This window comes from Heloderma suspectum, chromosome 3 (genome assembly GCF_057233095.1).
Source record: "Heloderma suspectum isolate Gila_16-S chromosome 3, 16-S_ref, whole genome shotgun sequence".
In the NCBI taxonomy this organism is placed as follows: domain Eukaryota; kingdom Metazoa; phylum Chordata; class Lepidosauria; order Squamata; family Helodermatidae; genus Heloderma; species Heloderma suspectum.
Window position 1 is genome coordinate 55,864,018 of NC_139460.1, and position 144,179 is coordinate 56,008,196.

Consider the following 144,179-nt stretch of genomic DNA (forward strand, 5'->3'; position numbering starts at 1 on the left):
ACTTATCTTGGGCGGATGTTCCTGGTGGCGGCGGCGGTTCGGCGGCGGCTGCGGCGGCCGGTCTTCTGACCGGCTGCTGCCGCCGCCATTTCCAGTTAAATAAAAAAACAAACAAAAAAAAGTGATAGGCTATGTAAAGATTTACGTAGCCTATCACGGCTAGATTTTTAAAAAACACCATGATAGGCTACGTAAATCTTTATGTAGACGCTACGCTATTTGCGTTCCCCTTATTTTCGCCTTAGTCTGCATAAATATTTATGTAGACTACACATGCCAAACAGTTTTTTTTTTCGCTCAGCCATGACTGATTTAACGCTGATTTAAAAAACAAACAAACGTGCGTACGCAAATGGCGGCACCCATAGGCGCCGCCATTTGCGTTCCTTATTTTGGCACGTCTTACTCTACATAAACATTTACATAGACTAAGACGTGCCAAAATAAGGAACGCAAATGGCAGCTCCCATGGGCGCTGCCATTTGCGTACGTGCGTTGTTTTTTTTTTTAAAATCAGCTGGCATTTACGTAGCCTATCATGGCTGACTGCAGGGACACAAACGGCGGCAGCTATGGCCACCGCCATTTGCGTCCCTGCTAGCCAGCGGCCAGATGTCCAGCTGCTGGCGGAGCTGGCCAGCGGCTTCGCAGAATCCCTGCGGAGCAGAGCCAGCCGGCTAGGATTCCGGGGGGGGGGGAGGAATGGAACGCCTCCCCCCGGCGAGGATTCCAGGGGGAGGGACGGAACGCCTCCCCCCCAACCATTAGCATAATCCCCAAAAGGTAAGTGATTTTCGTACATCGCTACTTCTTAAGGCCCATTCAACCTCACTCTTCAGGATGTCTGGCTCTAGCTCACTGACCACACCGTCAAATCTATCCCCAGTATTATTATCCTTCCTATACAGATCTTCCGTATATTCCTGCCAACTTTTCTTGATCTCTTCTGCTTCTGTTAGGTCCTTGCCATCTTTGTTTTTGATCGTACCCATTTTTGCCTGGAATTTACCTCTGATGTTTCTAATTTTCTGGAAGAGGTCTCTTGTCCTTCCTATTCTATTATCTTCTTCCGCTTCTGTGCATTGCTTGTTTAAAAATAATTCCTTATCTCTTCTGGCTAACCTCTGGAATTTTGCATTTAATTCGGCATATCACAGTCCTTCTCACAATGGAGAGATGGAAGAAATGGGGTCTCCTGAGGATCTTTATTGGGAGGGCCCAGTGCATTTTCCCATCCTCATTTATGATCTGGAGTTACAGTACGGTGGCCAAGTTTGCTGCCAACACCAAATTATTCAGGGTGGTTAAAAACTAAAAGGGATTACAGAGAGCTCCAAAATGATCTCTTGAAACTGGGTGAATGGCAAAAAAACAGCAAATACAAATAAGTGTAAGCAAGAGTAAAGTGATGCACATTGGGACAAAGTATAAATAAATCCCAGCTTCATACATACACTAATGAGGTCTGAGCTGGAGGCAACTGACCCCAGGAAAGGGATCTTGGGGTCATGGTGGATGGCTGTGTTGCAGGCTAGGGATGGCGGAGAATTTCTCCATGAATCTCCGGGAGGCCGAATGCCAACGCATTCGGCCCCCCAAAATTGGTGGGGAAATTCTCTGCCCCCCGCCCTCCCCCCGGGATGGGGCTTACCTTGCGCGAATGTTCCTCTCGGCGGCGGGTCCCGGTGGCGTTTCGGCGGCGTTTCGGCAGGGGCGGGGGCGGCGGCCGGTCTTCTGACCGGCTGCCGCCGCCGCCATTTCCCTGTAAAGTAAAAAAAAAAACGTGATAGGCTACGTAATGATTTACGTAGCCTATCACGGCTAGATTTTCAAAGTCAGCTGTGATAGGCTACGTAAATCTTTACATAGCCTATCACAGCTGACTTTGAAAAAAAAAAAAAGCGCGTACGTCTTGCCATAGTGAAGACTGGCCAGGTGACCTGCTCAGTCACTTCAAAGCCCCTTGCTGTTCTCCCTCCTTATGATTCTTTGATTTTAAACCAGAGTTGGACAGGACAGCCCATCAAACAGAGGGCACCTTCAAAGAGAGGAATGTCCTCTGCCAGCTCTCCAAAGTAGAGGGCTGTCCTCTGTAAAGTAGGACACTTGGCCACCCTAGACTTCATACAACTCTATGGTATAACCACACATGGAATACTGTTTGTTCTGGTTGCCGCATCTTAAAAAAATATTGTAGAATCAGAAAAGAAAAACCAAATGATCAAGGGGCTGGAGCAACTCTGCTATACTGCAATGTATGGGACTTGCAAAGACTGCAAAGTATGGGACTTTTTAACCTTAGAAAAACTAAATGGGTACATGATAGAGGTGTATCGAATTATTGGGGTTGGATCCAGACTTAGTTTTGCTTAGCCATAAGCTAACTTAAATCCCATTGATTTCAATGGGTCTACTCTAAGCAAGAAAGTTATGTTCAACATTGAATAAGGACAATTACAGTTCAAGACCTCGGGCCTCTGCTATTTGTGTGCAGTCACTATGACAACACTTTATAGATATAAGTGGCAGTGGCAGTATAAATTTACAAAAGACTGTGCAAGTTCTCTTTCCCTCCACTACAATGAGTCACCTAACAAATCCTTGCACATCTGGAAATGTCAATGCATACACAGAACACCTGCCTCTACATGGGCCTCACCATTAATTTCGGAGGAATCTGCAACCCCTGCTGCTTGCGCACATGATCCACCGGTGAAGTGAACAGAGAGCCTGTTTCCATGATGGGTCTGTGCAGAATGCCCAGAAAATTCTGGAGTAGGGAACAGCACCTACTACCTAGGGAGATTAATATGTTTCTTTAGCAGCTTCCTATGCCAGATTACATTGTCTTTTGTAATTGTCTGAGAATAACGTGGGGGTCTGATGGATGCACTCCTGTGTATTATAGCCAATTTCAAATACAGACTTTCTTCTACCTTGTCCTGCTGCTATCCTGCCTCCAGTCTACTCATTTCTGGAAGTGCAACATTAGTTGGCTCTCCAACTCCACAAAGGACCTTAAACTTGGAAATGTGTTTAGTGGCCACTGCGATCCCTGACCAGTCAAACCATTTTTGAAAATAATACTCTTCTCCACAGCAGGTATATGAATGGGCATTTAAATGCAGATTAATCACAAAGCTGTAAATGATAACCTTGAGAAAGTATGAATTATTCTTAGCATAGACAGAAGTTGCCCACACACATACAAAGAACGGTGTGGGTGGAGAAGGGAAAGTAGCAGCAGGCAGAAAACAGTTTTTTTACATTTCCGTATAACTAGCCAACATGAGGCAGGAAGAGTTGTGGAATTTTTGTTTTGATTTATTAATATAAAGCAATTATTACTATAAGGCAATTTAGGATTCAGATGAGGGTAGAGAAACAGCAGACAGCCTGCCAGTCACTGCTTCTGTGCAGCCTGTGGCTGTCTCTTAGAATTTAGTCCATTTCAGCTTCCCTTTATTTCTGGTGAAAAATTCCAGTTTGTTTCTCTTTTTGTAATTAAAATTCTGAAGCTGCATTGCAGGAAGGACACCAGCTTGTAACAAGCAAGAAGCCAAATGAAAAAGAAATGTTGAGTCTAAGACAACATGATGATTTTGCATGAATGGGGGAAGCAGGTCATTTAATTCCTCTACACATTATTAGGCTATAAAATGGGAAGGAAGGAGCAGAGCCGATAAACACTTCAAAATGGTTGTAACAGCTCGCCTTACCAGAAGAAGGCAACACTAGACCACTGTCTAGGCTAGGAACAGTGATAGGGTGTTAACATTTTTGCTGAAGCAACAGCTAAAGAAAAAATCCTCGCTACCACTGGCATTAATTGCAACTGCTCCTGCTGTAGTAGAATAGCAGAGCCTTGAAAGAACTGAGGTCCGGATGTTAGATGCTACTGGGAAGCAAGGAATGGCCAGACACGCTTCAGCAGGGTCCGTATCAGCAGCTTGTTAGATGCTACTGGGAAGCGAGGAATCGCCCCTGAGAGACTCCAGCAGGCAGATAGATTCTTAAAAAGAATCACCCTTTGCTTCTTTTTAACATTCATGTAGTGCCTTTGTAATACATTTGTAAATAACTCCTCCTCTCCAGCTGAAGAAATTACTCATCAAATATTTGTGCTTGGCTCAGAATCATTGAATCAAGCTCAACATCATCTATGGAGAACAGCTTTTGAAATATTGATAAATGACTCCTGAATTATTAAACCTCAACAAATTATAATGTATTTGAGTAAATTTAATAACGAGAAGTTTAATATGGTAAATATTTTCAGGGGCCCTATTAGTATTTGCACAACCAAGGCCAAGAAATCAACATCTCTTACGCATTTTAAAAACAAGATGAGTCACTAGAGCATTCAATAGATCTGGTTCTTCCTGGTTAGCACTAATCACCTTGTACATTTCAGAATGGCTCTTTTCATTCTTGCTGCATTCAAAAATAGAGTTTGGTTTCATCTAATGCTGCTGATTGCTCTGGGGGTGTTGATCTGCTTAACATGTTGCATTGTATTATCTATTTTGAATGGAGAGGATTGTTACAGGGTGTTTTTTTTAAATGTCCATTTTTAATGTGTTTTGACTAGATACGATCCAAAGAACTGTACAACTGTTGAAAGAGGAGGGGGGAATCAAATTCCCTTTTGGACACATCCAGGCCAATTTAATAATCTGGTCATTATGTTTATGCGAGCCTGATTTAATTTTATTGCTTATGATCTTGTGATACATGTTGGCAAAAACAATAAATCGGAACAACCAGAAATAACCACAGGCATTTGAAAATGTATTCATTGGGTGGGGGTGGGGGCATTTCTGCATCTTTCATTGATTATTTTTCCTTGATTAAAACGCATGAATTATGTATTAAGGAAAAAAGGAAGGAACAACAAGCAAGGAATGCTGACTTACTGTTCAGCAACATTCAACAATGTGAATGTGTATGAAGGGGTTACAGTTTGAAGCCTTTAGCTATGAACCTTTGTTTAAATGGTAAATAATAAGGGCTGCCAATCTTCATCCCTTGATGTTGGAGTTTGGCAATTTCTTGATGCTATATAGTAGGGGTGCACAACCTGCAGTGCCCCAGAGATACTGTGATCCCCCTGCTGCTGCATCCCTCCCTGCCCCTGCGATTGCCAATTTCATACAAATTTGCTAGCAGAGAGGAAAGAGCAATCTGTATCACGACTGCTGGTGGAAGGGGTGGAAAAAAGACAAGACACTTCCAGCAAGGAAAGAGGGTTGCTGGAGTGTGTGTGTGCATGTGTGTGTGTGTATCCTTCAAGCCATTATCACATGCAACCCGTGGGACTGAAAAGTTTGTGCACCCCTGCTATATTGGCTGGTATTTTCTTGGCTGTTGAATTTGTTATCTCAGGCTTACCTTCTTGCTTAATATATACCCAGGCATCTTTTCTGGAAAGTCACAAGAGTCATGTATGAAAGGTGAAAGTAAAGCATATATCCCTTATATATGCCTTCTGATTAATTGCCAAAAGCCCAGTGGTTTCTTTAACCTCGAAATAGGGGGCTGACACCATATTCACTTCTATGTGCCATATTTCAAGAGATACAAAATTAAAAAAAACAACAACACCATGTGAGTCTTCCAATGCATTTTAGGACCATTTTGGGACACCTCCTCAACAATGATTGCAAAAGACCATCCATAAATGGGAATTTTCACATAAAACCATTCTTCATCATAGTTACAACAAATGGCTGGCTGAATATGTGTTATAACAGTGTGTAGATCTCAAGGATGTGAACAGGGTATCTGGAGCAGTGAAGACCTGTGTACTCAATCCTTGCCCTTCTTGGCTCATTAAAAAGGCCAAGGTTTGACTGATGATGTGGCTAAGGGAAGTGATTAATGCCTCTTTGTGGGAGGGGGTGATTCCCTCTTGCTTAAAAGAGGCAGCAATAAGACTTTTATTCAAGAAACTGTACCTTGACCCAGGAGATCTAACTATAGGCCATTCTCAAATGTACCATTCTTGGCTAAGGTGATCAAGAAGGTGGTGCATCTGATTATCTGAGCCCATTTCAATTGGAGTTTTGGCCAGGATAAGGCACTCAGACTGCTTTGGTCACCTTAGTGGATGACCTACACAGAGAACTAGATGGGGGGAGCACAATCCTATTATTTCTCTTGGACCTCTCAGCGGCTTTCGATCCCATCAACCATAGTATTCTTCTGGACTGTCTGGCAGGGCTGGGCCTTGGGTGTGCTGTTTTGCAGTGGTTCTAGTCCTTTCTGTCAGGCTATATCCAGAAAGTGGTGCTGGGGGATTAATGTTGCACTCCACAGCCATTGGCCTGTGATGTCCAACAGGGTTCTATCTTGTCCCCCATGTTGTTTAATATCTACATGAAACTGTTGGGAGAGGTCATGCAAAGCTGTGGATTAAGGTGCCACCAATAAGCTGAGGGTGACCAAGCTGAAGCTAAACCCAGACAAGATGGAATTGTTCTTGGTCAGTAGAAAGCCTGACTCATGAACTGGAACTCAACCTGTTCCAGAAGGGATTGCCCTCCCCCTGAAGGATCAGGTCCATAGTTTGGGAGTGCTCCTTGATCCTATGCTGTCCCTGAATCTCCTGGTGGCAGCAGTGGCTAGGAGGAGTGCATTTGCACAATGACGCTTGATGCTCCATTTGCAACCCTTCCTGAATTGGTCTGACTTGGCAACAGATATCCATGCCTTGGTTACATCACGTTTAGACTATTTCAATGCACTCTACATCAGGGTACTCCTGAACAGTGTCCTGAAGTTTCAGTTTGTGCAAAATGCAGCACCTAGGCCTGTGGTAAAAGTCCAAATTGGACTTGGAGGTCTGTGCCCAGCTGCCCTCCAATTAAGCTCTGGACATGCGGGTAAGATTCAAATAAATTTGTGATCCCAAGACATAATGTTGTCCCAAATCCCACCACCATAATATGCAGCAGGCTGCTAACCCATGCATGGCATTAGAGCCATATTACACCTGTTCCAAAAGACCTGCACTGGTTGCCCATTGCTTTTTGGACTCTATTCAAGGTATGGATCTTAACCTTTAAAGCCCTAAATGGCTTAGGACCCAGTTATCTAAGGGACCGCCTGTCTCACTACAAACCTACCCAAGCGCTCCCTCAAGAACTAGGAATGGCCCCACTCTCTTGGCCTTAATTAGAAGGGATGTAAAGTCACTTTTCAGTTTAGCCTTTTACGATGCATACGTCTTAATATTTTAACGGTTTTTAGTGTTCTTGTTTTTATCGTTGCAATGTTTTGTTGTATGCCACCTTGATGGCTTTTTAGCAGATAAGGGGGTATATAAATATGGATGGATGGATGGATGGATGGATGGATGGATGGATGGATGGATGGACAAAACTTAACCCCACTTTGTGAAGACTTAAGTTGTTGCCTTATTTCTGATAAACATACTCAGGAGATAAAATGGTTTTCCAAGTTCCTTACTGGCGTTCTGGTGTACCTTTACTATGTATACAGCACATTAACTTACGTTATACAGCAGTCTTCATCTATTTTATGAAGGGTCAAGGTACTTTATGATGATTACGGTAATAACACCTCTGGCTTGTGTTTTCAGAAATTATGTGTTCTTAATGCTGATAAACAGCTGCAGAGAATGAAACAGGAAGCATGGGAACTTTATAGGCAGGCTTCTCCAAGGGAAGTTGCTTTGGCTTGTATTAAGTCTCATGCTGGTAACCTTCCATTTCCTGTTGTTGATCCCCATGTTGTCTCTAACCTTGAAGGTAGCATATAGGCATCATGACCAGTAGCCCTACTAGTAGTCATCTTAGGAGGCAAAGAAACTGTGGGGTGGGGACAGAGTCACCAACGGACAAAATTCAGGAAGCTATGGGAAGAGTAAGTACAGGAGATGCAAGATGAGGAAAACACAGGCACAGAAAGAGGGAAATGAAGGAAGGAGGACCAACTAAGGGGAACGTAGAAAAAGTCTCATGGCCTAAAGAACAGAAGCTGCATTTTGTAGACAGAAAGATGGGGTTACAAGAGAAACAGGAGTTCTGGGCAGTGGTGCACAGTGGCTGGGAGCTGGACTACATGACAGAAGGAGCATCACCAGGCTTGGCTTTGCCTCTCCACTTCCCTTCCTCCATTTATGCTAGCAGCTCTCACAGTTGCTACAAAAAGCTGAAAAGGAATCTTGGCCCACACCAGCCAAAGAAACAAATTGCAAGAATGGGTAAGTACTAGATTGAAAATGATTGTTCAAGAGTGCCCCTTGGTTTGAGGGTGTCAATAAAGCTGTGCTTCATAAGGATCTAATCAGAATGCTATCGGCAGTGTTGAGGTTGGAGGTAGCTAAATGGTGGAAAACCTTGGTGGATCTGTCTATAGAGGATTAGTTTGAGAGTATGTGGCAGGTCACACTTTCTGAAAAGCTAACATACAAGCTGAGAGTGGCCAGAGCAGTAGAAAACTATGACATGTTTGTGATTACATGATACTCCTTTATTATCTATGGCTATGCCAACAAGACATCGTTGTGTCACACAATCCAGCTCAAGTTTTGGAAGAAAGCTTTTTTACACTTCTGGAACAGCCTGACTCTTTGTGGAGGATGAAAATATCTGTTTTGAATGGATGATTCCAGTATCATTCCTTGACAATCAGTTTTATTTTCTTTGCATATTTTATAATGTGTGTGTGTGTGTGTGTGTGTGCGCGCGCGTACACGTTTGTGTGTATGATTAAAAAGAGTGACCCTGCAGAAGAACATCTATTTGAAACTCAATGGGCTTTAAATAAATCTTTTTCTATGCACATGGAGGTTTCCTTTTCCTGCAGTTGGCGCCTTCCTGCTTTTCATCCCCACTCCAGCAGACCATGGTGGTCTACACTGTGACGTTATGCCTCTAGTTAGCTTACACTGCATGATACCACCATAAATACAAAGTATACAGGAAGGGTTTCTAGATAGATAGCAAAACTTCCTCAAAGTTTTCTGCAAAGCAGTAGAAACAATTATGGCATTTAGAGAGCCTTTCTCTTAATAGTTAAGTCGTACTATTGCTGTGCTGAGTCTTTTCACATGTCATTAAACAATATTCATTCCTTGATTAATGCTATGCGCTTAATACTAGTATTAAATATTAGATTAGTAACGTTCACATTTTAATTTCTTTTTAGTTTCTTCACACTAATTGCTCTCTATTTAAAATGAGTATAAATATATATTAATTATGCATTTGTAGCAAGCTATCTGGGGACCTAATTTAGCCCGGTAATTCAAGGTGTTACTATAGCAATGATATAATATATTGGGGAACTGCAGCCAAATATTTGATTTGCTAGTTCAAATCAAATGTGAATGCTAGACCCTCAGCTCAGCCCCTTGGACCTTCTGTCCAAAACTTCTACTCTAAAGTTTAATTGCTTTTTTACTCCCATCCTACCAACAGTGCACATCTCCCCCAGTTTCTAAGCTTCAAGTAAGATCCCCTCTACCCATTTGAGTCTAACATCTCTCTCTCTCTCTCAGGCCTGTGTCCTCTCTATACTTTGGCAACTGTTCTTGTGTGACCTCTTTCCACTCAGCTGTTCCTTGGACCTTAGTGCCCATATGTGCCACACAACTTTCTGTCTCTAGGCCCTGTGTTTTGGGGCTAATCTACATTAGCATTTTATCCCAGTACTCTTAACATCTAGCTCATGCTTGGGATATGCAGTGCACACCCTAACCCATTGTGCTGATGCTGTTTCTCCATCAATACTGAATTGTTTCCCAAAACACCTTTATGGCTGTTTTTCCAGAGCTTGTGGTTTCCATGTGATACAAAATCATGTGTGTTCCAACCTAGTGGTATTATGACTCTTACCAGTAGGTGTGGCTTTAACGTTATTTCCCACCTTCTTCTTTACCCACCCCCATGTCTTCTCTTTCATTTCCTGTTCTTTCCTTGCACTAATTTTTATGGTATTTGCGGGCAAGAAAAAACAAACGAAAACGAACAGCGATTGTTCCCTCTGCGGATAGCATGCCAAAGGAACAAGCAGAGGAGGAGAAGGAGGCTACAGTAGCTCAAAGGCTGCCCAAGGAGAATGGCAGCAAGGGGCCCATCTGATCCCTGGTGTCCAATCCTGTGCCACCCTGCTGCCACTGAGAGCCAGCATTGCTGGCTCATCCCATGGCCCCAACTGGGAGGCGGGAGCCTCCAAGGGCCTGAAGGAGCAGAAAAAATTCCCTGGCCAATGGCAGCAGGGCATCTGCCTGGGCAGGGAGAGAACAGTGATGGCAGCACCACCATGACATCTCCACCTTTTCTCCCCCACAGCCTTCACCTTTATGATTTATTTGCATATACCCTTTTTGAAAGCACATGTACAGAGCAGTGCCGCTGTGCACTACTGCCATGCAATTTATTTCTAAACCTGCACTACTGAGCACCATCCAAAGTGCACATGCAGTCAGCAGACTCAGAAAAATGGAAGAGAAAAAGGAAACTGAAATGGCAACATGCGCTCCCATTTCCATGCATTTGCAGAACTATACCGAGGTTTGTGACATGTGCTTGCACTACAAACAGCAACTAAGGGTGCAATCCTATGGGGATAGTCAGCCGCCTCCAAACTCGGAGGCGGCAGACTGTCCAATGTAGGGTGGGTGGAGCACAGAGGGGTTCCTTTCCTCTGTACTCCAGCTGCCCTGCATTTGCAGCTAGACGGCAAATTTTGGTTGTCTAACTGGGGCGTGTCAGAGCCGGGGGGGGGGGGGAAGCTCACATGCTGTATAAGAAGCATTGTAATGGCACTTCTGTGGTCTCCTCCCATCCCTGTCCCAGGGCACAACCCCTTGTTACCTGCTCTGCAATGCTCTTACAAGTGCAAAACTGGGGACAAACTGTGCTGCCTATGAGGCAGCAGGAGAAGGGGGCATGGATTCAGGTTTCTGGGAACCGAGCTCGGAGCCCTGGCTCCAAGTTTGATTCCTAGAAACTGAAAAATCCCATGGCCATCTAGACACTGTCTAGCGGCCATAGAATTCTACCCTAATATGACCTTTCATATTCCTCCAACATATACCACAATTAGAAAACTATGTATTTGTGTGTGGCACTTGATTGTGTCATACATGGGGTGGATACTGTGCTGTACTAACTTGCATGTGCCCCCAGAGCAATCATCAAGTTTTGATAAAATGTGGGCATGATGGTGACTCACACACAAAAGAGACTCTAGTGTAGATCCTGCCTTGGTTTCAGCCATACTGATCTCTCACTTTCCTAGTAGAAGCTGCACTGTTTGATCAACATGTTATTGTTGTCCCCCCAAGTGGCTGTGTGATTATGAACAGTCCATGACATCATGACAGTTCAGCCAACGTTTATGGATGGCTTGCAGACTGATAACAAGAAGGCTTATTTGAGTTTTTGTTAGAACACTCAACCAAGATGATTTGAGTATCAACACAGAAATTTGCTGGTGAACAATGAGAATATTAGCATTGCTGGATTGCAAAACTGGATCTTCTTAGTCTGGAAAAGGTGGTTAGTGATATACAGAACAGTAGATGCCTGCGAAACAGACATGAGCATCGAAGTATGGAGGTGGGGGTGGAGAAGGTAATTGCTGGAGTTAAGAGGAAAATGCTGGTATTCAAGAGAATCCAACTAGTGATGGTGGTTGAGAGAAGAATGAGAGCTAAATATTTTGCTCTAATATTCAACTGAACTACATTTATATTTTGCCTGCCAACCTCATAATAGACAGCTGCAGTGATTGCCTGATAAATATGCTACTAATAAGTCTCACATACTTTGAGTTTAAGATACAAGGAAACCAAGGAAGGCTCTGAGTGAACAAAGTACTTCACTACACAATCAGTATGGAGATTAAATGGACAAGAGCAGCAATACATCACCTACCTAATGAGAAGCTGTACATTTCCCCTGCATTACAGATTTTCAGGGTTCAGTTGTCAGGGTGGGAGGGATCTGTGTTTAACTATTACACAGAGATGTCATAGAGTATATAGATACAGTCTCCATAAACATTATATTGCATTCTACCTTGCTTTCTGTACTTCAATTTGCATAGAAGCATTTTGGAAACATTTTGACACACGAGTGTCATGTTACTCGGAATCCAACTGAGACTTGGTATTGTAAATAAAGTTATTCAGATTATTTTGTAAATCACCAGAGTATAGAAACAAAGAAAAGTACTTTCTCAAAGGCCTTGAGACTATGAAACTAGAAATCAGAAACCACATTTTAGGATTAATGATATCCGTTCACAAAGTAGGGGCAAATATATTGGTTAGCAGGGAAAATGCACAATCAATTGGAAGTGTGAATTTTCTCATAGGATTTTCATTAAGATGTAAAACCAGGATCATGTTGAATGAACATGATTTTAAGATTGCCTACAGTTATTGAAAAGGTGTTTTGGAGTATATCAGTGGCTTCACCCTTTACTTCTCAGTGGGTGGCTGAGAAAGGAAAACATTTAGTCTAATCCTGCAGGGTCCTCTCCTTTTGCTATATATCATTTGAAAGGAAGCTACACATTACTTTTCACCTGATGGACTTGGAAGAATGTAACAATGTAACTAACTGCAGATTAAATTATTCTTAAACTAAACTGCAATAAAAGGCAAATTACTCCTTAATGTATATGCTGCATCTTAGTCCATACCTGCTTTCAAGCACTAGGTGCTTTTTTTTTTTAGTGGCAACAAGAAGAAGAACCTAAACCTAGTTAGTATACACTATTGTTGTCAAGGAAATTTATATACATACATGCTGGCTGTTACTCTCCCCCAAACTGTGTGAAAGGGCAACAAGCCTCTCAGTCAAATATTCTGCCCAACATGCAGTTTGCAGGGGGAAGGCTGTAGCTCAGTGTTAGAGTATGTGTCTTGTATGCACAAAGTGGCAGGTTCAGCCCCTGGAATCTCTAGGGTCTGATCTACATTGCCCCCGCCATCTCAATGAATTCGGTGTCCTGTCAGGTGAAACACTCTCGCATTAAAACGTGATTATTCACACCCACCCATTTTCCCCGTTGCAGTGCTTCATCGAATGTGCAAGCTCGGTTCACACTCGAGTGCTATGCTGTTTTCCTGCTGTTTTCCTGCACGCGCTTGTCTGATCTCGGATGCTAAGCAGGGTCGGCCCCGGTCAGTAGTTGGATGGGCGACTGCCTGGCAATCAGGCTTCCTGCACTGAGCAGGGAGTTGTTGTATCCCTTCAAATGAGATTTAAGTTTTACCCCCTCCTATCCCCTGCTCTGGATGTGTGGGTTTTTTTGAAATTCAGGTGTTATCCTCACAGAATTGGGGCTTCTCTGTGATATTTTTTTTCTAATTCAGGCATGCTCTTCAAAGCTTCAAAGCTGTGAAGCTTCACAACTTCGAAGATCATGCCTGAATTAGAAAAAAAAAATCCCGGAGAAGCTCTGATTCTGCGAGGATAACACCTGCATTTTAAAAAAAAAACATCCAGAGAGGGGGACAGGAGGGGGTAAAACTTAATCTCATTTGAAGGGATACAACAACCCCCTGCTCAGTGCAGGAAGCCTGATTCCCAGGTGGTCGCCCATCCAACTACTGACATGGGCCGACCCCGCTTAGCTTCCGAGATCAGACAAGCGCGCGCACATCCAGCCCTTTGCTTGTTGCTGAAGAAACAGGGTCTGCTGAGGAAGCTATGCAATCGGTAGCCGGAAGAAGACATGGGGCCGTCGAGAGCTGTGATTGGACAGGAGAGAAATACAAACACCGCTGCATATGGACAGGCGGGGGAGGGGACTATGACTGGATATGGTAGCAAAGGCAGAAAATCAGAGCACATTAAGGGGAAATACTGGGATATTAGGGTATTGAAAGCAGGAGCACGGAAGTGGGAAATTCCGGTTCCAATTCGAGGTGGCTACTGCGTGGTGTGAAAGGCAGGCAGTGAAACCTCATTGGAAGCAAAAAAAGGCGGTAAGTGTAGATCCAGCCTAGGTAAGGTTGGAAAAGTCTTCTGTAGAGCGGCTGCCAGTCAGTGGACATAATGCAGAGATAGATGGACCAAGGGTCTGAATCAGATTAAGGCAGCTTTGCATGTTCCTATGCTCTGTATCAACTTCTGAATTTTGACTGCTAAATGTAAATATGCCCATTTTTTAGACTTTTCTAGTAATCAGAATGCCGTGGAAGACCACTGTACAAAATGTCAGCTTCCTGGGGGCTGTAGAAGCAACTTAACCATTTGGGGTTTCATAATAGCTGGTGAGGAGAAGTCACATATGAAGAACACAGAGCGGCATTACAACCACAGTAGGAAATCCAAAAGGCAACTGCGTTCTGATCCACAGATTAGCCTGGGAAGTGACCTGAGTAGTCTTTATCGAAATTTGCGAAGAACAAGTTCCTAAAGCATGTCTATGTACAGCCTGATACATGTATTATTATTATTATTACATTTATATCCTGTCTTTTTTTCCTCCTTAAGGAACCTAAGGCAGCACACATTATCTTCCTCCTCTCTATTTTATCCTCACAACAACAAACCTGTGAGGTAGGTTGGGCTGAGAGTCTGTGACTGGCCCAAAGTCACCCAATGAGCTTCCATGGCCGAGTGGGGACTAGAATCCCACTCCTGATTCCCCGTCCAACACTCTAGCTGCTACACCACATGTAGGCTCTGTTCAGGCAGTCAACTGTACATGTGGTGTATAGGCCAGGGTCCGCAGTCACAATCCTGCCCCTCCCTCCATGTGCCTATTGGACAGGGAATGTCACCTGTATGAGGTGAGAAGGATTTACAAAATGTCCCATTTTCAGGCTTCCCTAGAAACATAGGTTCCTTTGCATGCATGCCAAATTCCACACCTATGTGTCATTTGAAGCCCCCATTTTGAGGCAGAGATGCATACATTTCCTGATTTCAGTTTCTTCTAGTAATTGAGATGCTTTGGACATTCTAAGTAACGTAAGGTGCAAACCTATGCATGTTTAGACAGAAAAAGGTCCTACAATTCCCAGCATTCCCCAGTCAGCAGTGCTGGTTGGGGAATGCTGGGAGTTGTAGGACATTTTTTTTTGGTCTAAACATGCATAGGATTGTGCCCTGAAGATCCCCACACAAGAGCTAGTCAGTCAGTCAGTCCAGCACAGGAGTCACCATATATATGATTCTGCTCACCTTTGTCAAGCCTCAGCTAAGACATTAAGGGCGCAATCCTATGCATGTTTAGACAGAGAAAAGGCCTACAACTCCCAGCATTCCCGGGAGTTGTAGGCCTTTTCTCTGTCTAAACATGCATAGGATTGCGCCCTAAGGGACACTCTGCTTATGAACTCTTCGGCCCACAGCACTATCACAGCCTCTCCACAAACCAACTAAAAGGTACCCCAGACACCATTACCAGAGAGAAGCTTTAGAAAACAGGAAAGCCACGAAGATCAGATGTCAGAATCACTCCATTTTAAAAAATGGAAGAGATGCACTTTTTAGGCCAGTACTTGAGGTTTGTAGTTCTACTGTTCTTATTAATGGATTCTCTGCAGAACAGCAGAGAATGACAAAACATCAATAGACATTCTGGCTTTGACCTGAATCTCAGGTCACTCCATTATCCTCAGTACAACGCTGTCTGCCTAATGGGAAAGACAGACCAAGCAGAGTTCGTTGGCAGCTGAATTTACAGGTCTCTAAAGCATTGATTTACTGTTACTTGTGTAGCATGCGACATTGACACATGCCAGGCTTCTCCTGTGATTGCAACTAATAACTTCCTGCATTCTTTATCACATACCAAAGAAAGCTATTCAGCTGGCTCATTAAAAATCAAATTCTCCTGTCTCTTATAGATGCACACTTCCCCCTGAATTCAAAGGCATATTCAGTTTAGCTATGGGAAAGTTAGACTCTGTTCATTGTAGGTTAAACTTAAGTAACAATCCTGTGAACCGTGTTAAAATTGTCCTCTGCACTTCTACAGTTCTGATGACAGCTGTGAGCAATACATTTTATTTTAATTGAGCATCTAGGGATCTGATATCAATGATCCCTTCCAGCAATATTGGGTGGGTTGAGTAAAAGTGGTGGTTACACACAGAAGCACTACCAATTTAAAAAATCATGATTTTGAAGACACCATCTCTAGAAGGCTTTATACTTTTAACTTGACTTTCAAGTATAAATTTTTTCTTCAGGGAAGTGGTGAAGAACAGAATTCAGAGCAGGTTTGAATGTTGCCTGCTGAAGTCAGTCACTGGAAGCACACACAAGGCCTAACGAGGCAAGTTTTGAACCTAGGAACAATCTACTTTAACCAATTAAGAATAAATGAGGTGTACAACTTTTTAAAATATGATTCCTGGAACACCCTTTGGTTGTTATGTTTTTTGTGTTTTTTTAATGAGAAACCTGTTTTTTGTTCATTCAAGAAGTTTGTTTGGTCACCTTCCAAACTAGGTGGAATGTGTTGTCCCACTTTTCTAACTAAAGATGAAATATGATTCAACTAACATTGAACCTGCTTGCTTTATGTATTTAATTATTGCAACTATTTTGTTTTAAATGATATAGGCTTGGATCCTGAGCTGCTCCTCCATTCCTATATGAGGAGGTAATTTTCATCAACGCCTTTCTCTTTCTGCAATCTTTCCCCACTCCCAGTATCCTACACCATTCCCAAGGGCTTTCTCCTCTGAAACCAGGAGATTTTCATGAGGTTCACAGGAAAGAAGGAGACAGGAAAGCCTTGTTATGTGAACTCTGGTCTATTCACAGATAGAAAGGTAGGCTACAAACTAAACCAAAAACTATTATATCTGAAACCATATTAGAGAAAGAAACCAGTGTAGTGTCAAGAGTGTTGGAGCTGTACCAAGGAGTCCTCATTTCAACTCCCAACACCCAGGAAGATCACTGGACAATTCTAAGCCTGTTGACGTCTGGGCCTAAATAAGATACCATCGTTGCAAGAAGTGCACTATTCATCTACAAAACAAATGACCATCTGTTTGATGGCACCCAATTTTGGGATACCATGAGGAAAATAAGATCGGTGTTGACTCTGTATTCTTTTTAGCACCCCATTAAAGTGTTCCTGTATTTTGACATTTGTAACTTTAATTCAGTTTCAGTCTAAATTGATTTCATTTTATTTTGCTGACTTTATGGTTTTTATGCCTCTGGTTTTGTTTTTACACTTACATTAGATTGTTTTTTATAATTTAATGTACACCACCCTGTAATCACCTTTGGTGATGAAAGAGTGCAAAGAAATTTTATAAGTAAAAAAATTACCAACCCATGTACACCTTCCACATGAGTAACTCTAGGAGTATTAAGCTGAAGTATGCCAAACAAATGGACAAGCCCTGGAGGATACAAGGGCAAAATACAAAATATGTTATGTAGCCCAGTCAATGTTTAATGAAGAGTTAGTCAGCAAGATAATGTTCCATAAGAGGAAAGTAAAGGCAGATATTTGGGCTAGGCTGAACATGTAAGCCAGTGAAGTGGGAATTCAGAAAAATGCAACGTAAGCTTAAAACAGGGATGGGGTAATTTATTTGTTTAAAATTATTTGTAGTCCATCTTTAAGGTTCAAAGCAATCTGGACTGATGTTTTATAAATAAAACACATCAGTAGGAACTTATTTTGTAGCTCTTGCCAGCAAAGGAAAAATAATAATAAAAAGTAAATAAATTGGTAATTGCATCCTATCAAGCTTTTGTATTCCAAATGCCACTAAACTAGAACAGTTCATAACAATTCAGTTGTGTTTTCTGTGTTGCTTGAATTACAGGTACACCTTATAAGGTGTACTTATACTCTGACCTTAAATTTTCTAATTATTGGGATTACCAAGACATTTATCAATATTGGGCAGTTTACCTTTGGAGGAGGTAGGTCCCTCCTCTCAAATTCAAATGATCTCTAAAAAACATTTGGGAGCATCTTAGAATCATATAGAATCATAGAATAGTAGGGTTGGAAGGGGCCTACAAGGCCTTCAGGTCCAACCCCCTACTCAATGCAGGAATCCAAGTCAAAGCATCCCTGACAAGTGGCTGTTCAGCTTCATCTTGAATGCCTCCAGTGTGGGAGAGCCCAGTACCTCCCTAGGTCATTGGTTCCATTGTCATATTGCTCTAACAGTCAGGAAGTTTTTCGTGATGTTCAGCCAGAATCGGGCTTCCTGTAACTTGAGCCCATTATTCCGTGTCCTGCACTCTGGGACGATTGAGAAGAGCCTGGCCTTCCCCTCTGTGACAACCTTTCAAGTACTTGAAGAGCGCTATCATATCTCCCTTCAGTCTTCTCTTCTCAATGCTAAACATGCCCAGTTCTTTCAGTCTCTCTTCATCGGGCTTTGTTTCCAGTCCCCTGATCATCTTTGTTGCCCTCCTCTGAATCCCGATGTCAATCAGTTGTTCTTGCAAACTAATTGGAAGGTGCTGCATTTTTATATTTTTAACAAATGGGCTCAAAACCCACTGCGACTCTTGAAGATTTTTAAACAGGTTACAAAATTCAGTTTCCAAGTTTAGAAAGTGTGCAGATATGTGAGTTTTTATGGGTGACACATTTAGATTGTTTTCAGCAACAAAATCACATACTGATAGAAACATTTCCAAACATCCATTTTCAAAATGCTCTCTCCATAGCATGAATTTCTGTCGAAAAGCAGTTACTTTCTCACTCATTGTTAAAATGTCACCTTTACCTTGAAGAAACAGATTGTGTTTGTTTTTTCAAAAATATCTGCTAGGTAGCATACTACTGACAGCCACTTGCCATCACAGAAAAGGTCAGGAAATTTGGAACAATTTGGAACAAATTTGCTGTCCTTCGGGAGGATGGCAACTAGGGTTGTTAGAGAATTCCGCCACAGACTCCAGTGAGGCTGGATTCTTTAGAATCCAGCCCCCAGGAGTCCGTGGTGGAATGGAGCAATCCCCCTGCCACCCCGTGAAGCTTCCCCGGGACGGATCTTACCTGGTGTCAGCCGCCCAGTCCATCTGCTGCCCCTGGTCTGCCAGCTGCGAATGGCTGCCCTGGTCTGTGGCCACCATTTCTCTCCCTGCTTTAGCCGTGATAGGTATTTATGTAGCCTATCACGGCAAAGAGCAGGGATGCAAATAGCATCTGCTATGCCATTTGCATCCCTGCTCTTTTCGTGATAGGCTACGTAAATATATACGTAGCCTATCACGGCTAATGCAGGAACACAAATGGTGGCTGCTACAGCAGCCGCCATTTGTGGCTGCAGCCCGGCAGCGGGCGGCGGTCCGGCTGCGGGCGGCCCTGGCTGGCGGCTCCGCAGACTCGCCACAGAGCGGAGCCGGTCAGGAAGGATTCTGGGGGGAGGGAGGGATTGCCTCCCCCCCACCGCGGACGGCCCCACCTGGAACAAGGTAAGGGATTCGTACATCCCTAATGGCAACTGCTCCAGTGCTGTGGCTGAGCAAGCAACTGTGTCTTCCCCTGCTGTGCCCGGCAGAAACTGGCACAATTGCTCTCAGTGGCTGGGGCAGAGGCAGAATAGGACTAGAGCAGAGAGAGAAATGCCATGGAGTTTCCCTCCCAGCTCCCATCCCATCCTGCTGCCTCTGCTGCCACCATCATTGCACACATTGGCAGCTCGTCAGGACAGCAGGGGGTAGGGATGTCAGAGAATTTCGCCACGAATCTCGGGGAGGCTGAATGCCAGTGCATTCGGCCCCCCAAAATTGGTGGCGAAACGGTCTGCCACCCCCCCGCCACCCCCCGGGATGGGACTTACCTTGGGCGAATCCTCCTGGCGGCGGCGGCTCCGGTGGCGGTTCGGCGGCGGCTGCGGCGGCTGGTCTTCCGACCAGCTGCCGCCTCCATTTCCAGTAAAAAAAAAACACAACAAAATGTGATAGGCTATGTAAAGATTTACGTAGCCTATCACGGCTAGATTTTTAAAAAACACCGTGATAGGCTATGTAAATGTTTACATAGCCTATCACGGCTGAGTAAAAAAACAAAACAATAACCGCGCGTATGCAAATGGTGGTGCCCATGGGTGCCGCCATTTGCGTTCCTTATTTTTGCACATCTAGTCTACGTAAACATTTACGTAGACTACGGCGAAAATAAGGGGAACGCAAATAGCGTAGATGCTACGCTATTTGTGTTCCCCTTATTTTCGCTGTAGTCTACGTAAATGTTTACGTAGACTAGACGTGCCAAAATAAGGAACGCAAATGGCGGCACCCATGGGCGCCGCCATTTGCGTACATGCGGGTTTTTTTTTTACTCAGCTGTGATAGAATACGTAAACATTTACGTAGCCTATCACAGCTGACTGCAGGGACGCAAACGACGGCAGCTATGGCCGCCGCCATTTGCGGGCCCGGCAAGCCAGGATTCGGGGGTGGAGGGACGGAGCACCTCCCCCCCGGCCAGAATTTTGGGGGGGAGGGACAGAGCACCTCCCCCCCAGGCAGAATTTCAGGGGGAGGGATGGAGCGCCTCCCCCCCACCGCGAATCAAATTTCGTTAAAGGTAAGTGACTTTCGTACATCCCTAGCAGGAGGCTGCTCAATTATCAGGCAGCTAACGCACCCCAGTAGATCGTCTGGGGTGCGCGCACCCACTTTGCAGACCACTGGCCTGCACAATTAATACAAACACTGGCATAATGATAAGCAAGATATAAGGATTTTAATTTTATTTTTTTCTAGAAGTGTGTTTGAATAATTTATGCATGAGAAATAGTGTGCTTTAAAGGTAATTGTTAAAAGATTCTATCTGACAAGCATCTGATCTGATAAATTCATTTTCCTCATAGGTTCTCAGACAAAATAATTTCTCAGACCAAATCATTAAAAAGTTTTTTAAAATAAAAAAACCCACAAATGCTATAATCTGACTTGAAGGAATAATGTGCACTATGTATTACAAAGATTTCAGCGGCTTAAAGTGCACAGTAACATGTTCCCCATAGCATGGAAAGCAGAGAATTTGCACTTGGAAAAGTTCATTTCTATTATATTTGCACTGATGCTTGTAACGCCCAGGAATTTAATGATTTAAGCTTTACTTGTTAAGCATGGTTTTAAATAAATTCAAACATGTAACATTTATTATATGGCAATTTAGACTGTAGTATTGAACTCACAGTTTCAAACACTGGTTGGAACACCACAGTACTGACTGTTTCTATTTTAATGGTCATAAATTTTCAATGAAAAAAATGGGCATTGTTATGCACATAATTTAAATGAAAATTTGTAACAATTTACAGGCTTACTGTGATGGAAAAAGTAGCCTAGCAGAGCTTGAAATTATTGCTTGGAGCTGTGCTGACTCAAGGAGAAACACAAAAAAATTAAAACAGGTTTTATTTTAATTATATAGTTCTATTTACAAAGCTATGTTCAATAAATAAAAACACACTTATGTTTAAAAGATTTCTCCAAATGGAGAAACAACAAAGATTTGGCTTTATATTTATACAAAAAATGAATCCACGCAATCATTAAAACAGTCATAACTACTTTGGTTTCTTAAACATTAGGGAAAATAAAGGACTAGTTTAGGAAAGCTAAAACTTCTGAATGGTAGCCACAAAACATCTGAAGAAGATGGCTTTCTTGCACATATTATATCTTCCTCAAAAGGGCATATGCAGAATCCAACCCTTCCAATAACTCTCAGAAATTTTCCATTCCACTCATAGAAAAAGAATTTGGCTGTGTCTACTAGGGCAATACAATGTTCTTTACTGCTATTTTCCTTTATATGTTTTAAACAAAACTATAGTTTAGCAAGGCAAACAGCATGATTAGACTTCAAATTCATATGTGGCATGGGATAAATCCACGGAATTGTCATTTTGTGCATCCTCCAGAAATGAGATTTATTGGTAAGGAATCAGACTTACTACAATGCTATGGAATTAACTGATCACCAACTAATGTGATACATTTAATTTTGTTTGCCTTCAGGATGAGCCCTAAAGCATACGCAATATCCTAATGAAATAAGAGTGCCAAGATCCCAAACCTTTAAAGTATGAAAGTCAATATACAAGCTTGAAATCTAACCTTGCCATTATGAGGTGAACATCCCCAAATACCACATTCGTAATAAGCACCAATTTTGAATCCCACCTTACTCAGACTAGACATGTGTACTAAACCACCCAGTTCAGTAGTTATTAGAGGATCAAACTACAGTATACCCTGAGGCCTAAAAATACATTTTGAAAGTACTGCAGCAGAAATATGAGCAATTATCTATGCTACCAGAGTAAAACATAAAATATTCAAAATCAGAGGCAACATATGATATTTCTACTTCCACAGAGCATAGTATTCCAAGAATGTAAGCCAAACCGCATCAAGTGTCTCCCAATGGGCCCCTTTTTTCAAATCACTTTTTGGTCATTAAATGCTAGGCTGAATAGTTTGTCCAGAAGGAATAGCAGGTAGGTAAGGATTCGCCTTTCACATCATGAGGTCTGTAGCATCTCAGGAAGCTCTATGAGCTCAGCCTTCCTTTTTTGTTTTGTTGTACAGGTAGGAAAGGGAGGATAGGGAGCATAATGGAGCAAATACCTAACCTAGTTTGGAATAAAAGAAACACTGTACCTTTGTAGATGTGAAACACAATTTATTGATAAGGAAACCCCCCCAAACCCAAACACACTAACAGTTTGCCCTGGAAAACTATCAGGAGATTTGAATAAATGTCCCATTGAACATTCTAACAAATGAAGAGCATTCCATGAAACTGACCTGAATTTACAAAAGGGAGGTAACTACAAGTTAGGAACTCAGAATAGTGATGTTGGTTTAAATAATGCAATTGCTCTCACAATAGATTTATAATGGGTGATTCTCAGGGGGAAGGTGGCAGAAAAGCAGACAAGGCCTTTTCACGTAGTGTGTAGAACAGATTCTATACAGAATACTTTTAATGTCCATAAAAACTGGACAGGCACACAGTTCCTTGGATCCTCTTGTATCAATCCTACACATGTAAGCCACTGAAAGGCAAGATCAAGAAACCAGAATTTCAGTTCAAGAATTTGCAATCTAATTAGGAATGCTGGCAACCTATGGTCTAGAAGAGAACAACTCCTGTTTCTATGCATATGTTTCTGGTAACTACAGGGTATAGAAATGGAAAAGAAATATGATTTAATCATTACAGAACTGTTACGGGTTGATTCTTAGCTTTATGAACATTAAAGGACTACATTCAGCACTGTAGATGTTGGGATTTGTGTCACTAAAGCTGAACTTGGCCCTTGCTTTTAAAGAGCATTTTAATTAAAGAACAGGAAAACAGAAAGTTACTTAGACTACAATACTGATCACCAAAGCACACAAAAAATTACAGTATATACAGCAGGAATACTAACAGCAAGTGGGTAGATGGGACTTTTGTGATCATCCAAAAGAGCTGGAAATTACACTCTTCTTTAGGGGGAAAAAAAAGGCTAAAGTAGTTTTTTGTTTTTAAAAAATGTCATAGTAGGGACAATATTTGTTCACCCTGTACCACATCCACTCATACTCTCACTACATAGGTATGAATAAAGCTTATACAAACAGTTCCCTTATTGGAATGTTTCTGTACTTGTAGTAGAAAATGTCAAAAGGGCCTTCTCTGTGGTGGCCCCCACTCCCTTCCTAAGGAACTCCGCCATGGCCCCTCTTTAATGAGCTTCCACCACACACTGTAAACTTGGTTGTTCAGGCAGGCATTTGGGGTGGGTTAGGGTATTTTTAAACAATGTTTCAATGTCCAATCTTACTGTTTTAAATTGTACTGTTGTACATGGCCCAGAGTGGCCGGGTGACTGGCCAGATGGGCAATTAATACATTTAATAAATGAATGAATGAATGAATGAATGAATGCATAGTAGGTAGGTTAGATATGGATTGATTTTTAGAGAAGAGTGAGTGAAACCAAGAAAGAAAATAGAATCATTTATCATGCAGTATAAAGATTTAAGTGGTCCCATAGAAGTCTGTTCTGTGACCTTGAGATAACTTTCAAACATAGCAATGCTGGCTTAGCTTGACCTTTTCTACACACTGGACTGACGTTGGCCAATTTTCAGGCTACCTGGAAAAAGTAGTACCAAAATGTAAGTGAAAGAGGAAATAAATTGGCCCTGGCCTGGACAGTTACTGGGGGGAGGGGGGTGAACAAGGAAAACTAATGACCCATAGGCAACACCTCCACTCCACCTTCAGCACTGCTGTTGTGCAACTTATGATGAATCTGAGGATGGGGATGCCACTCTATATAAGTAGTTGCTACACTGTGGCCAAGAATTGGCCCAGAGCAGAAGGCAGCTAATGTGCCAACTTTGCAATGTCTGAAAGTAGTCCTTCATGAAGTTTGGTCTTTATGCGAAGCGGCAGTACAACATCATTCTGAGAAGTGCAGCACTAAAGAGACAGATTACAGTGGGTAAAAAGAGTCCTTTGAATCCTTGCACTCATCCACCCCCAAAGAGAAAAACCTCACGTGCATACATTCACTTCTCTTCTGAAATCTACTACTGCGGGGACTATAAAGTTACATCATGTAAGTCATTACAGCATTTTTCCACGCATGCAAAACAAGTTAATTTCCTGATTTTCTTTTTCTTTGAGTAGTGCATCATCAAGGCCACGGTGTATCAACAAAAGTCTCTCTCCACTTGTTCCCATGTCCATATCAGATTCAGTTATCTCACTTCAGGTCCTAGAAAATAAACACAACAGCATTATTCCAGATCTGAGCTGCTTTAAAAAACATGGATCTAAAATTCTTCCAAAAAATTACCTTTCTATCCCTAAAACTGAAAAAAGAAAGGTAATATGAGAGCAATGAAGTCATTTGCTGTTGAAATCTCTATGCAATATCAGTATAATTGCTTTTCACAGCCCTGTTCGGTCTGTGAAAATTAATAGATTTGTGAACATATTTCAGACGTATAAATAAAAACCTCATTTTGGAAACAACTCATTTTGAAAACATTTCACTTTAGCAACTAAAAAATGGGTCCTGCAACAAAGATGTTGCCCTGTGGAGTGCTCCTGTTCAGTATTCCAGTCAGGATACCCTATTCCAGTGTTTCTCCAACTGTGGACCGGGATTCACCAACAGGTCTCAGCCTACTTTCTGGTTGGTCTCAGTGCTTCAGGCTGCCCACTGCCTCTTTGCCTGACCACCCTGTGCCGTGGCCATGCCAAGCACACTACATAGATAGGTGTGGCAGCAGGAGTTGGTTGGCTAATATTTTTAATAATTATTCTTAAACTGGGAGCACAGAGTAATTGGATAACAGAGGGAAGTTGTTATAGAAGGAAGTGAGTGTAAAAGGAGCAGGAAGGGGGGATGAAAGAAACTGGCAGTGAGGGATAGAGTACAAGCTCAGTGTGACAGAAGAAAGGGAGAAGAAATGACAGGGGATAAGTAAGAACACTTTGAGAAGCATGTAGGTTTAAGGAGGAAAAGTCTTCACTATGTAGAGCCTCTGGATCGGCAAATTTTGCCCGAAATGGGGAGGCTGAGTAACACCTTCAGAGCCAATGTCAATACTTCACCTGAGGAAAGCTGATCTATGGAACTCCCTGCTACAAGGAAAAAGCTGTAGCAAAGAATTTAGCCATTTCCAAAGAGGGATTAGGTAGCAATATAACATTATATCAGTAATTGCCAGCTGATAATGACAAACTCCACTTCTATCTGCCACCATTTTGTGACTGGCTCTGACCCTGCACTACCATTTTGTGACTGGTGGACCTTAAGTTGTTTTCAGCTCTCTCAAGAGGGCCCTGATGGGCAGAATGCTTGAGAATCCCTGCTCTATTCCGTTCCTCTCTCAGCCCCAGCCTGTTTCCCCCTGCCTCCCCCGCCCCAACTGTCAGACATGCTCCGTCCACACTGGGCTGTTTTTGCTGAGTTTACTCCTCCTGAGGATTTTTTCCTTAAGGTTTTTTGTACCCCAAGCCTGGTGACACCTCCGTCTTGTGCATGGATGGTGCTGTTTTGGCTACATAAGGACCAGCACTCAGAGAACTGAATTCATTATTAGTAAACATGATCTTTAATAAACTTTACATTTTGATTCTAGGGTCATGGGGAAGGCAATCTCTTTGAATTGACATTTTTGAGGAACAATCCACCTGGTGTGGTTACTCCAAAGTTTTCACATCAATGGGATGTCTGAACAGTATACAGACTATTTGAAAAGACTTTGGCAGAGTATTACAAGCCCACAAGAACAATGTTCCCAGTGTTGAACAGGTTAAGCAAATCAAATTGTACCTAAGCACTACATGATCTATACTGCCCATTATCTATACTGCCCTAATAATTAATCAATTAAACAATTGAATGTACTGGAACTGCAGTTGGGGGAGCTAGCTGAAATCCCTGCTTATCCACGAAGCTCACAGGGTAGCTTTGACAAATTACTACAAGTCAGGGCTCCTTCACACTGAGCTTTTATCCTGTGATTTAGACTGCTCCTTCACAGAAGTTTGCGGGCTCATTACAGGACACCATGATCATTCAAGGCATCTCCTGCACTAAGTGCCCTTTGCTCCATTTTTAAATAGAACAGAGATAATGAGCTATCAAATTACCCTGTTGTGTTCCATTTCAGTTTCCTCTGCGAAAAGAGTAAAAGCGGCGAGAAGAGGAGCGAGATCAATGAAAGAGAATGGAAGACTCAGATATGGGGAGAAGGAAGGGGAAGGGGGTGGGGGAGAAGGAAGTGGGTGAAAAAGGGAGTCATTGTGATTCTGCATTTAAAACAGAAGCAGAAAGCCCCATTTTAAATGCAGGATTTTAGGCTGGTGTAGAGATGCCTTACATCTAACTGATCTCAGTGGGTGAGTGCCTGGATAAAATTTGGCTGTCTGGAACTGCTTGGAGAAAGGGGTGGGATGGAACTGTAATGACGTGCTGAAGGGTCTGCACAAAGGCGCTGGTCCTTTGGTCCAACCCTTGATAATGACCACAGAGCCAACTTCAAGAGGAGAAAATATGAATTCCATTTTTGGAAGAACTCTGTCTCACTTTGTGCCCTGTATGCACTTCTCTATATGCACTTTGGGTTGAGTTCAGACTTAGTCAAATTTAGAGTATATCCACTGAAATCAATGGGATTTAAGTTAGTCGTTACTAACTTATATCCATCCCATCGGTTTCAATGAGTCTACTCAAAATATAGTCATACTTAAACCAACCCGGAGTTTTTCTGTCCAGCTTCTGAGTGCAGCCTTCACACCACATGACATGTTTAGAGGCTTAGCCAACCTTCAGCAGCAGCTTTTCAGGGAGCACAAGATTTGGAACCTGAGAAGTCCCTGTGTGCATGTGGTGGTCACTGTATGACCCTTTGGATCCCACCACATGTAGTTATACTAATACTCCACATTATTATAATAATGTACTATTTTGGGATTATGGTGTCTTGTGTGAGAGTCCAAGTACCCCTATCAACTCTTAGCAGTTTACAAGTTTGGGTAAATGACTTTCAATTACTTTCTGACTGAATATAGTATAAGAAGTTGCCTATGGAACAAACTGATGAAACACTTCTAATTCTCTCACTGATTAATTGCTTGAATAACTAAGACCTAATTACTCACTAGTTAGGTTGCAGTCGTGGCTGAATTAATCTAATGGATTTAGTTTAAGCAGTAGTCAATGAAGTATGAAGTAAATAGCAAGTTGGAGGTGAATGAGGTACACAGAATATGAACATTTGTGTAATTATTTTTCCTCAATACTCTTAGTGGATTAATAAAATCAGTATTTTCATTGTAATAAATAAGAAAAATAAATTTTATTGACTACATGCCTGGGCCACTGCATGCTTACTGTATAATCAGAGCTATGAAATAAAATCATAGAGTTGGAAGGGACCTTGGAAATCATCTAGTCCAGGGGTAGGCAATGCCCACCAATGGCTCTGTGTGTGTGTGTGTGTGTGTGTGTGTGTGTGAGAGAGAGAGAGAGAGAGAGAGTGCGCTTGAGTGTCTATGAGCTTTTCTGCATGCTGTTAATTGTGTTATCTACTTTTGGTTTTGTCACCGAACTGAGATCCAAGAACTACACAAGGAATTTTCCTTTCCTGCTTTTCAGCCATATAATCTCTAGGTGGTGCTTTAGTGTATGGCAGAATAACGCAAATACATAAAGAGAAATCATGCTTTCTTTCACTTTCACAATTAAATGCTGCATTTCCCTGCTCTAAAAAAAATCGCCAAAAGTGTTGGTTAGACACAGAAGCAAAACTGAAGGGTCATGACATTGTCTAAAGAACCAATAAACAACCGTGAGTAGGGAATGACGAGCACATAATAAATGCTTCATGTAGAAAAGCCCTATGGGTTTCTTTTTCTCTCTCACCCTGGGTGAGAGAGAAAAAGAAACGGGGGTAATGTTTGTTGGCAGATGGGAGGAGGAGATAGAAAAAGAGTTTGCCTTCTATTAAATAGGTTTCTGTTGGCACTGAAAACCATGGGTTCGAAGGACTTGTTTTTTGTGCTGGGGCTCAGATTTTACCTCTACTTCGTACTCAGTCCCTTTAGGCAGGTTACTTGTCCTTTGTGACCAGTCACACCTCCCATGGCAGCCATTTAATAGTGGTGCCAAGGACAGTCACTCAAACTGCCAAATGTGGCCCTGGGCCCAAAAAGGTTGCCTACCCCGATCTAGTCCAACCGCCTGCTCAATGCAGGCTTTGCGATGGAGGATGCAGCCACTAGGGATGTCAGAGAATTCTGCCATGGATCTCGGTGAGGCCGAATGCCAGTGCATTCGGCCCCCCGAAATCCATGGCGGAACCAAGCCCCCCTGCCCCCCCGCCCTGTGAAAGGCACGCGAAACGGGACACCTACTTGCTGCCATTCGCGCTGCTTTGCGAATGGTGGCCGCAGCCGCAGCCACAGCCGCCATTCGCTTCTTCATTATAGCCATGATAGGCTACGTAAATACTTACGTAGCCTATCACGGCTAATGTAGGGACGCCATTTGCGTACCTGCGGAAGCCGTGATAAGCTGCGTAAGTATTTACATAGCCTATCACAGCAAAAAAAAAGGGAACGCAAATGGCGGCAGCTACGGCGGCCGCCATTTGCGTTCCCTTTTTTTGGCCGTGATAGGCTATGTAAATATTTACGTAGCCTATTACGGCAAAAGAGAGGGGCGCAAATGGCATAGTGGCCGCCATTTGTGCCCATCTCTTTTGCCATAATAGGTTACGTAAATATTTACGTAGCCTATCATGGCCCCCCCCAAAAGGGAACGCAAATGGCGGCCGCCGTAGCCACCGCCATTTGCGTTCGCTGTTTTTTTGTTTTTTTCCATGATAGGCTACATAAATATTTACAGAGCCTATCACGGCAAAATACAGGGACACAAATGGTGGCGGCTACGGCAGCTACCATTTGCGTCCCTGTGCAGGCTGCCCAGCGGCCGGATGTCTGGCTGCAGGCAGCCCCGGCCGGCGGCTCCATGGAATCGCCGCGGAGTGGAGCTGGCTGGAGAGAATTTTGGGGGAAGGGACGGAGCGCCTCCCCCCCACCGCAAATGTCACCCTTCGAAAAGGTAAGTGACTTTCATACATCCCTAGCCACAACACCCTTGACAGATGGCCATCCAGCCTCTGCTTAAATATCTCGAGTGAGACATAAAACTGAAACCAAAAAAAATTAAGCAAACAGACTGATCATGCACATAACCCATAACATTTTGTCTTAAATTTCTCTAATAAATTTATCTAATTAATAAAATAACAATAGAGTGGTAAGTTATATTTGTATCAAGTGGGACCCACACCAAAGTGTTGCAGTGTAGAATGTTTCTATTCAGGGCTCCAGCCAGCCATGACCTTTTCCAGGATATGCCATTCCATTCCTACTCCCCCCGTTTTCCATGTCCCCCCTCCCCCCACAACAGTCACCCAGCATCCCAGAGCCATGCTCACCCCTCATGGCTGTTTTGGGGTTCTCCATTAGGGTTTTTTCCCCCAAAGCTTTTTTGTACTACTGCAAATCTTGGGGCATCCAAGGCTGCTGATAGCTCTCTCTTATGCATAGGGTCCTATGTGATGTGGCAGCCAGTGTGGTGTAGTGGTTAGACTAGGACTTGGGAGTTCTGGGTTCTAGACCCCACTTGACCATGAAAATCATTGGGTGACTTTGGGCCAGTGTGACTCTCAGTCTAGCCTACCTCACAGGGTTATTGTAAGGATAAAATGGAGAGGGGAAGGACCATGTAAGCTACCTTGGGCTCCTTGCAAAAGGAAAAAAAAGGCAGGATATAAATGAAATAATAAACAATAAGATTTTTGGATTGAGTTTGCTATTCATATGTAGGATATTTGTAAACCATCTTCTATAAGGCATCTGAAGCGATGTACAAGTTTAAATGCACAATGCAGATGTGGTAAATCAATGACAAACTCTATGGTTACAGATGGTGCATAACAGGTTAGTTGAATTATTCAATTAAACCTAACGACAGAAGCCTCATTGCAAGTCGTGGCAACAAACAGGCATCCACAAATTTTGCCTTGGCTCAGTAGCCAGCCATTATTTGTGCTCACCACTGACTGTTCCTTCCATGAGTCCTCTGCATATGCCAAAGATGGTGTGAGGGTCTCTTCATATTTTCATTAGCTTTGGAACAGGCAGAAGCAGCACAGACTCTATCATGTTTTGTTTTGTTTTGTTTTGTAGGTGTCTTGGGAGAGGGGGAATCTATGTGCTTCTGGGCTTGCTAGGGGGCCAGGGCCATTTGCCACAGCCATCAGGTTCATGGAGCTATGGCAGCAAAAATGAAATCCGAAAGCTTACCCAATGGCTTTTAAATGGGGATAAAACTATAGAAAAAACTGTTTCAGCTCATATCTGGAAAACATTGGACCAATGGGACAATTTTATGAAAAAATAGTCAAGGTTTGTGCCTTACTGAGATGAGAACTGAAGAAGTGCTATTACTTTGCAAATCATGTATTTACAGTTTTATTTTTAAAAAAATAAACCATGCAAAAAAAGAGAAAACTCTAAACGCCCTACTGAAAGATATGATCAGTAAATACAGGCAATACTCACGATCATTCTAACATAACTCCTTTCGCATCTTTGAAAAACCAAGGAAAAAGTTGGTAGTTAGACAAGCAAGGAGAAGTTTAATAGCAACAATCTTAGAATGGATTAGAATTTAAGATGACTTCCTGGCATGCAAGAATCCCATGTAATGTGAAAGAAATTAAGAGGTATGCCACTGATATATTTCTCCAAGCACAATCACCACTTCTCTTGGTTTTACATCCATGGAAGTGGGATTTTTCAAAGGCAAACTGGATCAAATGAGGAAATCAGAGATCCAAAGGAAAAGTACCATTTTGCCTAGCACCATTCCAGAAATGCACGCAGCCCATGCAGAAGACAGCTCGACATCTACCTTCTAGAAGGAACATTCCTCTTATTAAGAGCTTGATTCTTTTGGCAGAACAAGTTATAAGATCACCATTTATTTATTTATTTCATTTCTATGCCGCCCAATAGCCGAAGCCATGCTGTTTACCCTAGAATAGCCAGCCAAGCAGGACTGAGGTCCAGACAAGCCAATGATCACTGTACTACAAAGCATATCCTAATACCTATAACTGCCAGTAGGAAATTCATGAACCACAATTTTTTTAAGGCCATGAATAATTTATATTATCATTTTATAGAAATATCTCTGTTTAAGCAGGATCAACAGCCAGTTTCCAGCCTACATTAAAAAGAAAAAGCCAAAGCCCTGAAATATAGTACAAAATTTCAATCACCACCTACCATTAAGTGATTCTTCGACAGCTTTCTGTAAAATATTTAAAATACATAAAGCCTTCATGTCTAGTTTGGATCTCCAAAATTAAATAACTCTAACTGACATATACAATAAATAGTGATTCTACAAAATAAATAGAAGAAGCGGCAGAATGTTAATACATTAGTGAAAGGTTTTGTTATTTCCAGGCTGTTAACGATGACACACCTCCTGCCTCAGAAGTGCTTCAATAGCTGGAGCTTTTCTTTACAATTTGGCTGCATTACAGAAAGAACAAGGAAGAACAAGCAGCAGTATTTAGTGGCATCATGGCTGTAATGCTTGCTTTGGAATATGTGCAGTTAACCTGGTAGTAAATTATCCTAGAACAGGAACATGCTGTGGAACCTAACAGGTGCTCCGCTCAACCCCAATCTTATATGAAATACTGTCAAGAATGTTAGTAATGAAAATCTCAAGTGCCGCAGAATAAAAGCTTCAGGGATTATTGTGGAATTAGTATATAGCTCTCCCCCCCCTCTAAAATGGAAAAGGAAATCAAGACTAGAATTGATGTCCATACCAGAAGCAAAGAAGAGAGCTGTCATTTCAAACTCAATGTAATCCCTCCTATCTTCTGTTTTATTTTGCTGCACATTAACAGTATCTGTAGCTCTTTTGGATGACACCATGAAGGCAAACAGTACTTGGATAGTCATTTATCTGAATAGGACCATACACTGACCGAACTGGTTTAAAGCACTTTTTGTACTGGGTATATTTCAAACCTTGGCTCCAATCTGAAATATCCATTTGGCACACAGAACTCTTTTGCACCAATGGCTAGAGAATTTGGTGCCTTGATCCACTTTGTTTTAGGAATAAACCCTCCCTCCTCAACTAAGGTTTTAAAACAGCTCCTTTCCAGGAAAAGAGCTGAGTTCCAGTTGGGAGTTGGTCGCTCCATCTTTTACCTGCAGTTACCTCTACTCCTCTCCCAGTAACCAGTCTCCCTCCCCGTATCTGCATTTGTTATGTTGGTATTGGTTCAGTCAGGGCCCCTAAAGAACAGAACAATCCAGTTCGAATAATCACCACAGCCCACCGTGACTTATTTAAGTCACGGTGGGTTGTGGTGTGTGCTGGGCGGGTTTTGAATATTCAAGTCATGACTGTAGCTTGTCATGTTGTTCAAAACCAGCAAGGGTGGGTTGTTGGTGTGGTTACAAACCACCCGCAGTGGAGGCTGATGGCTCTGTTGTCAGCAGGTCTGTAAATCTGCTTTGGGTTTCAGTCAGAACCAGCCAGAACCAGCCATTATGCAGATAGGGTTCAGCATCTTGGATAGCTCCTTTAGAATTCTAGTTGGTTCTGAGTGAAACCCAGAATGGATTCACAGCCCCACTGGCATCAGAGCCACCAACTTCCACCAAACCACCCAGAACTCATGGGCTGTTTTAGGGTTGCGGGTGGTTTGTTAGCCAAGCCAGCCTCCTACTCTCACTGGGTTGGGATGACGCAAAGTGCGGTTGTGGCTTCAGTATTCAAAATAGCCACACGTACATGCCACAGCCCACTCTCGCGAGCTGCTTGATTGTGCAAACAGGCCCAATGCCTCATCGCTCCTGACCAATCTCTCTAGCAAAAAGCCTAAGAATGCGTAAAGGTTTCAGGGCCCTGCAAGGTCCTTGCTAGCCTCCCCACTGCAGAATTATAGAAGGACAACCCCTGAACCTGGAACTGAGATGAACAACATCCCAAACGTCCTGTTGTATCCTCATTCCTCTGGAATAGGTAAATATCAATGCTTTAACCATGTTCTAGCTTTCCAATTTTCCTTCAATCATCTTCCCGCACTACACCCGGTGCTGCCCAACCCCGTATTACAATTCTCAGGTTTCCCCATGGTGTTTGTTTGTTTGTTTATTTATTTATTTATTAAATTTATTAATCGCCCATCTGGCTGGTCACCCAGCCACTCTGGGCAATGAACAACAATAACAATAGTTTACACAATAAAATTCAACATTAAAAACATCACATTTCTAAAATTGCCCTAGCCCACCCCAAATGCCTGCCTGAACAACCATGTTTTTAATGCATGGTGGAAGCTCATTAAAGAGGGGGAATGGCACAGTTCCCTAGGGAGGGAGTTCCACAGAGTGGGGGCCACCACAGAGAAGGCCCTCTCCCTCGTCCTCACCAGCCTAGCTGTCCTGGCTGATGGCACAGAGAGAAGGCCATCCGAGGCTGATCTTGTTGAGCGGCCTATCTGGTGTTGCTGGAGGCACTCCTTGAGATAGGCTGGGCCAGAACCATATAGGGTTTCAGGCCTCCAGCTCTGCCTGTAAAATCCCTAGCACCCTCCCCATTTTGTTTGTTGCCAACCATAACTTCCCACCTCTATCTTTCTCTGCCTAATTCTAGGGATGTTGGAGAATTCCACCAAAGATTCCAGGGAGGCCAAATGCCAGTGCATTCAGCCCTCCGGAATCCATGGTGGAACAAAGCCACCCACCCCACCACCCCACGAAATGGGCCCGGAACGGAGCCTACCTTTGTCGGCTGTTCTGGTGCTCCTCGAGTGGCGGCTGCGTCTGCGGCCACCATTCACCTCTTTCGAAAGGCTGTGATAGACTACGTAAGTATTTACATAGCCTATCACGGCTAATGCAGGGACGCCATTTGCATCCCTGCAGAGGCCATGATAGCTACGTAAATATATACGTAGCTTATCACGGCAATAGGAAGGAATGCGAATGGCGGCCGCCATAGCCGCTACCATTTGTGTCCATGTCTTTAGCCATGATAGGCTACGTATATATTTACGTAGCCTATCACGGCAAAAGACGGGTGCAAATGGCATAGCGGCCGCTATCTGCGCCCCTATCTTTTGCTGTGATAGGCTATGTAAATATATACATAGCCTATCACGGCTAAAGACACGGACGCAAATGGCGGTGGCTACAGCGGCCGCCATTTGTGTCCCTGTGCAGCTCAGCGGCCGGATGTCTGGCTGCGGGCAGCCCCGGCCAGCAGCTCCGTGGAGTTGCCATGGAGCAGTGCCAGCCGGGGAGGATTCTGGGCGGAGGGACGGAGCGCCTTCCCCCCACCACGGATTGCCCAGCGCGGAGCCAGGTAAGAGTTTCGTACATCCCTACTCAATTCCTGGTTGTAGCTATGTATGTGCAGGTCCAAGCTTAATAGAGTTCATCTAACCAAGTTCTCCATTCTATATCAAAGTATGTAGGTGGGTAATCTTGTATATTTTGTAATAAAGCTTTTATTCTGGGACTTCCGGTCGGGACCGATGTCACTCTGGTAGCTTCCCACAGGGCTCCGTGGGAGCTGTCTCAAACAGCTTTTTAAAAGGTTAAAAAACCTTTTCAACTCCCCCCTGGAATGGAAAGGGGGGGCAAGGCATCAGCTCTGGGCAACATCTTGGAGAAAGGTAACTCCCACGCGATAGTGGGGGGGCTGGATTCCAGGATTATCTCCCCAGAGCTTTACCAATGCAAAAAGCTGTACTGAGACTCCTATTTTATAGGAGAAAACAGGGCTGACATGTTCCATAGAATATATGCTTTAAGAAATATCAACAACCTTTGAGGGATGATTTTAACAATATTTGAGAACATCTGAGGACCTGTAAGATCTGCTTGAGAGAAACATGTCTGCACCAAGGAGAAAAAAGGAGCTCGCATCTACTCCCCCCAAACCCTCTGGGTCGAAAGTGTCAAGAAGAGAAGATATAGGTGATTTATTTACACTGATAAAGACCTTATCTTCGCAATTTACAGTGCAAGTCAAGAGGTTGGATTTAATCCAAAATTCCATCACCACCCTGCAAGGAGCTGTAGATTTGATTAATGCGTCACAGCAAAAAATGGAGTCGAAAATTAATGAGCTTGAAGACCATGTGGCTGGAAATGAAACCATGACACAAACTTATTTAAAAACACCTCTGACAGAATTTCTCAACTGGAGGCCTTCACGAAGAGATCCAATGTATGTATTTTGGGGATTAAAAATTTGCCTAATGCTGTAAAATTGCTTGTTTTTGTGGATAAACTTTTGCATGAAATACTCCCTATTCCATCTGATTATTTACTTGATATTGAGCAGGCATTTCGTGTGCCATATGCTAAAGGGACTGATTACACCATCATAGCTCAATTTGCAAAAGTCTCCAGAAAGAATTTTATCCTGCATCTGGCTAGAGAGGCTCAAAGCCTTTCCTGGAAACAAGATAAAGTTAAGTTGTTTCCAGACTACATCAAAGAGGTGGCGAATAAAAGAAGGCAATTTATCAAAGCAAAGAACTTGGCAAAACAAATAAATTTACAATACTACTTAAAATATCCTGCTACTCTTTGTATTGTGTCTGAAGGTCAATTGAAGAAGTTTCAAAATCATGAAATGGCAGAGGCTTGGCTGAACGTAAAAAAGTGTGATAATTTTGTTACAACCCCATCTTTAAACAAGCTTTGTTAATTGTTTCTATTTAGCCTATATGATCCAGGCTAACTCAGAAGATAAATTATATATATATATATATATATATATATTTGCTTACTTTCTTTCATTTGTTTTTTCTTGCTTTTATCTTAAAATAGATAATATATCTAGTATAAAATATATTACTGAATGTTGAGGGTTTATATTGTGTGTGTGTGTGTGTATGTGTGTGTGTATGTATATATATATATATTATTTCTAATAATACTAGTCTTTTGGGAATGAGTCTTTTAGACCTCTTTCTTTGATATAAGATTGATGATATGATATAGAAATGTAAGGTTGTTTATTAAATTGCAAGATTGTTAAGGTTACAGATATAGTTTTTAAAATAGAATGACATTGGAGACTGGAGCTTAAACTCAATTTATTAGGGGGGAGGGAGGGGGGAGGGAGGGGGGAGGGAGGGGGAAGGAATTATCTTCTTTTTTCTTCGCTTCCTTTCCTCCTCCCTTTTCCCTTTATCTTTTTCTTTTTTCTTCTCTTTTTGTTATTGTGGTGTCCACATCAGAATATTGTGTTGCTGGAAAACGGAAGCATTGATGAGGTTGTTGGTAATTTTGGTACTGTTTATTTCATTCATATAAAATAAATAAAAATATATTCCCCCCCCCCAAAAGCTTATATTTTGATTCATGTCAGTCCATATTTTGGAGCTAACATCCCCCTGATTTAATCACCAATGTGTGTTTTTAAATCTCTGCTGGCTGTTCTTAGTGCTGTATTTACCTACTGTTTCATTGTATATGTTGATTTTATTATTACTGTATTTTAGAGACAATATTATGAACTGCCCAGAAAAAACAGCAGAAGTATATGGAGATATATATATCTATATATATAGATATATATAGATATCTTTTAAATAAAACAAAACAGGTTAACACTGGTTGCCTTTGTAACCGGTTTAAAACCAGAGTTTGAAAACTCTTTATTATAAGAAAATGTGCTTCGTGCTGACATAGACATAACTAGGAATGTGCAAATCAGAAAAACACGAGCTTCCTGAAATTCTCTGAATTCCATCTCAAAGCTTGTTCCGACCTGAATCCATATTGGACTGTAAGCTCTTTTCCCCCTTTCTTTTCACATGAAAATCTGTGTGTATTTTTCAAAAAGTTCACATCAATTGTGCACATCTTTGGAATGTATGCATTGTTCTCCCATTGATTAAAGCATAGGTGTGCACATTTTTCAAAAGTGCACATTTTTAATGCACATTTTTTCAAATGTATGCAAGCTGTTGAACACATTTTTTGAGGGGGGGTGCAAATCACATTGCAAGCTCGGAAATGTATGGACTTCGACCGCAGATAGCGTCCGAGTCTGTGTTCGGTCCGGAAGGTGCAAACTGGGTAAATCCTGATAAAAAATGAACTGAAATGAATTTCTCATACATCCCTAGAGATAACATTATACCATGGTTAAAACAAACCACGGAAGGAAGGAATGCACACAGGACAGGGAAAGAGGGAGGAAGCATGTGAACCTGAGGCATACTCCTGATAGCCTAACCATTATTAATAATGTTACATCTGCACCAAGGCATCCTGACAGTGCTTCCTTTGTTACTTGACACAGCTGAATGCAACTCAGGCATCTTACAGGATAGATCAAAGGCTGTCCCTCACACACAGATGTTAAACTTGCAGGAAAATGGACTGGATTTTTTCCCCTTTAATAGTGGCTCTAATGGAATACAGCTATCAACTTCTCCTATTGCCAGAATAAAAATGAAACTTCAAGCAAAGGCTCAGGTCTGACAGATGAAGGAATATTAGAAGCACCTGTGCTTCACTTTACTTTTCAAGTGTGCTTTCAGGAAAATAACCTCAGAATCACTGCTGCACATCAGAGAATACACTGCGGTTAAGAAAAACTCTGGCATCAAGCCTAGATGTCAAACACAGACAGAGGTGGTGGTAAATCAGTTTCTCTCTATATATACATATACATTTACACACACACATGTCACTTCAGGCCAAGTGAGGCTCATATTATTGAACACTTCTGCATACTCCCCCACTTCCCAACTGTTCTGCCCAGGAAAAAATTAGTATCTCTACAGTTAATGGGCTATCTTTATTTGTGCGGTGTGTGTGTGTTGTTGTTGACAGGAGGAGCAATCATGTGAACCCCACTTACATCCTGAAGTGGTATACTAAATAAACATACTTACCACTGTTGTTTATGACAGACTTCAACTAACTAATCTCTCTGCATAGGTTGCCAATGAACTATTTTCCAGTCACCCAGCCATATCTGAGGGAGTGACTGGGTTTGCATGATCAATGCAGCCCACCATGGTTCCTTTAAGCAGCCATTTTGAATATTCACCCCCCTGTCTGTCATCCAAACCCTGGCTGCAGGGTTATTTGAGGGTTGTTTAACTCTGAAACAACCCCTGCCACCCAAGTCCAGATGACATGACAAACCACAGCAATCCCCTGCCGGGGGTTGAATATTCAAAATGGCTGCCCAGACACAACACAACCCACTGTGGCTTAAAAAAAGCCACGGTGGGCTGCAGTGATCATGCTAACTGGCCTAGTGTTTATCTAAATATTTGTAAATAAAGGCAGCATGGATGAGGTAAATAGCCAAAATGCCTCCTACCAATATTTTCCTGTGTCAGCCCTTTGAAATCTGTTCAACAGTGAAATTATAAAACATACAACAGTTTTGACTTTCCTAAAAAGCTATGCTTGAACTATGGTCATTTCAGGATTCAAATCTATTGTACATGAGTTAATTGACATGCGTTAACTTGATTTCATTTTTCCATTGTTTTTATGGGTTAACAGTTATTTCCACCGTACATGGGGCTTAATGAGTGCAATGGATGAGTGTTCAAGCTGTGTGTCAATCTGCATTCTGCAGCCTTTGTGTACAAAACAAGGTGAGAAAAGATACCACCGGAAAAACATCTTACACAGTTGAATGAATACCAAGACAAGTCCAGGTTGTAGGATTCCATCATTGGAGATAGACAAGGTAGCCTATGAATTGTAAGAAGGATTCTTGCCATGTTATCAATGATTTTGCTTGCTACCAACCTGGCTCTAAACAGTCGTGAAAGGCTCAGCATCTCATTACAAACGCCCTGAGCCATCTACTCACCCCAAATACATTAATTTTAAGCTTACCCTTGGAGGCTGATGATCTTTCAAGTTGCAACCTAGGATTACAAGAGAAATACAGAATACATTTTTTACTGGATACACAAAGCACAGATATCTAACTACCACCTCCATGCAGGAAGGGATGCAACAAGTTCAAGAAAGGATTTTGGCATCAGAGTCTCATCCAAAGGTCTTTTGGTCTATTTCGATCTAAGGTATTGCATCACAAGATTCACAACAGCCTTCATAAACCTGAATGGAGAAGGAAATTATGAAGTGATATATTGCAAAGGCTGGGTAACTAAAGTGATCTGATCATTTGGGATAACAGAAGATAGAAGACTAGTGAAGACGGGCAAGATATTGTCTCAAGAACATCCTTCTAGCTTTCAGGACCTGTATAGGGTAACTCCTGCAAAAACAATTGGCCTGATTCTAGCAAGACTAAACCAAGCAACAAGCTAGACACCTTTCCATGTTTCTCTATGATTTTAAGCAGCTCAGGAATGGTTTCCTCTGCATTTATGGAGTTTTATGTTCTGAACTCAACATCAGAAGCTCCAATTTGATGAGCATCTAGGAAGGAAAGTGAGCAACTGAAACAACTGTCCCAAGGGCACTGTAAAGAAAATAGCCATGTTTAAAAAAGCCAGAAATTTCTACTGGTCCTGGAATTACTAGCCAATCTGACCTGGTGAAAGACTTACCTCTGGTCCCAAATAAAGTAAATCTACCATGTCCTTTACCTTCTCTTTCCTGGAAGGAAGGTGCGAGAATGAAAGAGGTATTTTCCTGCCGAGGAGGAAAATATCCTTGGATGAGTTGTTCCTCCCACTTGCTCTGACTGGCAAGAATATTCAAATTAAGCTGAAGTGCCCTCCCTGGTGGAGGAACAACCTGCTGCCAGTTTCATTCCTGCCTTGTTCCGATGTAGATGTTCAATGATACTTTGCGGGGGCGGGGGGGTGGAATCCGTCACAGCCTACCTTTCCTGTTGCTCTACTTTTTTACTCCTTCATTTCATTTTAACTTAATTCTCTGTGTAATATATATGCATTCTCTCTCTGTGTGTGTGTGTGGATAGATAGATAGATAGATAGATAGATAGATAGAGTGCGTGCATGTGTGCGTGTATAAACAGATTCCCTGGGGGAGTCACAGAACCCCAGGTTAGCTTCCTGCTTGGTGCCTTTCCTCAGCCACTAATGCTCCTTAAAGCACATACGTGCATGTACACACACACACACACACACACACACACTTGTTTTGGGTAATCGGCAGCAAATGGCACACCCATTTGAGGGGTACCATTGTTGTGCACCCCATCCAAGGATATCTTCTGCAGGAAAAAGCAGCTATGGCTACTTACTTGATTCATTTTCTGCATTGGATGGAGAATATTGTCCCTGTCTCAGGTGGGAGTACAGGGGTTTTAGTTTGTCAGAAAGCATTGCAAGTTATCATCCCCTGTTGCTACAGTTCTACGATCTAGACATTTTTCTCTTTTGGGGGTTAGGGGAATTTTTTGTTATCTTTAGTTGTGGCATTTGACAAAACTGGCAACAGGTTGCTCCTTCATCAGAGAGGCACTTCAGCCTAATGTAAACATTCCTGCCTGTTGGACTGGGAGGAGCAATCCATCCAAGAATATCCTCCATCCACTGCAGAAAATGAATATATCACAAGTAGGAATGTCGCAGGAGTCCAAGAGGAGGTTGGAGACCAGTGGATTCCTGCTCACCTCGGACTCCTGGACCCTGCTCGCTGAGCTTCTGCCACTTAATGGGTCCGCGAGTGCCCGGCAGATGCCAGTCTCCTTAGCAAGCCACATAAAAATGCTGTTCGCATGTAACAGCAAGCTACAATGCATCCCTGCTGTGGCTTGCATATTCAAAATGGCGGCAGCCATTGCAACAAAAAGCCCTACAGGGAAATTCACCCACGGTGGCTTCTTGTTACGTGTGAACCGGACCAATGTATCTGCTTCAGACCCAAGTTGCATCAGGCCATAATTTGGTTGTGAATCACTCATAACCCAGCAGCAAAAGCGATGTTAAAGAACATTCTCTCCTCTCAGTCCACACTTCTCTCCAGCACCACCTATGGCACTGTCCTTTTCTCCCCAAGTACACTGAGAACAGCACAGTCTCATCTGCTATGCCTGTTGTTGCCACTGCTACTACTAGGGGCAAAACGAAACCTCCCAATTATGCACAGTGGAGCTATGCGTGCTAGTTTTCTTTTGTGTAAGCACATGTGGTCCTGATTCAGATTGGGATCATGGTGCTCCAGGGAGGGGGGTGGTGTTAATCCCCACCCCCATTTTTCACCTGAAATTCCACCGCCCGTGTGTGTGTTGGGGGAAGAGTTAAAAAAAAGAAGCCTCCATTAACTCCAATGGAGACTTTCTTTTTTACCCACCCTCCCATGTGGGGTGGAAATTCGGGGAGAAAATGGGTGGAGGGAAGGTTTAAGCTCCCCTCCTGAAGCTCCATGGTCCTAATCTGAATCAGGGCCACTCACGCCTACACAAAAACAAAGAAAATTAGCACACATAGCTCTACTGTGTGTGATTGCGGGAACACTTACTTTGGCCCTAAAATTGGGTTGCTTGTGCTGTTGGGCCAGCCCTGCTGCACAAGCAACCATGCAAGCTGAGACGGGGGGTGGTATATAAGCTAACTACACTCCACAGTCTGGAACACACTATCTGGATGGAATGCCATTTTTTTCATAGAAGTTTATTGCACAAGCTTCTTGTGGAGGGAAGGAGGGGGAGAAAGCCCCCAATGCGCAAAATAGTTCATTTAAGTCTTGACCATTTTTCCTTGAACTGCACCCACCCCACTGCATGGTTCCACAGGGAGCTGCTGATGTGTGACGGAAGGAGGGCTAAGAATCAGGAGTCCCATTACACCCATGTACAAACCTCCATGGTTCTTTGGATTGTTTTCAAAATGGAATAAAACAAATAATTCAGCTAAAGGACTTCAAGGCCTATTAACAGAACACACTATACAACCATATTAATACTAATATATGTATTATTGCATGTGGCTCATATTCCCATTTCAATGCATGCTTATTAAGCAATTTCTTTGCCTGAGGAATCTTGCTCATACACTGAAATTTTACATCTAAAATAGAATTCATTTCGGGTGCAATCCTATGCATGTTCTGACAGAAATAAGTCCTACAACTCCCAACATTCCCCAGCTAGCATGGTTGGCTGGAGGATGCTGGGAGTTGTAGACTTATTTCTGTCAAAACATGCACAGGATTGCACCATTAGGTAACGCGTATATAAAAATCCAAACCAAATGCTTCTCAGATAGACAACAACCACTCTGAAGTTAGAAGATTTTAGAAGAGCCAGTGTGGTGTAGTGGCTAGAGCATTGGACTGGAAGTCGGGAGATCCGGGTTCTAGTCCCCACTCGGCCATGGAAGCTCACTGGGTGACTTTGGGTCAGTCACAGACTCTCAGCCCAGCCTACTTCACAGGGTTGTTGTGAGGATAAAATGGAGAGGAGGATTATGTACGCCGCTTTGGGTTACGTGGAGAAAAAGAGGCAGGATATAAATGCAATAAATAAATAAATAAATAAGATTTTGCCCCAAATAAACCTATATATTTTACAAATAATTTACTGGATATATGGGGCTTGGAACAGCATCCTCACAAGCTGTTCAAAGCATTCATTCTGGACAAAAATTGTGATCTGTGTTCGGAAGTATTACAAGGTGTTCTGCTGAATTCTCTTGCTGGCCGTGTGCACCCACTGATCATCTTCACGCTGATTATCAAAATTTTCACTTTCCTTCTCCAGCAATGTTAGATTCAGGTACAATGAGAAGAAAGGATGAGTATGGCCTCCAGGACCCATGATGGAAAACAAATTCCTGTAATCATGGCATAGATTCTAAAAGGGTGCAATCCAGCCCTTACTTGTAGGGACAAAGAAGTGGAGGTGCACACTTTATCAACTTCCTTCAGTCACCCAAACAATGCTAGATCATTCCCAAAACTTTTACCTTATAGACAAAGAAAAAAAATCTACTGGTCAAGTATGTCTAAAAGTTCATCAAGAATCCTCTCAACCAAATACTTAAGTGTTATTTGATGTTAAAGAAAAGTATTTAAATTGTATTTTAAATAGAAAGTACTTACCAATAACTGCAATATAAATTAAGCCAATTGCTGCTACAATATCAATAATTGCTAAGCCTGCAATCACGAGAGAACCCTGGTTTGGAGGGCATGCTGTTGCGGGAAAAATGGGTATTTAGGTTAGCATTTGTGATTCTATTTTCTTAGTTTAAACATAATTTGTGAAAGATCAGACTTGCACTTCCTAAATTAAAACTGCTATAGCATGATCATTGCTTCACCCAGCTGTGGACAACTAACAGATACACAGAGTTCCCAGTAGAAATCATAGTTCTTTCAGCTTAGTACTGTCGAGACATAGCACAGGAAGAGGGGCATCTTGAAGCTACACAAAGACCCTTTATCACTTTTATGCCGGCACTGAATAGTAAGTTAGGAGGGCTGAATAATCCTTCATAAACCAAACCAGTCTGAAGTCTTTGTGCATAAGTGTGCTTGCTGAACAGTGGAGGCTGGTGGCAGTGGGGTGGTGAGTCTGTTCCAGGTTTCAGTCAGAATTCTAGAGGAGTTATCCAAGCAGTGCCTTGGGTAGCTCCTTTAGAGTTCTGACTAAAACCCGGAGCAGATTCACCAGCCCACCAGTATCGGAGCCACCAGCTCCACTGGTGCTGAACTGTTACAAAAACAGTTGCCTGATTTACCAACACTTACATACAGTGACTGTGGCCTCACTTGGACACAACGATAAACTATCATCCTGAGAATGTGCCTAGGCAAGCCTTAGGCCTGCATGCTCTCCCACCGCCCTCTGTTTTGGACTACCGGCAATTACGCATTATGTCCGAAGCCAGACAAACCTTAGTTTATGAAGCTGTCTGGTTTCAATAAACCATAGTTAGACTAACCACAGTTTTTCCAGCTTCAATATAATATGTAACTGCTTTTATTCAAAAATGGAAAAGGACGCTTCCTATCACCTCTTCTTAGCTGTGCAGGAGGAAGAGAGAGAAGGCATGAGCACACAAACCTGAGGTTCGCCTAGCCTCATTCTCATAATGATAACATCATAGTTTAGCATTATGTCCAACCAACGTCTGTAAGTGAACTAGGGTTCAAAAACTAGGGTTTTTGTTACTCAATTTTTAATTTATTTTAAATTAAGTTTAACCACAGGTGGGAGGGGAATCAGCAACAGCATACTAAACAGCCAGTTTATGCTAATGCTTCCTCTTCCTTATATCAACAAAAATGGGCTACCAAACACTGGAATTTGTTGGCTATTCCAAGATCGCTTAAACCATTTGTATTGTTGTGCAAACACAGCACAAGATCTCTCTCCCTGACGAGCTCTAAAAATACAAGTTAAACCCTTTAAAGTTTGTTAATACAAAAGATCTTAGGGTCAAGAGGTAAGTCCCCCCCTCACACATTTTACGAACTGATATTAACATTCCTTGCCAATATCTCCTAGCCAGCCTACACTGCCACCAACAATGGTAAAAAAAATCACCCCCCACTCTGTTACATTTTCAGCACGTTTCAGAATACTTCTGATGAATCTTTGCAATCCTCACTGGAGTTATATACCACTGTACCCACATATTTACACTTTTTTTTTTAAAGAGAAGTAGTTATTGTATATTGATCCACCTGTTTCCAAAGATAATTCCACATTACTATAGACACCTCTTATTGAAGACCCTTGTTCTATTTATTGATATAGCTTGGTTGCTCATTCTTTATATTATATACCAGAGAAAATGACTTGTTTGGTCTATCAACTAATACTTGCTCGAATTGAGTGAATGGTCTGATATTGCTTCCCCCTTGCCTGATCCAATCTTGTAAAAGATGCCTAATTGGAAAAATTCAAAAAGGCATTTGAATATCACCCATTTCTTCCTGAATTTGCATAAATGCCTTAACACATCCATCCTGGATCCAATGTTTATACTGAGAAAATCCCTGTTTAGTCCAGCTTTATGAAAATGAGGATTAAAGAAAACAGAGACATTGGTCTTTTCAGAGCATAACTCTTTCTGTTCCTATACTCTCAAAATAACTGCTAGTATTGTACTTCCACTCATTACTTTAGACCTACTTTAGGATGTAACTACAACAGGGACCCGTTTTCAACGTAGCAATAATTCCTGGGTTGTTTAACCCAGGAATTGTCAGGACCAAGCAGCAGCAAGTGAGTGCGCTGCCTCCTGTGCAACCGTTGCTTCCACGTTCTCTCAGCAACCCAGGAACAACCCATTCCTGGATTGTTATAGTTACATCCAAGCCTGGAACTCTGGGTTGTTTAGAGGTTAAAGAACCCAGAGTTAACCCAACAACTGCTTGCGGACATAATGATAATAACCCAACAATGGAGAGTTTCTGGGTGGTTGATTGAAAGCAGAAGTGGCGAGCATATGGGAGCCAGTGCGCTTGCTTGCTGCTGTGTGACCATAACTGACTATGGGTTAAAAAAACCCATAGTTAGCTGTTACATGTGAACCAGGTCTAGAGATGTAACATTTCTGGAAATTTTGAGGCCATGGAAAAAAAACTGGTTCTTTTCGGGGGTGGGGGGTAGGAAAAAACAGAAATTTGGGGGAAAGTGAAAATTAAGCAATACTTATTTTTTTTAGCACTCTTTACACATCTAAAGTCATTTTGTTGCTTTAAGACAGCCTTCCCCAACCTGAAGCCCTCCAGATATTTTGGGCCTTAGCTCCCACCTGTCTCAGGAAAATGGTCAAAGGTCAGGAATGCTGGGCACTGTAGTCCAAAATATCTGGAGGGTACCTGGTTGGGGAAGGCTGCTCTAGGAATATAATGCAGCCTTTTCTGTTCCTAAAGTTATTTTATGTATAACTTAGTTTGTTCATAAAATTATCATTATATTTTAAAACTTTTCAAAGTAAACTCAGTTAGAAAACTTGTAATTATTGTCTGAATAAACTATACTTTTACATTTAATGTACCGAGCATTTACTGTCAAGTATATTAACTGTCAATGGTGACTGCACTCACATGTTGGAAAACTGAGCATAAATGTCTATCAGTAGAATATAGTTTAGATCAATAATTTTAATAAGGAATGAAAGAAATAACTATGCTGGGAATCTTACAGAGAGGATAAAAATATTAAAAAAATATTTTTCCCCATGGCTTCATTAATTCCAGACATTTTACATCTCTAGTCTTTCTGTAAGAGTCTTCTTATTACATAGTTTTTTAAAAATAATTTTGTGGGGAGTAAAGGCTGGGTAGCAATATATAAACATTTTGCCTTAAATTCTAAAAGAAAATATTTAATAATCCAAAGCTGTTCAATTTTTCCAAAAAACAAAACAAAAAAAGACCTCAGAAAAAAACTGGGTTTTTTCCTGAATTTTTTCCGATTTTTTTTCCAGGCCTCCACATCTCTAACTGGGTCGCTGTGTCTACTGGTATTTTACAAAAATGCTATTCCTGCCTAGCTTTACTCTTCTGAGGTGCTTCAAGAACTATTGTAGCCAAAGGTCTATAAACTTCTACCAAGAACTGCCATCAACTGTGGACAGGCACATGTTAAAATGAGTCTCCATAATTTGGGCGGGGGGACTGGCAGTCATCTTTACCCAGAAATCACCGACACGAAGCTCAGTTAAGCTTGAGAAAATTTATTGAAATGTAAGCCTGCATGTGGTCCTAGTCATGGCGAGTTCTCTCTCTGCTCAATAAACACCCCAACAGTGTGTGTATGGAATTTCTCTTTAAAGCAAAAAGAAAAACAAGCAGCAGGAGCAAAGCTCCCTCCAGTTCTTGTATGATCTCAAATGGACCTTTGGAATCCGCAGGAGCCACTGCAACCCTGAGCTGGCCATATCTAGTAGGAAAGATGAGAGGTGGGCACGCCTGGCAGTCAGAACAGAGCCAGCCAGTCCCACCTTTATTAAACAAGCACGAAATGTGGCTTTAGCTATTAGCACAACACAGCAATCGCACTACTGCAACTAAAGCCAATTTATATAAAATTGGCTCCAATGTTTAATGAATGGTGTTTCTAATACACAGTCTTCCTTATTTCATACATTTTAGTTACTTTTAAAAACCTTGCAGCACAAAAGATGTTCTTTTGTTTTTAAATGGCTGCAACAGCATGGAGGCATTTTTTTCTAAACTCAAATCCAAGCATAAACTTTGCTGAAGGTTGAATACTGCTGGAGTAAAACTACAACAACATGCAGCTAAAATATGAATGAACATTCACAGCTTCCTCTACTGGAGCGCCAGAAATGATTATATGTGTCCGCATATGTGTGTCTGCACACACACTAAGCTTGTGAGCACAAATTAAAATAATTACAAAAAAAGATCAGCAGGAGCTTTAGGATATGCAGTCATGGAAAGTCAGTAATTTAAAGCAAACCTCTTTAGGTCCAGCTTGCAAGACACATCAATGCATGGCACAGCCGTACTAATAAAAATGTAACACCACCTTAAGACTATTGTTTGTTCATGACATAAAACAGTATTAAGTGTGATCATGGATTCTATTCTACAAAACCCTTTGTGGGTTTCACAAATCCTTTGTGGATTTCACAATGCAGAAAGAACAGTTTTGTAGGATACTTGCCAGAGCATTGCCAAACAGATACCTCTTGACAGAATAAGGGTAAATAACTTCTTTAGAACAAAGGTGTAAAAAATATTAATATGATAAAATATACTTCTTACCTGACACACACACAGCAAATCCAACCACAGCAATTAAACATCCAAGTGCTTTCAGAACTACCAGAATAATTGCAAAGAGTGGTTGCTTCTCAAAAACTGGGGAAATAATCACATGTTATTGAGAAAAGAATGGCAAAACACAAGAGATACATAAATGAAAAACAAAACAAATAAGGATCTTCTGAAATATAATTTAAACCAGGGCAAATGGGTGTCCTAAGTGGAATGTGAAGGAAAGCAAAGAAACAAGCAGAACTGCCAAATAAAAATGCTCCCAAAGGTAGACCTTCTAATCTAATATTTTATTGCACCACAATAGGTACAATATATTAAAACAGAACCAGATGACTTTCAGCACTTTATGTATGTATTTGCTTATGTCAGAGTTAAAAGAAGACTTGGCTACATCCTTTCTGGCTCTCTCTAGTTGAGTTTCTTGTCTCTGACAGACGACAGGAACAGATGACCAAATTATCTCTCAGCTTCAAAAAAAAGCTTTAGTGGATGGCAAAGAAGTGAACAAAAATCTCTCTCTCCAGAATCCCCCTGTGAAATGCCACAACCTGGAGATATACTGCACCTCAGAAATGTGAGGTGTTCCCTGCTTTTTTGCCAGAGGTTCTTCAAGAAAGAGCTGGCACTAATATTGTACAAAGCTACTGCATTCCTACAAATCTAAGGGCTTCCTCCCCTACATCGCCACTACAATTCACATCCTATTACATTTTGCTAATAATTTCAGGAACTAGTAAATCAGCAGATTCTCACCTGATGTGAACAGAAAGTAGAAAAGGGGCACTAAAATGAAAGCAGGAAGTACAATTAAGCCAAGTCCAGCTTGATTTGATGATTCATATCCATCTGTAACAGGCCAATTAAAATAGGGGGAAAAGATGCCATTAAACATAATTAAGCTGAAGGATATTTTGGTCTCAACATTTTAAAGAGCATTTCAGACAGGTTTCTCTACCTAGATTCTAGTCTCAGAGTATGATCCTGTCCCTTTCCCCTGAAATCTTGCAACCCATGAAGTTACTGTTGTAGAAAAGCAAACACCACTACACAGTTTATCCCTGAATAAATGTATAGTTTAGTAAACAAGATATTTTATACATTTTATTCTTGTGATTCACCATTCTTTACTAGTTCTTAGCAAAGAAGCAATATTAATATTGGAAGAACTCAAAAGAGAGAGCATTTAAATGGGACTATCACAAGACCTTTATCCTTGAAATTGTGTTTACTATATTGTAAAAGAAGCAGAAAATTATGAAGGTGACCTACTTAATCGTCCCCTCGGGAAAACCAGCACAAGATAAATACAATTTTTCTGTTAAATGTTTACATAACAGGAGGTTCTGCACTCCGTAGCCATCCCAGTTACTAAAGAAAAATGTGTTAATATCAAGACTGCTAAACAGGAAAATGAAATATCTAAATTTGACATGTTCCTTTCACTTGATGAATTTATGTTGAACGCTGAATTTGTACTCTAATTTCTACTTCCAACTTTGCTTGTTGCAGATTGCAGGTAATCTGGGAAGGATCATGTCCTTTCCCCACCCCTCTCATATTTGCCAGTAGTTCTGTTGTAATTTTATTTCTTTAAAAGAAAAAGAAAAAGGAAGAAGCAGCTTAGAGAGCAAAAGAAATAAAACAAGAACAAACCTTCAGAGCGAGAAAGCACATGACTAATTACTCCCTAAATATAATCTCAAAATGGTATCTGTGTTCTTCTGAACAGTGCCTGGGACAATGTAATCAATAAATAAATGTTTGGTAGTAGCAGGAGGAACATATGCCAAGGATTTGAGTTCAAAAGATAGCTAGATGCTAAGTTTTAGAACAGGGCACCTGCTAATAAAGAAAATGAAACACTATACTTAATTTGCATCTCAGTGACACACTGTAATCCTCTCCATACGTCATTTATATTAGCTGCCTGTTTTTAGCTGAAAGCAGTCCATCAGCCATGTACTGTGGACTGTCAAGTACTTGTCCAAACCCACTTTTGCAATCCCAGAAAGGCAGTAAAACCAGGAAGGCTTCCTTATATGGCTGGTGGGCCAATTCAGCTTGAAAGGTCACAAGTTGTACAAGCCCAATATAATACTTTGTCCTATAATACTTTCCCAGTGAGTGTAATTTGTTGATTGCACAAGTCTGAGAAGAACTGCGCAGAATTTTTTCAGGTTTTTTTTCCATAGGAAGTATCTAATTCATAGCCTTTTGAGCTTGTGAAAACTAGTCTACTAACACTTTTCAGTGTCTTCATGTTTTTCTCTTAAAATTTAAACAAAGTGCATGCTATTGAATCGTCATGTTTTAATGTACTTACAAACATTCCAGTAAAAATAATGTCCAAGTTAATGGTTGCATCCAGTGATAGCCTAACTTAAGTCCCCATTCATTTCAATGGACCTACTCTAAGTAGGATTAACATTACGTATGGCCCTGTGCTTTGACTTGAACCACATTAAGTATGCTTTATTGATTTATCCCATCGCTAATCAAATGTTTCAATTCAAGCATGTGGCTATTAGAAAAAAAAGGTTTATACAGCACATAAAATATACTTTTCTTAGTTTACTAAGGGCACAAGTTGGAAATGTCGGTACGACACATCCTACGTGTTGTCCAGCTGCCGCTTCCCGCGCTCTGAGGTCCTATGACTAGACAGCCGAAATCAGCTGTCTAGCCGTAAATGCAGGACAGCTGAAGAGCAGAGGGGCCAATCCCCTCCGCGCTTCTCCTGGCCTGCATTGGATAGGCGGTCACCTCTGAGTTCGGAGGCGGCCGCCTATCCCGATAGGACTGTACCCTCCATGAATGTCCAAACATACATGCTAAATAGATTTAGGGAACTAGAAAGCATATATCCCTGCTGCCTGGTCCTGTGTATTCAAATCTAAGCCCTATTTAAATTATATATAACCCTGCCACCTCTATGTGGGGCGAAACCAGTGAAGTGCACTTTATATTTCCATGGAAACTTTTCAGTTTCATAAGTTAATAAGTAAAAATGAATGCATGCCAATTGAAAATACAATATTAGGCAAGCTTGGCAGTTTTGAAGTTGTTAATATTCTTGAGGTGATTATCCTTAACAAATATGTGACAGAATATATATTCAATGATAAAAAGACCTGCCAGTTTAAGACCAAAGTTAAGGCTATCTCATGTTGGCTCAAGCTCCACCAACCTTTCAGGCCCAAATCCAGATGGGGAGGATGGCGTGCCTGGGACCAGCAAACATTCCTCACGTTGTCCTGGTCTGTCTTGCCTTATGAAGCATCTGAGCCTTACTAGAGGAACACTCCTGTGAATTGACCCATGCCAGTTTATTGCATACTTCAGTAAAACATTCAGAGGGAGCCCTCTTCTAGCAGTAACACTAGATGCTTCGTAAGACAATACAGGACCAGGATAATATGGGCTGTTTACGGCTGCATTTAGGTTAAACTCAGCGCTTTACAGCTGCAAGTGGCATCCACTACGCCATTTGCAGCTGTGTTCCTCCCAATGAAACGATAATGGCGGCCACCATTACCATATCGCAAAGGATCCAGAGCCAGAGTGCCAGTCCGTGGGGGATCCTCAGGAGACGGAGGTGAGTCATGCCATTCTGCCACGGATTCCAGAGGCCAGATTCCGAACAATTCAGCCTCATCTGAGTACGCGGCAGAATTCTCCACCATCCCTACCCCAATTGCATCTGCTCCTTTTCCAATTTCCACAATGCTTAAAGTCCCAGCTTATCATTGCTGTAGCCTGGGTCTCTGTGTTGCTTCCACTGAGCTCTAATCCAATTATTTTCTTGATGGTTGGGTGGAGTCTGGGTGGAGTCTCAGTTGGGTCTGATTACCTCATCCATGTTCCCACCTTCTCCTCTTGCTCCTCCCCCCTCCCTCTCCCCCTTTGCTGACAGAAACATATTTCCAGGTGGGGTGGAGGGATTGGAAGTGAACGTCATCAGACTGGCAGGGGCTGCTGAACCAATCAGAGAGGCTCCCCCCTCCAGGCTTTACTCCCCTTGATGGCAATCTTGGGAAAAAGCCTCACTGACCACAACAGGAGTTACTTCTGAGTAGACTTCCCAGACGTATGCCTGACTCTGCCCATTTCTTCCCTTTCCCTCTAAATAGCAGGCTAATGCATTAGGAGGCACCCCTAAGGCTACCACATTAGTAGGCACACACTAAGTCGCTATCTCATTATCACACTATTGCACAAGTCTTCCATCAACACACATACCCTCCACGTCAGTATGTTGCTATGACTCTATCACTCCATCACTCAATCGTGAAATAGAGCTAACACTCATTTGCGCTATTGCGCTATAGCGCATTAGTCCAGGGGTGCCTGCTGACTTCTGTTGAGGTCAAGGGGGTTTGTTCCGGAAAATGCGCTATTGCACATTAGCACTATTGCATGATAGCGCAAATGGTTGTTAGTGCTATTTCTCAATTGAATGACAGAGTGGTAGAGTCATAGGAAGATACTGACTGCGCAATAGTGTGATAATGAGATAGCAACTTAGCGTGTAATATGAAAACTAGACTGTGATGCTTGTGGCATCATTTCCCTGGTCCAAACGACACAAAGGAATATTAGCCGTGGATCGTCCCCACATGTAGTTCTGGGGAAGTGACCTGAGATAAACCTTATTTTCAGGCTGTAGTGGGAGTACTTGCTTTCCCGTGATAGCAGGCTTATATACACTAGTGTTCTAGTGCTTATTTTCAATGAAGTTTTAAAAGTTGGTCCCTCGGCATCCTGTTCCAAAATGGCAATGAAACTTCCAGAAAACAGGGACGGATAGTGGGTCACTGAGGTCATGAGCAACACACCCACAAAGGCCGGGCTACACGCCCCACGGGCAGGACTATGATACCAAACCCAGTGTGGTTGTGGAAACAGGTCAGTAATGGAGCAGGAAAAGTCAGACTATAACCGGTCTCAGAAGAAGTGGTTTTTCCGTGATAAAATGCGGGGCTGGGGCTGAATGGCCACGACATCATGGAAACATCATGGAAACCTCACCACGCAGCCAGGTCAGAGTAAATCGCTAGTGGAAACACAGCCCTAATTTGCATTGGAAAATTTTCCAATTCAAGATTTTCCAGAAAACCCACACTAGTGGGTGAGATGGGAGCAGACCTTAGGCTCACATCTTCTTTCCCTGGACCCTTCCTTATGTATAGAAGCTTGTGGCTTCTCAGGTCCCATTATTTGAACAGGAGATATCTTCTGATCACGAGATATAGAACTTGCTCCCTGTATTGTCAAATTGAAACAATCAGACCATTAGCTGGTACTTTATCACACAGAAAATTCCCCCTTATGTCAAAAACTTCCACATCTGTCAGGACACTTACCTGCAACAAAAAGAATGCCACCAATCACAGCGAAACCTGTGGCTATTATTCCTGAAAAACCCAAGCCGATCTTCTTATTAAATGTCATGTCAAACTTTACTGCTTTAAGAAAAACGAGAGAGGAAAATAACAGTTACAAAGTACTTTAAAAATACTTTAAATAATTTAAAATACTTTAAAAATACTTGAAATACTTAAATACTTTAAGTTATGCCTGCTGGAAGAGCATCAATAGAATAATAACGGTGAATGTTTTGGTAAGCGGTTTTGGACAGCACCGGTTCTAAACAGAAGCACACAAGAATGCTTATGCTGTTGTGCTCTTTATAGATCGCACATATTTGAATGGCTAGGTAATACGTGTCTTAATTGTTCTTTAGCTGCTTGGTGGGTTGGCAAGCTGGTGACCAGAGGCTGGTTATAACCACAAGCTATATAAGCCAGAGAGCTTCGGCTATTGGGCGGTATAGAAATGAAATAAATAAAATAAAAATATACTGTGACTGTGCTAGGTTGGCTGTGCATGATTGGTTGGATTAATGGAGTGGATGAGTTTTTGAATGGTTGAGGGTATGTTTGAGTTGTGAGTGGGTGTTGAAAGTGTATGGGTAGTTGTGCTAAGGATATGCTTGGGAAACTCTGACAAAGGGACCCATGGAGGTGGTACCTATATTCCAGTGACTTGGGGCAGAAGGAGGTATGGCAGGAGGAGGATGTGGGGACACTTACAGAAGTTTATATACTGATCCCCTTCTACACCCTCCCCTAGCTCTCATGTACCTGGTAGCTCATCCACTGAGCCCTCCAGTTCTGCACTGCTGCTACTTAATGCCAGGTCAGTCTGGAATAAGACTGCACTCATTCATGATTTAATTGTGGATAAGAAGGCCAATCTGGCATGTATTACTGAGACTTGGGTGGGTGAGCTGGGTGGGGTTGACCTGACTCACCTGGATACTCACTGCAGCACCAACACAAGGTGGAGGTCAGGGGGCGGAGTCTCCACGGCTAACAGATCTTTCATTTCTCACACCAGGAAACCACACTACCTTGGAGTGGGCCTTGACAGGTTGCATCTGGGGTTGGGCCACAGAGACAGATTGGGGATACTGCTGGTGTACTTCCCACCCTGCTGCCCAGCCACCTCCCTGACCAAGCTGGCAGAGGTGGTCTCAAGTGTGGTGTTGGGGGAGCCAAGCATGGTGGTTCTGGGTGACTTCAACTTCCATGCTGAGGCTGTCACTGGAGCTCCAGCTTGGGTCTTTATGGCCTCCATGACAACCATGGGGCTGTCTCAGTTTGTCATCCACCCAACACATGAAGCAAGGCATATGCTTGATTTGGTTTTTGCTCCAAGCTGTGAGATGAGTAATCTGAAAATTGGGGGTGGGGGTCTAAGTAACCCTATTGTCATGGTCAGACTATGTCCTGGTGAGATTTGAACTCGTGGCATTCCTTCCGTCCTATTTATTTATTTCTGTACTGCTAATAGCCAAAGCTCTCTGGGTGGTTCACAAAAATTAAAAGCACAGCATAAAACAATATAAAATACGAAAGCTTAAAACCACAATATAACAATATAACCAGAATAAAGACTAGCAGCAATGCAGTGATCTAAAATACAGATTTAAAACACCAGAGCTAAAAGATCAGGAAGCTAAAATGCTAAAATATTGGGAGAATAAAAAGGACTTTAACTGGCACAAGAAGGAGTACAACGTAGGCACCAGGCAAAGCTCTCAAGGAAGCTCATTCCACGGCCGGGGTGCCACAGCAAAAAAGGCCTCTTCCTGGTAGCCACCTGCCTCCGTTTCTTTGGCAGAGGCTCACAGAGAAGGACCCCTGAAGATTACCTTAGGGTCTGGGCAGGCACATATGGGAGGAGGCAATCCTTCAGATAACCTGGCCCCAAGCCATTTAGGGCTTTGAATGTTAATACCAGCACTTTGAATCGGGTCCGGAAATGGACTGGCAGCCAGTGCAGCTCAAAAAGTACTGGCATAATATGAGCTCGCTGGCCAGTCCCTGTTAACAATCTTGCTGCCCTATTTTGGACCAGCTGAAGTTTCCGGACCATTTTCAAAGGCAGTCCCACATATAGCATTGCAGTAATCCAGACGAGAGGTTATCAGAGCATGGATAACTGTAGCTAGGCTATCTCTGTCCAGATGAGTGCATAGTTGGTATATCAGCCTAAACTGATAAAAAGTGCTCCATGCCACTGGGTTCATTTGTGCCTCAAGTGACTGTTCTGGGTCCAAGAGCACCCCCAAACTACAAATCTGATCCTTTAGGGGGAATGCAACCCCCTCCAGAACAGGTCGAACATCACCTAGCTGGGCAAATAAACCACCCACTATCAGTATTGGTGTTTTGTCTGGATTGAGTTTCAGTTTATTGACCCTCATCCAGTCCATTACCGTGCCCAGGCACTTATTCAGAACAGCTACTGCCTCAGCTGGGTTTGATGAAAAAGAGAGGTAGAGCTGGGTGTCATCCGCATGTTGATTGTACCTCAGCCCACACCTCTGGATAACCTTCCACAGCGGTTTCATGTAGATGCTGAACAGCAGAGGGGATAAAAGAGAGCCCTGTGGAACCCCATGGCATAATTGCCAAGGCACAGAGCAATAATCCCCCAGCACCACCTTCTGGAATCAGCCATCCAAGTAGGAGCGGAACCACTGTAGTGCAGTGTCCCCAACTCCCAACCCAGACAGCCTATCCAGAAGGATACCATGGTCAATGGTACTGAAAGCTCCTGATGGGTCCAGGAGAATCAACAGGGTCATACTCCCCCTGTCCCTCTCCCAGCTAAGGTCATCCCACAGAGTGACCATAGCAGTTTCCATTCCAAAACCAGGCCTGAAGTCCAATTGAAATGGATCTAGATAATGTGTTTCATTCAAGAGTGCATGGAGTTGTCTTGCAAACACCCACTCAAGCACCTTGCCCAGGAAGGAGATGTTGGCCAACGGCCTATAGTTGTCAACATTTACTTTTACTTACTGCATTTATATCCCAACTTTTTTCCTCTTGCAAGGAACCCAAGGCAGCTTACATTATTCTCCTCCTCTCCATTTTATCCTCACAACAACCCTGTGAGGTAGGTTGGGCTGAGAGTCTGTGACTGACCCAAAGTCACCCAGTGAACTTCCATGGCCAAGTGGGGACTAGATCCCGGCTCTCCCGGCTCCCAGTCCATCACTCTCACCACTATGCACAACATCCTCCAGGTCCAGGTTAAGCTTTTTCAGGAGTGGCCTAATTACCACCTCTTTTAAAGAGGCCGGCACCACTCCCTTTCTCAAGGAGGAATTTACAACCTCCTGGACCCAGATGGACACCCCCTTCTTGTTTGATGTAATACGCCAAGAAGGGCAAGGGTCGAGCACACAGGTGGTCAACCAGACTTGGCCAAACACCTTGTCTGCATCCTTGGACTTAAATAACTGAAGCTCATCCATTTGAATGGTCTGCCCCCAGGAGACTGATGGAATCCAATGGATTTCTGAACACTCTTGAGGATTTTCCAGTGGAGAGAGCTGATGATCCAGCCGAGGCCCCAGTCTCACTGTGGAACAGTGAGATGTGGAGGGCCACTGATTTGACTGCACCTGAGTGCCCCCTCCGATGCTGTGGAGCCCGCTCTGTAGCGCGGGAGCTGCCTAGGGTCGACTCTGCTTTTGAGCATGAGCTCCTTTGTCGAACTGTTTGCAAACAATAAAATCGAGTTTGACCCAGCCTGAAGTTGACTCTCCTCTTTGGGGCAAATTGGACTAGTCTCCAGGGGACGAAACTAGGGATGTCAGAGAATTCCGCGATGGATCTCGGTGAGGCCGAATGCAAGTGCATTCGGCCCCCTGAAATCCATTGCGGAACGAAGCCCCTGGCTCCCCCAAACCACGAAGTCAGGTGGCATGAAGCCCCCACCCCACAAAAATAGCGCAAAACGGAGCACTTACCTGCTCCCGTCGGCACCAACTTGCGAATGGTGGCCGCCCTGCGGCCGCCATTCACTTCCTCTTTCATGCCGTGATAGGCTATGTAAATACATACATAGCCTATCACAGCTAACGCAGGGATGCCTTTTGCGTCCCTGCAGAGGCCGTGATAGGCTACGTAAGTATTTACGTAGCCTATCATGGTAGGCTAAAAAAAAACAAAACGCATATGCAAATGGCGGCAGCTACGGCTGCCTCCATTTGCGTTCCTTATTTTTGGCCGACTTAGTCTATGTAAATATTTACGTAGACTATTACAGCCAAAATAAATTGGAACGCAAATAGCATAGCGGGCGCTATTTGCATTCCCCTTTATTTTCGCCATAATAGTCTATGTAAATATTTACATAGACTAAGACAGCCAAAAATAAGGAACGCAAATGGCAGCGGCTGTAGCCGCCGCTATTTGTGTACGCGGTTTTGTTTTTTGGTTTTTTTACCCAGAGCCCTTTGCAGCCGGAAATCCAGCTGCAGACGGCTCTGGCCTGGGCCTGGCCGGCTGCTCCGCGGAGCCACTGTGGAGCACAGCTGGCCAGTTGAGGATTCCTGGGGGAGGGACGGAGCGCCTCCCCCCCGAAGACCAGGCGAAGCGGGGAAGGCTTCCCGCCTCACCCGGCCGAAATTCAGGCCGGGGAGAAGCGCCCCGTCTCCCTGGCCGCGAAACAAAAAGTAAAAAAAAAAAAAAAGACCCTGTGATAGGCTACGTGACGATTTATGTAGCCTATCATGGCTAGATTTCCAAAGTCAGCCGTGATAGGCTACGTAAATCGTCACGTAGCCTATCACGGGTGACTTTGAAAAAAAAAAGCGGTCCATGGGCGCCGCCATTTGCGTTCGTTATTTTGGCACGTCTCGTCTACGTAAAGATTTACATAGACTACGGCGAAAATAAGGGCAACGCAAATAGCGTTCCCTTATTTTCGCCGTAGTCTACGTAAATCTTTACATAGACTAGACGTGCCAAAATAAGGAACGCAAATGGCAGCGCCCATGGGCTGCCGCCATTTGCATACGCGCTTTTTTTTTCCCCCCAAAGTCACCCGTGATAGGCTACGTAACGATTTACATAGCCTATCACGGCTGACTTTGGAAATCTAGCCGTGATAGGCTACGTAAATCGTTACATAGCCTATGCACGGGTGTGTGTTTTTTTTTACTTTTTTTTTTTTTTTTTTGCAATGGCGGCGGTGGCAGCCGGTCGGGAGACCGCCCGCCGCCACCGCCCGCGACAAAACACCACTGAACCGCCGCCGGGACCTGCCGCCGGGAGGGACATTCGTCAAAGGTAAGTCCCGTCCTGAGGGGGGCGGGGGGGGTGGCAGAGAATTTCACCGCCGATTTTGGGGGGCCGAATGCGTTGGTGCTTGGCCCCCAGAAGATTCGGGGAGAAATTCTCCGCCATCCCTAGACCCTGGGTGCTGTCTGAATCAAGTAGTGAGATAGATTTGCCTCAGGGAAAGTGAGGTTATCAGCATATGGATAAGTGCCGACCAAAATCCACTGAAGGCGAGAAAAGGTTGAATATAAAGTTCAATATTGTAAAGTCATGATGGTATGCTCTGAGATGAAGCCCAAAGCCCCTGTTCTCCCCAATTCAAGCTGGACACAAGGAGCCTGAAGATTGGGAGACCCTGCCCAAGGTGCCCTGAGCTCCCCCCCATCTTATTCGGTCTGTTAGGTTGGGAGGAGAGGTTGTTGGGGGAGGGAGGGGGCCCTCCAGAGACAGTCTGTTTGCCACCATATCCAAGTTTGTTAGAAGAAGCAAAAGCAGTTGAAAAAGTTGACACTTCTGAAGAAAGATTTGTTTGAAGTCTTAATGACTGTGGCAAAATCAAGAAACAAAGACAGAGGAAGTTCTTAAAATATCAGGGTCTGTGTGAGCTTATCTCTGTCTGCCTGCTCAGAGCAGAGCCAAGGGGGAGTTACCTAACTGCCTTCGCTGCTGCTGGTTTAGCCTTAGCAAGCAGAGAGGCTGGAAGGTGTCTGCGAGGACTTGACAAAAGAGTGAGATTTGCAAAAAAAAAAACAAAAGCCAAAAGCATCACAGCTGGAAAGCTGAGCAGCACTGCTCTCTTCTTATCTGTGGAGGAATATAGAAGAGGTATAAGGTTACACCTTCCCCATTTGAACTGATGAAGAGACAGAGAGCTTTTGTTAAACACATCCCGTCTTTATGGCCCAAAGCCTTCTTTGTTTAGATCTATCATTGTTCAGACTTTTGAGAGGCACTCTGCACACGGACTGGAAATTTGGACAGTTAAAGACTTGCCATGAAAAGTACTGTGAGGCTTGTCATAGCCTTAAACTCCCATTGTTGTAGATTGTGTGTTTGTTTGTGATCAGCTCAGTGTACAGTTTGATTGTGATTTCAACACTCAGATAAAAAGCTGCATTTGACTGAAACAACTGGGCATATTTAGCCTTGAGAAGACTGAGGGGAGATCTGATAGTGCTCTTCAAGGACTTGAAAGGTTGTCACAGAGAGGAAGGCCAGGACCTCTTCTCGATCATCCCAGAGTGCAGGACACGGAATAATGGGCTCAAGTGACAGGAAGCCAGATTCTATCTGAACATCAGGAGAAATGTCCTGACTGTTAGAGCAATACGACAATGGAACCCATTACCTAGGGAGGCGGTGGGCTCTCCCACGCTGGAGTCATTCAAGACGAGGCTGGACAGCCATCTGTCAGGGATGCTCTGATTTGGATTCCTGCACTGAGCAGGGGGTTGGACACGATGGCCTTGTAAGCCCCTTCCAATCCTACTATTCTATGATTAGGGATGTCAGAGAATTTCGCCACGAATCTCAGGGAGGCCGAATGCCAGGACATTCGGCCCCCCAAAATCGGTGGTGAAACGGTCTGCCACCCCCCCCCCCGGGGACGGGACTTACCTTGTGCGAATGTCCCTGGCGGCGGCGGCTCCGGCGGCGGTTCAGCGGCGGCCGGTCTTCCGACCGGCGGCCACCGCCGCCATTTCCAAGTTTAAAAAAAAAAACACATGATAGGCTACGTAAACATTTACGTAGCCTATCACAGCTAGATTTTTAAAAAATACCGTGATAGGCTACGTAAATGTTTACTAGGGATGGTGGAGAATTTCTCCCCGAAACTTCGGGGGGCCGAGCGCCAACGTGTTCGGCCCCCCGAACAAGTTTTGGGGAGAAATTCTCCGCACCCCCCCGCACCCCCCCCCCGGGACGGGACTTACCTTTGCCGAATGTCCCTCCCAGCGGCGGGTCCGGCCTACGGTTCGTCGGGTCTTCACGGGGGCGGGGGCAGCAGCTGATCTTTCGACCGGCTGCCGCCGCCGCCATTGCAATAAAAGAAAAAAAAAATGCCCCCGTGATAGGCTACGTGACGATTAACGTAGCCTATCATGGCTAGATTTGCAAAGTCAGCCGTGATAGGCTACGTGAATCATCACGTAGCCTATCACAGGTGACTTTAAAAAAAAAAAAAGCGCGTACGGATAATGGAGGCCCCCATAGGGAGCCGCCATTCCCATTCCTTATTTGGTCGCTGTAGTCTACGTAAAGATTTACGTAGACTACAGCGACCAAATAAGGAACGCGAATGGCGGCTCCCTATGGGGGCCGCCATTAGCGTACGCGCTTTTTTTTTTTTTAAGTCACCCGTGATAGGCTACGTGACGATTAACGTAGCCTATCACGGCTGACTTTGCAGATCTAGCCGTGATAGGCTACGTGAATCATCACGTAGCCTATCACAGGTGACTTAAAAAAAAAAAAAGCGCGTACGGATAATGGAGGCCCCCATAGGGAGCCGCCATTCCCATTCCTTATTTGGTCGCTGTAGTCTACGTAAAGATTTACGTAGACTACAGTGACCAAATAAGGAACGCGAATGGCGGCTCCCTATGGGGGCCGCCATTAGCGTACGCGCTTTTTTTTTTTAAGTCACCCGTGACTTTTAAGTCACACTGACTTTGCAGATCTAGCCGTGATAGGCTACGTTAATCGTCACGTAGCCTATCACGGGGGCGTTTTTTTTTTAAAAAAAAACTTTTGAGTTCGCGGCCGGGCGAGGCGAGGCGCCTCCTCCCCGGCCTGAATTTCGGCCGGGCGAGGCGGGAAGCCTCCCCCCCGGCCTGAATTTCGGCCGGGCGAGGCGGGAAGCCTCCCCCCCCGGCCTGGACTTCGTGGGGGGAGCAGTGAAGCGCCTCCCCCCCACCGTGAACAAGCTTCGAGGATAGGTAAGTGAGTTTCGTCCACCCCTAATGTTTACGTAGCCTATCACGGCTGAGTTTAAAAAAAAAAACACACGCGTACGCAAATGGTGCCGCCCATGGGCGCTGCCATTTGCGTTCCTTATTTTGGCACATGTAGTCTACGTAAACATTTACGCAGACTATGGCAAAAATAAGGGGAATGCAAATAGCATAGCGTCTACGCTATTTGTGTTCCCCTTATTTTCGCCGTAGTCTACGTAAATGTTTACGTAGACTACATGTGCCAAAATAAGGAATGCAAATGGCGGTGCCCATGGGCGCCACCATTTGCGTATGTGTGGTTTGTTTTTTTTTAACTCAGCCGTGATAGGCTTCGTAAACATTTACGTAGCCTATCACGGCTGACTGCAGGGACGCAAACGGCGGCAGCTATAGCCGCCGCCATTTGCAGTCCCGGCAGGACAAGATTCGCGGTGGGAGGGATGGGGCGCCTCCCCTCCAGCCAGAATTTCAAGGGGGAGGGACAGGGTGCCTCCCCCCCGGCCAGAATTTCGGGGGGAGGGACGGAGCACCTCCCCCCCACCGTGAATCAACTTTCGTAAAAGGTAAGGGGCTTTCGTACATCCCTATCTATGATTCTATGATTTCCAAGGCTTTGATTTCATTTACCCTAATGAAGCACACAGACACAAATTTCTAGAGATTCACAGACTACAAAAGAAACAGCCTTCAAGAAGTTTAAAGAGAAACTGCAACATGAGTTTCCGTTTAGAAGAAAAAGGGGCAGCAAATTCTCTTAACTTAAGAGGTGAGAGGGAAAGATTCCCCCCTCTCTTGTGATACCTCTAAGCCCAGCTGTGTTTCTGAAGCCTGAGAAAGTTCCTGCCCCACGTGTTCCAGCTCTTTCTCAAAATCTGAACTGTTCTGACGTTCCATTTGCTCAGAGGCAAACCTGACACTCTGCCCAAACTCATGCAGCGTGGAGTTGCTGATGCAAAAATGGTGGCTTGGAACTCTTTGCATGTATAAGAATGCCGATTTTGATGGGCCCTGACCATGCAGTCAGAGGAGCAGCAAAATTCTTAGATCTGCTCCACCATGCCCTACGATGCAAAACAAATGTTTTCCAGTCATGGTGTTTGATTTTAATAACATGAGAAAGGTATAAAAGAAGGCAGAAGGAAGTAGCAGACGAAAAGGCTTAAAGTAGGGATGGCAGAGAATTCCGCCATGGATCTCGGGGAGGCCGAATGCCAGTGCATTCGGCCCCCCGAAATCTGTGGCGGAATGGCCTGCCACCCCCTGCCCCACCCCCTGCGGATCCCCCCGGGATGAGACTTACCTGGGCGGATCTTCCGGGAGGTGGCGGGTCCGGCGGCGGCTGGTCTTACGACTGGCTGCCACCACCGCCATTTACAGGTTTGTTTGGTTTTTTTACACACACGTGATAGGCTACGTAAGTTTTTACATAGCCTAAAACGTCTGGGTAAAAAAAAAAAAAAAAGGCGTACGCAAATGGCGGCGGCTACAGCCACCGCCATTTGCGTTCCTTATTTTGGGCCATCTTAGTCTACGTAAATAATTACGTAGACTAAGACGGCGAAAATAAGGGGAACGCAAATAGCGTCCACTACGCTATTTGCGTTCCCCTTATTTTTGCCGTCTTAGTGTATGTAAATATTTACGTAGATTAAGACGTCAAAAATATAGGGATGGCGGAGAATTTCTCCACGAATCTCGGGGAGGCTAGATGCCAATGCATTCGGCCCCCCGAAATTGGCAGTGAAATTCTCCACATACCCCGCCCCCCCCCCGGGATGGGACTTACCTCCTCCGAATGTCCCTCTCGGCGGCAGGTCCCGGTGGTGTTTCGGCGGCGTTTCGGCAGAGGTGGGGGCGGCAGCCGGTCTTCCAACTGGCTGCCACCGCCGCCATTACAAAGTAAATGTAAAAACACACACACACGTGATAGGCTACGCAACGATTTACGTAGCCTATCACGGCTAGATTTCCAAAGTCAGCCATGATAGGCTACGTAAATTGTTACGTAGCCTATCACGGGTGACTTTGAAAAAAAAAAAGCGCGTACGCAAATGGCGGCGCCCATGGGTGCCGCCATTTCTGTTCCTTATTTGGGCCTGGGTAGTCTACGTAAAGATTTTAAATAAATAAATAGCGTTGTCCTTATTTTCGCCGTCGTCTACGTAAATCTTTACGTAGACTACCCGGGCCCAAATAAGGAATGCAAATGGCGGCACCCATGGGCACCGCCATTTGCATATGTGCTTTTTTTTTTCCCCCAAAGTCACCCGTGATAGGCTACGTAACAATTTACGTAGCCTATCATGGCTGACTTTGGAAATCTAGCCGTGATAGGCTACGTAAATCGTTACGTAGCCTATCACGTGTGTTGTTGTTTTTTTACATTTACTTTTTTATTTTGCGGCCGGGGAGATGGGGCGCTCCTCCCCGGCCTGAATTTCAGTGGCGAGGGATGGGGCGCCTCCCCCCAGCCTGAATTTCGGCAGGGCGGGGCGCCTCCCCCTCCGGCCTGAACTTCGGGGGGAAAACCGAAGCGCCTCCCCCCCACCGCAAAGCAAGCTATGGGACCAGGTAAGGGACTTTTGTCCATCCTTACAAAAATAAGGAACGCAAATGGCGGCAGCCGTAGCTGCCGCCATTTGCGTACACGGTTTTTTTTGTTTTTTTCCCAGAGCCCTCCGTGGCCAGAAATCCGGCTGTGGACGGCTCTGGCCTGGCTGGGCCTGGCCGGCTGCTCCACGGAGCTGCCGCGGAGCACAGCCAGCCTCGAAGGATTCCGTGGGGGAAGAATGGAGTGCCTCCCCCCCGTTGAGGATTCTGGGGGGAGGGACAGAACGCCTCCCCCCCCATAAACATAATTCGCAAACAGGTAAGTGATTTTCGTACATCCCTAGCTTAAAGAAGAAAGAGATCTTATCCCAAATGTGTGTCGTTGAAATTAGTAAGAAGGTCTAAGCAAGTGAGTTTCTGTCGAAGCAATGGTAAACAACCTAACTTGCAGAGAAGACAAATAAAGAGTTAAAGCCGGTGCATGGTACAGACAGTTTGAAACATGATCTGCAGAACAGGCTAGCCAAAAGATAAGTGTGCCTGTTACAAGAGGGGGGCTATAGCAACCATAAAAAGGGGCAAAGCCCCCGTATGAAGCTTTAACAAAAATATTACCCACTAGAAGTGGACAATTAAAATTAAAAAAGGCTTTTCTTAAATTGAAGCAAGCCTTAATATCACCGCCTGCTTTAGCCTTATCAGACCCCCGATCATGAAATTTTCAGAGCTATGGTGCATGTGAGAGCACATGAAAAGGGTGCCATTCCTGAAAAAAGGAAAAGGCAATGCTGGCAGCCACCATGGGCAGAAATATAAACCGTGGCTTGAGAGCACAGAAGCGACTAGAGGGGGGGGTGAAAAAGGGAAGGGCCGACCAGGGCTCGATAAATGTGCGTATTGTCGAGAGAAGAGACACTGGAAGAAAGATTGTCCAGAGTTGAAAGAGAAAAGAAAAGAGACTCACCCTGAAGGCTGCCAAACACGAGCAGGGTCCTCCGGGGCAGGGGGGAGTCTAGCTGAAGGGCCACCACCCTACGAACAAACACTCGGGAGAATCCCAAAGTAAAAGTAAGGGTTGGTGGCAGGGACTGTGAGGCCCTAGTAGATAGTGGAGCCACATTTTCTATGATCCCTGTGAAGCCCCCCTGGCGAGAGAAAGTGGAAAGCATGTAACTGTAAAAGGAATTAAAGGGGGGGGGAACTAAATTGCCCATGTGTAAGCCCCTCCTCACAAAGATTGGAAATAACATACTGGAACATGCCTTTGTAATTTCATCTGCATGCCTGGTTGCCCTCTTCGGGCGGGACTTGTTAACAAAACTGCAAGCTAAAATCTTCTTCCGTGATAATCAGATTGTAGTACAGCTTCCAATAAAGCAGAGCTCAAATTATCAGATGGCCCTTCAAGCAAACAAGATTGTGTCAGAGGCCAAAGGGACTGAGATTTTAGAGAATGTTGATCCATGTGTGTGGGCAGACAGAACCCCTGCCCGAGCAAATGCATAACACCAGTTAAAAATCTTCTTTAAAAAGGGAGAGAGCCCTGTGTGCGTGAGGCAGTATCCTCTGAAGAAAGCCACCTGTGCAGGCTTGAAGCTGCTCATTGAGAAGTTCAAAAGATTATGGTTAGCTAATAAAGGGATCATCCCCCTTTAACACCCCAATTTTGGGTGTGCCCGAGGCAGATAGCACCTCCTTCAGGTTGGACCAAGACCTGAGAGCAGTGGCTAACTGCCCTTTGTGCCTCAAAAACAATTCAAAGATGTTTGAGCCCCCAGCTCAAATGAGAAGTCGCCCATGGGCTTACTATCCTTTTCAGAGATTTCATATTGACTTTTCATAGTTGCCCCTGACTCATGGCTATCGGTACCTGCTAGTAATAATAAAACCAATTGACTGACCACACAGACAGTAGCCAAGATCCTGTTAAAAAGTAATCCCTAGGCTCTTGTTACCTAAAGAGAGTGAATCAAATCAGGGGCCCCATTTTGTTGGACAAGTGACGCAAGTAGTGGCCCAGGCATAACAAACTAACTAGAAGCTACACCCCCCTTGGAAACCTCAATCCACAAGTCAAGTTGAGAAGATGAACCGCACCTTAAAGACAATGCTCACTAGAATTTGTTTAGAGATTAAGTTGAAAGGCCACAGGCCTTGCCAATCACCTTGACTCGAGTACGGTGCACCCCCAAGGGAAGTATTAAATTGACACCCTTTAAACGTTATATAAGCGCCCACCTCAGATATTACCTACGGCTGACAGCTTAAATGTGAATTTAGAAGTAAGAGTTTTAAGATTCAAGATTATGTTACTGCCTTGCAGTCTGTTTTGTTTTCACAGGTTTGCGACACCTCACCAATCCTGGCCTTTAGATGCTCCAGTGCATAATCTCAATCCCGGTGATTGGGTGCTAATCCAGTCCTAGAAAGATGAACCACCTACCGAGAAGCGGAAGGGTCCAGTTTCAGATCCTACTTACCACTCCCACTGCTATAAAAGTCGCTAAAGGGAAGAAGTGGATTCATCACACTGAATAAAGGCATCACCTGCACCAGAGAGGGTCACACCGGAAGCTGACCCACCTGAAGGCAGCCATTGGAATAATGAACCCCTGGAGGGACTCAAGTATTTGTTCATGAGAGAGCTTTCTCCTAACGCTTACTTATGCACATTATTCTCTCCTTCTTAAGTTTAGTTGCCTCAACACTCCCCACTCAAGTAAAAAACAACAACAAAAAACATTAGTTTAAGAGGCATGGTGAGCTTATGTTTAAGCAGAATAGAGATAATTTTGCTCTCTATTACAAACACCCATCAACTGTCAGAAACTTTACTTTGTTGCCTGCCTTAATTAGAAAACCACAGGTAGCTCTACAGAAAGAGGGCACTCTCGTTTCAAGGGTTCCTGATGAACTGAACAAAACTGAGTTCCAAAAGTTCAAATTCCAGACTTAACACCAAAAAAATGTGTTTTTGTTGTCAACATTCTAGTAGCTAGAACAAAGGCATCCTAGGCCTCACTTGCTGTTTAGAGAAAACCGTCCATGCCACAGCAATAATAGTTTGCGCCTTTAAGTGCATAGTCCACCGCTGGACCAAAGAGAGTATAAATCTGAGAAAAGCCTTTTGAGGGGGGAATTATAGTAAAAATGTAACCTAAAAGCCATTGTATGTGCCTTAAGCAGCACGTAGTATTGTAAGAGCTGCGCATGCCTGGCATGAGTAAGCAGTAACCCTAAGATAAGGTAGCCAGGCAAACTGCTAGCAACCAATCAAAGTGACATGCTAGCTAAGGAATGCAAGCTGAGGTGATAAAACGTGGGAGTTGCCTAGGGTCGACTCTGCTTTTGAGTGTGAGCTCCTTTGTCGAACTGTTTGCAAACAATAAAATCAAGTTGGACCCAGCCTGAAGTTGACTCTCCTCTTTGGGGCAAATTGAACTAGCTTCCAGGGGGCAAAACTAGCATTTTGTGCAACATCAGTGTCAGTTTCATTTCTCCACTTAAGTTTCATTTCTTCAGGTTGAAGCAGTACTTTCAGTTTTGAAGGAGGAGGGTATATAAGGAGAGTAAAAGCCAGTAAGAGTCAGAAAGACCAGGCTGTAGCCAGAGCAAGAACAAGAGAGAGACAACCAGAGCCTGAAGTGAGAGCAGAGTCTGAAGAGTGAGCAGGAAGAAGCAGCCTAGAAAAGTCTAAAGACAGCTAGGGTAGAGGAACTTGCATTTTGCAACTTTTATTTTCTTTTAAGGCCTTTTGTATCACTCAGCTCTATTGTGTAAATACCTTTAGTTGTGATTTGCTAGCTTTAAATTTACCAGTAAACTGTTGTGGTTAAACCCTGTGTCTGGTGTGTCAATCACCCCATGATTATTGGGAAAGAGGGGATTAAAAGAAGGAAGGTGAGACTCTTAAGGAGGCAAGAGATCCTTAAGGAGTTGCTCAAGGGGGTTCAGGTCATAAGTGGAACACTGACATATGGTGGTAACACTGGGATTCTAACAAAGGTGAAATTTGGCACTACAAAATATTTAAGGGTTTACCAATAGAGTTGACAAAGGCAGTGTATTTTATTTTGGGGTCTGCAGATTAGGGAACAGATAGGCTAGCAAGATGAGCCAGTATCTGTCTATGAACAAAACTGCCCTGATTAAACAATACAAAAAGGACAATTGGCAATGGGAAGAAAAAACTGTGGAAGAGCTTAAAGTAATGCTGATCACACATGCAGCAACTGGTGCAGAGAGGCCCATAAGTCCTGCTGAGCCCCGAACAAAAGAACGGGTGCTCAAAGAAAGGGAGTTGCAGATGTTGGCCAAGCAGAGGGCGGAGGAAAACAAGCTGCAGCAGATCTGGATGCAAGCAGAACAACGCAGACATGAGGAAAAGATGCAAGAGGAACAAAGCAGACACGCGGAAAAGATGCAAGAGGAACAACGCAAAGCCCAAGGGAAGCAAAGCAGACATCAGGAAAAGACGGCACACCTGATACAGGAGCAGCCAGCCAAGGTCATTCCCAAGGACTTCATAGCATACACCCCAGGAGAAGACCCACAGGTGTTCCGGATTACCTTTGAACAGGCAGCACAGAAGTGGGGACTACAGGAGAGTGAATATATGAAGTTTGTGCCTAATTTAATAAAAGGGGAGCTGGCAGAAATCTATAATAGCATGCCAGAGGATGGGGCTGTTACCTATGCTCAGTATAAAGAAACTGTGTTTAAAAGGTTCAGGTTGGGTCCTGAGCACTTTAGAAAAAAGTTCACAATGTTAACTCCTCAGTCTGGTAAATCTATGGTGGAATTTGGAACAAAGTCAAAAAACCTGCTACTGAAATGGGTAGAGGAAGCTAAGGCTGATACAAAGGAAAAAGTGCTAGACTTAATGGCTCTGGATGTGTTTTATTTTAGGTTACCCAGGAAAATAAAGCTACAGGTTAAGGATAAAGATCGTGATAATATAAGCCAAGCTGCTGAAATGGCTGACAAACTGATTAAAAACCAGGAAGGTTTGGGCCCAAGGTGGGAATCTGAAAAGAAAGGGTGGAAGGGAGAAACCCCAGTCAAAAAGGAGTTTTAAAAACCTCCAAATGATTCTTCTTACCCCAAAGATAGAGTCAGCTTATCATGTGACCAGACAGGCCATATCAGGGGCAACTGTCCCAGGTTACAAACCCCTTTGGGTGTTCCCAAAAAGGAACAAAACAAGCCCCAAGGTATAGCAAGTGTGAAACAGTCCTATAACTGTGGGTTTGTGATTTCTAACCATGAAGAGGTTAATAATCAGTTTCAAGAACCTGTTTGTATCAAGGATAAAACCATTATTGCTATGTTGGATTTGGGAGCAGATTATTCTTTGATCTGAGCCGATTTGGTGTCACCTGAAGATCCAATACCAGGAAGGCACATGGAAATGCAGGCACTTTTGAGGTCCCATTGGCAAGGTTGTCCATAGAATGGAGGGGATGGCGAGGGTTGTATGAGGTTGGTGTGATGGAACTTCAAGCCCAATTTGCCCTATCATTGTGGGAAAAGATATAATGGGTCCAGACGCTCAAATATGTGTGGTGACTCACAGTCAAAAGAATGCGGGGGGGGGGGAGCTCCAGCAGAGGGCCAGGAAAAATTTATTCTGGTTAAAAGAAAAGAAAAGAACCAGAAATACAACCTGCATTGATCCCTGAGGGATTAAACCAAACCCCAGAACCTCCCCATGAAGAAGCAAAAGCAGTCATGGAAGAGGCAGAACAAGCCCCTAAGGAATCTGTTGACCCTAACCCCAGTCAAGTAACTGAGGCAAATGGTTCTGAAGAGGAGAAGGTCCTAGAGACTCAGGTTTCTGACTTAGGAGGAATGGAGCAGTTCAGGCAGGAAGTCCTCAGTGATCCTAGTTTGGAACCTTTAAAAAGTATTGCTCCTCCTCAAGAGGTGCCTTTTTCTGAGGAAAAAAAAGAGCAGGCTGTTTGGAACAAAGGGTTGCTGTATGGACTCTGCTTGCCAAAAACCCAAGAGTGCAAGCCCCTAAAACAACTGGTGGTATCAATTCCAGCTAAAGTTACTGGAACTAGCCCATGATCTGCCATGCACAGGACATTTGGGAAAAAAACAAGACTAAACAAAGGTTAATGGTAAATTTCTGGTACTACCAAACAGGCAGCTGAATACTGCAGCTCTTGTGAAACCTGCCAGTGTGTGGGGAAATCAGGGCACCAAGGTAAAGCCCCACCTCTGCCTATCATAGGAGAGGCTTTTTTCAGAGCAGGAGTGGATATAGTGAGCCCCTTCAAAATGCCCACATGCAGAGGGAAAAAAATACATCCTCACGGATTTTGCCACCAGGTATCCAGAAGCTGTGGCACTAGCCTCTATAGATGCCTAATCTATAGCTGAGGCTTTGCTGGGAATGTTCTGTAGAACAGGATTTCCCCCAGAGATTTTGTCAGATTGTGGAACAAACTTTCTCTCTGAGGTAATGGAATGTCTGTGGAAGTGGTGTGGGGTAAAACACTTGAAAACTACTGCTTACCACCCCCAGTGCAATGGATTGGTTGAGAGATTTAACACCACCCTTAAGGGAATGATTAAATCTTATGGAAACACACACCCTAATGACTGAGATGACATACTGCAACACCTACTCTTTGCTTATAGAGTGGTTCCCCAAGAGTCAACAGGATTCTCACCCTTTGAGCTATGGCAGAAGAGTGAGAGGCCCTCTTGATCTCCTAAAAGAAAACTGGGAAGGTAAACTGGTGGAAAACAAAACTTCTGTGGTAGACTATGTGCTGAATCTCAGACAAACCCTAGATACTCTCTGTAAATTGATTCAAACAAATTTAACAAAGGCCCAGGAGGTGCAACAGTTCTGGTATGATCAAACTACATGCTCTAGAGCATTTAAGGTGGGGGATCAAGTAAAGATCTTTCTTCTTCTGTGCAAAGACAAGCTAAAAGCTGCTTGGGAAGGCCCCTATGTAATTAAAGACATATTGGTTGACTTATGCAGTGGTTAAGGAAAGGTCTGAGAAAAAGCCAAAAATGGTGCATGTAAACATGATAAAGCCACATTATACAAGAGATGGAGTGGTTTTACAGGTACACAGGGTACCTGACCAAAATGTGTAGCAAGAAGAGGGAAATGGTCTTATAACTCCTTTATGGACAAGGTTGAGGCTATTAAAAGCTGGGACATACCTAAAACCAAGAAACAGGTTAGATCATTCTTGAGACTTCCTGAGTATTAAAGGAAATTTGTACCTCATTTGGTGAAATTGCTGATTTGACAAAGACATGTAAACCTGATAAGATTGTGTGGACTGCTGAATATCAACAAGCATTTGAGAAATTGAAAGACATTTCAATGTCAAGGCCAGTGTTAAAGGCACCTGACTTTGAAAAGGCATTTATTGTAGTCATAGATGCTTCAGAAACCAGCAGCTGCATTGCTGCAGAAATATGACTCTGCCAAACACCCAGTAGCCTACCTGAGTAGGAAACTCTTGCCCAGGGAAAGAAACATGTCCACTATCCAGAAGGAATGTTTGGCAGTCGTGTGGGCTCTGGACAAGCTCAAACCCTATATTTTTGGAAAAGAATTTACTTTATGGACTGATCACCATGCCTTGCAACAGATACAGACTATGCAAAATACCAACTCAAAGCTCCAAAGATGGTCCTGTAAGTTACAGGAATTCCAGATGAAAATTGAATGTGTTGTAGGGAGAGCCAATGTTATCGTCAATGCTCTTTCCTAGAAGTAAAGACTGCTTAGATGCATTCTGTTAAGTTGGACATTTCACAATTCTCCTTGGTCAAGAAAAATGGTTCTACTTTAAAAGAAGCGGGGAAGATATGGAAGTCTGAAGCCTACAGAAGCAAAGGGAAGAAAGGTCAGGCTTAGAGGCCTGGAGTTTTCTGTTGAGAGGGGGTAACCCTGAGAGGAGAATGGCATCCTCGAGTAGCCATCCAGCAGAGTTCTTTTGGGTGATCTGGGGGCTGTTAACACTCTCTCCAGCAAATGGGGCCCTGGTCCTGTCAAGGACCAGCTATAACCTTTTTGCATTTCCGCAGCAAACTTGAGGCTGTTGTTACAGTTCCAGTCGAGAAATCTGATGCCACCATCTGCCCAAATTTGTGGGATCAGTTTCAGTTGCAGTGGCCTGATGACATGGTGTGAAGGTTTGAGGCCTACAGAAGCAAAGGGGGGGAAAGGTCAGGCTTAGAGGCCTGGAGTTTTCTGTTGGGAAGGGGTAACCCTGAGAGGAGAAGTTTCATTTCTCTGGATCAGTGTCAGTTTCATTTCTCCACTTAAGTTTCATTTCTTCAGGTTGAAACAGTACTTTCGGTTTTGAAGAAGGAAGGTATATAAGGAGAGTAAAAGCCAGTAAGAGTCAGAAAGACCAGGCTGCAGCCAGAGCAAGAACAAGAGAGAGACAGCCAGAGCCTGAAGTGAGAGCAGAGTCTGAAGAGTGAGCAAGAAGAAGCAGCCTAGAAAAAGTCTAAGGACAGCTAGGGTAGAGGAACTTGCATTTTGCAACTTTTATTTTCTTTTAAGGCCTTTTGTATCACTCAGCTATTGTGTAAATATCTTTAGGTGTGATTTGCTAGCTTTAAATTTACCAGTAAACTGTTGTGGTTAAATCCTATGTTTGGTGTGTCAATCACCCCATGTCTACAGCCTAAACCCCATGTTATTGGGAAAGAGAGGATTAAAAGAAGGAAGGTGAGACTCCTAAGGAGGCAGCAGATCATTGCTCAGGGGGCCCAGGTCACAAGGGGAACCTTGACCATGGTTTCCTCCTGGATGGGCATTGGAGACACTGTGTTACAGTGGTTCCGGTCTTACCTGTGGTGTCTATTTCAGAGAGTAACATTGGGTGAGCATTCCTCGCCCTTGGCAATTGAAAGAGGCTTTAGTGTGGTGGCCCCCTTTCTATGGAACTCCCTGCCTCTGGAGGTCAGGCAGGCACCAATACTGTGTTGTTTCCGGTGCCTCCTGAAAGTGTCTTTATTTCAGGAAGCCTTCCTTGACTGACCAGCCATGGTTTTTACTGGTTTTTTGTTTTTTTCAAATAATAATTTTTTATATGGAGTTTTATTATTTTATCTTCTTATCTTTTCATCTTTTATTGTTCTCTGCTCCAGAACCTGAATAAATGTGAAGTGGTATATAAACGTTGTAAATAAAATAAATACATATTCGGGAACTGCCAAAGAACTGCATGATCTAAAAGAGGGGTGGGGAACCTCAGACCTGAGGGGCAAATCTGGCCAGCCAGCATTCCACAGAGGGCCCCGCCCCCTTCTCCAGGCCACACCCCCTTTCCTTCAACCACCAATTGTTTGGTGGTTTCTTGGCTTCTGTGTAGTTTTTTTCCCCTATTCTATAATGTCCAAGTGCCTCTCCTAAGGGTTAGTTCCTAGTAGTAAGAACTTTAAGCTACAATATCCTGACATTTTTTAAAATTTTTGGCCCCACCCCCTTTGCCTTTGTCTCCACCCACCTCTAGAATGTGGCCCCCAAGAGCTTTTCCACAATTAAATTTGGCCCTCAGGCTGAAGGGGGTTCCCCACCCCTGATCTAAAACAACCATGTATTTGCAGAGAAGCACAGATGCTCCTAACACAAGTTAGTTGCGCTCGACCCTAGGCCTTTAAAGGAGGCAAGAGAGACCAAAAGTGAATGGCGTAAGCTAGCCAAGGGCAGTGGAGATAATAAATGCAATTCTAAGGGTCTGTCCAGACCACACATTTTTGGACCTGAGTAAACACTATGGGCAGTATCCAGTAGGGGTGCTGAGTGTGCTCCCTGGTGCCAGTGCACCTACACTAGCCCCGCCAGGCCTGGTGCGCATATGGTCCCTTCTGCACATGGCAGCGAAGTTGGACTTCTGGGGGCGAACTGTGGAAACAGCGACAACACCCGTTCCCGGAATGGGCGGGTTGCGCCCCTTCCAGGAACGGGCATTTTTGCTGTTTCCAGGGCTTGCCCCCAGAAGCGTGACTTTGGGGCCACGTGTGCACTGGGGCCAGCTGGGCTAGTGCAGACGCACGGGCACCAGGGAGCACGCTCAGCATCCCGACTGGATTCTGCCCTTTGTCTTCCTCCTATTATATGCAATAGACATTTTTTGTGCGTGTGGTTGCATTTCCATCATTGTAAAAATAGTTTTACAGGGATGTGATAGAATTTCAAATAATATTTGGCAAAATCTGAGTGCTCCTCCAACAACTCCATCCTGAAAAGTGCAAATAGCACTACTCTACTAAATATGTGTAGGTCTTTTGTGTTACTAGCGCATTCAGTAGTTGTCACTGAGACACATTCCCAATTGCAGATTTAAAATATGTTTTAAAAAATCACATATGATATGTAAGGGTTTGGCCAAGGATAAGTGCTTACCTGCTTTACAACATGAATTTATTTTTATTTATGTATTTATTTAAAACATTTGTATCCCACCCTATATCATTAAGATTCAGGGCAGTGTACAGATAAAATCAATTTACGCAGTATAAAACAATAAATAATTTAAACAGGTAAAACCATATTAAACCATTAAACAAGTTAATACCAATTAAAATCTAAAACAATAAAATAGTTAAAACAGGGTGCTACTTTAGGTAATGCATTTTAGCCCCCAAAGGCTTTGGTAAAAGGCCATGCTTTTACTTGGTGCTGAAATGAGACCAATGTCTGCACCGATCGGGCCTCCAAGGGGAGGGCATTCCACAACCAGAGTGCCACGGCAGAAAAAGCTCTCTCCCACATTCCACCATAGTGCATGTCTCGTACTGAATAGCCATGCATAGGGTGGCATACATTTCCACTCCCATCCTCGAAAAAGGGGTGTTAGATAAAAAGGGGAGGTCATAAGTAGCTAGTGTAGCTAGTGACTCGGTCACGTAGGCATGACACGTGACAGACGAGTCAGTTTAAACTGAGAGCAGGCGCAGAGACAAAGAACAATGAGTCAGTTTGAACTGAGAGCATGTGCAGAGACAAAGAACTGATGGAGAAGTACTGAGATATTAGGGGTGGGTATAAAAAGGTTGGGTGCGCCGTGTTCTGGGTCCAGACTGCTCTGCACCTGTTTTGCAAAACGATCAATAAAACTTTGTTGGCTCCACTGTCGCCTGCCTGGCCTCTCATATGACCAGAAGCAAGAAAGTTTTCTAACAATTTGGTGCCATGACTCGGATCGTGCCTTCTGGGACGCGTTCTTGTGCGTCGAGCCGAGGGGCCGCGGTGGGGAAGTGGCCACAGGCGGTTAACTTATACTGCCTTCCCCTCCCTGGCGGCGGGGAGACCGAGAGCACTCTTTTAAGGTATCGGCAGTGGATCCATGAGGCAGCTGGACGCAGCTGCGGGTGGAGTACTGTGACTTCAGGGTAAGTGGCAACTTACACTCAGGGAATTTGCGGGACAGTGCTGTGTGTGCGTGAGGTTTGTGTGAGACGCCTCTGGGCGAAGCGAGTGAGAAGCCCCGATTTGCATTTCCCTACCATGGCGACGGACTGGGTCAGAGAGGGGCGAAGCGTACGAATTGTTGGCTGAAACCACTGCTGTCATGGGCGGATCCCACTCTAGGCCTGAAGAAAAGTCTCCAACACCCTTGGGATGTTGTTTGCACAATTGGAATAAGTTTAAGCAAGATTATGGAACAAAAATTACGAAGGACGGTCTCGTCCTCCTTTGTACCCGGGAGTGGCCAGTATTGGAACCGCGATGGCCGCCCGAGGGGTCTTTTGATCCAAAAATTGTATCCGCTGTGCGTGTGATAGTTACCCAAAGGGGAAGTTGGGACCAGTTTCCTTACATCGACTCGTGGGCAACAAATGTGCCCTTAGAAGGAAAACCAGCAGCTTGGGTGGTAAAATGCATGTCTCTGGCCCTCCCTGTAATAACTACTAGAGTCATCAAAAAACAAAAGCTGCCAGCCACCTTACCCACGGCGCCGGAAGATTCATTACTTCCCCCACCCTATGGAATGGCCGTGTCAGGCGCCACGCGACCCCATCTGGTTGCTCCCCCTTCCCCCTCCTCAGAAAACTTGCTCAGCGAAGAAGTAAGGGATTGTGATCTCGTGATGGAAGACCGTCATCGCCTTCAACAGCGTGTGGAGACAATTGAGAGAGCCCTAAAGTCGATGGGGGGGAAGTGGGGCCCGTCTTACAAAAGGCGGATAGCCCAGAGAGTAGAGGGGAGAAGGGGGGCTCCACCTATAATTTGCGAAAGGATCCACAACCACCAACCAAACTGACACTCCCCATAAGAGAGGTCCCGGATCCCACTGCTCAGCATCCCCAAGGGACTATGTTCATATATGTCCCTTTTACAACATCTGATTTGTACAATTGGAAACAGTTCAACCCCTCTTTTGATGAGGATCCTGGGCCGCTCTTATCCTTAATGGAGAATGTGAGGCTTACTCACAACCCCACCTGGGACGACACTCAAATGTTACTGAATACTTGTTTTCTCAGTCAGAAACCTACTATTCTTGCCGGCGCGCGCGCCAAGCTTAGGGAGAATCTCCCCCTAGCGACCAAAGATGAGATAGCAGTGGTGTTGCCTTTAGGATGGCCTGATTGGGGAGTGGCCACCGCTGCACAAAGGCAGAGGCATGCCGAGTACTTTCGGCTCATTTTAGCAGGCATGAGACAAGCCGCGCGAAAGGCCCCCAATTTACAAAAGGTTTTAACATTAAAACAAGATAAGAATGAGCCGCCTGCAGCTTTCCTTCAGAGATTGAGGGAAGCCTTTGGGAAATATACAGAAATTGATCTGAGTGATCCCAATAATTTGAGAATTCTCACGACTCAGTTCGTGGGTAATAGTTGCCAAGATATTAGAAAGAAATTGCAAAAAGGAGGGTTGGCAGCAGACCTGGGAGTGTTAGTGGAAGTGGCCCAAAAGGTGTATGAGAGACATGAAGAAGAAGAGAAAGTGCATGAAAAATGGCAGGCAAAGCTTATGGCAGCTGTGTTTAAAGGGGAAGAAGAGAAGAAAGGAGAAGGGAAAAGAGGGAAAGGAAGGAGAAAGGGGCCTCCCCTTGGGAAGGATCAGTGTGCCTTCTGCAAGAAAACTGGGCATTGGAAACATGAATGTGAAGTATTGAAACAAAAAGAGAGGGATGACGCTGAGGGAGGAGCTCAGGGAGTCCTCCATGTTAGGGAAGACTAGGACAGACCGGGGCCCGGCCCCCTCCTGGCCATAACAGAGGCTAGAAGGGACCCTATGGTTGGGGACCGTCCTTACGATGCCCTCATAAACACGGGGGCCGCCCTGTCCATCCTCCCTCTTGCTCAGCCACCAGGGGGAACAGGAGGAACTACCACCATAATGGGCGTTGACGGGAAAGCTGCCCGGGTGCCCTTGTCCCGACCACTCCTCACAAAGGTTGGAAACACCCATTTAGAGCATGTGTTTATCTGTACCCCCTCTTGTCCGGTGGCATTATTAGGGAGGGACCTATTGGCTAAACTCCAACTCGAGATTGCATTTACCCCAGATGGGAAAATGGAGGTGCGGCTCCCCAAACAGCAGAGTAGCAATTATCAGATGGCACTCTTGAACGCCATACCAGAACCCCATGCAGAAAAGGGGGAAGAATGGAAACAGATAGAAAACTGAGTTAATCCCCTGGTTTGGGCTGGAGAAGGAGGGGCGGCCCACGCCAAGACAGCCGCACCCTACAGAATACCTCTTAAACCAGGAGCCAGGCCAGTTCATGTGAAGCAGTACCCCCTATCGTGACAAGGAAAAATTGGACTGCAGCCAGTAATATCAAGACTGCAAGAAGAGGGACGCCTAATCGAGGTAATGTCCCCTACAACACCCCCATCCTCACGGTATCCAAAGGGGAAGGAAAAGGATACTGACTTGTGCAAGACCTCTGCCTCCTCAACCAGCAAATAGAAGCCCCCTACCCCGTGGTGCCAAACCCACACATTCTCTTGACAAAAATTCCAGAAAGCCATGAATGGTTTACTGTCATAGACCTGAAGGATGCTTTCTTCAGTATCCCACTGCATCCAGACTCGTGGCCGTTATTTGCCTTCCAATGGGAGGACCCAAGAGGCGAGGCCAAGGTTCAACTAACATGGACAGTGATTCCCCAGGGACTTAACCTATCGCCTGCTGTCTTTGGCCAACAGCTTCAGAAGGATTTAGGGCCATGGATCCATCAACACCCTGAGATAAATCTCTTGCAGTATTGTGATGACCTCCTAATTTCGTCTCATACCAAGGACGAATGTCTAGAAGGGTCGATCTCCCTTCTAAATCATCTGGCCGAAGGAGGCTACAAGGTGTCCAGAGAAAAAGTGCAGCTAGTTCAACAAGTCGTGAAGTTTCTTGGATATCAACTAATGAAAGGAACACGAAGCTTGAACCAAGACACGGTCAAAGTTATCTGCACTTGCCCTGTTCCCTCCTCTCCTCGCGAGCTATGGGCCTACCTGGGACTGACTGGTTTCTGTCGATTATGGATCGCAGAGTATGGAGAAATAGCGCGACCATTATATGAGGCACTGCAAAAGGACAAACTAAAGGAGTGGAGATGGACCAAAGAGATGAATAAGTCTTTCCTCAGTCTCAAAGCTGCCCTTGTGAATCCACCTGCCCTGGCTATACCGAACCCCAACGGGCCCTTTAGGCTTTATGTACACGAAAACAAGGGGATAGCTTCGGGGGTTCTCTGCCAGAAGAAAGGGCCGGCCTGGAGGCCTGTGGGATATTACTCCAAGGTCTTGGACGTTGTGGCAAGGGGCTGGCCGAGTTGCCTTCAAGCTGTGGCAGCTACAGCCCTAATCAACAAAAAGATTACTATGGGAGGACCCACTGAAATTTGGGTCCCCCACGGTGTGCCGCAGATCCTGGGATCTGGAGGAAGAAGCAAATTCCTCAACCCTGCCAGGCACTCCAGATATGAGATAAGCCTACTCCTGAATGAGAGCCTCACCTTTAAAGCATGTTCCAGCTTTAACATCACCGCACTACTGCCAATACTCCAGGGCCCAAATAAGCCTGGACCACCCCACCATGATTGCCTTGAGATATTGGACTTAGATACAAAAGGCCGACCTGATCTAGAGGATGAGCCAATTGAAGGGGCTGAGCACTTGTTTGCTGATGGGTCCAGTTACATGCTAGACAGAAAGCGGTATACAGGAGCAGCAGTCATCACTCAAGACAAAAGCATACATGAAGAACGGCTACCGCCACATTTCTCCGCCCAGTCCGCCGAATTGGTGGCCCTAACAAGAGCGCTCCAGGCCGGAAAAGGGAAGTGAGTTAATATCTACACTGATAGCAAAAACGCTTTTGCCATCGTACACGCCCATGGGCAATTATGGAAGGAAAGAGGCTTCCTCACGGCTAATGGATCCCCAGTGGCCAACGGGGGCCTAATAGTAGATCTCCTCGATGCACTTCAACTGCCCCTACAAGTGGCTGTCATCCACGTCCGAGCTCACGGAAAAGAGGAGGACAGATGGAGAACAGGAAATAAAAAAGCAGATGAGGTGGCAAAGAGGGCAGCCCGAGAGGGAGTTCAAGGGGTGTTCCTAGTCCTGCTGGGGCAGGAGGACCCACCCACATATTCCTCCTCTGAGTTGCAGATGGCGCAGGAACACGGAGTATATCCTCGGGCCGATGGGTGGATCCAGATGACAGATGAAAGGTTACTTCTACCACAGACCTTGCAGAAGGCCGTCTTAGAACAGGTGCATCACTCCCTCGGACACCCAGGGGCCTCAGTTATGATTGAGTACTGTAAAAGACTGTTTGTGTCCCCAGGTTTGACAGTCCGCGCCCATCGGCTAGCATCAACTTGTGAGATCTGCCAGAAAACTAACCCTGCAAGATTGCCTCCTCCACCCAAAGGGGGGAGGCCTTGAGCATATTATCCCTTCCAGAGGGTCCAGATTGATTTTGCTGAAATGCCACCTTGCAGGGGTTACAGATACCTGCTTGTCAAATGACAGGATGGATAAAGGCATTCCCATGTAAAAATTGCCAGGCAAAAACTGTAATCTCCAAACTATTGCAAGAGGTAATACCACGGTTTTCTTTGCCCAAAACTATTGAGTCAGACCAGGGTTCGCACTTTACTTCCACCGTTACCCAAGGGTTGGCCCAAGCTCTGGGGATAGATTGGCATCTCCATTGCCCCTGGAGACCCCAGGCGAGTGGCCAAGTTGAAAGGGCCAACCGTAGCCTCAAGGAAACTGTAACTAAGCTCCAGAGAGGGGTTAGGCTCATGTGGGTTGAGGCCTTGCCCGTCGCTCTGACAAAAGTTCGAAGGATGCCCAGAAAGGGGATAAAACTTTCTCCCTTTGAATTAATGTTTGGATTTCCCCCTCGGGTGCACTACGGAAGAAGGGAAGAGGTTAAATGGGAATTGGGGGATCAGATGTTGAGGGGGCAATTAACTACTCTGCAGTCTGTTCTCTTGCAGCTACGAGCTTACTCTGTGCCGTTCCAGAGACTACCGTTCGATGCACCAATCCACCAATTCCAATCAGGGGACGAGGTGCTGCTGAAAAAGTGGAATAAAGAAACTCTAAAGGAAGGGTGGGAAGGGCCTTATTTAGTGGGATCTACTAGTCACTCATGCGTAAAACTTGTAGGAGCAAGTAAGTGGACCCACTGCAGTCGAATAAAACCTTTCCGGAGGCCCCTGTCTCCTCCTGTCACCTGGAAAGAACAGGAGGACACAGGCAGGAACAACAGTCCTCTGCTCCCTGGCACTCACCTGGAAGCTGCCAGGGACACAGGCGAAGAGATCAACCAGGAGCCACAATCACCTGTTATTTACAAATTCCAACACTTGGGGAAAGCTAAGGTTCAACTCAGCTGAGCCTGAGATTCAGGGGGATTGCCTATTGACAATCAAGGTATTCGTGTAATAGAGGCAGAAAATCCTGTACGCTGACAAGTGATCGGGAAAATGGAGTGGTTCTGGGTCCTAGCACTGCTTACCAATGGGGTAATGGGATCAAAGCAATCTTGTTGCCAGGAAGGGGGAAAAATAGTCTTCAGAACCTCTCTAGGGGCAGAATACTACAAATCCATGAAGTCTATCACTTGCTTAGGAAAGACGGTTTTTGAGATACAATTGACCAAACCCTACATCTATTACACTGGTAGTCAGAGAAGCCAATTATCACTAGAGGCCAAAGTTTGCTTCACTAAGGGAGGGCAGTGGGGATTAGATAAATGGAGCCCGCCGCGGGTCCATCAGACCATTAAGCAAGCTGTGCAGCAAGCCAGGGTAACCCCTGTAGCCCCACGTCCACCGCCCTTAATAGAGGTCCCAGAGCTAGAAGATCGCCCCTGGAAAGCCCGACTTGGGCTTCAAGCGGCCCAAGATACTGACAATGTATGGTTAGAATGGGTAAAGTACACCGCCAAATCCTTATTTATTTATTTATTTATTTCTATACCGCCCAATAGCCGAAGCTCTCTGGGCGGTTAAATGTTCAATGTCTGGGATGTTCAAATCCTTGAACAAGTCTGATTGTTTCGTGTGCGCAGCTGGGAGATCTGTCACCAAGGTATTGCCCTTCCCTTTAGGCTGGGATCAGCCTTCCCTCCTCACTTGTATAATCTGTTTGTTCCAGCACTCCAGTGCATGGGGGGATAAAAGCTACCAGAGCCTTAATAAACTTCCCCCCCCCCCAAGAGGGAGGATCGCGTTGTACCTCCCGTGGCTTCCATAGAGGGATGGAACCATACCGGCTGCATCTCTCGGGCCCTTGAGGAAGACAGTATTTCATTAGGAAACCTCTCGACCTGTACCAACATCACCACGTTTGCTAATGACTCTTTGCCGATTCCCCGTGCTGATCTTTGGTGGTATTGAGGAGGCTCAGAACTCTTTGAGACCCTTCCCTCAAACTGGTCTGGAATCTGTGGACTGGTCCAGCTTGCGGTCCCCTTCTCCACCACCTTCCACCTGTCCCAGCAACCCACCCACCGCCACCAAAGATGCAGCACAACCCCCTTTAACAATCAAATATACATAGATTCGATAGGAGTCCCAAGGAGGGTCCCAGATGAATTCAGGGGAAGAAATCAAATAGCTGCAGGATTTGAATCCGCCCTGTTTTGTTGGGCAACCATAAATAAAAACGTTGATTGGATTAACTATATTTACTACAATCAACAGCGATTCATAAACTACACCTGAGATGCCATAAAAGGACTAGCCAAGCAGCTAGACGCCACTAGTCAAATGGCCTGGGAAAATAGACACGTCCTTGATATGATGTTGGCAGAAAAAGGAGGGGTGTGTGTGATGTTGGGTGGAAGGTGCTGCACCTTCATTCCTAATAATACCGCTCCTGATGGCACAGTGGCAAAAGCACTACAAGGTCTTACCACCCTATCTGAGGAATTGGCCGAAAATTCTGGGATCAGCAACCCCTTCATCATTTGGCTAGAAAAGTGGTTCGGCAGATGGAAGCATTTGGCAGCTTCCGTCCTTATCTCATTGGTAGTAATGGTAGGAATCTTGGTGCTGTTTGGCTGTTGCATCATCCCATGTGCCAGAGGCCTGTCCCAAAGATTGATTGAAAGTGCTTTATCAAAACAAATGCTTCTACTATACGACACAGCCGAAACAACCAGCTAAGCACTCGGACCACCAAAAACCAAGCTGTGAGACATGAGTAAAGACTTAAAGGGGGGAGTGTTAGATAAAAAGGGGAGGTCATAAGTAGCTAGTGTAGCTAGTGACTCAGTCATGTAGGCATGACACGTGACAAATGAGTCAGTTTAAACTGAGAGCAGGCGCAGAGACAAAGAACAATGAGTCAGTTTAAACTGAGAGCATGCACAGAGACAAAGAACTGATGGAGAAGTAGTGAGCTGTTAGGGGTGGATATAAAAAGGTTGGGCGCGCCATGTCCTGGGTCCAGACTGCTCTGCACCCGTTTTGCAAAACGATCAATAAAATTTTGTTGGCTCCACTGTCGCCTGCCTGGCCTCTCATTTGACCAGAAGCAAGAACGTTTTCTAACAGGGGAACAAGGGAGGAAAGAGAGGCCAGGCTGTTTTTCTCATACAAGCTTTCCTAAGACTTCCAACTCCCCTGTGAAGTGTGTACACTTATTAAAATCAGGGCTCGTGCCATCACTGCTACAGCTCCACACTGTCATGCAACAGTGTGAGGCCTCTTCAGAGAGACTACATTCCACCCTCAGCTGCACACTGCAGATCTTCACCAGCAAGATCCACGGCTCTGTGACTACACGTTGTGGTACTTTTTGTAATTCTATTTCAAATTAAAAGTACTCTTCATAGAGTTCAGCTTATCTGATACAGATCAGATACGAAAACCTTCTTTCCTCTTCAACTGAACATGCTAGTCTTTAAAAAGGGCAGTTAAATTAGCACTGCTATAGAAGTGGTTCCTTTCAAAGGCTGACAGTTCATAGGTTTACGTAGCACTCAGGATGGCTCCCAAAGAGAGGAAGTTGGAAAAATTGTATGCTCACTATCACCAGCTGTGCTCTCTTCTGCCTTAGGCCCTGTTAACAAACTGCCAGGTATATTTCTGTTCTAGAATCTTCACTGTAGATATTGCATGAGGTAGAAAAGACACAGCATGATTTTTGGTATAAAGAGAGAGATTGAGAGAGAGAGAGAGAGAGAGAGAGAGAGAGAAACCTCCACATACAATTCTAAAGAGCAGTATTTAAAAGTGGGAAAGTCATTTCTTCTTGCTATAGCCATGTTTTCTAATATATTAATGCAGTAGCTGCTTCCCATTTACCTCTGCAACACAGCAATAAATTGGAAATGCTCAGCTTTGTTACTATGCCGACTGTTTACTTAATCAGTGCACCATGAAATAATGCCTACAGGCGTTGGGTTAGCATCCCCGAGAAACGTTACATCACACAGATGTGACTATTCTGTAGCACAATAGGACTGTTTTTAGCTTAATATATACTATATACAAAGTGATGCCTAAAGAAGTTAGTGGGCTTTGAAGATCCACATCTCACATTACAAGCTCCCTCAACAGGCACTGGCTCATGAATGAAATTTAAAATTATAGATTTTTAAATTACAGGATTTTAAATCCTGTAATTAAAATACTCATGCTCATTCCATCCACTGATAAATGCCAAAAAAAAAATACAAACATGGCTCAATATGACTGCCCAGCATGTTTGCCTCTCGACTGGCCCTGGCTGTCTACTCTTACCACCATGCTAGTTTACTGCTACCTTTAATTTTGGTACCTGGAGATGATACCAAAGGGTGCAACTCATTTATTTGTTATGGATATTTATATTGCCATCCTTTAATAAAATTATCAGGGGGGCTTACAATAAAATTCTGTAAAAAAAAAAAAAAAAGACAGTTTAGCTGAAGTATAAGTAACTATCAAAAACCACCAACTATTAAGGCTGTGGGTCTTGTTTTATGATAATAAGCAAAATTAAAACAATAACAAAGTCCATAAAAATGAAAAGACTTGGGAAAATAAAGAAATCTTTGACTAGCACCAAACTGATAACAAAATGGGTGCCAGGCAAGACACTCTGGGGAGAGCATTTCACAGTTGTGGTGCTACCACTGAGGGCCGATCTACATTGCGCCCGCCATCACAATGAATTCGGTGTCCCGTTGGGTTAAACACTCTCGCATTAAAACGTGATTATGCATACTCACCCATTTTCCCCGTTGCAGTGCTTCATCGAATGCGCAAGCTCGGTTCACACTCAAGTGCTGTGCTGTTTTCCTGCGCACGCTTGTCTGATCTCAGATGCTAAGCAGGGTCGGCCCTGGTCAGTAGTTGGATGGGCGACCGCCTGGGAATCAGGCTTCCTGCACTGAGCCTATCCCTTCAAATGAAATCAAGTTTTACCCCCTCCTATCCCCCACTCCGGATGTTTTTTATAAAAAATTAAGGCATTATCCTCGCAGAATCGGGGCTTCTCTGCAATGTTTTTTTTTTCTAATTCAGGCATGATCTTCGAAGATTCGAAGTTATAAAGCTTCACAACTTTGAATCTTCCAAGATCATGCCTGAATTAGGAAAAAAAAAAAAACACATTGCGGAGAAGCCCCGATTCTGTGAGGATAATGCCTTAATTAAAAAAAAAAAAAAAACATTCAGAGCGGGGGATAGGAGGGGGTAAAACTTGATTTCATTTGAAGGGATAGGCTCAGTGCAGGAAGCCTGATTCCCAGGTGGTCGCCCATCCAACTACTGACCGGGGCTGACCCCGCTTAGTTTCCGAGATCAGACAAGCACGTGCACATCCAGCCCTTTGCTTGTTTCTGAGGAAACAGGGGCTGCTGAGGAAGCTATGCGATCAGTAGCCAGAAGAAGACATGGGGCCATCAAGAGCTGTGATTGGACAGGAGGGAAATACAAACACCGCAGTATATGGACAGGCGGGGGAGGGGACTACGACCGGATACGGTAGCGAAGGCAGAAAATCAGAGCACGTTAAGGGGAAATACCAGGATATTAGAGTATTGAAAGTGGGAGCACGGAAGTGGGAAATTCCGGTTCCAATTCGAGGCGGGTACTGCGTAGTGTGAAAGACGGGCAGTGAAACCTCATTGGAAGCAAAAAAAGGCGGTAAGTGTAGATCCAGCCTGAGAAAGCTCTCTCCCAGGCCCTCTAAGAAATATCTTAACATACAGGAAGGTATATGGAGTTGTGTTCAAATATTCTGGACCTAAGCTGTGAATGGGTTTAAAGGTCAAAATCAGCCCTTTGAATTGGGCCTGAAAATGGACTGGGAGCCAGTGCAACTGACACAGCCCAGTCTGTGTGGTGTGATCCTAGTGCCCAATCCCAGTTAGTAATCTAACAGCCGGATTCTGAATGAACTACAATTTCCCAAACTGTCTCCACAGGCAGCCCCATGTATCGCACACGGAGAGTTGCCTAACCTGAAGGGTTGAAGACATAGGCTATTGTTGTCCAGATAAGCTGGTGCATCAGCTGTGGCTCTACACTGGCAAAAGGCACTCTCTCCCTGCCACTGAAGCAACTTGCGGTTCTACATCTAGCAGAAGATGTACAGCACTCTGGTGGGCAGACAAACCAACCACCAACAGTACCTCAGTCTGGTCTGAATTGAGCTTTTGTTTATTGGCCCTCATCTAGCCCCTTACCACAGCCAGGCAGTGATCTAGCACTTCTTCTGCATAATCCAAATTGGATAAAAAGAAAGAATAAAGTTGGGTGTTATCTGCATATTGATGACCTTACCCCAGACATCCAAATGACATCACTCCATGGTGTCAAGTAGAAGTTAAGTAGGATGGGGTGTAGAATAAAACCTTGTAAATATCATAAATCACAAAGACTCAACAAGCAATAGTCCTAAAGCACCACCTTCTATAATCTACCATCCAGGTAGGAATGGAACAACCATAAAATTGTGGCTCCAATTCCCAACCAACCGTAGTCAGGAGGAATTCATGGTCACTGGCACTGAAAGCCATTGAGAGTTCCAGGAGAATCAACACGGTTGCATTCCCCTGTCTTTCTCTCAGCAACTGTCAACCAAAGCAGCCCCTATGCCAAACGCAGGCCTAAAACTCAACGTGTCTCTTCCAGACATTCTTGGAGTTGTACAGCAACCACCCATTTGAATACCTTGCTGAGGAAAGGTATATTGGTAACCAGCCAACAGCTATTAAGATACTCTGGATCTAAGGCAGACTCCTTCAGGAGCAGCTGTACTAAGGTCTCTTTTAAGGCAACTGGGACACTTCATCTCCCAAGAAGGCATTTACCTTCTCCTGGACCCAGCTGGTCACTTACTCCCTGTTTGATGCAGTAAGCCAGAAGGAGGTGGGACAAGGGGCAAGTATACATGAGTATACTTTTGAGAGCTAGAATATGTTCTCTTTCTGCCTTAGCATTAAATATTTTTTCCGCGGATGGAGACTCTGAGTTTCTACAACTGCAAACGTATACACACTTACCTGGGATTTAGTAAGTGGGGCTTACTTCTGAATAGACATGTACAGGATTGTACTGTAATAGGTGTGTGTGTGTGTGTGTGTATGTATTTCCTAGTAGAGCATCTAACTGCTGGGGAAATCTTCCTATTTTATTCAATGTGATGAGGCAAGAACTGTAATGTAATGAGGCTTTAGGAGGGCTACAGACCCCTGTTGGGAGGAACATGAATTTCAGGTAAAGGAACTTCCATGAAAGAGATTAAAGGTAGCAGGAACAGGTAAAAATGTAGTGAGGTTTGATCAAGTAACCTCCCTTGTGGACTGTGGGAATGCTGTAGACATATTATACCTTGACTTCAGCAAAGCTTTCAACAAAGTGCCCCATGATATCCTGATGAGCAAACTAGCTCAAAGTGGGATAGATGAAACAACAATCCGGTGGACCCACAGCTGGCCACAGAATCAGACTCAAAGAGTACTTATCAATGGGATCTTCTCAAAATGGGGAGAGGTAATGAGTGGGGTACCGCAGGGCTCAGTCCTGGGCCCAGTGCTCTGCAACATTTTTATTAATGACAGACTTCTGGTTGGAACCGATGTCGCTCTGGCAGCTTCCCCAGAAGTTCTCCCTGGGAGCTTTCTCAAACAGCTTTTTAAAAGGTTGAAAACCCTTTTCATCTCCCCCCAGAATTAAAGGGGGGGCAAGGCAACATCTGGATAACATCTTGGAGAAAAGTATCCCCCACGAGATAGTGTGTGTGGGGGGTTGGATTCCAGGACTATCTCCCCAGAGCTTTACCAATGCAAAAAGCTGTACTGAGACTCCTATTTCATAGGCGAAAACAGGGCTGACATGTTCCATAATAATATATGCTTTAAGAAATAACAACTTCTGAGGGATGATTTAAGAAATGTTAACAATATTTGAGAACATCTGAGGACCTGTAAGATCTGTTTGAGAGAAACATGTCTGCGCCAAGGAGAAGAAAGGAGCTGGCATCAACTCTCCCTGCACCTCATGTGTCAAAAGTTTCAAGAACAGAAGATATATGAGAATTATTTACTCTGATAAAGACTTTATCTTCGCAATTTACAGAGCAAGCCAAAAGGTTGAATTTAATCCAAAATTCCATCACCGCCTTGCAAGGAGCTGTAGATTTAATTAGTGCGTCATGGCAAAAAATTGAGACGAAGATTAATGAGCTAGAAGACCGAGTGGCAGGAAATGAAACTACAACACAAATTTGTTTTAAGAATGCCTGTGATAGAATTTCTCAATTGGACACTTTCATGAGGAGATCCAATGTACGTATTATCGGGATTAAAAATCTGTCTAATGATGTAAAATTGCCTATTTTTGTGGATAAACTTTTGCATGAGATACTCCTTATCCCATCTGATTATTTACTTGATATTGAGCAGGCATTTCATATGCCAAATGCTAAAGGGACTGATTACACGATCATAGTCCAATTTGCAAAAGTCTCCACAAAGATTTATATCCTGCACTTGGCAAGGGAGGCTGGAAGCCTTTCCTGGAAACAAGATAAAGTTATTTATATAAAGTCCAGACTACATCAAAGAGGTGGTGAATAAAATAAGGCAATTTATCAAAGCAAAAAATATGGCAAAACAAATGAACTTACAATATTACTTAAAATATCCTGCTACACTTTGTATTGTGTCTGAAGGTCAGATGAAGAAGTTTCAAAATCATGAAATGGCGGAGGCATTGCTGAATGTAAAAATGCATGAGAATTCTATTACAACCCCATGAACTGGAATCTTTAAACAAGCTTTGTTAACTGTTTGTGTTTAGTCAACATGATCCAGGCTAGCTCAGAAGATAAATGATTATACATATATTCGTTTACTCTCTTTCATCTTTTGTTTTTTCTTGCTTTTCTATTTTTTATTTAAAAATAGATAATATATCTAGTATAAAATATATTACTGACTGTTGAAGGTTTATATTGTTTTATTATTATATAACACTATATATATTTTATTATTATTATTAATAATAATAATAATAATAATAATAATAATAATATAGACTTCTGGGAATGAATTGTAGACCTGTTTCTTTGATATAAGATTGATGATATGATATTGAAGTGTAAGGGTGTTTATTTAACTGTAAGACTGTTAAGGTTATAGATATAGTTTTTAAAATAGAATGGCATCGGAGGCCGGGGGGTATTGGAGTTTAAATGTAATTCTTTAAAGGGGAGGGGGAGGGAGAGCGGGAGGGAAGGGGAAAGAATCTTCTTTTTTCTTCACTTTCTTTTCTCCTCCCTTTTCCTTTTTATTTTCTTTTTCCTTCTCTCTTTGTTATTGTTGTGTCCTCATCAGAATATTGTATTGTTGGGAAACTGTAGTATTGATCAGGCTGTTGGTAATTTTGGTATTGTTTATTTCATTTATAAAGAAAAAATAAATAAAAATATATTTAAAAAACATTTTTATTAATGACTTGGAGGAGGAGGTGCAGGGAATGCTGATCAGATTTGCAGATGACACAAAATTGGGCGGTATAGCTAATACTTTGGAAGACAGAAACAAAATTCAAAGTGATCTTGATAGACTGGAGCACTGGGCAGAAAACAACAGAATGACATTTAATAGGGATAAATGCCAAGTTCTGCACCTAGGAAAAAGAAACCAAATGCACAGTTACAAGATGGGGGATACGTGGCTCAACAACACTACAAGCAAGAAGGAGCTTGGAATTGTTGTCGATCACAAGCTGAATATGAGCCAACAATGTGATGGGGCTGCAAAAAAGGCAAATGCTATTTTGGGCTGCATTAATAGAAGCATAGCATCCAAATCCCGGGAAGAACTAGTTCTCCTCTACTCAGCACTGGTTAGGCTTCATCTTGAGTGCTGTGTCCAGTTCTGGGCACCACACTTTAAGAAGGATGCAGACAAACTGGAGAGGGTTCAGAGGAGGGCAACAAAGATGATCAGGGGGCTGGAAACAAAGCCCTATGAAGAGGGACTGAAAGAAATGGGCATGTTTAGCCTTGAGAAAAGAAGACTGAGGGGAGATATGATAGCGTTCTTCAAGTACTTGAAAGGTTGTCACAGAGAGGAAGGCCAGCATCAGTTCTCGATTGTCCCAGAGTGCAGGACAAGGAATAATGGGCTCAAGTGACAGGAAGCCAGATTCCAGCTGAACATCAGGAAAAGCTTCCTGACTGTTAGAGCAATACGACAATGGAACCAATGACCTAGGGAGGTAGTGGGCTCTCCTACATTGGAGGCATTCAAGATGAGGCTGGACAGCCATCTGTCAGGGATGCTCTGACCTGGATTCCTGCACTGAGCAAGGGGTTGGACTCGATGGCCTTGTAGGCCCCTTCCAACCCTACTAGTCTATGATTCCATGATTCTAGCGGTATGAGCAAGTGAGGGGAGGATGTTCCCTTGGAGATTTGGCAAAAAGAGAAAAATGGAAGCATAATTATGGGTTAATGTTTTGCTCTGACTACTCCACAACCCAAATTGTTTCTGGAGTGCCTGTCCTGTCCTTTGTTGTTTTGTTGATGACCCTCAAATATTTCTCTTCCTCTCAGTTGACCAGATCTGTTCAAAGTATTCCTTTAAAACAGGGCTAGGCAGTGTGGTGCTTACGAGCACTAGTGCACCCTCAGACACCTTTCTTGGCACCACCAAAGTGCCTTACCCCTCCCACATTTTATTTGTTTTTGTTTTTTCCAGTAACAACGTTCCTTACTGGGATTGTTTCAAAGCAAAACTCTAGCTGCTCCCACCTTCTTTTTCCATGAATACCCCTGGGCCACATGTGGGTGGGGCCAATAAACATTGTTAGGAAATGAAGATGGCAGGTGGCTGCAGGCTGATGATTTCAACTGCAGTGCACCCATTTTGTGGTGGTGTCCACGAGTTTGCCAAATTGTCAAATGTGCCAACAGGCCCCCAAAGGTTTCACCATTAACAGTATATTGATATGGAAACACATGTGCAATAGAAGAGGTATTTTATTCCTATAAAAATAATTTATAGGAATAAACATACACATAGGAATGAATGGTTTAAATAGGATAGTAGATGGCACCCATCATAATGTTCATTGTACAACTAAGATGTTAAACAGCCACAAGCAGGCACAAGCTTCCTTTCTACTGCAGATGATTATAGAAGGTATTAATTACCATTCACTGAAGTCGCAGTGTAAAGGGTAACAGACTTCAAATTAATTATAATGTCACCTTTTATTCTGTGTTATTTTCCATGACTGGAAAATGTCAGTTAGCAGCTATATAAACCACTCGCATTGTGCAAGATTACACATTTTATGTACATAAAGCATTAATTTCTTCTTTTCTTTACTCCATTGTTACGCATATGCAAAATATTTTACTATTTAACAATATCCAGCATTGGAAAGAAATAAGGAATCCAGTACTTACCAACCACACCAAACTGGGCCCAATATAAAACAGCACCCACTATTATGAGGATAATGATGAGGCCTTGTTCCACAGGTTGAAACCACTTTGCTACAAGAAAAATGCATATCAGCATCATCACCACCATCAAATCTCAGTTTGCTGAAGAAATACAAAACATAAACCAGGCATATTATATACATCATTACAGCTACATTGGCGGCTACACATTCTGAACCCGTCTTAGCCTATTTATCTTTTGAGTTAGGCACTGGGAATGGCTGTACGAAAGGGATGGGTTCCACTTGAATTAGACTACTGGCACTTAACATCAAACGGGTGGAGAGCTTCCCGTTTCTGTTTAATCATCCCAAGAGAATGATGGTAAAGATATTTTTGATTGCCCAAATGGGGATGGGGCAGGAATACAACATAAAAAGAGCCATACTGGATCAGACTAGTCCTGCATTCAGTTCCCACAACGGCAAACCAGATGCCCATGGGAAGACATAAATACAATAGCACCTTTCTGCTCATGTTCCCCAACAACTGCTATACAGAACCATTCTGCTTCTGATACTGCAGGCAATATACAGCCATCATGACTTTAACAGCCTTGTCTAATCCACTTTTAAAGCTATCGAAATTGGTGGCCATCACTACATCTTGTGGATGTGCATTCCAAAGCTTAAGTATGTGCTGTGTGAACAACTACTTCCTCTTAACTGTTCTCACTCTCCCACCTCTCCGCTTCACTGGATGATCCTGGGTTCTAATATTCTGAGGAAGAGAAAAACTACTCTCTATCCACTTTCTCCACACCATGCATTTGCCTTTTTTCTAAGCCAAGAAACCCCAGGTGCTCCAACCACTTGATTTGGCTGCCCCTTTCTGCACCTTTTCTAGCTCTACAATCTGCTCTTTGAGGTGCAGTGACCAGAACTGTACATATTCCAAGTGCAGTCACATCACAGATTTGTATGTGGACATTATGATATTGCAGTTTTACTTTCAATTCCTTTCCTAATAATCCCCAAGTCAGATTTTGCATTGTTCACAGCAGCCACACTCTGGAGAATGTTTTCATCAACATATCCACCACAACCCCAAGATCCCTTTCTTGGTTAGTCGCTGCCAGCTCAGCCCCCTTGTATATGTGAAGTTAGGATTTTTTTCTTTCTCACTGTGAATCAATTTACACTCATTTGCCATTTTAATGCCCATGCCCCCAGTTTGGAGAGATTCATTTAGAGCTCTTCACAACCCCTTCTGTTTTAACTACCCAACTGGTGCAAAGTGCAGCAGCCAGACTGATTTCTGAAGCCCAGTTTTTGCTAATCGTATATTCCAGTTTTGTTCAATCTGCACTAGTTTTCTGTTCTTTTCTAGATGCAATCTGAAGTGCTGATCCCTTCTGAGAAATCCCTAAATTGTTTGGAACAAAGATATTTGAAGGAGTGTGTAACAGTAGAGTGAGTGGAGGAACGGCTGGCAGACAGGGCCAAAATGGAACACTGACTGGAGTTATTGGCAACTGGAGAAAGTCAGTAAGAAGGAAGACAGAGACACTTAGTGAGAGGACAGGAAAGCAGGAGTTGAGATAGGATGGATAGACAGTGAGAGGAACTAGGGGCCAGAGCTAGTTAGTTTAGTCAGTCAGAAAATTTTATTGTGTTCGGCTAATAGCCATTACAAACAACATAGCTTAATACATGATGCAATGACAAAACGTAAACATATATCAAGTTAATGAATCACCTGCACAGTCCACTGCAGCATTGGAGTGATTGCACAAATATGTTTTGCAGCCTTAGCAAACAAGGCTGTTTTGTGTGTAACATAAGGGTCACAATCTGACAGTAACCAGCAAATCTTCTCATTTATTCATTCATTCATTCATTTCTATACTGCCCAATAGCTGAAGCTCTCTGGGCAGTTCACAAAAATTAAAACCACAGAGTGCAGCTTAAAACAATATAAAATATGAAAGCTTAAAACCACAATATAACAGTACACCCAGAATAAAACCTAGCAGCAATGCAGAGATTTAAAATACAGATCTGAAACACCAGAGCTAAAAGATTAGGAAGCTAAAATGCTAAAATACTAGGAGAATAAAAAGGTCTTCACCTGCCGCCAGAAGGAGTACAACGTAGGTTGCAGGCGGACCTCTCTAGGGAGCTCATTCCACACCAGGGGCGCCACAGCAGAAAATCCCTCTTCCTGGTAGCCATCCGCTTCACTTCCTTTGGCGGGGGCTCCTGGAGAAGTACCCCTGAGGATGATCTTAGGGTCTGGGCAGGTATATATGAGAGGAGGCGATCCTTCAGATAACCTGGCCCCGAGCCGTTTAGGGCTTTGAATGTTAATACCAGCACTTTGAATTGGGCCTGGAAATGCACTGGCAGCCAATGAGGCTGGAAAAGTACTGGTGTAATGTGATCTCACTGGCCAGTCCCTGTTAACAATCTTGCTGCCCTATTTTGGACAAGCTGAAGTTTCTGGACTGTTTCCAAAGGCAGCCCCATGTATAATGCATTGCAGTAATCCAGATGAGAGGTTATCAGAGATACTTATACCCTGTAAAGATGCCAAAATCTGTTCTAGGAATCTCTTCCTGGGGTTTTGATATAGATGGCAATAAAGAAAATAATGTGAGATATCCTCTACCTCTCCCAGACCACAGATACAGAAGGTTTCTTGGAATGTGCCTATACAGTATCTTCTATCCAAGAATGCTGTGGGCATGGTTTGGAAGTGTAGTTCTGTAAATGGGGTTCTCAAAGAAGCAAAACTGAGAGTTTGTAGGTATTGGGCTCTTTTAAACAGGCTGTACCATTGTGAAAAATTCAACATTGTAATTACATCTACGTCCTGGTTATTATCCATCCCACCTACCCAATCTCTCATTTGGTTTTTGGCTCCCAGTAAGGTGAAAATATCTGGTTTTTGGAGATTAGCAACTCTTGGCATGACTTAGCCCAGCCAGCGTTCATCATTTGTTCTTTCAAGCAAAGTTTGGGGAGGTGAACTTCAGGCATATCCAGACCCTCTTATGATACCAAAGGACTGCCTTCTGAGCCCTAGCTTCTACTGATATCAAGCCTGTCTCTGTCCTGAGGAAGGGAGCTGGACTACTGGGAGCCCCAGTCCGCTGGGGTTACTGCCAGTATATATCTCAGGAACTTGTTTTGACAAACCTCCAGCTCCTTCAACTTGTTACGCCTTAACCCCGAAATCTCAATACCATATTAGACTTGAGCAAGCCCTTTCCAAAGGAACACTTTCAGTGCTGGAGCCATCAACCTTCATCCCCTGGAACAGAAAAAAAAAAAAAAAATATCATGATCGCTTGGGTTGTCTTTTGTGCTGTTTCTGTAATCTGTAATATTCTGGAGCTGCATCTTCCAAGAACCTGTCTTGTCAAAGTATAACCTGTGGTGTACACAAAGTATACACTCCTGTTTTCAGAGTAACAGTGTGTCCTTTAAGTCGGGTAAGCATGCAGTGGCACAGAGACCTAATTTCACCTATTCATATCAAGAAGTGGTTCAATGAAAGAAGGCTGTTAGTCATTCTCCAAAGCTGCACAATAGGGCCTATTCCTTCAAAGAGATCACTCATAATTGGGGGGATCCCTGAGGAAGCCATGCCCATGCATGTGACCTATCCAAATAACACCCCCATCTCATGGCATGGGTGAGGGATGGTTCTGAGTGCTGGGGAGATTCATCCCCTATGCTTGCTACTCATAATACTTCCACTCCCCCTAGACATTATGTTAGGGGGATTCAAGGCAATTATAAATTGGACAGAAAATATATATATATATATATATATATATATATATATATATATGAGAGAGAGATCCAAGCAAGAATCAAACAATTCTTCAAACTTGGGAGATGGATGTTGGCTCATGAAAAACATGGGGAAACCCTGATTTGTTCTCCCCACACCCCAGCGCTGCTTCAAGCAATTTCCCTGACTAGATGGGTTAGATTCATACTCCTCCTTCTCTATTTTATCATGGAACATTGCTTGATGGCAGAATAAGTTGTAGATCAAGAATTTAGTAAATTTCTTTTGTCTTATGACATTCTCTGTTTTCAAGAAACCTCAACTCTTTTGCTGCAGGAGTTTAGTTCCTTTCTGCTTTCTGCAATGAAACACCATTAGAAAGGAAGAACCAGGAGAGGCTTGGCCACACTAGTCTCAGTGAAGCTTGAGGCTGAGGTAATCTACCATTCTGAAAGTAATTGTATTTTAGCAGTATCTAGCCCAGTATTGTCGACACCGATTAGCAGCAATGGCTTTCTAAGGTTTCAGGCAGGAGTTCTTCCAGCCCTACCTGGAGATGCTGGGGATTGAACCTGGGACCTTCTGCATGCAAAGCAGGTGCTCTGCCCCTGAGCCACGGCCCCTTCTGTAATCCATAATGTTATAGATCTACCAGAAAGGGATCACTTACTTATACTCTTGACAATCTTTATACAAACTCCACCTTTGAGTACTTTAACTACAGACACAACAGAGGGAACAATCATTAAGTGGGAAATGTTTAAGATGGTCTGTCTCTGTTAGCCAGTCAGTCCAGGATCATTTGAATTGTCCTTACCTTTCGGGAGTAAACCAAAATATTGTTGAAGGACTAGTTAGTTTAGTCAGTCAGTGAATGGAATCAGAGGCAGGGTGTCAATGAGAAGGGGGCGGGGGAAGCTGCTGGAAGCAGATGCGATGTCAGGCTTTTAGAACCACGGGGCGGTATCCAATGTTGCCTGCACATTAGCAGGACCCACCACTAGCACAACGGTAAGCTAGCAGGTCCCTAAACAAGCAGAAATGCTTGTTTTCAGAACGGGGCAGGTTGCCTTTCATTTCAGGGGTTGCTTTAGGAAGCAACAGCTTCCTGTAATGCTATCAGTGGGTGCCACTGGTGTAAAAGAAACAGAGCACAGCAGCAGTATAGGATACTGCCTAGTACTACTATGACTACTACTACTAATCAGTTATTGATTGTTCTGAATGTTGCCCTGTTAAGTGAATATGGGCACAAGCCTATGAATGTTTAAAAAGGAAAAAAGTCCTACAACTCCCAGCATTCTCCAGCCAGCATGGGTTAATCATGTGTTAAACAATCTAGTTAACCTAACAGCTAATTGTATGCTAAATTAGGGGTGTTTAATGATTAACAGCTAGGTCCAGGTTTAGACATCAGCAACCTCTGATTGGGCTGACTGGAGGTAGCATATTTGAAGAACCCACAGCCACAACCCAGCAATTTGCTACCATTAAATGAGAACTGGGTCACTATTTTCCCTGTCTCTCTCTGGAAGATTATCAGCCCCTAGGGCTACAAAGGTGGCATCGATTGGATCAAATCAGGGTGTCTGATGGGTGGTTTCAAGAACCACCAATCCAGAAGTGGTGGTTGGAGTGGCAGTCCTGCCACACACTTCCAGTCGGCCTCAAAAGATTTACCTGGCTTGCTTCCCCCCACCCCTTTCTTCCCCCACCCCTTTTTCTTTTTGTATCATGTGTTTTAAATTGTAAGCCTGCAGGCAGGGACTGTCTTGCTTGTTACTGATGGTATATAAACAGCAGTGGGAGCCTTTTCAGTTGAAGCACAGGCTAACAATGCTTTACATAAATAAATACGTGTACAGGTCACTGTTAAAGTCATCTAGAAATACATCAGCATATACATACTTCAGTGTGTACAGTCAGTTACCTTGCATTTATGAAGATATATGAAGAAATATAGAATTGATGCTTTCGAACTGTGGTGCTGGAGAAGACTCTTACGAGTCCCCTGGACTGCAAGGAGGTCAAATCAGTCCATCCTAAAAGAAATCAACCCTGACTGCTCATTGGAAGGACAGATAATGAAGCTGAAGCTCCAATATTTTGGCCACCTAATGCGAAGAGAAAACTCCCTGGAAAAGACCCTGATGCTGGGAAAGACTGAAGGCAAAAGGAGAAGGGGACGGCAGAGGATGAGATGGCTAGATAGCATCACGGATGCAATGAATATGAACTTGAGCACGCTCCGGGAGAGAGCGCAGGACAGGAAGGCCTGGCGTGCTATGGTCTATGGGGTCACGAAGAGTCGGACACGACTGAACGACTGAACAACAAAATGAAGAAATAGCTGTCGATACTAAACTATGGCTACAGTTTTCACTCATTCTTATTATGTGTTTATTTGCCACATTTATATCCTGCTTCTCCTTTAAGAGGCTCAGGGTGGTGTACATTCTACCCACCCCACCCCCAACGCACCAATTTTATCATCATAACACCCCTGCGAGGTAGGTTAGGCAAAAAGATAGTGGCTGGTCCGAGGTCACCCAGTCAGCTTCATGGCTGAATGGGGATTTGAGTCTGAGTCTCCTTAGTTTATTGTGACAAGATTGGTAACAGCTAAAGTAAATTGAGATATAATGTTCATTAACTACATTTCTTCTTCTGCAGTTTATTTAGATACATTATACAAATACAGTCAATTACCAACTAAGATTTTTTTTAAAAAATAATGTGCATGTGTTTTGGGGGGAATAATTTTATCTAAGAGTTCTTTGCACAGAACTCTTTTTTTAAAAGAAAGCAAGACCAGAAGAAAATTTCAACTACTGATTTTAAACAAAGGTCTAGGGTGAATGCAAAGTGACTAAAGAATCAAAGTCACTATAAATAATTTATTATAAAAATATTAGAATTCTGAGTGATCATTATGTGAGAATTCTTGAAATGCAACAAGTTTGACATGACATGGTTTTAAGGATGCCACATGTACCACTGCTATTTCGTTTCTTACCAGAAGATGGTGTCATATTTCCTTCATTTTATAAATAAAATTAAAAGAATTTCCCACTGAGATCCAGGGAAGCCACTTCTGAGAATAAGGATGATTTTCTTTCAATAATTGGAAGCAGGCTTCAGCATTAAGACAAATTTGTTTAGAATATTATTATAGGAATTTAAGAGTGCATTTCCTCCACCACTACACGTACATCTCAATTGTGCAGCTCTCTCCCTTCTGTTCATATGGGTTCCCAGCCCTTAATTGACATGTTAGAGGCCAACATGTGACACTGTGTACACCAGCATTCCTCACTGCAAGGCCGGGGGGGCACTGGCGGCTCCCTATCACCTCAAGCGTGGCTCTTTGCATTTACTCAGACGCTCATATGCTTTTTTTGTGCAGTAGCAGGGGCTCTCTAATGTGGCCTTGTTTATGCTTTAGCAGTAGATCAGTTGCTGTGATCTGGGCTACTGGAGGAGGCTTCGGGGCTCATCAACTGTGAGCGGGGGGGGTGGGTGGGAGTAGAATACAGGGGCAATCAGCCAATTAGCTGTGTTTGGGGTGGAGCTAAAGAGGCAAAGGACAACATGACTGGCTACCTGTGCTGCTGCGCTGGAGGTGGGGGATTGAATGCACAGGTGAGATAAAGAGCAACATGGCCCTGGGCTAGGAGATTTTGCAACACTGAGGCACTTTCTCAGTGATGAGAAAAAGATCCATCCCTGTTCAAGAACCAAGTCAGCCTGTTAGAATTTGCCTGCCTGGAGATTTGGTGACTGACTGGTGAGGCCTTGCGTGGATGAAATGGAAAGGGAGGTGAGGCCTAAAGGTCTTCAGTCGAGTTTGATGCACAGTGTCACCACTTGGCCAGAAGAGGGGAGAGGAGACTCCCCCTGCACACACACCCCAGCCCAGGAAAGGCCTCAAAGTGGCCTCAGTAGCCTAGAGCCAAAGTGGCTCCTACTTGAACAATAGTGAAGTTCAGTGGTGTACACACATCAGAATGCACACTGAAATCACTCCTATTTTCATCAGTCAACTCCCCATCCTTCTGCATTCATTGCTGCCACATGGGCTTTCATGCCTCTTCTGGCCAATGAGATAGAGACATTCCAGGATCTACAAGAAAAGGGATTTCAGCTAAACATTAAGAGGAACTTCCTGACAGTACAAGCTAGTTGACAATGGAAGAGAACCTGGTATCAGTGATTTTGCTATTTAAAAAACACACACACATTATTTTTGCATTTTATACAACTCCACAACATTGAAGGTCAGATCAAATTAAACAAAAAGTAAAAACAAATATATATTTTTACTTCAACTACACAGCTAATCAAGAGGCACTTCTCACAAACAATTTCTCACAAATGATTGCAGAACAATTCTGCAAAAGTGCATACTTCTATATTCAGATAGAACTATAGGTTAATTTTTTTTTAAACCCTCAAAAACCGAAGGAATCACTATCATAACATATATAGCCAACTCATTCTTTGAGTGCTGAATCTTATGTAGCGAAAACAGCATCAAACATATGTATTAGCAGGCTTGGGGAACCCATGGCTTGCAGCAGTACAAAATCGCTTTAGAAAGAAACCTTAAGCGGGGAGGGGGGCATCCCAAATCACTGAGCATTCTGACTGGCCATAGGACACTAAATGTCTGTTGTGAGGGTGGAGAACTGGGGAGGAGGGCCAACAGAATGGAATATCCTGGAAAAGTCCATGCCTCCAGTGGAGTTTGGTGGCTCCCATGTTGGGGAGTGTGTGTTTGTGAGAGAATCCACTACAGGTTTACCCAAAATAGGTTCAGCACCTTGGATAGCTCCTTTAGAGTTCTGACTAAAACCCGGAGTGGGTTCACCACCTCACTGACATTGGATTGAGCTTTTGTTTATTGGTCCTCATCTCGCTAGAGGTGTAAGGATTCCCCACCGTCTGTTCCAGTGGGGAATCTGTTGCGGGGGGGAGGCTATCTGTTCCTCCCCCGCCCCGGAATCCTCAAGAACGGTTCTGCTCTGCTCAGATTCCGGTGGGGTAGGGAAACTGGCTTGGGGGCGCTTACCTTCCCTCCTGCCAGCCAGAGCCGTTCGCCTCCTTCCTGTCTCTGCCGATTGCCTTTAAAAAAAATGTCTTTTTTTTAAAAAAAAAGGTGATCAAGAGGATGTGCCCATAGACTTATACACAAATAAAGTCATGAATCTTGCATATAAGTCTATGTGTCCATAGGCTTATATGCAAGATTCACTGCTCTATTTTGTGTATAAGTCTATGGGCACATCCTCCCGATCATCACCTCAAAAAAAAAAAAAAGACTTTTTTTTAAAGGCAATCAGCAGGGACAGGGAGGAGGCGAACAGCTCTGGCTGGAAGAAGCAGCTGAGTGCCGATCCGCCTCTAGTCCTCCTGGAGCAGAGGTAAGTGGTCCCGATCCGCTGCGGATTCCTGAGGCTGAATTCCAAAGAATCTGGCCTCATTTGAATCCGCAGCGGATTTCTCTGACATCCCTACATCTAGCCCCTTACCACAGCCAGACAATGATCTAGCACTTCTTCTGCATAATCCAAATGGGATAAAAAGTAAGAACAGAGTTGGGTATTATCTGCATATTGATGACCTTACCCCAGACCTCCAAATGACGTCACTCCATGGTGTCATGTAGATGTTAAATAGGATGTGGTATGGAATAAAACCTTGTAAATAGCATACATTTCAAACAGTCATCAAGCAATAGTCACAGAGCACCACCTTCTATAATCTACTATCCAGGTAGGAATGGAACAACCATAAAATTGTGGCTCCAATTCCCAACCCACCCTATCCAGAAGGAATTCATGGTCAATGGCATCGAAAGCCATTGAGAGTTCCAGGAGAATCAACTGGATCGTATTCCCGTCTTTCTCGTGCGACTGTCAACCAAAGCAGCCCCTATGCCAAACCCAGGCCTAAAACTCAATGTGTCTCATTCAGAAGTACTTGGAGTTGTGCAGCAACCACCCATTTGAGTGGGGACTAGGTTCAGCACCATGGATAGCTCTTTTAGAGTTCTGACTGGTTCTCTAATTCTGACTGATTCACCATCCCACTGACATCACAGCCACCAGTCTCCACTGCATGGCTAACTGAAACCCTGAGTAGGAGCACTCCAGGCTGCAACATTTTGCTGAACATCCCACTTGTTTCCTCTTATAGTAAACTCAGGTAGCTGAATAAATACAGGATTGGAGACCAAATGGGGCCTCGGAGAAACAATAGGGAGTTATTAGCATGTTTTGGTGAACTCCATGATATACAGAAGTGCCATTAAAAAAAAAAAAAAACCTAAGGGAGGAACACTCCCACAACAGCCAGATGAGGTCTCAGATGACTCACTGACCCCCCAAGGAGCCACGGAATGCTGAGTGGTGGTTGAAAGACAATAAAAGAAACTGGGGGACAGGAGAGTGAATTGGCCTGGTTGACCCCCTTAAACCTTATACAACTTTTCTAGAGGAGTTTATGGCTGGTTGGCACCTTAACAGGAACACTCCTCTTGGGTGCTAAAGATATACTGCAACATTTGGCTGCAGGTCCCACTATTTCCAACGTTCATGCTGCGCGTGCTGTTGCGTATCTAGCCAAAACAACAACACCCGTGCAGAGGTATCAGCAGGCTTGGGGGAATCATAAGATCTGTAGATGGACAACCAACATTTAGGAGAGGGGTGGGAAAGATGCAGCCCATATGCAGCACCCACCACTCCCTGCAGCTGGTAAAAATGTCTCTTAAAAAATGTGAAAAATAGTATGGCTCCACAGCACCAAAAAGGTAAGATTAGCTTTCAGCACTCCATGCTACAGATATCCTTTTCTTTATGCCCACTGGGGGGCAGGGTTGTCGGGGGCGGGAGTTGCATGCCCCTGCTTTAGGAAAAAGGTGAGAGAACCCCCAAAATAGCACAGGACTGAGCATTCTCAGTGGCCACAGAACGCTGTTGGGACTTGAGAGGGAACTGAGGGAATGAAATGGAGGTGGCTAGAATCCTGAACAGCAGCAATGCATTTTGCAACATTTTGTTGTAGTCCACACATCTATTATACCAGGTTCACTGAGCTGATCAGTAAATATGTCTCTTTCTTCAAGATCAAATAATGCATGTGAACTGTGGTACCTTTTAAGAAAAAACCAATCAAGCCAACTATAAATGTGAATCCACATATAGTACTGGCAATACTTTATGGTTCTGAATTTCAGAACTACAGTATATCATCGATGGCTAAAGATCTGCCTAGAATACACTATATTTGCTACGAAGGCCAGCTAATATTTTTAGTTATACACCTACTATTTTTATCATCTACACACTGATTAACACAGAGGGTATCATAAAATTCTGTGCCTCAAGAAGCCAATTCTGAAACCTGTACAATTACGCAAATTATATGCATGTGCATAATTATCTTTATTTTGCATAATATAAAGTCTGGAGGAGTGGCAAGGATTTATACAGAGCATGGATTACTCCAACAACTGCAAATCAGCATCCCCTTTCACATCTGAGATATCAACAGGCCTTTCCCACCCAATTCCAAGCACTGCCTTGCACTGCTTTTTACACTTGTGTGACAGGACTTTTTTCTCCTCTCCTCCATTCTGCAGCTCCCCAACTCTCAAGAGCAGATTTTAAGGGTACAAACTAGAGAAGCAGGGAAAATCGCCCCCTCCCATTCTGTTGGTGGGAGGGACTAGAATTTTGAGGGTAGAATAATTTTCTCTTATATACTGTTTGTTTTTGACTTGGAAGGTAGTCTCTCCACATCCCCACTGGTGGAGGCAGGAAATGTATTTAATCCTCTGGGGACTGATGGGAGGAGTAGTCCTGTGCAGGATTTTCTCCTACTTCAAGGAAGCAAACACCATTCTAGCATTAAGGATGCCATTCAACATCCCACACCAAGATAGGCCCAAGCTATCAGGAATGTTACCCTTGACAATTCTACGGTGTACCAGGCTGTTGAGTTTTTCAATTTTGTCCTCACACAGAACTATTTCAGGTTTGGGAACAGATTGTGATCTTCCAAGTCAATGGAGCCACTACAGACATTTAAAATAGGAACATGTAGAAAACCAGTATGGGAGGCATTTCAGTCCTCCTGGACATTAAGTAGCTGACTTGAAAGTTGCCACACTTGAGCAAAACATTGTAAGGGAGATCCAGAGTGAAGCTGCTAAACTGGGATGTGTATGCAGATTTATCACTTATCAAACTTGAGCTGGATAAAAACTGGGAGTGGCAAGTGCATGATAGAAGATAAGGACTCACAACAAAATATCGCAGTGTATCCCCAGTCCTTAACAAAGGTGTTTCTAATCAAGGCTCCAGACATGGGGAGGGCGAGGAAGAAAGGACATGTTTGCCCTTTCCTGTCCTTGTAAAGCCTTCTTGTGCTGTATGATATATAGTGTTAAAGGGCTCAGGTTTGGGTCTGGTTACCCCAATTTATTTCTATATATTCGAGTGATGAGATTTCTGGTGAGTGAGAAGCAGAAGAGCTGTACTTCTTCTATCCTCCTTCCTGAAAGTTTCCCATAGAGTGCACAGGAGGGGAGGGGGGAGAGAACAACATGCTGTGCATCCACCCCATCCCAACCCTAATCCCCAACCAACCAGGAGATCTATCATAAATTGTGTGGGGCTTATGCAGTCCAATTCCCTCTCTCCCTACTCAAGTTTCCTCCCCCGACCCCCAACAGGCAAACTCAACATTCTGTGGAATTTAAAACATTTTAAAAATTGTCCTGTATATGTCAATGCCAACACTCTCCTTTATCCCCATATTGTAGGTGAGGGAGGGAGGGGAGCTGTAACCAAGAGAGTGTGCTTATAGCAGCCTGCATTGTATTCCACTTAATACTGCAAGTTATGGGAGAGACTGAGGCTGGCTTGGTTTTACAGCCCCAAATGCCCCATAAAAAGCACTCCATGTGTCACAACAAGGGTCAATCTACATAAATTGCCCCCTCAGGCTCCCTCCCAGCTTAAACCGAGGATTCAGTTGCATGCAGAAGCCTTATGCTCCATCGACTTGCAGGAAGCTGCAGTGCATTTTTTAAATGTTGCCAAACTTTTAAACCAATAGTAATTGTATTTAACATATGAAACGAAACCCAACGGCCAAACAGACATGATGTTATTCATGCAATTAGGAATTATGGACCATGGCATGGGCAGCTTAGGGAGCAATCCTATGGTCGCTAGACAGCGGAGACACCTGGAGAACCGACCTCCCTCTGCTTCCGTACTGCCTCTGAGGCAGCACGGAACAGGCCCGTCCTCCGCGCTCACAAGAGGAGTGTGGGGCAGCCGAAAAGGAGCATGGCTGGGGGGTGTTCCAGGGTGGGGAGGGCGGAAATGCCTGTACAACAATGTGTCGTACAGCAGCCTCCTCTCCCACTCCATCCTCCCGTGGCTAGACAGCTGCAATCGACTGCCTAGCCAAAAATGCAGGGCAGGAGAAGCACAGAGGGAATGATCCCCTCCATGCTTCTCCTTCCCTGTATCAGATAGGCAGTCGCCTCCGAGTGAGGTGGCGGCCACCCATCTGAATAGGATTGCGCCCTTAAACCCTTTGCTCCTGCCATGGTCCTGATCCATGTCTCTCTCTCTCTTGGCCTGTTGAGATGTCACGCTAAGCCATGATGGTTGGGAAATGTCTGGTAACCATGGTGGCTTAGTGTGCTGTGTGGGGGGAGAAAACCATGTTCCCCATGGTTGCTAAGCCACCCCTGGCTAAGCAACCCCCTGCAAAAGGGTTAAGGGGCTTCAAGGAGGTTCACCATGTGATCTGGCGGGCTCCCGGGTAGTTTAAATAGGATCTGGAGGACTTCCAGGCCACAATCATAAAGTCCGCTGGCTACAGCATCCACCACTCTAGCCACCACAGACTTTCTCTATGGCTACATGGCCATACAGGACACTGGAGTGGCCGCCAGGAGCCTGTTCGTACAGTGGAGGACGTTGGGAGGCACGCTAACCACTCCAGTAAGCTTGCCAGGTAACTGGGGGGGCGTGTTCCTGGAACCACGCAGTTCCTGGTTCTGTAATAGTTACCCTAACCACCACCACCCCCTGTGCACATGTAAACAGCCCCCGCCCCCCGCACAGCACTATTTACATTGGAAGGGTAGCTCCATTGATGCATTAATGGAAGCTTCCCTCCCAGCGCAAATAGCAGCCATAGAAAGGGGACAACAGATGCAAGAGACAGGAGTCAATCACTGGTGGTGGTGGTGGTGGGAATTCAACACTAATAAGAACGACCTAGAGATTACTGGACACAAGTTAAGTGCTAGTTTTGATCCTTAAATTCATACAAAAGAATGAGTCAGAATGACTAGTTTCCCTACATCTGGCAAAATCATTAAGATCAAAGCAAGAAAGCCCCTAATAATTTCATCAGTATGATAAAGACATATAGCAATAATAGCAGCAAAAGCTAATTAAAAGACAGGCACAATGCGTAGGAACAAACTGACAATTATATAAAGAAATAAGTATATTTCTTAGCAAAGACATTTGTTTCCAGTGATCACTAGTAATAATTGATGAGACTGATTATCCTATAATTTATCTAATCAATTTTAACACTCAACTATAGTATCATGTGGCAGTATGTTCCATATGATAATTAAGCATTATGTGAAAAGGTACTTCCCTTTATTCTGAACCTTCCCTACCAGTTAAATGGATTGACAACAAATTCCATTGCTTTAGGAAAAAACCCTCTCAACATGGCAATTCTTATTTTTAAAATGTCTGTCTTGACCCCTCCCTATGCTAAAATCTATCTGCCTAGGAAAATGTTACCCATACTTTATGGAACTACACACTAGGGGTGTACAAACCCCACTTACCTGGGTCCTCTGGGGGCTCCGCAGGGGGGGGAGGCAATCCGGTCCACCCCCCAGAATCCTCCCCGGCTGGCTCCACGGTGAGTCCGCGGAGCTGCTGACCAGGGCCGGCCGCTGCCAGACTTCCAGCCGCTGCTGGTCTGCGTCCGCAAATGGTGTCTGGCGTAGTGGATGCCATTTGCATCCCTGCACTTTACCGTGATAGGCTACGTAAATCTTTATGTAGCCTATCATGGTAAAGAGCAGGGATGCAAACGGTGTCTGCTACGCCATTTGCATCCATAGTCCAGCGATATGGCCATGGCGGCCGTATCGCTGGGTCTTCGGAGCCGGCGGCAGGGAGGATCCGCCAGTGAGGACTTCGCACTGGAAGAAAAGGTAGGAGATCCGATCCTCCATGGACTTTGGTGGGCCGGATTCAATAGAATCCAGCCTCATTGGGGTCCGTGGAGGATTTCTCCAACATCCCTACTACACACCCACTCTAAAATGTACTATAATTTCCATGGGCCTCTTAAAAACAACAAAGTATGCCCACTCAACTCCTACAGTACTTAGTCCTTTTCTCCAACCTGGCTCTTTCCACACTCCTGCATCCTGGTGCCATCACTTCACTGTAGCACCTACAACACATCCCATCTCCCGATACCACTTCAGCTTCCTCATCAGGACCAACAGCAGTCAAGGAACATAAGAAGAGCTATACTGAATCCGAACAGAAGTCTATCTAGTCCAGCATTCTGTTCACACAGTAGCAAACCAGCTACCCCTGGGAAGTCCACAAGTAGGGCATGCACTCAACAGCATCCTGTCAGTTGTGTTCCCTGCAACTGGTATAACATGGAATACTGCCTCAAATACTGGAGATAAGTTATAGGCTTTGTGACCAGTAGCCGCTGATAACCTTATACTCCATTAATCTGTCTAATCCCCTTTCAAAATTGTCCAAGGGGCTGTCCTCACAGGCAGAATTGCTGCAAATTGGAAGCATTTCAAGGTTGTTCATTGCAGATGATATCGCGGCCAATCTGCAGCCACCCCAGAGATTTCCAGTGGAAAAGCCAGGTTTTCTGAGACTACTTTTACTCTGTTTTAATTCCTTAATTCAGGTTCTCTGTGCTTCTGGAGCTGTGTGCCCTATCCTCCTCATTTCTTTGGCATGATAGCCCTGCCCAGGGTGTGTCTTTCACCCCGCCGTGACCTCACTGAGCTTTTCCAGCCTTCAGAATCACCCTGCACTCCCATTTTGCCAGTAATTAGCCTCCCTGATGATGCACTTCTCTGATGTTTGCATTACTTCACTTCTCCATTGTTGTTCAATCCTGTCTCCGATATTGTGTAAAGTCACTTCTTTGATATTATGTAAAGTCACGTCTCCAATCTGGCGAGGTCTTGGGAGCCTGTCATTGCAAGCAGGGAGAACATGCCCAGAGATGGAGAAAGGGTGGTGGTGGTGTGGAAGCAATAACTCTGCAACAATTTGCTGGAATGGGGCCAAATTTTGGGTGGAGGGATGCTCTCATAGGGAGCCTTCAGATGCTGTACTGGAGAATCAGAGATTTTGGCTTCTTCATGCAAAAGTGGGAGCATGGACAGGGGTGGGAAACAAGCCTCTCTCATTGGTTAAGCAGCCCCTGCCAGGTTGATGATGTTCTGTTCTACTCCCCACACTAAACCCAGAAGTATGTTCTTTTGAAGCACTGTGTGACCTGTGGAAGCCAGATTTTAAAGGTACAGTACACTTGGCTTTTCTTGCTTCATGTGTCCCTGATTAACCAAAGCCGATTCTATGAAAATTCGGATAATACTCCAACACGCTTCTCATTCCATTGTCGTGCAGATTCCCCGCATGTTGGCAGCTATCACTACATCTTATAGACGCGAATTCCATAGTTTAACTCCTTCTCATTTGTTACTCAATCAGTCCATGGCATCTTCAACATGCGTCAGTATATCCACATTTCAAAGGATTCAGTTTTCCTCAGATTATTCTTAAGTGTCCAAGCCTCCACTCCATAAAACAATATTGAAAACACAAGTAGATATAAAACTTATAATCAGCTTTCTTTAATATTCTTTATTCTTTATTAAAGTAAAATTATTTTACTATTCTTTTATTCATATAATCAAGCTCTGTTATTATCAATAAAGATTACCTTTTCTATGACCTCAAAATTCTTTATAACCTTTTATCCTCTTCTTTACTGTATTCATAGACTTCCCTGGACTTTATGCACCACCGTGAACTTTGTCCTCCTGTCTGAAATGTGGTGAGAAACAAACTAATGTATGCATGGTTTGACCCTGACTGCATCTTGAATTGTAAATTGTAAGTATCCTGAATGTACCATTCTATCCAAAGCAACTTAAGTGTCAGTTGGAAACATCATGAAATGAAAAAGTTTAATATGTCAACATATATAGGGATATATATCCCTATATATCCCATATAGGGATGTATGAAAGTCACTTACCGTTTCACGGATCTGCTTCGTGGTGGGGGGGGGGAGGCGCTCTGTCCCTCCCCCCAGAATCCTCAACGGGGGGGGGAGGCGCGCCGTTCCTCTCCCCCAGAATCCTCGACCGGCCGGCTGTGCTCCACGGCGGCTCCACGGAGCAGCCAGCCAGGCCCAGGCTAGAGCTGTCCGCAGCCAGATTTCCGGCCGCAGAAGGCTCTGGGTAAAAAAACCAAAAAAAACACCCGCGTGCGCAAATGGCGGCAGCTATGGCCGCCGCCATTTGCGTTCCTTATTTTTGGCCATCTTAGTCTACGTAAATATTTACGTAGACTATTACGGTGAAAATAAAGGGGAACACAAAAAGCGCCCGCTACTTAAAGATTTACGTAGCCTATCACGTCATGTTTTTTTTATTTTAAACCCAGCCATGATAGGCTACGTAAATCTTTACGTAGCCTATCACGTCTTTTTTTTTTTTTTTAAACAAGACTGGAAATGGCGGCAGCGGCAGCAGCCAGTCGGAAGACCAGCCGCCGCCGCCGCCAAAGCTGCCGCCAGAGCCTCCGCCGCCCGGAAGATCGGCTCCAGGTAAGTCTCGTCCCGGGGGGGGATCCGCGGGGGGGCGGGGGGTGGCAGGCCATTCCGCCATGGAGTTCGGGGAGCCGAATGCACTGGCATTCGGCCTCACTGAGATCCGTGGCGGAATTCTCTGACAACCCTAACGTAGCCTATCATGGCAAAAAAACAGGAATGCAAATGCTGGTGGCTATGGCGGCTGCCATTTGCGTTCCCTTTTTTTGCCATGATAGGCTACATAAATACTTATGTAGCCTATCACAGCCTCCGCAGGGATGCAAATGACGTCCCTGCGTTAGCCGTGATAGGCTACATAAGTATTTATGTAGCCTATCACGGCCTAAATGGGGAAGCAAATGGTGGCCGCAGACGCGGCTGCCATTCACAAAGCAGCGCAAATGTAGGGATATCAGAGAATTCCATGACGGATCTCGGTGAGGCCAAATGCCAGTGCATTTGGCCCCCTGAAATCTGTTGCGGAACGAAGCCCCTGCCCCCCAACCCATGAAAGGTGCACGGGACAAAGTCCCCGCCGCCCCCACCCCACGAAAGGCGTGTGAAACGGAGCAATTACCTGCTCCCGTCCATGCTGCTTTGTAAGTGGCGGCTGTCCTGCGGCCGCCATTCGCTTCCTCCTCTTCAAGCCATGATCCCTGCGGAGGCCATGATGGGCTACGTAAGTATTTACGTAGCCGATCACAGCGGGGGGGGGGGGAACCCAGCATATGCAAATGGCAGCGGCTACCGCCATTTGCGTATGCTGGGTTTTTTTCCCCCCTGCCGTGATAGGCTACGTAAATACTTACGCAGCCTATCATGGCAGGGGGGAAAAAAACCCAGCGTACGCACATGGTGGTAGCTGCCGCCATTTGCGTATGCTGGGGTTTTTCCCCCTGCCGTGATAGGCTATGTAAATATTTACGTAGCCTATCATGGCTCAATACAGGGATGCAAATGGCGGCGGCTACGACAGCCACCATTTGCGTCCCTGCAGGGCTGCCCAGCGGCCGGATGTCTGGCTGCGGGCGGCCGGAGCCAGCCGGTGGCTCTGCGGTTTGGCCGCGGAGCAGCGCTGGCCGGGCAGGATTCTGGGGGGAGGGACGGAGCGCCTCCCCCCCCATCAAGGATTCCGGGGGGAGGGATGGAGAGCCTCCCCCCACCGCGGATGCCGCTCAGCGGAGCAAGGTAAGGGATTCGTACATCCCTACGCAAACGTCACCAAGTAAGTGCTCCATTTCGCGCGCCTTTCTCGGGGTGGAGGGGCGGGGGGCTTCGTTCCTCCACGGATTTCGGGGGCCGAATGCACTTGCATTCCACTTCACTGAGATCCGTGGTGGAATTCTCTGACATCCCTAATAGCATGGAAAGTATGTTTTAGGTAAAATTCTGGAGCAGCTAGGATTTTATTGTCCTGGGCTTAGATAAAGAGCAAGATCTTTGTCCTGTCATACTCTCAAATGGGGTTGGGTTGCACAGTCAGCCAAGCTCTGCTTGAGCTTGTCCAAGACACTGTTTAACAAACAGGGACTAAAGTGGTGAGGAAACACTTGTAAACTCCTTCAGATTGTCACATATTTCCAATCTAAAATGTTATTAGATCTTAATCAGCCCCATAATCCTAAAGAAAAATAGATAACCTGGTTAAACAAATGACACACAAACATGATGCTTTTTTTAACATTTATTTAACCACAACTGATTCAACATTCAATATCCATGTGTGAAAAAGTATGTGAACCCTAGATCCAGTACCTGGTGGCACCCCCTTGAGCAGCAATGACTTCAAGTAACTGTTTCCTATAACTGTTGGTCAGTCTCTCACATCAGTTTTGAGGAATTCTGGCCCATTCCTCCTTTCAGAACTGCTTCAACTCAGTGACATTCCTCCTTGCATGAACAGCTTGCTTCAGGTCCTGCCTCAACATTTCAAATTCAGACTTTGACTAGGCAACATGGAATTTCTTCCTCCACAGCCATTCTTCTGTAGATCTGCTGGTATGTTTAGGATCACTGTCATGTTGCTCTTCCAGTTCAGCTTCATGTCACGAACGAATGGTCTGACATTCTCCTCTAGAATCTTCTGATACACTGCAAAATTCATGGTTGTGTCAATGATGGCAAGCCATCCAGGTCCTGAAGCAACAAAGCAGGCCCGCACCTTCACATCCCCATCACCATGCTTGACAGCTGGGATGAGGTTCTTCTGTTAGAACTCAGTGGTTTTTTGCCAGCTGGGATGAGGTTCTTCTGTTAGAACTCAGTGGTTTTTTGCCAAACATAATGTCTCTCATTGAGGCCAAAAAGTTCTACCTTTGACTCATCTGTCCAGACAACATTGCTCCAGAAGTCTTGGGGATCATCCATGTGATCTTAAGCAAACTTCAGATGGGCAGCAATGTTCTTTTTAGAGACCAGTGGTTTCCTCCATTTTTTTTCAGTCTTTTTCTGATCAGTCAAGAACGCTCACATTAGCAAAAGTGAGAGTGGCCTGCAGATTCTTGGATGTTACTCTGGGGTTCCGTTTAACTTTCTGGATGATGCGCAGGTAGGTTCTCAGAGAGATTTTGGTAGAACGACCACTCCTGGATAGAGTGACTGTGGACTTAAACCTTCTCCAGACCGTCTGACAGTGGATTGGTAGAGCCACAAATCCTTAAAAATGGTTTTGCAACCCTTCTACACTGATGAGCAGCAATAACTGCTTTTCTGAGGTCCTCAGAGATGTCATGATTATGGCATGACATGTTTCCACACAACTGCATGGTGAAGACCAAACTCACAAAGTTTCTGATCCTTTCATCGGTTGGGGCCTCCCAAACTCACCCCTGATCTACCCAATTACTTAAACATTTGATTCTAATTATTCCCTTTAATTGAGCTTAGGGAACCAATAATTCACTTATTTTTGCACATACCTTGGCTCTTAAGTAGTAAGTACTCATTGTTTGCCTAATTTATACATCAGTTTATTTCACAAGGCAAGAAATTGATTAAACCCTACTGGATATTTAGAGAAGGACTTGTGATCCTTTAGAAAAGGCTATCATGGTAAAACTATGGAATTTCCATAATTATCATTAGGGTTCGCAAACTTTTTCTCACCACTGTAGTCATTTATACGCACACATTTGGTTACTAAGTTTTTAACCAGGGAACGTGCAACTCCTTGAAATTCCATTCGTGCCCAGAGACTGTGCAACTCTGTGAGAAGTTCTGTTTGTTCTCTTGTTTGCTACTTTAACTTTTCAATAAATCTCTTTGCCTTTTTATAAAACTGGTTGTGTTTTCTGCCTCCACATAAGATCCAAGCTCCTCAGTCTGATCACCTGACGAGCTTAAGAGTTAGTAAAACCCACTTTTCACAAAGAGACTTCTTTACCTGTTCCTAAGGCATATTCTAGCACAACTTGAGACCTCCCACTATTTCTCATGTATAAAGGAGGATGCAGGAAGTTCTGTGTGTCTTTTGAACCTTACAGCAGGCAGAAGTCACATTAGATACTGTGCTCAGCACAATATGAAAGAAACTCCACCCCCAATCCTCTAGTTTTCTGGCAGAGGTTTCTGGGGAAGGGGATGACACAGTTGCAAGCACAAGTTACAGCTGGCTACTAAGCCAAGCCAGAAGTTATGGACCCCTGGCTTCCTCATTGTTCACTTTAGAATCCAGTTCATGCATGGAGAGGACTTAAAAAGTGCCTGTCCCAATATGTAACAGAGAAGATGACAAAACAGCTTACCTGAAATGTATATAAGTTCAATTATAGTTTCTCCTTCTCTATTTGATTCTGCTACTTCACAACTGTAGTTTCCTGGAATTGCCTCCTTTTTTGATAGTGCCAGTGAAGCATTGCCATAAGGTAGCTCTGATAGACCCAAATCTGCAGACTGAAAAGTACTGTTTCTGACAAAATGATCGTCAACTCCATCATAAGAAAAAAATTCTTTTCCTTGCACTTTCCACTTCACAAACATTCGTGTAATATTGTTCCGTTTCAGATTAGTTACCTTACAAGGTATGAGGATAGTTGCATTGCAAGCGTCCATTGTTACAGGCTGAACCTTCTCAAACAGCAGCTGGGCAGAACCTGGAAGAAGGAAAACAAATATTGTTAATAATTTTTGTTTTAAGAAGTCTACGCTTGCATTGCAAATTTTTGAAATTGTATCAGTTAAAGGGTACGCTCTGCTGAGGCCTGTTCCTGTACAAATCCTATGATGGCCATTTAAAAAACAGTCCTGAATATGTTGTGCTCCTATTCATTTAAATTCTTACCCCATTATTCAGCCAAAGAGAGAGAGAGAGAGAGAGAGAGAGAGAGAGAGGCTTATTTGCTGAAGTAATGGAAACTTCAGATTTTATTTATTATTCCATGACTTCTGCAGTCTTGGAAGAACATCTATTGACAGCAGCATAAGAAGGATCAGATCCAGCTATCAGTTTTTCTATTGGATGATTTGTATTTGTTTAGGATAATCTTTTTTTAATTATTTGTTGCAATTGCTTCAGGCAAACATTACTGTTAGCTATCATGTCAGTGGGAAAGTGGGACCAAAACAACAAGATGTGTTTAACATTTTCAGCTTCAAAACACATCTCCTTTACAGGACTCAACCAATACAAGCTCCACAAAGCACCTCCATGTTGAAGTTCAAATTTCTACATATTTATTAGCAATTTGTTTATTTGAACTTCCTGGGCTTCACAGGAATAATAACCATCCTGTTGTGGCTTATAATGGCTCTTAAGCTGTTGAGAGTCAATGCTCCAGGACTGTCACATGTCCCCGTGATTTCACAACACTTTAACTTAATAAAAGTGAGCTATTTTGAAAATAATTCTCCTTCATCTCTTCTGTCCAGATAGTAAGAATCTTGGATCAGTTTTAAAAAGGTTTTATTTTGAGACTTCCCTCAACTATCAGTATTTGGAAGCCACTAAAGCACACTTTTCTTGACCATTAGGGAAAAAATGTTCATTTCCACTAAGGGTTGTATTCAATGTTTGTCTAACTTAAGCCCCATTCATTTCAATAGGTCTACTCTAAGTAGAAATAACATTAGATACAAGCCTCAGATCCCAGAGGGTGTTTCCACCAGCGATTTATTCCAAGCCAGCTGAGTGTTGAGGTCATTAGGGATACATAACATCGTGGCCATCCAGCAGCCACCCTAGAGCTTATCAGGGAAAAACCAGAGTTCCTGAGACTGCTGAAAGTCTGATTCTTTTCCTTAAGTCGGGTTCTCCCTGGTATAGTTGTTGTATGCCCCAACCCCCACATTTCGCTCCAGTATGCTAGCCCTAGGGATGTTAGAGAATTCTGCCATGGATCCCATGGAGGCCAAATTCCAGTGAATTCGGCCCCCCGGAATCCGTGGCGGAACGGAGCATCCCGCCCCACCACCCCACGAAAGCCCCACAAAATGTAGCCTACCCGGCGGCGGCTCTGGCTTCGGCTCCAGTGGCAGCTCTAGCTGCTGCCGGGCTGCTGCGGACGCAAATGGCATCCTGAGTAGGGGACGCCATTTGCATCCCTATGGTAGCCCGTGATAGGCTACGTATCACGTTTTCTCCATGATAGGCTACGTAAATATTTACGTAGCCTATGGTGGCTAAAGCGGGAATGCAAATGGCATAGGGGACACCATTTGCGTTCCCGCTTTAGCTGTTATAAGCTATGTAAATATTTACGTAGCCTATCACGGGCTACCATAGGGACGCAAATGGTGTCCCCTACTCAGGACGCCATTTGCGTCCGCAGCAGCCCGGCAGCGGCTGGAGGCCCCTCTGCAGGTTGGCCTGGCCGGCGGCTCCGCAACCTGGTCATGGAGCGGAGCCGGCCAGGCAGGATTCCGGGGGGGGGGGGAGGAACAGATTGCCTCCCCCCCATCGAAGATTTCGGGGGGAGGGACGGAGTGCCTGCCCCCCACCGCGGATGTCCCTGGACAAAACCAGGTAAGTGTTTCGTACATCCCTAGCTAGCCCTGCCCAGGGGTGTGCTTTTCACCATGACCCCAGTCAAGTGGTGTTTCCTCACATTGTGCTGAATGAGGCTTGCCCTCTCAATGACCTCAGAAATAACAGAGAAGCCCCTCAATTGACATGGCACATATCATTAAGCCTAATTCCTTAAATGCAATTCATTGCCTTAGGACGACGTACCTCCTTCACAGCTTCCTTATAGAGATCCTGTGCATTAAAATGGGGGCTGGTTTCAATCTCTTTCCCACAACATATCCATTAGTGTCTCCCCAGAAGTAACTCCCATTGCAGTCCATGAGGCTTGCCTTTGAATGCCCACATCAGAACTTACAGAGATTCCCCCTCAATTGAAATGGCACACTTTAAAGCCCAATTCCTTAAGTGAAATTAACCAGTCAAGCCCAATCTTGAAGCTCCGATTCATTGCCTCAGGAAGTAACTATTTCACAGCTTCGTTATAGATATTGTGCGGGTTACAATGGGGGCTGGTTTCTGTCTTTGTGCTTATTGGTCTGTTTCCCACAACAAACCCATTACTGTCTCCTCAGAAGTAACTCCTATTGCGGTCAATGAGGTCCTGTGGGTTAAAATGGGGGCTGGTTTCCATCTTCATGTTCCCCCCCGCCCCCTTTCCCAGCACAAGCATATGTGTGTCTACTCGGAACTAACTCCCATTGTGGTCAATGAGGCTTGCTCCTGAAATGCAGGTGCATCTAGACTTTCAGGGGAAAGCAGAAAGGGGGGAGAGAGGGGGAAGTCCCTCTTATTTGTTGTGCAGCCCCTGCCAGTCAGATGACTTCACACACACCCCGCCCCCACCAGGAAGTATGTTCTGTGAAGCAATGTTTACTGCTGTGGAGAATCTGCTCATGGAACTGTGCTCACAGTAAAGCCGATTCCTTTTTAAAAAATCCGGTACTCCTCTATTAGTTTCTCCTTCTGTTGTCATGGAAACACAGCCCTAGAAACACCCCTACATACAACAGAATTTAATTCCCTACGGGTGTGATCCTATGCATGTTTAGACAGCAAAAAGTCCTACCACAACTAGCAATGGGAATTGTAGGACTTTTTTCTGTCTAAACATGCATAGGATCATGCCCTAAGATCACAGTCCTATAATTGTCTACTCAAAAGCAAGTACTATTTAGTTCAATGGGTGTAACACCCAGATAAATGTGTATAGGATTGTAGTCTTGACATATACAAGAGCTTTCATGGGGATGATTCAATAAATAAATACATTATAATAAATAAATTTGTGGAGATGATGCAATAGTAAATACTCATCCATAAGGGTACATGATTTGGGGTGTTCTACTCTCTGGAGAGAAGGAATGTCCATTGGTATTTCTAGAAATATTTTTTAAAAGACTGGTTTTTAGGTTTTTGAATGGAAAGAGCCTGTCCCCTATCATCTGTAAAATGAAGCTAAGCTCTTTCCATTTATCTTCAAATGTTAATTTTAAAACACACACACATACACACTACGATCCTTCACCTTATAGAAGGGAGAGGTGTAACAGTGGTATTACCACCCCACTGATGCCAATTCCTCTACCTCAGCGGTAGACAGCTTCGGAGGGTCTGGGAGCCATTTTCACACACACGCATACACACCCCGTGGGCTGCACTCCTGCTCAATTGGGGGGGGGGGTGTGCAGCAAAAAGACCGGTGGTTTGCCACCTATTTTTGAAAACAAGCCAAATTTGGTAATATTCACTTTCTGTAGTGGTTTGCCACTGAAAATCAGCAGCAAATCACCTATCTTCTTTTTTTGGCCACCTCCAGAAATTTTGGCAGTGCAATGGCAGGCACACAGGGGGCGGGGACAGGGGCTGCATGTTGCCCACCCCTGTTGTTCCCTACACCCCCAAGAATACCAGGGCAACTATGTATGCCCTGTATGAATTGTCAGCTCCAGTTCACGTGAGTACTGACCTCCCCTAAGACACACTGGATAAATAACAATGCATTAATTTTTTTATTATTTAACAGTAATTCACCTTCTTCGCAAGCCAAGTAAAATAATAAACCAGCACGCACAAAGAACATTTAACTCTTTCCCCTCAGTCCTTAGCTCCAACTGTCATAACTGCTCATGCGAGCTCCCTGACCAATCCTAATGCAGTAGAGTAGCCACGAAGCCCTTGCCACTTCAGAAGTTCTCCATGAACTTTCTGCCATCAGTACAGTACAGCTAATCCAAGCAATAAATTCAACCTGCAGAACGTCAATAAAGCAATTCCCCATTTCACCACACACACATTATAGAATACTTGCCAGCTTGAGTTCTTCTCTAAGAAGTGGAAAGGTTGGCAGCGATAATTAATTTGGCCCGTTTCTACAAAGTTGGTAGTGGTGTATGTTGCGTCACTTCAGCACTGGTGATGCTTGCATAACCCAGCAATTTGAAAGTTTGCATGAACAGAACTGGACCCATGAAGGGTCACCAGACTAAAGGCACTCCAGTGCAACGTCGCTTGGCAGGATGCATCTGCGCTCTACAATCCGTATACGACAAGGGTTTGAGTGCAAAGTAACCCTTCCTTGCAGGCCTAACATGACCTGTTCTACTGGCTTCCAGCATGTGTTGAGATGGGAGCATGCCAGGAAAAAGGAGTCCTTGCCTTTTTCCCCACCCAAAAAAGATACCATTCCCAGTTTGGTTGCGCACAACACTGAGAATGGGGGAAAGTTGCCATGCACACGTCCACGTGCTCCGAAGTTTTATGAAAACAATAAACAACACAGTCAAATTGAGAGAGAGAAGGAGGGGCGGATGACACACTGTCGTAGCAGTTTAGGTGGGTACTTACAAGGGCAGCAGCCATCACCAATAATGATTAGCTGTGAGGACGCAAGCGTATGACAAACCAACCAGAGCCTGGCCCTCCTCGCAGCCTCGACACCGTTTCACGAGAACAAGCAAGAGCATGTGGGCGAGAGAGAGAGGAAGCCGTCTACCTAAATGTCTCCCGTCTGTTTCGAGGCACGGCAAACGCCAGGCTGCCAGAGCCAAATTCTCACCTCCCAATCCCCAACACAAGCCTGCTGTCGCTTCTGCCACGGCACACGCCGAACTGCAGGAATCCTGAAGCGAAGCTTATGGGAAGCATCAGGCGCTTGGAGAGGGAGCCAATCCCAGAGCGCAGCACCCCTACCACCCCCTAAGTGAACGGGCTCGCTCGAAGGGGTGGAGGGGGGACGCGGCGCCAGGCGAGGCGAAGCCCTGCCTGTCATTGCGCACTTCGGTGGGGCGAGCTGCAGATCCCGCTCGCCAGCGCCGCCCCCCCCCGCGCGCGCCCGGCCCCATTCCGACAGCACCCCGACGGCAGGCCACTCGAGCCCCGAGACCAGCCCCTCGCCACCCCGGGGCCGCAGAAGCCCCCCGGCTCTAGCGGGAGGGAGGGGAGGGGAGCGAATGGCGCAGCTCCTCCGAGCCTGCCAAGCCTCCAGACGCGTTCGGACGGCGGGGGGAGGCGAGGAAAGACGACGCGTGGGCCGAACTGCGGAGCGGGGGGCAGCGATGCGCCCTCGCCGGGAGCGAGCAGCGAGGGGGAGGGGAAAGAGGCGAGCAACTCACCGGCGCCCAGAGTGCCCAGCAGCACCCAACACACGCGCAGCGCCCACATGTCCAGCCTCGGGGTGGGAAGCCGCTCTCCGCCGCGCCGATTTCTGCTCCTCGCGCACCGAAGGACGGAGCGGTGGGGGCGAGAGAGAGCCGGAGCGGGGGCCCGGAGCCGCCCAGCCCGCAGCCTGACGAGTTCCGCTGCTCCCTCCAGCCGCAGCGAGCGGGGCGGGGCCACACCCGGCTTTCGCTTTCGCTCTACGCCGCGGGAGGGGAGGGAAGCGAGGCGTGGGAGATGGGCCCCGCGCAGCCCACGGCCGAGCCGTTCCGCCCCGGCGCGCTCCGGAACCACGGGAATGAAGGGAGCGGTTTCCCCTTGTCGTTGGGAGCGAGGGCTCTCGAACGAAGGCGCGGTTCGGGCTTCCCTCCAGGCAGACGGGAACGCGGTCGGGGCGAGGCGCGGGCTGCAGTCTCCCTGGACCTTCGCACACGAGCCGTCGGTGGGCTCCAAGGCTTCCAGCCCCGGAGACTCAGATCCGGCGAGGCGAGCTCTTCGATTACTCGGCTCTCGAGCGACGCAGGGCTTGCGCAAGCTTCGGAGTTAACGCAGAGCTCTTGGCGTGACCGAGCAGGAATTCTGCGTCACGCTGAAGCTTGCGCCCGTCAAGAGAAGTGGGCGCCGTCAAGGATACCGCCTCGCCCATCTTATGTATGTGCGATCTGGGGTGGCGCAGGGGACAGATCCTTTGGGTCTGGGCGAAGCGAAAGCGCTTTTAGTCAGGTCTTCCGAGAGCTCGTGAGGTAGCCTTGGGCGAGGCGCTGTCTCAGCCTGACCATGCTGAGGACGTTCACGTTGTGAAGATGAAGAAAGGGCTAGAGAGCGTTTTCAACGCTGAAAAAAGTTGCAGGAACGCCATAAACTATAATAATGTGTTCTATTCGTTCCTCAAATCTTCAATAGTTCCATCCCCCATGCCATGGAAACTAGATTGAGTATTGAAGCAGGTACCTTTCTCCTCCCTGCCCGTGCTTTGCTGGTGCCCTGTGGCTCTGTCACCTTTCATGATGTGTTGGATTGGTTCATGAAAGTTGACTCCACCCAATTTAGTGGGATCCCCCGTTCCCCACACACCACAGTCTACCCCAGGGGTGCAGAAACTCCAGCCCGTGGGGCACCACAATCTGGCCCATGGGGTTCCTCCAGCGGACAGGGCTTAGGCCTCTGGATACTGCTGGACTGCAACTCCCATCATCCTTCACTACTGCTATGCTGGCTAGGGCTGATGGGAGTTGCAGTCCAACATCTGGATGGCCACATGTTCCCCTGCAAAGAAGTCATATTTGTCAGCCCAGTAGGAAAAATGCTGCCAGTGCATTTCCCTCAGCAAAGATGTTACATGCTGAACAGGGTAGAGGGGCAGCCCCTGAAAACAGCCAGGCCTCTGCATTCTGCACTAGCTGCAGCTTGCAGATCAACCTTAAATGCAGCCCCACATACAGTGTGTTGCAGAAATCCAGCCTTGAGGTTACTAGTGCATGTGGGAGGCTGCCTGTAGCTGGCAAAAGGCACTGCTCTATGGCTGCTTGGGCCTCAGGTGACAGAGATGGATCCGGTAGTACCCCTAGACTTAGTGTTTACTGCAAGAATTTACGTTGATAGTCTCCCATATTGTTTAACATCGACATGAAACTGCTCGGTGTGTCCTGTCCTGGGGTTCCTTAAGGCTTGTAGGGGAAGCTAATAGTAAGTTCAAGGCAGGAAGAAACGAGGACCATGGATAGCTCTTGAGCAGGTCATGCTGGCTGGCCCTAACTCTCCTACTACTACGGTAATAGGAGGAGGTTGTCAGCAAGCAGCAACTGAAGCCTTATGAAGGCTGACGAGACCTGTAGTGTGGTCAGCTCTGTCCCTCCTGAAGGAGCTGACTAGATTGTTAAAGGGCCCTCTCCTGATTCCGCAGCCTGAGACTTCTGCAAGGCTGGGGAGACGGGAGTTCTGCCGGTAACTCATCCGCTGAGCCAGAGGATGATGGATGGGAGGGCGGTGTCCTCTGGCCACGAGGGCCATGAATAAGGCACTGTCAGTCCTACCCCCAAGGAAGCAGCCTGTGTCTCATCCTCATGAGAAAACTCTGCTGCACGCGGCAAGTACCAAGGGCTGGAGATCATGATAGGGTGAGGCGTCACCAGTATATTGATGACACCCACCTTCCTGTCTTTCCCCTCCCTCCCTCTTTCAAAATCAGTGCCTGCAGTCCCAAACCGGTTCCTGAGGTCAGTGATGGTCTGGATGTGGGTGAACAAGCTGAAATGTAATCCAATGTTATGCTTGGAAGATCAGTTCTTCCAGGATTTGGTGCACAACCAGTTTTGAACTGGTTTACACTCTCCTTTAAGAATCAGATTAACAGCACTGCTCTTGGATGTCCAGGTGATCATGGTGCCCAGGAGCTTTTTACTGGCTTAGGCTGTTATACCAGCTGCACCTTTTCTTGGAAAAGGTGGGCCTAGCCACTGTAGTGCATGCCTTACTAACATCCAGATTAGAATACTGTAATATGCTTTATGTGCAGAGGTCTTTGAAGAGCGCTCAGAAACTTCAACTGGTTCAAAATGAAGCTGCCAGATAGGGATGTTAGAGAATTCCACCACGGATCCCGGGGGGCCGAATTCCAGTGAATTCGGCCCCCCGGAATCCGTGGTGGAACGGAGCAACCCGCCCCACCACCCTGCAAAAGCCCCGCGAAACGGAGCCTACCTGGCTGCGGCTCCGGCGGCGGCTTTGGCTCCGGCAGCGGTGGCGGCGGCGGCTCCGGCTGCTGCCAGGCTGCTGCAGACACAAATGGCATCCTGAGTAGGGGACGCCATTTGCGTCCCTATGGTAGCCCGTGGTAGGCTACGTAAATATTTACGTAGCCTATGACGGCTAAAGTGGGAACACAAATGGCGTAGGGATGCCATTTGCATTCCTGCTTTAGCCGTGATAGGCTACGTAAATATTTATGTAGCCTATCACGGGCTACCATAGGGACACAAATGGCATCCCCTACTCAGGATGCCATTTGCGTCTGCAGCAGCCCGGCAGCAGCTGGAGGCCCCGCTGTGGGTTGGCCCGGCCGGGGGCTCCACAGCCTGGCCGCGGAGCGGAGCCAGCCAGGCAGGATTCCGGGGAGAGGAACGGATCGCCTCCCCCCCGTCGAGGATTTCGGGGGGAGGGACAGAGTGCCTCCCCCCCCACACTGCGGATGTCTCTGGATGAAACCAGGGGGGGGTTTCAAATGGAAAGGTGGCAGATACATATTTAAAATGAAATAATACATAAATACATATTCCAATGGTAGAATTTAAGTTTCCTGGTCACTATGGCAGTGGCAAATATTGGAAGATTGTGGCTAAAATGATAGAAAAATAAACTATCATGAGCCATTGGGTCAAGAAGTAGGTATTAACAATTAGCAAGGGGTAAAGTGCTATCCCAAAGTTGTGGCACCTAGGCTAGAAACAAATGGACAAATTATGGGTAAGAATTTTGTTGTGGAGGGGTCAAAAGGTGAGATTTAAATGGATAAGATTTCAAAGTGTCTGGTGGCACCTTAAAGACTCACAAATGTATTACAGCATAACAACTTAGGATAGCACTTCATGGTGTCTGATGAAGCAGAGTGTAGTCCATAAAACCTTATGCCATAATGAATGTGTTAGTCTATAGCAGGAGTATGCTACCTGATGCCCTCCAGATGTTTGGACTACAACTTCCATAACCTCCAGCCAACAAGGCCAATGGTCAGGGATTGTGGGAGTTGTAGTCAGAAACATCTGGAGGGCACCAGGTTGCCTGACCTATAGCCTCCACCAATCTTGTGCCCTCCAGATGTTTTGGACTACAGCTCTGTAGTCCAAAACATCTGGAGAGCATCACATTGGGAAAAGCTGGTTTCTAAGGTCCCACAAGATTCTTTGTTGTTTTTACTGCAACAGACTAACACAGCTACCTTTGGAAACTGGATAAAATGAATATCACTGTGTTCTCGCGGATGGCAGTCATGCCAAGATGTTGGGTAAGCAGGGAGAGACACATTTAGCATTTGTGTTCAGCTGGCACCTTTGTGAAATTGGCTCACAAACAGCACCATCCTATGCATTTTGAGTCACAATTAAATCCTACTCTATTCAGTCGGGCTTCCTTATGCATAAGATTGCAGCCAAAGCATTGAGCATATAAATACGCCCCAGAAAATAGAATCTGAAGAAAGAGAAATGAATTGTGCAAAGCTTGTGAAAGGTGCAGTTGTTAATAGCAATTTAAAACGACAATAGTAAATGCTCGGGCCTGCCTAAAAGCTATAGCTCCCGGAGGGGGTGGGGTGGGGTCTGAGGCTTGGTTGTTGCATGATGCAGGAACAACATACTGCACATGCTCTAAAGCACTGTCTTCCAGGGCGAAGCTTTGCCATTAAAAACTGGTTTCAGACGAAACCCTGTTCGAAGCCTTGTCGTACTCCTTTCCCAATTTTGAACCAGTCGCTTGTTCCATGTCCGGTTCTTACTGTTGCTTCTTGACCCTCGTACAGGTTTCTCAGGAGACAGGTGAGGTGGTCTGGTACCCCCATCTCTTTCAGAATTTGCCACAGTTTGTTGTGATCCACACAATCAAAGGCTTTAGCGTAGTCAATGAAGCAGAAAATAAAACGTGGCGCTCTCTAGTTAAGATATGTAAATTCGTCATCTAGGGCGTGGGGAGGGCAGCCGGGAGACGGAGATCGTTACTTTCTCGGCTCTCATCTCTGTGGATGCTTCTTTGCCCCCTGGCCCTAGATGAATTATGTTTTCTGCCTGAGAAGCCATGAAGCACTCGGAGGTCTCCCGCGATCAGGGTTCCCTGCAGCCGTTCAGCCCAGCTGGCTGCAGAAGGGGCGCGAGTCGGGCCGGGGAGAGCTTGCAACGGGGGGGGGGGGGCTCTGCAAGGGGCGCCAGAAGGCCCTCGTTCACAGCCAGCCGAAACGGAGGGCGGCGAAGAGACAGGAGCCCCCCGACGCGGGGCTGGGCTGGGCTGGGGGCCGAGGGGAGGCTCTCCCTCCGTTTCGCGAGAGAATGGCTGGAATCCAGCGAGGCGCGGGCCGGGTGTCTGCGGCCGCGTCGGCCTTGCGTTCGGTGCCGCGCACGCGACGCCGTCCCTGCGAGCTGCCTGTGCGCGGTGCCCCCGTTCGCGCTGCAGAGTCCGGAGCGCTGCAGCTGCGGCGCACCCACTCATCTCGCCGCCGCCGCGCTGCCGAGGCAGATCTCGGCGCCGCCACCCACTCCCTGTTGCCTAGCACGCCCACGCTCCGCGCCGAGCCTTAGCGGCACGTAGGCGCAGCCAGTTGCCGGCGGCGCCTCTGGAAAGGGCTCGCCGCGTAGCAGAGCAGCCGCGCAACGCTTGTGCCGACCGGGGAAAAGAACAACGACGCCGTCGGGGCAGCTGTAAACCTGCACGGAAATGCGCTCCTGGCAGCAAGTGCCACACCAGTTTCAGCGTGAAAGCCGCCGTGGTGTGAAGTTAGAGCATTGCACTAGGATAGGGCAGTTCTGGGTTCAAATCCTCCTCCCCCCCCCCCCCAGCCCCCGAGCTCACTGGACGGCCTTGAGACAGCGCTCAGCCTAACGGAGCTCACCGGGATGTTGGGAGGGTAAGACGAGGGGGCAGAGGTCCGTGCATGCTTCCGTGAACAACTCGGACTAGAAGGTGGGGTGTAAATATGATAAAACACACCACTGTTTGTGTAACTCAAGAGACTGAAGAGCGCAGTTCTGGGTTGACAAGGTTAATATCCTCCCATATGTCCCTGCCCGGACCCTAAGATCATCCTCAGGGGTCCTTCTCCATGAGCCCCTGCCAAAAGAAGTGAGAGGGGTGGCTACCAGGAAGAGGGCCTGTTCTGCTGTGGCACCCTGGCTGTAGAATATGCTCCCTAGAGAGGTTCGCCTGGCACCTACATTGTACTCCTTCTGGCGCCAGGTGAAGACCTTTGTATTCTCCAGTATTTTAGCATTTTAGCCTCCTAGTCTTTTAGCTTTGGTGTTTTAATTTTTTAAAAAATAAATCTCTGCATTGCTAAGTTTTACTCTGGTTTTACTGTTATATTGTGGTTTTAAGCTTACATATTTTATATTGTTTTATGCAGTGCTTTGTGGTTTTAATTTTTGTGAACCACCCAGAGAGCTCTGGCTATTCGGCAGTATAGAAATTAAATTAATACAAAAATAAAATATTTCTAGGCCCGAATAAATCCCAGGCTGGAACGTCAGGGAATGTATGCCAGCAATGGGTGGGGCCACTGCCCAAAGTAGGTGGAGCCACTGCTGGCAAGGCCTGCCCCCACTCCATTTGCGCACGCACACACACACACACCCTTCCCAGCCCACCCTCCGCCCTCAGATGATCCATGCAGATCAGCTGAGGAGGACAGCTTTATTTATGTACTGCATTTTTATCCCACTTTTCAATGATTGTCTCCCAAAATGACTCATATCAATAAAAGAGAGAGAGAGAGGCCCCTGCCATCAGGCTGACAAACTAAAATGACAGCAGACGCAAGGGACATGGGAGTGGGGGAAAAGGAAGAAGAGAGAGATCAGTGTTTCAAGACCAGAAGAAGGTGTTGCATTATAACTTATAAGCGGACAATTGAAAGCACTTCCCAGCTGATCTCCCCTTGCTGCTGTGAGGCTCCTCTTCCTTATACCAATGGGCAGCCCCACAGCATTCGTTCCACCTTGCCTCTCCAGTCCCAAGGCAACCGTCAGTTGGAGCCAACACAGCGGAGGCTGGTGGCTCGGAGGCCAGTGGGGCGGTAAATCCGCTCCGGGTTTCAGTCAGAACCAGCCAGAACTCCAAAGGAGCTATCCGAGGTGCTGAACCCATTTTCCAGATAGGGTTCAGCACCTTGGATAACTCCTTTAGAGTTCCGACTGAACCCTGGAGCGGATTCACTGCCCCACTGACATCGGAGCCACCAGCCTCCACTGGAGCTGACTGTCCTTCCTAGCAAGGAAGGGGACGCCATCTCCCTGCAGCTGCTCCTTCCCTGGCCAATGGATGGGCCAAGTTAGTACCTCCCTGCAACTCGGCTGATTTTCATCGCCGGTGTGCCACTATCAAAGGCCAGCGGGTGGGTTACAGGAAGGGGGCGTTCCTCTGTCTGGGCTGGACTGGGGAGCCTCGCAGGCCAGAGATTCCCCATAGCTGCTGTGTGCCCCCTTAAGCCTTCTTGGCTTACAGTTCCAGCTGCAGGAGGTGTGCTGCCTACTGAGGATTGCTGCCGCTGTACCTGATGGGCTGGCCTGGAACAGGCTGTTTTAAAAGACACTTCCACATGAATGAGCTCTCAGGCTTTGGGCACTCTGACTCAGAACGCTGATCACCCTGCACCACATATTTAGGATGGGGTTATCCCTGTTCCAGTTGCATCTAGTCTAGGTGGACTGGCAGGGTCAGTGTGGAAGGCAGATCTTGGGGCATCAGCAAAACCCTGATGGTTGCTCTAAGCCACCACCACAAGATAGGCCCCTTCGAGGACATACTTCCCACTGCGCTTTCTAGGCTGCTTCCATGACAGAGCCCCCCCCCACACACACACACACACACACACTACCAGTCGAAAGGCATTGTGCAGCTATTCTGCCTTTCCCACCTTAATGGGTATTTGGATGGAAGAAGAAAGAAGCAATGGAAAAATGCATACGGACATTGTCTACCCCTTCCTAAAATTCTGTGAATGAGGCAGGGCAATTGCACAATTAAAGCCTCAACTGGAAGTACCATAGTCTGTAACAATTTTTCTGCATGGCACACCTGGGGCTTTGGGGTTAAGCCTACTCTCTCCAGCATGGATTCAGCACCATGCTACAAGAACCAAGCCAGCAAAAGATCTGCGGTGGTTGCCTGTGCCATGCTCTTTGACTTCTGCCATGGAACTCCCCTCCTAAGGGAAGCTCATTCATTTCCCTCATTAATAAGATTCAGGGCCCAATGAGACAATATGTGAAATGCATAAATGTGTTTCACACGTCTGACTTTAAAAAAACCCTTAAGGGTGCAATACTATGCATGTTTAGACAGAAAAAAAGTCCTACAACTCCCAGCTTAGCTGGTTAGGGAATGCTGGGAGTTGTAGGTAGGCATGTACAAATCCCCTTACCTGCCGTCCATGGGGGGTCCACCGGGGGGGGGAGGTGATCTGTTCCTCCCCACGGAATCCTTGAGGGGGGGGAGGCGATCCATTCCCCCCCCCCCCGGAATCCATCCAGGCCAGCTCCGCATCGACCCTGTGGAGCCAGCCGCCAGCTCCACAGGGCTGGAGAAAGTCAATATGACTGGCAGCCATTGCCGTGCTGTATCTCTGTCTAAGTCATTCCCCCAGACACAAATGGCATAGTGGGCACCATTTGCATCCATAAAGCTGGTTGATTAGCCTAAATGCAGCCGTAAATGGAGTCCGTGGCGGAATTCTCCACCATCACTAGTTGTAGGACTTTTTTCTGTCTAACCATGCATAGGATTGTGCCTTAAACAGAAGAATCAGGATCAGGTCAATGACACATGGGGAAGAGAAACTTAACTCTTTCTTCCACACCAGAATCCCAACAAATCCCCCCACAGCCTATTCATCCTGGGATGGAAGTTGCCCTTGCCACCAAAACAGATGTGCAAGACAAGGTTACGCATTTCACATATCACCTAGTTTGAGTCCCGAGCAACAAGGGAAGATGATACTGCTTCAGAGAATGCTCAATTCTAATTGAGGAGGCTAATTAAGGGCATAGTAGAGCTCTCATCTGATTAAAGAAATCTTAGCCCATTAATCAATTAATTAATCAATCCATTAAATCTATGTACTTTTGCATGTGAGAATTGCCTTTTTATATCATCACTTGTTTCATACTGGTCTTAGCTGCCTTGGGGAATCTTATGAGTGGAAAGGTGAGTTATCTTTTTAGATAAATAATATAACAAATTAGGTTGTAGTTCAATCATGCGCACCATGCTCCAAGAATAACTGTGGATTAATAAGATGAGCTCGTACGTAAGAACTTGTGCAGTGAGAGGGAAGACACTCAGATTCAGGATGCAACGCATCTTTAGACAGAAAAAATGGGGGTTATTTCCTCAACTTAGCAGTTCTAGGGACAGTCCAAGGTGCGACCTGAAACCTGCTAGGAAACCTGAGTTCCTAGCCGAGCTCCTAGCAGAGCTTAGTTTGTATGGCTGGGAGAAAATAAGCCATGGTGGCTTATTTTCCCTCTCCGCACATGCTGGTTGCAAGTTGCGTAATTAACATAATTACCCTCGCCAGCTGCAGGTTATTGTGACATCCGGTCCTGATGAGGATGGCTGGTTAGGGTGGTTTACCAAACTCCCTGAACCTCATGGATTGTAGGGATGTCAGAGAATTCCTCAATGGATCTCGGTGAGGCCGAATGCCAGTTCCCAAAATCTGTCGTGGATCGAAGGCCCCCCCCAACCCACGAAAGGCACGCAGGACGAAGCCCCCGCCACCCCCAACCCACAAAAGGCGCACGAAACAGAGCACTTACCTGCTCCCGTCAGCGCTGCTTTGCGAATGGCCGCCGTCCTGCTGCCGCCATTTGCTTTCTCTTCATAGCTGCGATAGGCTACGTAAATACATAGCCTATCACGGCTAACGCAGAGATGCCATTTGTGTCCCTATGGAGGCCGTGATAGGCTACGTAAGTATTTACGTAGCCTATCACAGCAAGGGGGGAAAAACCCAGTGTACGCAAATGGCGGCAGTTACCACCATTTGCGTATGCTGGGTTTTTTCTGCCCTGCCATGATAGGCTACGTAAATATTTACGTAGCCTATCATGGCTAAATACAGGGACGCAAATGGCAGTGGCTACGACAGCCGCCATTTGTGGCCCTGCAGGGCTGCCCAGCGGCCGGATGTCCAGCTGCGGGTGGCCGGGCAGGATTCCAGGGAGGAGGACCGGATCACCTCCCCCCACCGTCGAGGATTCCAGTGGGAGGGACGGAGCGCCTCCCCCCCCAGTGGAAACAGAACGGAACGGAAGGTAAGTGTTCCATCCATCCCTAATGGATTGTTCTAGGGTTGCTGGGTGGTTTGTATACTGCCCCATGCAGCCACCTTGCCAGGTTCGGACATCATGACAACCCACGCCCAGCGAGGGTAATTAGGTGGCTTGTGACCAACACACACAGGAAGAGAAACTAAGCCGCTGTGGCTTATTTTCCATCTGTGATCATGCAAAACTCGTCTATGTGACCTCCTCTCACATTCCATCAAGACTGTGTGAAAATGTAGACCCCATGGCTTCAACACCAGCGAGGTGTTTTCTTTCCTCCACCCTCCCCATTTACCATGTAGCCTGATAAAGAGTTCTGGGGAACTCAAAAGCTTGCACACCATTTTGTGACGTTTGGTTGGCCTAATAAAGGTATTGCCAAAACATGGATTTTTTAATTCTTCTTATGAGTCAAGATAAGAAGAATCTTACAGGTTTCAGTATCAACTGAAGACCTATTAGTTCACCCAGGCTTTTGATGGAATCTGTGTTGCTGCAACTTGTAAACTTCTTTTATCTGTGTTGCATCCCACCCCCCAATTACTGATTTATTGGTTAATAAATCAAATTACTGATTTATTGGTTAATGCTTGTATGATTTTACTGTGTTTTATTGGTTTTGTACCAATATACAGTATGTATACATTTTGGCAATACACCATGGTGGACGCTGAAAAGGGACACATTTACCTTGTTTTTGATTCTGGTGGCATGGCAGCCGGGGAAGTCAGGAACCACACTAGAGACTGGGGGAGCACATGACACCCATAGGTTACGCACCCCCAAGTTAAGCAATTGGGAGTCAGAAATCCTTGGTGAGCTACTGCAAATCATCCAGAGATCTAACAATATTAGGGATGTACAAAAGTGACTTAACTGTTCGCGGATTATGTTTATGGTGGGGGGGGAGGCATTCCGTCCCTCCCCCTGGAATCCTCGATGGGGGGGGAGGCGCTCTGTTCCTCCCCCCCGGAATCCTCGAACGGCCGGCTGTTAGGGATGTACGAAAGTCACTTACCTTTTACAAAATTTGATTCGCGGTGGGAGGGAGGCACTCTGTCCCTCCCCCTGAAATTCTGGCTGGGGGGGAGGCATCCCATCCCTCCCCCTCCAAAATTCTGGCTGGGGGGGAGGCGCCCCATCCCTCCTGCCGCGAATCCTGGCCAGCCAGGTCTGCAAGTGGCGGCGGCTGTAGCCGCCGCCCTTTGCGTCCCTGCAGTCAGCTGTGATAGGCTACGTAAATGTTTACGTAGCCTATCACGGCTGAGTTAAAAAAAACAATGTGCGTACGCAAAGGGCGGCGCCCATGGCCGCCGCCATTTGCGTTCCTTATTTTGGCACGACTAGTCTACGTAAACATTTACGTAGACTACGGCGAAAATAAGGGGAACGCAAATAGCGTAGACGGTATTTTTTTAAAATTTAGCTGTGATAGGCTACGTAAATCTTTACGTAGCCTATCACGTTTTTGTTTTGTTTATTTAAACTTGGAAATGGCGGCGGCCAGTCGGAAGACCTGCTACCGCAGCCGCCTCTACCGAACCGCTACCGGAGCCACCGCCACCAGGGAGATTCACCCAAGGTAAGTCCCGTCCCGGGGGGGGCAGACCGTTTCACCACCGATTTTGGGGGGCCGAATGCGCTGGCATTCGGCCTCCCCGAGATTCGTGGCGAAATTCTCTGACATCCCTACTGGCTGTGCTCCGCGGCAGCTCCGCAGAGCAGCCTGCCAGGCCCAGCCAAGCCAGAGCTGTCCACAGCCGGATTTCTGGCCACGGAGGGCTCTGGGTAAAAAACCCCCCAAAAACGCATACGCAAATGGCAGCAGCTACGGCCGCCACCATTTGCGTTCCTTCTTTTTGGCCATCTTAATCTACGTAAATATTTACGTAGCCTATGACGGCGAAAATAAAGGGGAATGCAAATAGCGTAGCGGGCGCTATTTGCGTCCCTTTTTGATTCACCGTTTTAGCCTACGTAAATCTTTACATAGCCCGCTACACTATTTGCGTTCCCCTTTATTTTTGCCGTCATAGTCTATGTAAATATTTACATAGACTAAGACGGCCAAAAAGAAGGAACGCAAATGGCGGCGGCCGTAGCCGCCGCCATTTGCGTATACGGTTTTGGGTTTTTTTTAAACCCACCTAGCCATGATAGGCTACATAGATCTTTATGTAGCCTATCACATCTTTTTTCTTTTTTCTTTTTTACCAAGACTGGAAATGGAGGCGGTGGCAGCCGGTCGGAAGACCAGCCGCTGCTGCCGCCACCGCCAGAGCCGCCGCCGGAGCCACCGCCACCCGCAAGATCCGCCCCAGGTAAGTCTCATCCCAGGGGGGATCCGCGGGGGGGGGGGGCAGGGGGATGGCAGGCTGTTCCGCCACAGATTTCGGGGGGCCGAATGCACTGGCATTCGGCCTCACCGAGATCCGTGGCGGAATTCTCTGCCATCCCTACAATAGATTCAGATCTGCCTTCTGCTCACCTGTTTTAGACTATGCAGCTTCTGAGACTGCAGTTTGCAGTGGAAGATCAGTCTGTGTGTGGGGACTTGGTAACATTTTCCTTCATGCTATTTTTCTGTTGAAACTGTCTCCCCCACCTCCTTTTCCCCACTCTGGAGAAAAGTTATGGGTGCTTATATATTTCCCACAGCAGGGGTAAAAGCAGCTGGTAGAGAGATTTCCAGCAGGAAAAGAGCACTCCAGCTCAAATTGCAACTCCAGCAACTGCAATACACACACACACACACACATTCAAAACAGAAGTTAACTGTTAAGAAACTTCCTCAGATTCCTATTGTGTCAAATGGGGGAAGGTGACACAAACTAGCCTTTCTGGCAGCTGAAGAAGGCTAATAAAGGCCATGTGCTTCAGAAAGAGGAAAGTGCAATCTTAGACATGTCTACTCAGAAGTAAGTTCCATGGAGTTCCATGGGACTTACTCTCAGATAAATCTGTATATGATTGCACAGTGCCAGCGCCAAGTTTCTGAGGGCCCTTGGGGTAAGCACCAGTTTGCTTACCCCAGTAACGATGTGATATGAACTTTTCTGTGGCACTGTCCACTCTAAAGAAACCCCAGTGATGTAAGCAGGACAAAAATAGACAAGAATATGGTCAAGGAATCAAGACTCAGTGTTGTTTTAAGGCTTCATATCATGAAAGCACCTAAGGGCAAGCCTTAGGCAGGATAAACACTTCACAGGCTTTAGCAATTGATGGATGACAATGGGCACAATTGGATTGTATTACACAAACCAAGCAAGCTAACCTCAGTCCCTGTTGCTTGGTTAAACAAAACACACACACACACAAAATGATGCCAGTTGTCCAGGTAGATTGATTCCCATGAGCAGGACTTGAATACTAGATTCTCAGTTTTAGCAGCTGAATTCCAAAAGGAACTCCAGGTTTTTAAAGCATGGGTTCAGTCATAAGAGAAGGACTTAAACTGTGGTTAAGAACATAAGAACACCCCTGCTGCTGGATCAAACCAAGGCTGGAGGATTATGGGAGTTGTAGTCCAACACATCTGGATGTACCCGGTTGGGGGCAACTGACTGAGTCCAGCATCTTGCCTCCCACAGTGGCCAGCCAGAGGCCACAAAACAGGGCATGTAAGCATTAGCCTTCTCCCACTGTTGCTTCTTCATAACAGGTATACTGCCTCTGAATATGTCAGTTCCATACAGCCACCATGAGTAACAGCCATTTATTGACCTCTCCTCCTCCACAAATGTGTCTCATCCCTTTTTAACATGTCCCATTCACATCTTGTGACAGCAGATTTCATACATTCAGTATACATCATGTGACGAAATGCACCCTCCCGAATCTCTTGCCACTCAGTTTCATGGGATGATCTCAACTTGTTAACCAGACATTCAGTGATGCAGCTAGATAATTATAGAACCTACACTTATGGTCTTATGGGGGGAGGGCAGTGTTAGACAGCCATGTGTATTATTTCACTCCCAACATCTTTCTTTTCCCCCTCCGCCCTGGCATTGCATATTTTACAACTGCTTCTACATGCCCGATATGTTAGAGAAGCCCCACTCCCACCCCCCAAAATACCTTTTTTTTTTAAAAAAAGAAAAAATTGGAGCATGTGCAGTTGTGCATTTTAAATTCACTTAAATCATAGCTCCATCATGACTATGGGAATGAAATGGAGTCTGCTTCTGCTGTCATGCTACTGAACACATTTTCTCGGGAATACATACCATTTTGTTGTAGTAAAGGATAATATATATTTTAAAGTACAAATAATACAGTGAGCATCTGTAACCATGTACATGGCCAACTGGCCAGCCCATGAATAGAGAATGGTTTTAAAAATAGGAAGGAAAGATGCAGCGGTGAGCAGCATGGGCCCTGGCTCATCTATCAGCAAGCCCAGATACTGATGCTGGGCCTGTTCGTTTCTGTCCCCATCATCAGCCACTCTAATTTGGGTAGTCATTTGGGAACTCCTGAGCTTGTGGGGCCTAGGACTTTGGTCCCGAGGCCCAGCCCTAGCTGCACCACACCCCTGGTGAACCTCCTCTGCACCACCTCTGCCAGTGGCCTGCCCTCTGCCCCACCAACCACAGTAGCCACCAGCCACCACTGCCACTGCAGTCATTTCCATGTGAGCCCCTCTTTTCCTGTCTGAATGTCTTGGGTCCCCCTCCTGTTCACGGCTGTGTTTCTTAGCAATTCCTCTCTGCAGTGCTTACAGTCTCTGCGCGATCCTTTAAAGATATTGTTCTCTTTCTGACCAAAGATTCAAGTGAACCAAAGTAGTTTGTTATCTGCAGGCATGATTGCATGAGCCTGGGAGGTCAGCAGCGGAGCTCCAGCAGATCACAATGGACTGCGATGACTTTAATTGGACCAGATTCCACCGCTGAGAGGTTGGAGTGACTGGTGTCCTGCTGATTTCATCTTCTGCTAGCGTTCTGACTTTGCTAATGCCTTGCTGAAGAAGGCAATCAAAAGACAGCTGCATTTTCGCATTTCTTGGTTATTTCTTCCTCTTGGTGGCATTTCTGAAACCCCCTAAATTATGGATGCAGTGCTGCTTATCCATCTTCCAGTGCTCTTCGGGCTACTCCTGATCTACTTGTTTGTGAGAATGTTAGCTGCAGATAGCGGGAGGGGTGTGAAGAATGGGGTAGTCATTTCTATGCCTAAACAGTGCATGCATGTGGACATTATAGAACTTGTTTCTTCTGGAAGAACCAACAGGGCCTATAGCTGTACAAATGCAGCCAATATCTTTGTCCTTCTTGCCTCTGTGCCATTTCCCGTTCATCCTTTATAAAACAGGCAAACAGAAGTTCCCGGCTTTATAGAGAGATGTTGTGTGGATAACTCTATTAAAGGCTGCAAGACATTCTGATGCTATGGATACAGGGCCCAAATGAGACAGATGGAAGGGTCGGGCCTGAGAAGGGTGAGTGAGTGTGTGAGAGAATTCGTGCATGCCTAGGTAGAGCTAAGGGAAGATTTGCTGATTAAAATCTCTCTTCGTTTTTTGTTGTTGATGAATGTTGGCAACGACACCCACAGAAATCACTCCCAGCTGGTTTCTTCTCCACACAACATTCTCTAGTCAAGCATGTACTTGTAAGTGACTGTGTGGATCAGTTTCTCAGCATATACTGCATCAGCCTTCTCCAGAGACCTTGGCATCCTGCAGCTATGTAGTAGTTGTTTTTGACTACATATCTGCACAGACTCACACAACAACGACAACTCCTTCTATCATGCCAAACACATACATAAAATAAAACGAGGATAATTTGGGGGCTGTTTACTCTCTCACACACACAGCAAGTGAAGAGGTGCTCAGCTGGAGGGAGCAAGAGGCAAGACATGCGCCCCTCTGTGTCAGCAGCATTTCTCAGCCAGGATTTCTGTTTGGAAATCAAAGCAGCCTACTCTTGTTTCTGGATCCCAGGACAATACACATGAAATGAAGTTTGCCAAACACTCAAGCAATGCTGTCCCTGCTCTGAAAAGCCCATGCTCAAGAAATAAAGGTGTGTGTGTGTGTGCGCACGCGCGCGCGCTTGGGGGTGGAGATAATGAGACGGTTCCTTTTTGGGAAACAGAAGAAGCATTACGAATCTCTGAGATGAAATGAAAATGGTAAATGGACATGCAATGTCTAAAAACAAAACAAGAAAACATTGCTACAGAGCTGCTTCTATGGGGCCAGTTGCTGGGACTTGGCTGCCCTGGTTCATGCAATGTTTTGTTTCCTAGCACAAGGAGGGCTTGTGTATGAGGACTCTGCCCTGCATGGATAATGGTATACTAGCAGCAGCAGCGGTTGTGTATGCTCACTGATTCCCACAGCATGCTGCTTTCATTGGTCCCCCTTCTCCAGCACAAAACCTAAATCCAGAAACAGATTTGCAGGCACTCCAGCCTGTGATGGGTGAAAGTAGTCCCTCATAGTGTGGTAGGCCAAGGGTGGGCAAAAAGCAGATCTCCAGATGTGTGGGACTTCACCTCCCAGGAGCCCCTGCCAGCAAGGCCAATGGTCAGCACTACTTGGAACTGAACTGCAAAACATCTGGACTACTTGTCCATTCCTGTGTACACTACAAATGGCATTTGAAGGCCATTTGCATGGTCTGGTGTCTGACACAGCCCACTAAAGAAGTGCAGAAGCCCAAAACATGCAGCTCCCTAACAGCCAGAATGCACTGTTAAATGTTTGATGCTATTATTCTAGGATCCTATGGTTTTTCTCAACACTTCTTACATACTAAATTGCAAATCTGGTGCCAAAGTAGAAGGATAGTGGTGAGTAGGCACAACAGGATTGTACGTACTTTCCAGTATTAGGTCTAGACTGTTATATGCTATCAGGTTGTTCACAGTGTGAGAAAAACAGATGCTTCTGCTAACTGTTAATTATATACAGCTGGGAAGTGTTGTTGACCAGATGAACAAAAAATTATAGACAGGAATGCTTTGAATTTTAGGGGAGCCTAACACCCTCTCAAAGCTTTCCATAACACTGCCATATTTTTCTTGGACTTTATACAACTAGGGTGAAGGGTTTCCTAGACACTGGACAAAAACACAGGCTCCAGGCTATCTGGCTACCTCAGCTGGATAGCTTCTCATTTGTGTTGACTGATGGATGAAGTGCCAATGGGTCAACTTTAATTCTTTCGCTTTCCCTCCCCCACCGCTCTCTTTCTTCTAACTCCCTTGGGGTTTGAAAACATGTACTGGGCCAATGGGTCAAGTCCCTTCTCCTTCTTTTGTGATTGCTGTTGAAGGCTTTTGCTTCCCCACTGTCACTCCCTTGGGATTTTTAAAGCCTGCTACAGGCTACCATGACCCTGCGCTCTTCTTCTTACTTCGCTCTTCCTGCTTCTGCTGATAGTAATAATAAATGATCATTGGACCTGACTGGGGAGGAAAATTAACTACTTTATTACTTTTGTTTTAAAGCGGCATAATAAATAAATAAATAAATAAATAAATAAATAAGGCAGCCAGGCAGGCAGGCAGGCAGGCAGGCAAAGCAGGGTATTTCCTGGAGTCATATACATTCTTTGTCATGTTTGTTTGGACAAATGCAGATTAATTATGAAAATTCCTTGTGATTCCTCATCTCTCTTACATTTCTGCTTGTATATACAAGTGCTGCTTGCTGAGTTGTTTTTATGTTGCCGTAGTAACTTGGTTCCTTCTCTCTCTCTTTCTCTCAGCTTGGTGTTCAGTTCATGACAAGGTGTGAAGACCTTTGCTCTGGGTTAAAATATACTTACCCAGACAGAAGGGTATAAGAGCAGTGTTGCCATGCCCTCCACAGTCAATTTGCCAAGGTGTATCTTCTGTATGCTGAACTCAAAAATCCAGATTTAAAAGATTTAAAGAGAGAGCCAGTGTGGTGTAGTGGCTAGAGTGTTGGACTGGGAGTTGAGAGATCCGGGTTCTAGTCCCCACTAGGCCATGTAAGCTCACTGGGTGAATTTGGGCCAGTCACAGACTCTCAGCCCAACCTACTTCACAGGGTTGTTGTGAGGATAAAATGAAGAGGAGGAGGATTATGTATGCTACTTTGGGTTACTTGAAGGAAAAAAGGCAGGATATAAGTGCAATAAACAAACAAACAAATAAAATCTAAAGATTGGTGACATATGATAATCATTGATACATTGCTCCATCCACAAGGATTTTAAAACAAGCTTGCACATTAATGCTCTGGTCCAGCTAAGGCAGGGGTGGGCAACTTGTGGTGCTCCAGATGTTTTGGCCTACTATCTCCATGATCATTCACCATTGGCTATGTTGGCTAGGGCTGATGGGAGTTGTAGGCCAAAACATCTAGAGGGCCACAAGTAGCCAACCCCTTAGCTAAGCAACCTGTGACCCTCCAGATGTTGTTGGACATCAGGCCATGCTAGCATGGCCAATGATCAGAAATGATGGGAACTGTAGTCCGACAACAACTGCAGGAACACAGGTTCCCTGCCCCTGAGCTAAGGAGATCCACATGCTTAAGCAGGCTTCTGCATACCTATCATTTACTGGATCAGGAACCATCAGTATAAATCTGATGCACATCTGAACACGCATGTCAGCTATATGCACTGCATTGGTTTCAAAAGGGAGGCCCATTCAAATAACGAACCCCCTCCATGCTCTGGCACAACTGGTAACACCTCTTTAAAGTTCTACTAAAGCTGGATTGCAGCATAAGAGCCGGTTCCCATGACTAACAGCTTCTTCGCACAACCACCCCCAGCACATGGTAAAAACAGGAAAAAGCCAAGACTGTGCCAACATGCAGCCACGTCAGCCCATAGCAGGAAACTGCGCATGGTGCTGCAACATACTGTACTAAATGCAGCTCAGGTTGGCTTTTTCCTGCTACTGCACATGACTGGACATCTACATTTGCATTGGCATGCTGAATATTCATCCAGGGCTGAGTTCAGCATGTGGTGATGACACGGCTATGATTGCCAAACCTCAAGATAAAGTGCTTGGAAGTCAAAACATTTTGGAAGTATTTCCATAGATGTCACACACTGACATGGCCATGGGAATGTGCCTTAGTGCTTTGCCATGTGCCCACTCAGCCCATTCTCTCAGTTTGTTTCTGTGAACTGACCCAATCCCAAGTGCATACAAGGTACATTCACTATCAAGAGAACCAGCTATAGTGGTTAGAGTGTCAGACTTCAACTGGAGAGACCCAGGTTCAAATCCACGCTCACTTGGCGATTCTTGGCCAGTCCCACTTTCTTAGCCTAACCTTCCTTGCAGAGCCGTTGTGAAGATAAAATGGATGGTGCCATGTATGCCTCTCTGCGCTTCTTCAAGAAAAAAATGGGATATAAATATAATGCATAAATAATAAACACACTGAATCAGACAATAGGTCCATCTAGTTTGCCTTGACTGGAAGCAGCTCTTTAGAGGTCTTTCCCATCAACCAGCTTCCTGATCTGGTTAATAACTGGAGATTCCATGTAATGCCAGCTCCAGGTTTTTGAGAGCCCTTGGGCAAGACACCTTCAGTGGGCCCCTCCCTCAGTGAATCCAATCTACATCTCACCACCGTTGTCATCAGCTGCTTTTGCTCCTTCTCCTCCTCCTGGTCATTGCTACAGCTCGCTTGCTTGATAGGCAGACAACCAGTGAGCGAGCACACGGTGGCATCTACTGCTTCTCCTTCTCACCACCACTGTTGTCTGGGTCAGAGCAAGAGGCAGGGGAACAAGCAGGTTGCAATGGTGAAGAGGAGGAGGAGCAATTCCAGGGGGGCCTTGTCAGTGGTCCCCTGTGGCAGGTGCTCAATTATGCCTTCCCTTGACCAGCCCTAATTCCATTGATTGAACCTGGATCCCTTTGGCATGCAAAGTATATGGTCTGCCTCTGAGCTAATGGCCTCTGCCCATCATGAACTATAAGCAGTATTGATTTTAATTTAATTGCTCCTCTAACTCTGTTGTTAAATTTGGCTCACTTAACACACATCTCTAGAAGCCTGATCTGATTTCTAAAAAGGGTTCTGACTTCCTCCTACTTTTTTTATCAAAAAAAAGAACGTCTTTTTTAGATCCAAACAGCTTCGAATGGTTAGATGTCTCCCACTGATTAAGACAGCAACAAAATATACCAGCACCCTGCCAACAGGTCTTTTTAAGCAACTGGTTGTGGTTTGTGTGCCTTTTGCTCATTGTCATTTTTGAAATAGATTTTCAGATTAAGCAATTTGTGGCATTAATATACAGCTTGTTCTTGCTAGAAATTCTGATGTCTGTCCCAGGACTCTTGCATCAAATATAAATATTAATAAATAATCATTTGAGTTGACTGACAAGTACAATTAATTAGTTTTACAAAATGCATTTGTACAAATACAGCCAGACTGTTTGGTGAATTTCATGTGATTGTACACTTTCTTTGCCATGTGTATTAAGACAACAGCAGAATCATTTTAAAACTTCCTTGTGATTCCTTATTTCTTTCTTATTTCCTTTTCTCAGAATTTCATATTGGGTATACGTCCCCGTGATTAATGTAACTAAGCCTGCAATCCTGTACCCGCTTGCCTGGGAGTAACCCCATTGAATGTAATGGAACTTACCTCCAAGTCAGTAGTGGCTCCTGGTTTTTGAGGGCCCTTGGGCAAGACACCCTCATTGGGCCCCTTCCCTCAGTGAGTGTACTGTTTCACCACCATTGTCACCAGCTGCTATTGCTCCTCATCTTTCTCCTCATTGTTACCACTTGGTAGCTTGACAGGCAGGGAGACAGTGAGCAAGCAGGCAGTTGCATCTACTTCTCACCACCGCCATTGTCTAGGCCAAAGCGAGAGGCAGGTGAGCAAGCAGGTTGCATTGGTGATGATGAGGCAGAGCAAGTCCAGGGGGCTCTTGTCAGTGGGCCCCTGCTGGGATGTGGGCCTCCAGCAGGTGTCCGACCATGCCTACCCTTGGCGCTGGCCCCATTCCAAGTAGACTTCTATAGGATTACACTGTAAATCAACTTTTTGTGGATAAATGTGAGCAAGACTGTCTTGCCAACATCTAAAAATTAATTCCCCTGGACATGGCTTACTATTGATTTGGTGTTAGATTTGACTGTTAAAAAGAAGTCTGAATGCTGGCTCAGACATTACAGCAGTGTCTCTCCACCAACCTGGTGTCCTCCAGGTGTGTTGGAGTGCCATCATTCCCAAACAGTATGGCCAATGGCCATTGTGCTGCTAGTGTGTTTCCAGGCACAATTCAAATGGTTGTTTTTACCTTTGTTTGGGACTAGGTTATCTGAAGGGCCATGTACATCAGGGGTACAAAGTGTGGCTCATGTACCAAATGTTGCCCCCAAGTTGTTTCAGGTGGCCAACCAGACTCCCCTGAATCTGCCAAAAAGATCACAGTGGCACTGCCTGGGGTTTCTCTTGCTAGTACTACCAAGGGAATCCATTCCTTATCTCCAATTTCTGCTGAGAGGTTGGAGATAAGAAAGGGGTTTTGTTCCTAGCAATAGTAAGAGAAACCCTTGTGTGTGCATGTTGGTGTGTGTGAGTGTGTGTATGTGTACATATGCATGTGCGTGAGGCCGCGGATGGCTACCAGGAAGAGGGCCTTTTCTGCTGTGGCACCACGGCTGTGGCATGAGCTTCCTAGAGAGGTTTGCCTGGTGCCTACATTGTACTCCTTCTGGCACCAGGTGAAGACCTTTTTATTCTCAGTATTTTAGCACTTTAGCTTCTTACTCTTTTAGCTCTGGTGTTTAAAATCTGTATTTTGAATCTCTGCATTGCTGCTAGGCTTTATTCTGGTTGTATTGTTATATTGTGGTTTTAAGCTTTCATATTTTATATTGTTTAATGCTGCATTTTGTGGTTTTAATTTTTGTGAACAGCCCAGAGAGCTTCGGCTATTGGGCGGTATAGAAATAAAATGAATTAATGAATGAATGCATCCCTCTGGTGTCAGCCAAATCAGGCTTTGACGACAAAAGGTTTGTGTAACCTTACCCAATTGGTGCACTCCAGAAGTTTTGGACTCGAACTCCCATCAGCCAACATGGCCAATGGTCAGGGATGATGGGCCTTTAGTCCAAAACATATGGAGAGCATAGGCTGAGGAAGGCTGGGCTACATCCATACAAACTGGCCTGGGTATCAAGATGTGTTTTAGAGGCCCAGCTTGTAGGTCCACCTGCAAGACTGATTCAGTTGACAAGCACAAGAAACAGGGCCTTTTCCATACTGGCCCCCAGATTATGGAACTCCCTCCCAGTTTATGTGCACATGGTTTCAACAGTTTAAGTGGGTTTTAGACACTTATTGTATCTAACAATAAGCAGTAGCTTGTCCTGCATAAATTTTAAGTTATCTCACACTTGCTTCAGTATCCTCAAAAAGATGCAGCTGAAGTGGAAGGGGTGTGAGGTAATCTGAATTCCTGTCTGTGGCAACAGTCTGCAAAACTTCCATTTATAATTTTCCTCCAGCTATGGTGATCATGAGGAGGGTGACATGTCAATGGTTCCCCAATGTTCAAATCTCCATGCCTGAGTTTTCCCTTTCATTCATCCTCTGTGCCTGAACTTTCTCCTGAGCCTGAAGTGGGGAGTTTAGGGAGGATGTCCAGGGCAAGATAGCCAGGTGTAACAGGTGAACTAATCAGTTGTATGTAACAACAGTTCACTCATGATTAATGTATATTACCTTGAAACTATGTATTCACTAGATAGTCTGCCAGATCTGTGGGAATGTAGCCAAGTCACAGGTGTAGTTGATAGTTAATTAGTGACGTAAGCATGTGTCCGCAAAATGTATTGGAACCTGTGAGAGAAATACAATATCAAAAGCCCCAAGGGAGCTCATAACGGTGAACCTCTCTGTGGGAAAGGGTCGTGCCACGGCTGACTGGCGGTGGAGCACGTCTGTTACTGCGCGGTGGGGTTCCCAGTAAAGGGGCATAAGTTCTCTGTCTCTGCTGGTTCCTTTCCATGGTTTTCTCTGCTCTTAATATCCTGTCTCTCCCTCTAAACAAAATCTGGGCAAGGCACACACCTTGTATGATTATTGCCTTGTTCGAAACCTAAAGTACCTCTGCCCCAGCAGAACAACACGTAACCCTCTTTGCTTCGTTTTCTTTTGAGCTGCTTTATCAAATAGTTGGCCAGTCTGTTTTATTGTATTTTCACTGCCTCTTGAGGACAGCATGTTTTTGTTTTTATGGAATTTGGTGGTTGTATGATTATATATATATATATATATATATATATATATATATTAGTGTTCACTGCCCTGATATCATTTGATGAAGTTCCCCCTTCATATGATACCAATCACATGGGGCGGGGAGCATGCTCCCTGGTCCTGTCCCTTCTGTCCCCTCAGCTTCAGCAACTTCATTGCCTTCAATACGTTGTGAAGGGAAGGGGCTGGCCCAAGACATTTTGCTGCCTGAGGCATACGACAAAATAGCACCTCTTGCTAATCCATGTTCAGAAGCTGACCAGACGTGTAGTTGAATCTTACTTCAACACTGGTGAAGGGACACATCTGCTATCACATCTGAGGGCAGCAGGGTAGCTTAAGGGATGCATTGCAGTCTGCATGGCATGCACAGCTCTGTCCTCCAACACCTAGCCACTGCTTCCTGACTGTCTGCCATCTGAGGCAGCTGCCTTGCTCCACCTAATAGTAGGGCTGGCCCTGGGAAGGGAACTTCTGCAGTGGAGAGCCGTCACTATTTTTGTAGGCTGCCTGCATGATTTCTAGCCCTGGAAGATCAGGGATCTAGATTGCCTACAACAGTAGTCTCCCCGCTGCAGAAGTTCCCTTCCCAGCAGATGGGGGACACTGAAGCAGGCAACAGGGCAGGACAGGGCATATGCCCCCCTTCCCTAATGCTATTGGAATCATATGGAGGGGGAATGCCTCAAAATGGCTCAAGACAACTGGCAATACTCTTGCCCACCTAAACTATGCATTGATATGCAAACTGCCTGCCAGGCATTGGGGTTGGGGAACAGGTGGCTGGAAGGAAATAAAAACAGTAGTATTCCCTTGAAGGAAGTAAAGGGAAGATTTCGTAATGTACCCAAGCCATGTCGGCTATGTCCGTTCGGTTGCAAGACAATAGAAGATCAAATTCACTTTCTGCTAGAGTGTTCTAAATACGATATCTTGAGATTCAAATATATTTGTCCACGCCTAAAGAAAAAGAGGTTGGAAACATCAAGGGATAAGGTGCTTATGTTATTAAATGGATCGGACCATTATGTTGCTTTTAGAACAGCAAAATATATTAATTCTGCTCTGAAAGTGAGACAAGGGGCTTTGAATTCAAACCCCCAAATTTTGTTTACTTCAATGTAAGACAAGCCAAAATGGTTTGGTTATAGGTTTTAAATATTAAATTTTAAGGGTTGTTGAATTTCTGGAGGTAACCAGTGGCTGTATTTTAATTAAATATGTTTTAGCTGTATGGCCTGGTTCATTGTTTTGCACATGACTGGTTGTTAACGCAATAGAAAATGAATTGAATTGAAATAAAAAACCTACTTATGAATTGAAATAAAAAACCTATTAACCTATTCAATTATGGAAAGAGCAATCCTATGGCACCCTAGACAGTGTCTGACACACCGTAGGATGCTGTGGATCTCCTCCGCCATGCCTGTAAAAAGAGCTATAAGTATAGAGGAAGTAGACCATGAATCTTCCCTACTTCACCCCTTCCACCCTCCCAGTCGCCATGGAAAGCTTCTCTTATGCAAGAAAAGTGTGTGTGAGAGAAAAGAGGGCATGCTGGTGGGTGGGGAGGGGAGAGGAGAGGAGAGGCCGGGATCCACAGTATTGTATGGCCTTCCCATTCTCACCCACCCACCCACCAAAAGGTAAGTCAGCTAGATGGGCTTGGAGGCCAGAGTAAAGCCAGGGTAGAAAACAACAAAAGCAACATTTAAAAAACAGGAGGATTGCATATAAATATGGCAAGTAAGCTATGAAATCCAGCTT

At 45.0% G+C, this 144,179-nt stretch overlaps 2 protein-coding genes across 15 annotated transcripts; one reads left to right on the plus strand and one right to left on the minus strand.

Moving 5' to 3' along the window:
• Nucleotides 1-21,345: 21,345 nt before the first annotated feature.
• CD47 (CD47 molecule) lies at nt 21,346-119,298 on the minus strand. Of its 14 annotated transcripts, XM_084843319.1 has the most exons (12): nt 119,096-119,298; nt 113,534-113,613; nt 113,266-113,413; nt 91,814-91,903; nt 53,640-53,741; nt 49,030-49,122; nt 48,262-48,357; nt 43,612-43,704; nt 39,466-39,497; nt 31,828-31,852; nt 31,099-31,126; nt 21,346-24,727 (listed from the first exon to the last, which is right to left on the minus strand). In XM_084843319.1, exons 1-11 carry the CDS (start codon nt 119,142-119,144, stop codon nt 31,101-31,103), a joined length of 834 nt encoding a protein of 277 aa, XP_084699445.1. In that variant the 5' UTR covers nt 119,145-119,298; the 3' UTR covers nt 21,346-24,727; nt 31,099-31,100. The 14 variants fall into 14 exon arrangements, with proteins under 14 accessions (XP_084699445.1, XP_084699438.1, XP_084699437.1 ...); XM_084843312.1 differs by having other exon boundaries at nt 53,640-53,738; nt 113,266-113,613; XM_084843311.1 differs by having other exon boundaries at nt 113,266-113,613.
• Nucleotides 68,508-69,986, plus strand: LOC146349694 (uncharacterized). The gene has a single exon (XM_084843324.1). The coding sequence runs from the start codon at nt 68,538-68,540 to the stop codon at nt 69,501-69,503; it is 966 nt and encodes a 321-aa protein (XP_084699450.1). The 5' UTR covers nt 68,508-68,537; the 3' UTR covers nt 69,504-69,986.
• Nucleotides 119,299-144,179: the final 24,881 nt, after the last annotated feature.

What these genes read in the sequence shown, in the direction of transcription:
- CD47 (XM_084843309.1), bottom strand. Translation starts at nt 119,144, where the DNA reads ATGTGGGCGCTGCGCGTGTGTTGGGTGCTGCTGGGCACTCTGGGCGCC. An exon ending in TGAACTTATATACATTTCAG is followed by an intron (nt 91,904 to 113,265) that starts GTAAGCTGTTTT and finishes TTTTTCTTGTAG; the next exon opens with CAAAGTGGTTTCAACCTGTG. An exon ending in TGGCATTCTTTTTGTTGCAG is followed by an intron (nt 49,123 to 53,639) that starts GTAAGTGTCCTG and finishes GGCCTGTTACAG; the next exon opens with ATGGATATGAATCATCAAAT.
- LOC146349694 (XM_084843324.1), top strand. Translation starts at nt 68,538, where the DNA reads ATGAGCCAGTATCTGTCTATGAACAAAACTGCCCTGATTAAACAATAC.